General features: G+C 43.9%; 3 protein-coding genes across 4 annotated transcripts; 1 reads left to right on the forward strand and 2 right to left on the reverse strand.

Moving 5' to 3' along the window:
* Positions 1–650: 650 nt before the first annotated feature.
* Positions 651–44,568, reverse strand: AGL (amylo-alpha-1, 6-glucosidase, 4-alpha-glucanotransferase). Its single transcript, XM_054165639.1, has 34 exons — positions 44,411–44,568; positions 43,815–43,964; positions 40,699–40,909; positions 39,319–39,485; positions 38,339–38,542; positions 33,855–34,036; positions 33,137–33,248; positions 32,718–32,838; positions 32,052–32,154; positions 31,863–31,960; positions 31,169–31,308; positions 29,135–29,322; positions 26,134–26,257; positions 25,388–25,551; positions 24,727–24,828; positions 23,441–23,593; positions 23,211–23,361; positions 21,054–21,178; positions 20,830–20,942; positions 19,834–19,968; positions 18,603–18,733; positions 17,611–17,747; positions 16,494–16,627; positions 15,254–15,429; positions 13,002–13,104; positions 10,841–11,066; positions 9,701–9,812; positions 8,304–8,439; positions 6,425–6,537; positions 4,958–5,169; positions 3,496–3,593; positions 2,876–2,963; positions 2,651–2,784; positions 651–1,062 (listed from the first exon to the last, which is right to left on the reverse strand). Exons 2-34 carry the CDS (start codon positions 43,894–43,896, stop codon positions 945–947), a joined length of 4,593 nt encoding a protein of 1,530 aa, XP_054021614.1. The 5' UTR covers positions 43,897–43,964; positions 44,411–44,568; the 3' UTR covers positions 651–944.
* Positions 44,569–45,459: 891 nt separating this feature from the next.
* Positions 45,460–79,019, forward strand: FRRS1 (ferric chelate reductase 1). 2 transcript variants are annotated; one of them, XM_054165637.1, is made up of 17 exons: positions 45,460–45,493; positions 56,415–56,472; positions 62,812–63,007; positions 64,008–64,144; positions 66,478–66,572; positions 67,672–67,804; positions 68,640–68,819; positions 69,396–69,494; positions 70,240–70,387; positions 70,875–70,991; positions 73,054–73,169; positions 73,416–73,502; positions 75,303–75,400; positions 75,567–75,625; positions 76,368–76,511; positions 78,696–78,757; positions 78,862–79,019. In XM_054165637.1, the coding sequence occupies exons 2-17, from the start codon at positions 56,422–56,424 to the stop codon at positions 78,952–78,954; spliced, it is 1,815 nt and encodes a 604-aa protein (XP_054021612.1). In that variant the 5' UTR covers positions 45,460–45,493; positions 56,415–56,421; the 3' UTR covers positions 78,955–79,019. The 2 variants fall into 2 exon arrangements, with proteins under 2 accessions (XP_054021612.1, XP_054021613.1); XM_054165638.1 differs by lacking the exon at positions 45,460–45,493 and adding an exon at positions 55,091–55,430.
* An 8,478-nt stretch (positions 79,020–87,497) lies between these two features.
* Positions 87,498–120,784, reverse strand: PALMD (palmdelphin). The gene is made up of 8 exons (XM_009908067.2): positions 120,496–120,784; positions 114,433–114,513; positions 106,487–106,617; positions 96,010–96,124; positions 95,119–95,152; positions 94,907–95,017; positions 92,556–93,656; positions 87,498–87,838 (listed from the first exon to the last, which is right to left on the reverse strand). The coding sequence occupies exons 1-8, from the start codon at positions 120,538–120,540 to the stop codon at positions 87,795–87,797; spliced, it is 1,662 nt and encodes a 553-aa protein (XP_009906369.1). The 5' UTR covers positions 120,541–120,784; the 3' UTR covers positions 87,498–87,794.
* Between the last annotated feature and the right edge of the window lie 22,019 nt (positions 120,785–142,803).

Below are 142,803 nucleotides of genomic sequence, written 5' to 3' on the forward strand. Positions count from 1 at the left end.
CACTAAGTGTTTCTACCTGCTTCAATAGAGCTAAGATTTTCCTAACAATAAAGGGCTGATGTGACCATACCTCTTCAATGAGTTAATTAGTCAAGCACAGGGACTTCTTTACCATTGGTATTCCTTCACATACAGGCTTTGCATCGTATGCACACGCAGGTGTTTCTTATGAATGGTTCTGATGAAGAAACAGGTTTGCTACATGGCCCACAGTTTGATTTAAATAAATTAAAAAATGGGTTAACATAGGTTATTACCTCATTATTGTTTCAGTTAACTCTCAAAGCAGTTTAAAGTTTTGGCAGGGTTTAAACATAACTTCAAAGGGTTGGTTTATTACAGTATTGGTAACGTTTCTGTGGTTGCTTAATGGAGTGTTCAACTGAACACACACCCCAAAAAGATGCCCACAACACAGTTCAACTTAGAAACAACATATTATGCCATCAGTAATGTATGGTGCTGCAGAACAAAGCATACCAAACTCAGAAAGCTACAGGTTAGTCTACTCCCCTTTAAGCATGCAGCTGCAAAACATCCATTTACCCTTTAACAGACAAAGAGCTGAGCTACTTGTTTTCAGCTCAGGTAAAAGCCACCTCACTTTGTTACATTAAGATTTTTTTATTTGAAAAGTCCTAAAAAAAACCCCAAAACAAAAGAAAAAACAAACCCAAAGCTACTTCAATTTGTGCATATTCTTAAAATTTATCCTTTGTAACAGGTGTGCACTGTGATTTTGTTTCATCGTTGTGGCCTGATCCTCAAAAAACAACTCAAGCCCCACACAGTTATAGGGCATAGGAGCTACTGGCATCTTTGAAATACAGGACACAGCTTAAGTGATTGTGCATAACAGGACATTTCCCTTCCAGTGTAAGCCAAGTGTTCATTTATGCCCAATAAGACCACAGATGTTTAATCAAATCAATCCAAATAAACTTTTACAAGTCATAAAGGACTTCAAGGATAACACCAATCGACCAGGCCTGAGTTTCGCAGCTAAAAGGGCAATATTGTCCATTTTCATTGGTCAGTTCTGGAAGCCCTTTCCAGGATGATCTGATAAAGGAAAACACAAATGAGCATTGTATACTGGGAATTAAAACATTTAATTTTAAAGCCTTTCAGAAGATTGTACAAGTAGGAAACTGGAACCTATGCCTAAAGGTCTGCTGTCTTACAGGCACAGGGTATACTTCAATAACCAAGATTTCATTCAGTGTTGGTTTTGTCCCTGCAGCTGAGAATTTTAGGTTTTTTTTGGTGAGGGTGCCTCTCCTTCCAAGTAGACTGTCTGCCACTAATACTATCTGAGCTTATACTACTAGCGTGCTGCTCCTGTTTCTTACTCAGGAGTTTTGCAGTTGGAAGAATATGAATGAACTTTGGGATAATTAAATTCAAACTACAATTAGAAAATTGCATGAGGGTGCTAAGAAGTAGCAGTGGCTGGAAGACAGCATGACTACAAAAGCCTTTTATTCCTCCATAGGAGGAATATACCACCCCCCGCCCCCCAAACGAGCATATTTACAGAAGTATGATTAAATTGAGCCTGCTGCTACATTAATAATCCTGTACACAAATGAATTACCAAAACAGAGTAAGAGTTTGCTACTTAAATAGTAAGATCAAAAAAAGCAAAGAACACTGCCAGCCTGCTAGTTATTTGGCAATAACACCAAACAAATACTGCCCAGTTTGACAATACTGCCTAACTAGGACAAGGCACTACCTAAGGCCAAAAGTAACTTAAATCCTTTTTGTTCCTTGTGTGGTTGCACAAATCCTTTTACCACTCCTACTAAGTCACTCTTACAGATACAAATAAATGAAATACTTGAAATACTGCAGAATAGAATATATGCAAGAGCTACCCAGGGCAAGACCTTTGGTTTGTTTAATTTGTCTCAAATCCTTAAAAATCCAACAGACAGAAAAAGAGGAAAAAAAATAATGGGTTTGGTAGTTTGGCTTTTAAAAGGGAGAACCCATTGGCCATTGGGATGTGCTGCCCAGGGAGGTGGTAGAGTCACCATCACTGGAGGTGCTTAAAAAGGGACTGGATGGGGCGCTTGGTGCCAGGGTTTAGTTGATTAGAGGGTGTTGGGTGACAGGTTGGACTCAATGATCTCAAAGGTCTTTTCCAACCTGCTTCATTCTATTCTATTCTATTGTATCCCAAATTGCAAAGGAACATTTAAGGTTCATAAACAAGTTCCTCTGCCTTCCTAGAATACAAGCAACCCTAACAATATTTTACATCAGTTTATCTGCCCGCACTAGCACTTCAATTGTTGTGTTTCAGGTTGCTTTGAAACACTTTGATTGTTTTTAAAAGCAACTTACCAACATTTTTCTCTGAAATGAAATTTTCTGTATGAAATGAGATCCTAAGTTTTACATAAGCTTCAGTTCACTCAGTCTTCACACGGGTATCAGTAATTCTGCAAACTACAAATGGCACTAAAGCTCAGCTGTACTTCCAACCTGGCTTGAGATCTGCCATAGCACATGTATCAGTGAACTTTTTAGGCAGAAAACAGATGTTGTTTATAGTATACATCTGTACTGTTACGTGTAATCAGATAGTGGATACCACCAGCTTGAAGGAATTGGTTGCAGTCTGTGTTAGTTGGTGTCTTACCTTTCAAGGTGAACATAGTGGCGAGAAAGAACATTCTTAACCATAACTATGGTTTTTGCATATATCTCTGGACCAATCAACTTTGAGAAGTACAGTTTGGCACGAAGGAAATACCCCACTGGCCACAGCCACTCCTAAGCAGAGAAGGAAAAGAGATGATTATCTCAGCTGTCACTCTGAAAAGATGACAGAACATTTTCTAGAACTGAAGAAACTGGCTCTTACAGGTCCTTGGTGATAATTAAAACCTCTGGCTACATTATAGTTGTCATTGTCAAGAGCATTGTCATATACTCCACAGTAAACCATATCACTGCAAGAAAGAAAAGATAAATTATGCAGAGAAAGCCTTCACAAAAACTGTGCATGAAAATGGAAAGTAAAAATGAACCAAACATTTGCCATGGCAATTTACATTTAATGATGTCAGGGAAGTCTCCACCAGGTTTTGTATTTTAATGGACAGTAGAATTCCAAATATGATTTAAACTAGTAAGAAAATGGTTAAGGTCTTGGAATGACTTGAATTCATAAGCTTTAAAGTTTTTACACAAGCTCTCTTGCTGTGTATTGTATAACTATGTATCAAGAGCTGAATTCAACACCATTTATGACACCATATTTGACTTGCTTATTGTGTGACATCCAAAACCACCTGGTGATTGTCTACATAAAATCAACTGCAGGCACTTTTAGAACAGCAAAGGAATTGTTCTGCTAACCTTATTGCACACACACACATATATATATATATATAAGGATTAACAAAAGCAATACTATCTCCACATGCCAAAGAATTCCTACAGTCACGTTTTGTAATTAACACTTATCACTACTATACTTACTCTGGGTCTAAGGTTTTCATGCCTAATGGACCAAGCAGTTTTTCCTCTGCTATCTGCAGAGCCTTCCAAGCTCTTTCAGGTGTGAACAACTCAGGGGCCTATTAAAAGAATAAAAATGTAATGGGTAAACTGCATATGAACACACATAAGGCTGGCTATACAAATGTAGAAGACCACAAAACACTTCAGCTTCACTGAATCAACTTCTAGAACCTTCAAGTTAGACTAAGCAAGAAGATAGAAGCCACCCAAAGATTTTTTTCTTTTTGATTTGTAGCTTAAATAGTCTTGCCAAGCATTATTTGTGAAGCTCTTTACAAATCCCCTAAAGGCAAACAACCCATACTCTGGAGCTCATTTGACAACAAAAGTACCCTCCCCAAACCTAACCTTAAAAAGCATTCTGGACACAGTGAAAACTGCACATTGATCCTGGCTAGCTGTACATGGGACAGCAGTTTCATTTAGCTAAGTCCTGTCAAGGACGTGTTTTTAGGAGATACTCCAAGATGGAAGAATATTAAAAGCAAGGGGGAAGAAGAGGAGGGAGAAGCTTTCAAAAAGTTATTCTAAGCTGTGGTGGGTTAAAATTTCACCCCCAACATTAAATTTGCCAGAGCAGCTCAGTTGGAAGCAAATAAAAGCTGTATTTACAAGCAAAACCACCATCTACAGTAGAATGCAATGAATGTGTATAAAATGTTCAGTATTTGCAATATTTACAAGTATTTACAATTAATAAACAACACAAGAACACCCCTGGCCAAGGACCAGGGGAGGCTACTAGCTTCTCCCTCCTTGCCTCCCCTCACACTAGATCAGCTTGCCCAGACCCACATCCAGCCCAGCCTTCAAAACCCCCAGGGATGAGGCCTCCACCACCTCCCTAGCCAACCTGTTCCAGTATCTCACCACCCTCATGGGGAAGAATTTCTTCCTAACATCCAATCTGAATCTATCCATTTCTCTTTTTTTTCCATTCCCCCCTCAGTCCTATCACTCCCTGGCACCCTAAAAAGTCCCTCCCCAGCTTTCTTGTAGCCCCCTTCAGACACAGAAGGCCACAATTAGTTCTCCTCAGAGCCTTCTTTCTTCCAGACCAAACAGCCCCAACTCCCTCAGTAGGAGCCCCAGCTCCCACGTTCCAGAACCTCCAGATCCTTCTTGTAATAGAGGCTCCAGAACTGGACACAGTGCTCCAGCTGGGATCTCACCAGAGTGGAGTAGAGGGGCAGAATCACCTCCCTTGACCTGCTGGCTATGCTTCTCTTGATGCAGCCCGGGATGTGATTGGCTTTCTGGGCTGCAAGTGCACACTGCTGGCTCATGTTGAGCTTCTCATACACCAACTTTACAATGAACTTTACAATGCACTTTAGAATGCACTTTACAATGCAAGCTTAATTCAACAATAAAGAAAATTTTAGAGTGCAAATGCTTCCCTCCACTCCCCACCACTTACCACAACCATTGCTATTGTAAAATTTGGCCTGAGCTGGTAATCACACCACGGACTTGAAGCTCCATAGCTGTCCTTATAAATTCCACGTTTGTGAACCAGATCTGGGTGCTTTTCATTCGGATCTGCTGGGTTCTCAGAGACGAAGAACAGCCTTTCAAAGTGTCCTTGAATTTTCCTGTTCCACTCATCGTATGTGATAGTCTCCTCCTTTCCTGCAAGATGTCCCACACAGGTTTGATTTTCTGAAAATGGCTACAGTGGTAACACCTCACAGTATCACAGTATCACCAAGGTTGGAAGAGACCTCAAAGATCATCAAGTCCAACCTGTCACCACAGACCTCATGACTAGGCCATGGCACCAAGTGCCACGTCCAATCCCCTCTTGAACCCCTCCAGGGATGGTGACTCCACCACCTCCCTGGGCAGCCCATTCCAATGGCAAACAACTCTCTCAGTGAAGAACTTTCTCCTCACATCGAGTTTATGTCTGTTTTTACTGCTTTGCTTATTGAAGTTTTACATAAGATACTCCTAGCAAAATAAAGGCCACAGTAGCCTTGCAAAAGAAGTTATTATCTAGCAGTTAATTTATGCTGCAGATCAATGCCAACGCTCACAACTGTTTTTACACAGCATTTTCCTACATGTAGTTAGCTAGAAGCAAACAGCAGGAGGTTCTCTGAATTAAAAGTAAACATTTAATGAGTAAGTTTAAAATTTGTAATGAACATTTCTTGTGGTTAGATGACAGGTCTTATACAGCACAATATTCTTGCTATTTTGAAGGCTTCAAAGGCAAGTCTCAAAACATTAGGGTAATTTTTAAAGCCTTCTCTTCCTGACACTCACCAGGAGCAGACCTAGCAGCACCCCATATTTAGGCCAATTTTACAGTTACAGAATCAACCAAGTTGGAAAAGACCTCCAAGATCATCAAGTCCACCTGATCACCCAACCCCATCTGATCAACTAGACCATGTAACTGAGTGTTTCATTCAGGCTTATCTTAAACACCTCCAGGGATGTTGACCCCACCACCTCACTGAGCAGCGCATTCCAATAGGCAATCTCTCTGTCTGTGAAGAACTGCTTTCTAAGATCTTGTGCACTTGAGCCTGTGTCCTCTTGTTCTGTTGGTGGTTGCCTGGGAGAAGAGACCAACCCCCACCTGGCTACAGCCTCCCTTCAGGTAGTTGTAGAGAACAGTAAGGTCTCCCCTGACCCTCCTTCTCCAGGCTAAACAATTCCAGCTCCCTCTGCTCATAGTGCTTGTGTCCCAGACCCCTCCCCAGCTTTGCTGCCCCTCCCTGGACATGTTCGAGCATCTCAACATCTTTCTTGAATTGAGGGCCCCTTCTTGAGTAGTTTGCTAATAACCCTTGATGTTATGTGGCCATGATTTCATTGTTGCAGGTATCTTGTTTTATATTTCAGTAACAGAATAATGAGATGTGCCTGTTTTTACCATGTCTTTTTACAGTGACTCCACGAAATGGAAACACATTCTTCCCAGACAAATCCAGCAACCAGCGAACAGCCGACTTGCACAGGCCAACAATTTCCACAGCAGAGCCATCTCTAAGACAATAATAGTTAAAAAAAAAGCCCAAGAATTACTTTAAGAAGGTTATTAAAGTTCAATAAGTAACTGGAAAAAAATAAAATGTGTACTTGAGCTAGACAATTTTTCTCTGGTCTCCTGCTAGTGCCCTGTTTCTCCAAGGTGAGCATCCCTAAGTTGTACAGTACTGTGATGTTTTGTAACAGCTCTGTCATCATCACTGCTGTCCTGGCTTTGTGAATTTCAGTCATTCCTCTCTCAGCATGGAGAATCCTTAAGTATTCCACTGCCTCCTTGCAAGACAGCTACTCCATCCCTTTGAGAGGTAGCTGCCTTACCCTGTAACGCCCTTTATTATGTCCTTTTTGAGACCAGCTCTACACACAACACTCAAGACACAAATGCAACCTGCAGGTGCAAGGTTCCCCAGAGGCAGAATGATGCCCTCTGTCTTATTCCAAAATCCCTTACTGATGACACCCATTATTATTTTTAACACCTTTTTAATGGCTGCTGCTGTACACTAAGATGTTTTCAGAAAGCTATTAATGACTCAAGACTTCCTTCTTGTGTTGTAGCTCAGTTCTCACAGCATTGTGTAGGCAAAGTTTAGACTGTTTCCCCTAGATGCATGTTTTAATGTTATCTGTGCTAAAGCTTTTCTGCCATTTGTAGGTGCACTCAGTTTTATAGGTGTGACTGTTTGAGGCTGTGCCTTTAAGAACAAACACTGCTGGAACACACTGGCTAAATGTTTTCGGTACTAGAACCAAAACATTCTGATATTCTAAACGAATTTCATTGGTGGATAGACAAAAATGCAGCTTTAGATTGTGAAGCAGTTGGAATTTTTTTTCCCTCAGTTCAGTTTGGTTTGGGGAGTTGGGGGAGTTTGGATTTTCAGCCTGTTCTCCCTGCCTGCTCTCTCTGCGAACTGCTGGAGTTGGCCTTCAGATAAGCAAACACTAATCCTGCATGGGCTTTTGAAGCTTGCTAACAACTCTTTTCCTTAGTAACTTGCCTTTCTCTCTCTCTAACCCCTTTTTGGGGAAAAAGGGAGGTAGGGGGGGAGAGAGGGGGGTTCCAAGGAGGGGATCCCTCCCTCGGGGAGGGATTTTTGTTGTGTTATTTCTCTTTGCTGTGTATTTCTGTGTATATATTGTACATACCTGTATATATTGTGTTATATATAACCTGCTTTCCATATATGCTTGTAAATAGCTTGCTCTTTGACTGGGTTTAGCTGGGGTTTCTTACTCTGTGGAGGAAGGAGAGCTAAGCCCTCTCTCACCTACCACAATAGGGTACTTTTGAGTTTCATGAAGGCCCAAAAATAAGAGATGAGAATTTAAGTAGATTTAGATACTAGATCCCACCTGATGGAGAATCAATGGAAGGAGGGGCCGGGGAGGGGGAGGGGGGAGGGGAAAGGAAGGAAGGTTTTCTATCAGCTAACAGTTAGGGAATGAGCTTGACTGTAAACTGACTAGCAAGCATATTTTTCCCCCCCTGTACAACAGACTAAAATAAACTGCTACTATCACACCCAGCTAACTTGCACAGAAGCCAAGGGCTTCACATGCCAAGAATACACATTCTTCTTTCAAATGAGCAAAAAAAAAAATAGGAACCCCCCTATATATAGAACATTTTAGTAGGCAGAAACATTTACATTTGAGAGATCACTTCACAGATGTGTTAATGGAAGGTATAGTAGTTCTGCTTAAGAATTTCTGTTTTAAAAAAGTTAAAAAAGAAGCCACTCCAAGCCTGGATTTTGTACCTTGGTGTAGCTGGGATTCCCATGTTGTGAGCTCTGTCGCTCTCTCCCATTTTATCCATCCAAGTGCCACAATTGAAGCGGTTCCCTCCAAAGACAAACCCTGTCTCATGGTCAACACCTGCAGTCACATTAAAACCTGCCAAACAAAAATATGAGATGGGTTTCTAAAGGCAACTGTACTTTAAGTGAACTTTGTTGTTTACAGACAACTTGTCCCACACACTATACAGAATCACAGAATTATTGAGGCTGGAATAGACCTCTGAAATCATCAAGTCCAGTCTATGACCTGGCACCACCACAGTGACCACACCATGGCACTGAGTGCCACATTCAATCTTTCCTTAACCACCTGCAGGGACAGCAACTCCACTGCCTCCCTGGGCAGTCCATCCCAGTGTCTGATTCCTCTTCCCCTGAGGAAATGCTTCCTAACATCCAACCTAAACCTCCCCTGGCACAGCTTCAGGCCATGCTGTGAGTTTTAGGCTGTGCCTTTAAGAAAGGGACAGTTACTGGAACACTCTGGCTGAATGTTTTGGTATTAAAATGAAAACAAAAGAGAAGTCAAAACTAATTTCATTGGTAGATTGGTAGAATGCAACTTTAAATTTTCAGCTTTAGTTCAGTTTGAATCTCAGTCAGTTCAGTCTGTCTTTTTTTCAGTCTGTCTGTTTCTGTCTCTCTGAGCAACAGCTGTGCTGGACAGAGTTGACCTTGAATTAACTGAGCTAACCAGATAAGAAACTAATTCTTGCCTATGCTCTGAGCTAACAGAATTTCCTCCTTAATAATTACCTTTTTCTCTCTAACCCTTTTTGGGAAAAAAGGGAGGTAGAGGGAGGAAAAAGGGTATGGGGGGGGAACCCTCCTGGCTGGAGGAGGAAAAGTTTTGTTCTGTATTACATTCTTTGCTGTATATTTCTGTACATATTGTAAATATTGTATATTGTGTATATATTAATCTGCATTTCATCCTGCTTGTAAATATAGCTCTTATCCATTTCTGCTACTCCGACTGAGTTAGCCGTGGTTTCTTTGTGTGTGGGGGAGAACTGAACTTTCTCTCACCACCACACATGCCCTCTTGTCCTGTCACAAGCTGCCTAGAAGAGCCTGACCCCCCCCACCTTACCACATCTTCTCTTCAGGTAGTTGTAGAGTGTGATAAGGACCCCCTGAGTCTCCTCTTCTCCAGGCTAAACAACCCCAGCATCTCCTGACAAGACTTTAAGGAACACTTTATCAGGCACTTCTAAAACAGCAAATCTATTTCAAGTAGCACAGCTCTAGTTCAACTAAACAATTTTTCAAAAATACATTCAACAGCTAGAGGAAAAGAAATATAAATTATAGCAATCTTCTGAATTGTCTAGCAGGTGTTCTATACACATTACCTTCATCTCTCATTTTCTGGTCTATCTGGGGGCCAGCATTCCTCTCCCGGAAGTGTATCCCTTCCATGTGTCGCTGCATTGCTTCCTGGATTACTTCATAAAGTGGCTGATCCTAGATTGATTGCATGTTGGGATGATGGGAAAGGCAAGATGAAAAATTAGCATAAAGACTCTATCTAATGTGCAGATAGCAGCAATTGTCAGCCTCTAGTTTTTGATGCTTCAAAAGTTAAAGCATCTAACGTTTTCAGTGGCATCTCTGTCAATGGCAATGCCCTGCGTACAATTTTTAATACAAGGATTTTTTTCAAAACACAAAGGAAGGTGGTGTGGTTTAAGGGATAATGGGTGGGTAGGTGGACCCCAGGTGGGGTCACTGGGTCACGTTATCCCCTCCCCTTTCCTGCCTATCCTCTATTTAAGGGGACAGGGGAAAGTGTTGTGGTTTAAGGGATAATAGGTGGGCAGGTGGACCCCAGATGGGGTCACGTTATCCCCTCCCCTTTCCTGCATATCCTCTGTTTAAGGGGACAGTAAGTTCCTTTGGTCTCTCTTTTCCCTTTTTCCTTCCTGCCTGGTGGGAAGCTGTTGCAGGCTGCTGGAACCCTTGGTGTGGTTGGGCCTACATCAACGTGGTTGAGCTTGCATCCACGCGTTGTGGAGAAATCCACTGGCATATGAGATCACGTTGTGTGTATTTCTGTATATATCCCTTCCCTCAATCTCTCTGCACATCCCTTTTCCCTTCATACCTTTTATTATTTGTTAAAATTACTTTCTTAACTTCCAATTCCTTGCAAGTCCTTTTGTTTACCCCTTACCTCCTCTGCCTATTTTTCCCCTGACAGGGGAGAAGGAGGAGAAGAGGGGGGTGTTAATCTAAATTCTGTCCTGTGGGGTTTTGCCCTGAAACCTTAAACAGTGATACAAAGACAATCATTTAGAATATGATGATTTTCCCCCTCCACCCCAAAGCCCCCTTAGCTGTCTTAAGCATGTGATGCAGATGTGAGAAATGCCTAAAATACAAAACTTTTCTGATATTACCAAACTTGACATTCAACTGATAGTGACAGGCCACATCCTTTCATTAAAAAAATTATAGTTCCATTAAATACTTCAATCAGAAGTCATCTTTACCACAGTGCCTGCAGGCTGAGGAAAAGAATCATCTCCTGGGTACATCCTAGAAACAGGACACCTGAGAATGTCCAATCCATTTGGAGCAATTTTACAATAGTCCTGGATACACTGAAGCCACCACCACACAGCATCACGACAGTTGTATCTGGCATGTGTCCCCTGGCCGAGCAGATTGGGAATGAGACCATGTCTTAAAGTCCCACCATATGCTAAAATGATGTTTCTAGAAGAGAAAACCCACAATCTTGACTGAGTTACTTTCAAGGCTATTATTGGGCCAAGAATTAAATACAAAGCATACAAATTCACCTTAACAGTAAGGTAAGTCAAGGAGACAAACATGATGTTGGATACTATGATACTATGTTAAAGACAGATGCCAAAGGTTTGCCCTTGAAAGCCACAAATAATTTAGTGTGAACTTTTCACAATTAAAAGTTATCTATTCCCTACAAATTCCCCAGTGTGAAAATGATCAGTGGGTTGGATCTCTGGTTGAAGACTGGTTGAAGGAGCTGGGGGTGTTCAGCCTGGAGAAGAGAAGGCTCCAGGGAGACCAAATAGAAGCCTGGCAGTACCTGAAGGGGGCTACAGGAAGAATGGAGAGAGACTGTTTACAAAGGCCTGCTGTGACAGCACGAGGGGCAATGGCTTCAAACTAAAGAGCAGATTTAGATTGGATGTTAGGAACAAGTTCTTTACTGTGAGGGTGGTGGAACACTGAATCAGGTAGCCCAGGGAAGTGGTTGGGGTCCCATCCCTGGAGATATTCAATGTGAGGCTGGACAGGGCTCTGGGCAACCTGATCTAGTTGATGATGTCCCTGCTGACTGCAGAGGAGATTGGACTGCATGACCTTTGGAGGTCCCTTCCAACTCAGACCATTCTAAAATTCTATGGACACATTTAAATCACTTTGTACAAACCAGACAAGCTAGCTTGCTTCTTCATAGCTAATGATATAGCACCTAAACCAAATCCCACTGAGGTCACAGGGAAGGCTTTCATTGACATTGTTTATCATTACCCTGTTCTGATGGGTGGGGTAGAATGGGGACAGGAGGACAGGATTAGATGGGAATTTCCTGTTAAAATATAGAAAAGCGAGAGCAATTGAGGTTATGAGAAGTTTCATTTGAGAACCGCTACATGTACCTTGCAGAAAACATGGATTCCAACTATCTTTAGAAGGGAATCTAAACACAGTAGGAGACTGCAGATCTTACTTCATGAGAAAGGTCATAGTTGGCAAAATGTACAACAGTGTAAGTACATGCTAATTTGCAACAGCTAATCACAATGTTAGGGGCTGGAAGGGACCTTGAAAGCTCATCCAGTCCAACCCCCCTGCCAGAGCAGGAGCACCTAGAGCACATCACACAGGAACACATCCAGGTGGGTTTTGAGTATCTCCAGAGAAGGAGATTCCACAACCCTCCCGGGGCAGCCTGTTCCAGTGTTTTGCCACCCTCCCAGGGAAAAATTCTTCCTCATGTTTCCATGGAACTTCCTATGCCTCAACTTCCACCATTGTCCCTTGTGCTGTCACTGGGCATCAGCAAGCAGAGCCTAGCTCCAGCCTCTTGGCACTAATGTTTGTGCTTGGATCATGTGGCAAGCTCCACCCAAATTAAGGTTGATGGAAATACCAAATCAATAGACATGGCTTATATCTGGCTCATTTGTCAGGTTAAACAGATAGCAGATTGTAACAACCTACAATTAGCTTACTTCTACTATTATTAGACAAATGCTAGCAGTTACAAGAAGAAAATAAATCAAAACCCCCACAGTACATATCCAATGATACCTTTCTGATTAAAATAATCTCTTCAAACTTTAAAATAAATAATTTTGAACTTATTGCTTAGCAACAATGCTGCAAATACACATCAAGCACTGTAGTGCAGCAGAGGTTAAAACTACGTTATCTATACACAATATCAGCTCGATCCCAGTGCTAAGAAAGCAAAGGAGAAAAATCTGAAGAGGAATTTTAATTCCACTTAGAGAGAACTCCCAAATCCATCTAGGGCCACTGAAGTTTTTATACTGCACAGCAGATGTTTCTGACAGCTTCTGTGCCACCTCAAGTTTTGAGCGCAGGCATTTTGCCTGGCTGCCTTCGAAACCAGTAAGAACTAAGAGTAAGCCTTACCTTGCTTCTAGATAGCGCCCAGTAACTAACAGTAGACCTCTCAGTGCAATAAAGGTATCTCTTCCCCAGGAGCGAAAAATTCCAGAGGAAAAGTGAGGTAAACCTAAAAAGAAAAGCCACTGTTCATCTCATTTATTGAAATGGCTGAAATCCCCAAGCACACACATATGGATAAAATAACCAGAGGTAAAGAGAAATTCACTTTTATAGTTCTTGGGTTTTTTCCCCCCTAGATTAAGCTATTTAAACAATCTTCTAGCCCAAGTTCTTGATAAAATGAAACAAACCCTCATTTTAGAAGAGTACCCTCCAGAATGTCAAGAACATGCAACACTTTCTCATATCAATCACAGCCCCATTTTTATTACCACGCTACGTAATTTAAGCCATTCTGTTTGTAAAAGCGGCAGAAAGAAAAGGAAGAAAAGGCAGCACTCTGATGAGATCTGCAAGGCTTTGCTGGCAAGAATTTCTGTATGAGAGTTGTGCCATCTCAGGAGTGTAAAGGGGGTGAGACTGGAAGAGCTATGAATTGCTTCAGCCCAAAACTATGCTCAGCCACTACAAAAGGAATCCTGCTTCTGTGTTCCAACAGCTTCTAGAACCAGCTCTAACTGCAAACACTGTAACATGTTACTTTAAGAATGATCCTGACTGATAAAGCATGCCAATTAGAACAGTAAGGTCCACCCTTGTCTGGTTTTCCATGGATTAGCTTTCTTCATCTCAAACAGGAAAATCCATATGGCAAAGTTTTGAAACAGCAGTTGGTTGTGCATGCTTGATAGAACATTTTAACTTCTACCACCTACTGTTTGCTACTACTCAAACAAGGCCTCCATACCTCCATAGTTTTATATTATGTAACAGCACTTGAGAATGACCATCCAAGTAAGAGCTAAAAAAAAAAATCTCAGACAACTAGCAGTGAGTATATGAAAGGAGTATTTCAGATCAAATCCTTTAGAAGAGAATAAACCAGGTTGGAAGAGACCTTCAAGATCATCGTGGCCAACCTACCATCCAACACCACCTAATCAACTAAACCATGCAACCAAGCACCCTGTCAAGTCTCCTCGTGAACACCTCCAGTGATGGTGACTGCACCACCTCCTCAGGCAGCCCATTTCAATGGGCAATCACTCTCTCTGTGTAAAACTTCCTCCTAACCTCCAGCCTAAACCTCCCCTGTCGCAGCCTGAGACTGTGTCCTCTTGTTCTGGTGCTGTTTGCCTGGGAGAAGAGACCAACCTCTGCCTGTCTGCAACCTCCCTTCAGGTAGTTGTAGAAAGCAATAAGGTCACCCGAGTCTCCTCTTCTCCAGGCTAAGCAACTCCAGCTCCCTCAGTCTCTCCTCACAGGGCTTGTGTTCCAAGCCCCTCACCAACTTTAGTATAATCAATCTTGGTAACCAATTTAAGGGAACACTGTGCCTCTGCTTCTAGGTAACACTGAGGCAGGCAAATGGAATGTTACTAGAAACCAGAAACTAAAAGCAGTAGAATTCCATGACAGAAAGACAGACAGCAAAAGAAAAGGAAATAAACACCCCAATGAGACAGATGCCATGGAATCTGTGGATGATAAAAGTTTCTATGGTTTCAGAAAATAAATGGGCCAGCTAAGAACAAAAATGAATTTATTCTAAGCCACTGGACAGAGAGATTAATACTTCTGACATGGCAAAGCATCCAATTTAAAGACTGCCAAATGCTGGCAGAACATTCAGAGGCATAAACACTATTTGCTGACTGCTTTTATGCTCTTTCCTTTTGCAGACTGTTTTGGATTAGGTGGTGTTCTGATCTGCTAATGATTCTTTCATTGCATGAGAACTTGAAAACAATAAAAATTCATTACAATCAATTTCTTAAATTCATGTTTAAAATAGATAAACTAAATCTATTGTGCTAAGTGTATTTATCTCAAGCAAGTCTTCTGGAAAGGAAGACAATGTACTCATGGATCTTCATATATGATAAAAGTGGATGAAAGTATTTATGAGCTCCCCAAGAGCAGTAACAAAATGGCTGTCCACAAGAAGTACTGCCAGACAAAACTTCATATTAAACACAAATTAAAACACAGGGGGAAACTGAGGAAAACTGCTACCTCCAATTTATGCAGGGTTGCTGACATATGGATCCCAAGCACAACAAAGTCAATTTTAATACAGTTACTAAAAACAGTTCAGCTATTTTGGGAGACCTTTTTTTGTTGTTTGTTTGTTTTTCAAAGTTGTCCTCACTTACCAGCTGCCAAGGAAACACAACACTGTTCTTTCTCATTTGTGATCTCATTCAGCCTGTAGGGAACATCATGTAAGGAAGGAGAGAGATTTGGCAGACAAGTGTATTTTCCTATCCCACACAGCTGGACTGAACCCATGGCAAGGTGTTTTACAAACGTTGATCCGTTCTGCACAAAGCTGTAATGCAACATAATTAAAGAGCTTCACATTCAGCAGTATCAGCCCATAAAATGTACCCTTTTTCATTTATAGAAGACTGTTTTCCTTACTATGCATACAGCATAAACCAACAATGAGTTAATTTAGTATTTTGCATTAATTAATTCTGTATACTCTCCCCCACAATGGGTACTTGCTGTTAGCCTTACATTTTCATCTTTTTAATGACAAATACTTCTGGGGGAAAGAAAATTGGTTTGGTGTACTCAATGCCTACATACAGACAAGACCTCAAGGATATGGTGAAAGGTATTTTATTATGAAGAAAAGTTTCTGTCAGATCCTAATCAGTGTTTTTTTTTTTAAAGTCATCACATTTTTGTATGTTCTTTTATATAGACATGGTAAATCAATAAATCAATTAACACATTTTCTCAAGTAATGCAACCTGCATTCTGAACTAGTTCATCTCTAAGCTTTTTCTTTTCTTCCCCCATAAAATATACTACTTTCCCACATGATTTCACAGCCATACCAAATTCCATTCCCATTTTAACCTCTGCAGTGTCATAAAGCACTGGTTTGTTCAGAATGTTCACAGCTAGAATAAAAGCTACATTAAATCAATCTCCCTTCCCCCTTTCCAAGCAGCATCTTGGAAGACACTGAGGATCACCCAGTTATTTCAAGAACTAAGCAAAGTGCTCACATAATGAAAGATATTTAGCTGTGTCAAACCTGGCTTGGCTTTTTACCCCCTGACTTTAAAGGACTCTGTGCAGTTGCACTAAAATTACAGCAAAAAATGTTTCCAAAGCCTGGCAGAGAAATGCTTACTTAAGGTTTCTTTGGCCTACTGTGCAACACGTCCAGCAGTAATAAATTTATAAGCTGGACAGATAACTGAACTCTCCATCTTCTAAAGCACCTCTGTTAGAAGATGGGATTTGATATTCACTATGAATTTTACCCTTTTACACTGGATGAGTATGAAAATCAAGTCACATTCTCCAACAGATAAAAGTAAAGAACTAAATAAATGCATGCAGATGCCTCTTCTAGCTTTGATATATCATGCATACCTAGACATCTGACGCCATCCCACCTCCAGAAGCGTTGTGTATGCACCCACTAATATGGCATCAAAGTAACATGGGATGAGGTAACGTGGAATTCTCTTTAGGTAGACAAACATGGCCTTCAACCACTTCCCAACCTAGTAAGATACATCATCATTACAACTTGATCATGGTAGGATTCCAAATCCAGTGCTCTAAGGATCCATCCAATTAAAGCATTTGTCACAGTTTCTATGCATTCGTTGCACTCAAATTATGCTTGATCACCACAAAGTTGAGGTTATCTTCAGTTACTAACAGCACCACTGGCAGGCAACCATTCATGTCTAAGAAGCTGTACATGCTAGGAACCTGTGGTAGAAACTGCTGTACCCTCCCACTTCAAAATTTCAACTAAGAAAGATGAACTCTAAGAAAAACAGTAGGGAAATTTCTGTACTGAGTCTCTACTATGACATAAAGAGGCAATAATATCATTGAGATAAAGAGATTGTATTTTAGTAGTTTTGCAGGAAAAAATAATTAAATGATCACAAAGCAGTTATTAAAATGCAGTAGTAAAGGAAAGGTGCAACTCAAAAGGCATCACTAGAACTCAAGTGTGGGAAGGAGGTTTATCAGTGCTTAAAAAGACATGATTAAGAGATGAAGCTTGAGACTAGGGACAGAAAAAAACATTGGAAGGCTAAATTATGTATGGCCACTCGTGAAAATGACTGTGGATCTGGATCCAGGAGACCTGGGAAGGACTTCCTGGGGAAGTCTTAACTATATCCCCATCATGTGTGCCTTAGTAGTAACTAGGCCCTCTTTTGACAGTATTTAAAAGAAATAAAAATGGTAACTTCATTTTCATCTGAGGAAAAGTAAACAGACAGGGAAGGACCACTGCAGGCCTTTTTGCAAGAGCTAACAACCTCTCCATGACACACACACACACACTTTGCTTCCCTTTTGCTATCTGTTCTTAAGCAGGATTGAGGAGAACTATTTTTGGTTTAGTCTCCTAGAAGAAACTGCCTAGACAAGAAATATGTTACAGAAGGGCTGAATTTAAAAATATACCAGTAACTGACAAAGAAATAAACTAGAGTTACACCAAAGAAGTTATTTTACTCACTTCTGCACAGGCTCCTGCACGTGAAATCAGACGATTACTGACATAATCAATCATCCAGTCTCCAGATCTTAAATTATCACAAAGTGGGTGACCCAAATCATTCTTTGGCCTAATGTCTGCCATCACTGACATTAACCCTGAAGATACAAACCCAATTCTGTATTAGAAGGATAGAGAGAAAATATTTACAAAGGCCTGCAGTGACAGGACGAGGGCAATGGCTTCAAACTAGAGAAGAGCAGATTTAGACTGGATGTTAGGAACAAGTTCTTCACTATGTGGTGGAACACAGAACAGATTGCCCAGGGAGGTGGTTGAGGCCCCTTACCTGAAGATATTCAAGGTGAGGCTTGTCAAGGCCCTGGGCAACCTGATCTAGTTGGGATGTCCCTGCTGACTGCAGGGAGGCTGGACTGGATGACCTTTGGAGGTCCCTTCCAGCCCAGACTATTCTATGATTACCCTAAACAGGAATTAACATTCAAGAAGAAAAGGTACACAGCAACAAACTCTTTAACTGGATGTGGCCAGATTATGTCTCCTGATCTAGGATACAACTCAATTGTAGTTTCCTCAGCATAGATGCTAGACAGTTGTGAAAATTGCTGTGGAATAACTAGCATAATAGAATTCATACATCTGATAAATGATGGACACTTCTCCATAACCCAGTAATGTCTAGGGTTTAATTAACTTGACTTTTCATTGGAGGTTTACATATTTGATTTTATAGTTTTTAAAGCAAGGGCATTGGTTATAAAACATACTGCTTAATATTACAGCCCAGAATTATCAAGAGAGCCAGGTGTTGGTTTAGAGTATGGGATTTCCTGGGTACAACACTGATCAGCAGTACTGTCAGAAGGAAAGATGTTCCTGGGTTTTATCCAAAAACCAGCACCAGTCATAAAATAGCCCTATGGTATGATCTAGATGGTGCAGCTCTATTTTGCTTTTCTTCTTGAAAGAAAGAAAAATGCCCCAACTGTTACCTTGGAGACCTGCATACTTCAGGGGTGACCAGTTTGGTATATTGTAACAACCTCCGCCGTCCTCTTGCTCTTCTGCCTCACATCTATACAGGACTTGATTTAGGTCAGCCAAAGTTAGCTTAGATGCAATGCTGAAAAAACAGTGGAGAAACAATAAAATAAAATTCAAACCCCAAAAGCAACATTAGAAGGGAACTGGACAAAGGTTTTCATAATCAGCTCTGGTTTAATCAATTCTGGTTTCAGACTAGCATTAAAATAATTAAACATACACAACTCTTGCACCAATTAATCTTGCAAATTAAGAGCATGGGTTTTTTGAGATGTTCCAAGATGCTCTGCTTAGATGTCTCAGCATTTATTTAGAAATGCTGAGTACACAGCACTGAGTACAAACCCCAAACCCAACACTGATGAACACTGTATGTTACTCAGCCCACTTTAAGCAAGAGTCACACAGAACATGAACAAAACAGGCTGGGAAGATTTTAAGCATTAACGCTGGGTTAGTATTCTACATATCAAAAGAGTATCTCAAAGTTTTGATTGCACTCTTCACAATCCAAAAACATCCACACCAACAAACAACACACTGCTGTGGTTTGAAGGGGGAACACTTTAGCCTAGTTCCTAACTGCAAAATGAGAGTAGTGATTTTTCCATAGACTCAGAGTAAAAAGGGCATTTGGACATAGAACAATAACAACTGATAGGTATATATCATTTAATTAGATTCTCTCCCCCTTCCCCTCTCTCCCTCTTCTGTCACTTTTGCTTGCAATTTTTCTCTTTCTCTGTGGCCTTGCAGGGACAATCTCTGTTTTGCCTACTGTGTGAGAGGTACCTGGAAGGAAAGGGAGGGAGGGGAAGAGGCTACTAAGGGTCCCTCGGGACCACCTGGGGGCAGTCAGGGGCTTCCAATTGTTGAATTGTAAATGTATGTAAATATATTTTGTACATATTCATTGAATTTTATACTTCTAGATTTTAGCTTACCTTTATGCAAATAGAACTTCCATTTTGCTTCCCAGTTGTGAGTTTGGTTGGGTTTGTTTTTCTTTTGGAAACTTACTCTGGGGGTAATTTCCAAGTAGTTGGGGGGGGTGTGTAATCTCAAGCCCACCACAAACACCCAAAAACTCAAACCAAACTCAAAGGATCACTTTAGGTTTCCAGGCTGTTCCTTGGCTCCTACTGTAGCTCTCAGTGCAGAAACTTAAAGGACACTTACGAAGAAAATAAGGTATTCAATATAGGTGCTGAATGGTCATCGGGAAGACTTCCAGATTTGAAATGAGGGCTGAACTGGATCAGATGATTGCGGAGCACACCGACAGCTTCCTGCGCCTTTGGGTCAAGGCTGACCCTGCAAATCAGAATGCATAGCTTGGAGAAAGGGAAGACTTACAATACCTACTGTTAGGTTTTAAAATAAACAATCCTATAGTTAAGGGGGCCTACAAGAAGGCTGGGGAGGGACTTCTCAGGATCTCAGGTAGTGATAGGACTAGGGGGAATGGAATGAAGCTGGAGGTGGGGAGATTCAGACTGGACGTGAGGAGGAAGTTCTTCACCGTGAGAGTGGTGAAGCACTGGAATGGGTTGTCCAGGGAGGTGGTTGAGGCCTTGTCCCTGGAGGTGTTTAAGACCAGGCTGGATGAGGCTCTGGCCAGCCTGATCTAGTGTGGGGTGTCCCTGCCCATGGCAGGGGGCTTGGAACTAGATGATCCTTGTGGTCCCTTCCAACCCTGATTGATACTATGGTAATTCTACTGTAATTAATCATCCTAGAGAGCTGCCAGGGTCATAGAATAAAATAGAATGAAGGGACTGGAACACTGCCCTATAAATAGAGGCTGAGAGCCCTGGAGTTTTTTAGTCTGGAGAAGAGAAGACTTAGAGGGGATTTAATAAATGTTTACAAACATCTGAGAGCTGGGTGTCAAGAGGGAGGGGACAGGCTCTGCTCAGCTGCACCCTGTGATAGGAGTAATAGATATAAACTACAACACAGGAGGTTCACAGACCATGGAACAGGCTCCCCAGAGAGGTTGTGGAGCCTCCTTCTCTAGAGACTTTCAGGACCCACCTGGATGCATTCCTGTACGACCTGTGCTGGATTCTATGGTCCTGCTCTGGCAGGGGGTTTGGTCTCAATGATCTCCAGAAGTCCCTTCCAGCCCCTAACATCCTGTGATGCTGTAGTACAGCAATTACAATAACATACCTGAAAACTATTACACTTCCTGGGGTTAATCTTTCGAATTCTATTTCTTGGACAAATTCATTTGGCCCTTTTATGGCAGTTCCAGCTTGCTTTATGATTTTGCTGTCTTTAACCTTAGGCAAGAAAACACATTTGCAACTGAAATTCAGCATTATCTTTCTAACATAAAACCATCACAAATTACAAAATGCTGCATCAGGATGTGGGTGAAGGAAGCCAATTACCTGGATGTGCTCACTGAGTTCCATTGTGAAATTAGGCAATCCATTTATAAAATGCCTGTCTTTCTCATAAGGTTTGGCTTTTCTCTCAACAGTCCTGGCCTCAAGTACCACTTCTTCTATTTTTCCTAAGAAAAGTTAAACCAGGTTGCAGCTGTTAAGATACTCTAAATGTAAAGCTGTTATTTAGAAAATATGAAGCAAAACACAGAATTAAAATAAACATATACAAATAGATGTATTTATATAATGAATTAAATACTTGAAACACAAGTCTCTGTTGTACAGCTGAAAAACAACCAAATGGGTGCCAAAATATGGGGGAAATTGTCTTAAATACCCTGTGTCATTGGCTCTGTTGTACTTAAACCTGCAATTCTGTTATTGTATAATAAATTAACCATAAAAATCAGTCAACAATTAGTGAAATACAACATGCCTTTTGCTAATTACCAGCTCTGTATCAGAATCAAAGAATCAACCAGGTTGGAAAGACCTCAGAAATCATCAAGTCCAGCCTATTACCTAATACCTAACAGCTCATGATTGCTCCAACCACTGCTCCAAGTGCCACATCTAATCCTTTTTTGAACACCTCCAGGGACGGTGACTCCACCACCTCCCTGGGCAGCACATTCCAATGGCCAGTTACTCTTTCTGTGAAGAAATTTCTCCTCACCTCGAGCCTAAACTTCCCCTGGTGCACCTTGAGACTGTGTCCTCTTGGTCTGTTGGTGGGTGCCTGGGAGAACAGACCAACCCCCACCTGGCTACAACCTCCTTTCAGGTAGTTGTAGACAGCAATAAGGTCTCCCCTGAGCCTCCTCTTCTCCTGGCTAAACACCCCCAGCTCCCTCAGCCTCTCCTCACAGGGCTGTGCTCCAGCCTTGGTGCCCATCTCTGGACACATTCAAGTATCTCAATGTCCTTCTTAAATTGAGGAGCATACAGAAGACTGCATCAGATTGGTTACCAAACTGCAGCTACAGATGGTTTATCTTCAAGGTGTAGCAACATATTATTAACATTCAAATATTGTGATTTTCTCTATCCTTTTAGCAATTTGCAAACTAATGCACACAAGTCTTGCAGCCACTTGTAAATGACTAAAACAGGCACATACACACACTCAAAGGACTTTTCAGTTATTTAAGTTCTTCCAAGCTCTACTTCCTGGAGACATTCAAGGTGAGGCGCAATGAGGCTCTGGGCAGCCTAGTCTAGTCAGGGATGTCCCTGCTGACTGTGGGGAAGCCAGACTAGATGACCTTTGGAGGTCCCTTCCAGCCTGGACCATTATAGGATAACAGGAGCTGTGCCACTGCAAGCAGTGTAAAGGGTGTTTTAATGCCATGACACATAAGAAAATGTGGTTATTCCTTTTTTCTTAGGAGCATTTGACTCTTCTCAGTCACATCCTCCTTATGAAGCCTTGTAGCACTTCAGGTGGGATTTCAAAGGAGCACTGAAAAGCATAGTATTATGTGGCCTTCCATTTTTTGAAGGGGGCCTACAAGAAAGCTGGGGAAGGACTTTTGAGGGCGTCAGGGAATGACAGGGAATGGAGCAAAACTAGAAATGGGTAGGTTCAGACTGGATGTTAGGAAGAAGCTCTTCACCATGAGGGTGGTGAGACACCGGAACAGGTTGCCCAGGCAGGTGGTGGAAGCCTCATCCCTGGAGGTTTTGAAGGCCAGGCTGGATGTGGCTCTGAGCAACCTGATGTAGTGGTAAGCATCCCTGCCCATGGCAGGGGGATTGGAACTAGACAATCCTCGATGTCTCTTCCAACCCTGACAATTCTGTGATTAAAAAGCAAGTTTGGAAAGCTTCTCTTCACATGTATAATAAGTATATTAAGTATAGTAAACACTTTGCATATTCACTGTTATGTTTGGTCTGTAATTAACTACATATTATCTTCATATTAACTTATGCCCTAGGAGGTTGTTTCTTAAGACATACTTTAAAACTACAGAAATAGTCATTTAAGAGAAAACTCAATGGCAATAACATAGACTAATGTGATGAGATGTTAGTCTTTTTTGCCCAGTATAACACATAATAAACAGCAACCAACCCCCAGACCCCCAAGTATGTATTTGGAATACCTTCAAATTTTTTTGTACACCTGCCATCTCTTGAAAAGAATCTGATTACCTGGGATACACATTTCAGGTACTTCTTTACTGTAGAAGGAGGTTTTAGGATCCCTGAAGGCAGTCCGACTTACAGCCACAACAGACTGATGTGTGTTAGGGCAGTGCCTTGTCACAGCCACTATATCTTCATCAACTTGATCCACATACACCTAGAAAAGACAGACATTGCAAATGTGCTCACTCAGAAGATGAATATAGACAAATTGCAGCATTACTCTCACTTCTTGCCTGATTAAAGCCTTTAGCCCCCAGCTCCTGATGCAGCCTGTTTATGGCCAGCCTTCCTGCTAGAATTCCTGTTTGGAAATTAACTTCACCAGGACTCAGATGTGCTGCTGGATTCCATTTTGAGTAAAACCTTTCTTCAGATACCACAGAGATCTGTAAAGAAATTCAAATTTAAGCAAATATTAACTCTTTGGGGGGGAAAAAAACCAACAAAAACCAAACACACACACAACAAAACAAACAACTAAAACCACCACAGCTAGAAGTCTCAACTACATGATAATTCGTATTTCATATGAAACTGGGCAATCCAAAAGTCATGGCTGCTAGTAAACTGCTTGGAATTTCACTTAAATGACATTAAAAGATATTGTACAGAATCACAGAATGGCAGGGGTTAGAAAGGATCTCTGGGGATAACCTAGGCCAACCCCTCTGCTAAAGCAGGGTCACCCATAACAGGGTGCCCAGGAACACATCCAGGCTGGTTTGGAATCTCTCCAGAGCAAAAGACTCCACAGCCTCTCTGGGTAGCCTGTTTCAGCATTACCTTTATAGTAAAGAAGTTTTTCCCTCATATTGAGACAAACCCCTTTGTGTTCCAGTTTGTGTCTGTGGCCTTTCATCCCGTTGCTGGGCACTACTGAACAGTCTGGCAACATTCCCTTGCCACCCACCCTTTCAATATTTATACATATTTACACTGCATCCAGTTCTGGAGCCCCTCTTACAAGGATCTGGAGGTGCAGGAATGTCAGGGAGTGATAGGACTGAGGGGATGGAGCAAAACTAGAAATGGGCACATTCAGATTGGATGTTAGGAAGAAGTTCTTCCCCATGAGGGTGGTGAGACACCGGAACAGGTTGCCCAGGGAGGTGGTGGAAGCCTCATCCCTGGAGGTTTGTAAGGCCAGGCTGGATGTGGCTCTGAGCAACCTGATCTAGTGTGAGGGGTCCCTGTCCATGGCATGGGGGTTGGAACTAGATGATCCTTGGGTTGCCTTTCAACCCTGACAATTCTACGACTCTATGATATAAAGAAGATTCCCTCTCAGTCTTCCCTTCTCCAGGCTTAACAGCTCCAAGTCTCTCAGCCCTTCCTTATAAGAGAGATGCCCCAGCCCTTACTTGACCAAGGAGAGAGTTATCTGCCCAGATGGCATGCTGCACCCATTTGTCGTATCCTTGATTTGCAGTCTACCAATTAGCAAGGCAAATTATGTCCTAGAAGAAGAATGAAAGTTTCCATTTTATACATTAACTTAGAAATTCAATGGTGGACATACCTGGTGTGGTATCAGCTCATCATAGCCTTTGGTGCTTCCTGTGGCACAGCATGCCATGGAAACAATCATTGCACTAGGAAGAGCATCATACGCAGATCGGTGCTATGTCAAAAAGCAAACAGGTAATAAAATGTGGAACAAGAAGATAGATTCAGTTTACCAGAGGAATTTTTTTTCTCTTATCATTTTCTCAATTGCAAAAGAATTAGTAAAAAAACCCAAAACCCACCATTAAAAGTTCACTATAAATGCACTAACCAAAGCAACTTAAGAGAAATCCTCCAAAATAAGTACTCCAATGCCTACCACTCACTCTCACTCTCTCCTGCACAACAGGATCTTAGGAGAACAAGTTAAAAGCAGAGACAGAACCACTTACAGTAGCTGGAATGAAAGAATCAAACCAGCTCATTAGTAGCTTTGTATTTCTTTTGGAAGACAAAAGTCTTTTTCTCTTGGAAGACAAAAATCTTCCACATCAGAAGAACTTGCTATAAAATTTTATTGTCTGAATGAAAACTTGAAGGTCTCCCCCTTTTTCCCCCACCTTAAATATTTCTCAAAAAACCCATACAGATAGCACCAAGCCTTCCCATGGTTCAGAAGTACCAGTTCAAAACACATTAAATGCAAGCGTTGGTTTTTCTGTTCAGGCGCTCACCTGAATTGGGCATTCATTATCGTGTGTAATATCCATGAAGAGTGCATGAGCAATAGCTGGCATCAAAGGCCTCAACCGGGGCTGAACAAAAGAGCCAACGGGCTCACCACCAAAACGATAAACCAACCTTCCCTCCTCGTGGCTATTGTAAGCAGTCATTGCCTCTAAAGAACAACATCGGTAAGCGTTTGCATAAGAATACCACAGGGTACAGCATGCACAAAGACATCAACGCAGCATTTTACACTTGTTATTCTGGTGTGTTCAACGACAAAACTAGAAGATTGGGAAAGCACATATAATGTATTCTGCAGTGTGGATACACAACTTTGGGAGTATTCCATTTACTATAATACATCAAGGTAGAAAGGGGACAAAAAAAGGGGAGAAAAAAGCAGAGACCTGAAACTCTTTCACATGCTTTACGAAACCCATGCAACAAAAATCAGACATGATGCAGCACTTGCATAGCAGAACTGTGCTACAACTTCTTCTTCTATTGCTAGAATAAGAACAAAATATTTACCCTTCTGTAAACTAATGCAGGATGTCTTCTGGTTTTTTTAATACCTACTACTGTATATTTGCTCAGTACCCAAAAAGTCACAATACAAAACCTGTGCTTTGCATTTCACACTCTCCATGTAATCAGAAGTGCATCATCCGGAAGAAACCTTTTCCTTGGAAAAAGCACATCACCTATAACCTCTCTTTGGAAAGAGACCACACACACACAACAAGCCTACCTCTTATTAAGGAGCTAATGCCCAGCCTGTTCACAAAGATATTGTCCAGCTCCTCATTTCCTGTGAATAGTTCAGCCACTACATACAAATCGGCTCGCGATTTTCTAGCTGTGTCCAGCATGTACTGCAAAAAGCACAGCCAAAAAAGCCACAGAAAGGGGAAAGGTAGATACAAAAAAGGACAAGTTTCAAAGCTAGGCAGGGATTGGACAATAGGAAAATGCCATGCAGCAAAGATAAATGGAAAGCCAAAATTAAGGAACAAATAAAGTTGTTACACAGAAGAGGACACACAAATGTAAGCAAAAAATCAAGAATCAGCACACAGCGCAGGAGAAGTTAAATAGAACATGAAGAAGAAAAGGTAATTGCATAAGCAAAGAACATGAATGTGTAAGAAAAAGAGGTAGGGAAAAAAAAAAAGGCATACCAATGTTAGTTTCACATTAAGAACTCCAAACAGTACACACCAACCCTGCGTAATTTTCAACTGCTTATTGTACCTCTGATCAGGCTGGAAATTCCCAGGCGGTTGACAAAAATATTGTCAAGGTACTCACTCCCAGTGAAGAGTTCAGCTACCACATAAAGATTATGTCTGACTGCTCTGGCTGTTGCTAGCATCTCCTACAGATTACAATACATTTTTTTTAATGCAAGACATCGATTGCCAGCTGTGTGTGCAATCATTAACATGAACCAAACATAAACCAGTCAGTCACAGATGTAGATCATTGAAAAATATTAGTAACAGACAAGGGTCACAAATCCCTCTTCATATTTGTGTTACAGAGTTATTTAAGGACTGAATAACCCTGTGAAATCCTGTGACAGCATGAAGCTAAATGCAACTTTGTTTTAAACAAGATCTTAACTGAAAATGCAAGAACAGGTCCGGCACTTGGGTCACAACACCCCCAAGCAATGCTACAGGCTTGGGGCAGCGTGTCTGGAAAGCTACCTGGCAGAAAGGGACCTGGGGGTTCTAGTGGACAAGCAGCCGAGTATGAACCAGCAGTGCCCAGGTGGCCAAGAAAGCCAATGGCATCCTGGCTGGGATTAGAAAAGCTGTATCCAGCAGAAGCAGGGAAGTGATTGTCCTCTTGTACTCGGCTCTGGTGAGGCCACACCTTGAGTGCTGTGTTCAGTTTTGGGCACCTCAATACAAGAAAGATGTGCTGGTGCTGGAGCCAGTGCAGAGGAGGGCAAGGAAGCTGGGGAAGGGCCTGGAGAATAAATCTGATGAAGAGCAACTGAAGCAGCTGGGGATGGTTAGTTTGAAAAAGAGAAGGCTGAGGGGAGACCTCATGGCTCTCTACAACTACCTGAAAGTACATTGTGTAGATGTTGGTGCTGGTCTCTTCTCACAGGTGATTAGTGATAGAAGGAGAGGGAACAGCCTCAAGCTGTGACTGGGTAGGTTTAGACTGGACAGTAGAAAAAAAAAAATTTCATGGAAAGAGTGGTCAGGGATTGGAATGTGCTGCCCAGGGAGGTGGTTGAGTCACCAAGCCTGGGTATGTTTAAAGGTGTTTTGGATGTGGTGCTTGGGGATCCGGTTTAGAGGGGAACCTTGCAGAATAGGGTTCTGTGTTGGACTTGGTGATCCTGAGGGTATTTTCCAACCTGAACGTTTCTGTGATTCTGTAACAAAGGTTGGATCAAAGAGGCATCTGTTAAGGTAGTAATCCGAGGAAGACTTCAGTTTAAACCTTCAAAGTTATCATCCTCAAAATAGGAACAATAAATGAAAGAATGGCAGAAGTTTTGAACTGGCTGCATTTAAAAGTCACTTACAACATCTGTGTGGGCAAATCAACTTGTTCTAGACAGCACTTCAGAGATTTACATCAGCTCTGTGACCAAATTAAGGTGAAGCACTAACAAGCTGCACTACTCAAGTCTAATTTACTAGGCAAGTATGAACAAAGTGAGGTCTAAGAAGCTCCAATGTTAGCAGTAAACCTGCCAGATCAAACTTTTCACAAGTTTTCATTATGAACTTTTAACTTCTGGGAAATAAACCATTCCCTGTTTAATTCTGCAATAGCAAAATATACATGGCAAAGAAACACAAAGCTTTTCAACCAAACCTTGGCCATCACCTCAACTAATATTGACATACTGAATGCTGGCACTCACTGTACTAAGTCCACAGCTACATGAGGAGAAAACTGAGCCAGATCCATTTGCATCTGCAGTATTTCAGCTAAAGCAGAGAATTAAAAGACACAATAGCTACACTACTCTATTTAAAATAGAAGAAATCACACCTAAACATAACCAGTGAAGAAATCTTGCTGCAGTATGAGGAATGTTACTTCACACCTGAACTCTGCCACATTGATCCTGCAGACCACAGAATCACAGAATTACTGAGGCAGGGCTAGACCTCTGAGATCATCAAGTCCAGACTATGACCTGACATCACATTCTTCCTTTAACACCTCCAGGGATGGCGACATCACCACCTCCCTGTACAGTCCATTCCAGAGTCTGATTCCCCTTTCCCTGAGGAAGTGCTTCCTAACATCCAACCTAAACCTCCCCTGGCACAGCTTCAGGTCATGCCCTCTCATCTTGTCCTAGATTGCCTAGGAGAAGAGCCTGACCCACATCTTTAGGCACTGGGATGGACTGCCCAGGGAGGTGGTGGAGTCACCATCCCTGGAGGTCTTTAAGAAAAGCCTGAATGTGGCACTTGGTGGCACGGTTTAGCTGATGTGGTTGTGTTAGGACATAGGCTGGACCTGATGATCTCAGATGTCTTTTCTGGCTTCAATAGTTCTGTGATCCTGTGATTCTTACTACAACTTCCCTTCAGGCAGTTGTAGAGTGTGATAAGGTCCCCCTGAGTCTCCTCTTCTCCAGGCTAAACAACCCCAGCTCCCACAGCCTCCCCTCATCAGACTTCTGTAGCATAAGATGTCTGCAGCAACAGCAGAGGACTAACTCCACAGCCCAAAGTGGCTTCCTAACAGCCACGGCTAGTTTTGCGTACCTCAGCCACATGGATAGGTGTTGAGTGACAGTTGTCAAGGCGAACGCCGTGGAAGTGTTTAGCAGTGATCTCAGTGTATTTTTTCATGTGTTCCCAGAGGTATGGGCAGTCTTCAGGTTTGTTACCATAACGCAGTTTCACACTGTCTCCCCAACAAATAAGCTCTCTCCTCAAGTAAACGTTCGAACCTGTGAAGGAAATGGTACTGCAGTCTCTATATGTGGGTGTGGATACACACAGAGATACACATATAGAGCATACAACATGCACCAAAATGAAAATGCAGGATTGCTGCTTCTATCTCTGAGGTGCAGAACACTGCAATGAAAAGTAAAAATCCTAACGATAATCACCAGGGGGTTGGAGCACCTCTGCTATGAGGATAGGCTGAGGGAGCTGTGGGTGTTCAGCCTGGAGAGGAGCAGGCTCTGGGGAAACTTAACAGCAACCTTCCAGTGCCTGAAGGGGGCTACTACAAGAAGGCTGGAGAGAGACTGTTTGCAAAGGCCTGCAGTGACAGCACAAGGGGCAATGGCTTCAAACTAGACAAGGGCAGATCTAGATTGGATATCAGAAGTTCTTCACTATGAGGGTGGTGGAACACTGCCAACAGGTTGCCCAGAGAGGTGGTTGAGGCCCCATGCCTGGAGATATTCAAGGTGAGGCTCGATGAGGCCCTGGGCAGCCTGATCCAGTTGGGGATGTCCCTGCTGACTGTGGGAAGGTCAGACTGGATGACCTTTGGAGGTCCCTTATGGCCTGGACCATTCTATGAACCTACATTTATGTATAATTTCAGAGTACTCAAAGGGAATATTCAACTTCTATTGTGACACTGAATGAATTATTCAGATTGAAAACAAATTCCTTTTCATTCTTTGAAGTAGTACAAAAGCTGTACTGGAGAGAAAAAGATGGGAAAAAAAACAAACAAAAAAGCAGCAAACAAGTGAACAAAATCAGTTTTGCTTACATTGGCCAAACTAAAAAAAAAATGCAGTTCATTTTGTTACCATAAGCTGCCACAGCCACAATTTAAAATCCTATCTTCTGCAGGATGGGATGCTGTAAAGGCAAATTGCCTGTAAAGGCATAACACAAGCATGAAGCACTTAAAACGGAGCTAAGAGAGAAAACTCAGTCACGGAAGTCAGGCATTCTAACTAAAGCCAGTGACTGAAGGAAGTGCAGGAAGGAAAGGACAATTATCTGAAAGGCAAACAAAGAACTCCCTTGAACATAACATTATCTTTCTTCATCACTGCAAAGAAGAAAAAGAAAGTAGTAAATAGAAAGCAGTGAAAAGGTTGCAGATTATACTGCAGAAATGAGGTGTTTGCTAACTCCAGATCATTCTGGAGTGTCAATCAGATTAGATTCCAAAGCAGAGTCAAACTCTTAAAGGTTTCTAATTAAAGTTTAACTGGCCTTTGTTTGATTCAGCTTACAAAGTGAATGGCTACTCTGAAACAAACATTGTAAACCTTGCTTTTATTGGATACCTCCACAAGAATTAGAAGACAATTATCTCAGTGCATGGTGATTTCCTATCCTATTTTACCTCCACAAATAATCTGCACACTTCATTTGTATTAACTGGGTCATCCCTTGATGGCCTGACTGTCAGTCACTGGACTTTTCAAGGATCCAGGTTTTGCTCACTAATGCAGTAAAATACTATCCAACTTTTCATTGTTTTCTGCCACTGTCATTGTCTTACGGAAATGCCAACAAGCAGTAGTGTTGGAACAAAGTAAGCAACAAAGACCATGACAAAAGTGAGGAGGCAGGACTTCCCCATTTCAGTGGCAGAAAGCTGGTATAATTCCCTTGCAAAACTGGACCTCAAAATTCAGTCTTTACAGTTGATCTCTATATTAAATGGGAAAAAAAACCCCACTATCAAGTGAGTTATTTGCTATCCTGTAGTTTCATAGGAATACAGCTGGAATAAAGACAGATGAAATAAAATCATTTTTGCTTTGGTTAGAAGATCAGAAGGTTTATAAAATGATTTGAAGCTCTTTTACAAACCTGGTTCTGCAAAGTTTCTAAGAGGATCATCTCCCATTACCCAGCCATTGTGAGCCATGAAATAACAAGCTTTATCTGGCTGATGGATCATAGTTTCCTCTTCCTCCACAGACGACTCTTTGAATGGGTAAGTAAAATACCTATGGCATAGACAAGCAATTAAATAAAAAAAGCCCACATAAGGTAACCAGAGCTCAAATTCCTTGTCTTTGAAATGAAAGTATCTGCCATGAACTGGCTTTTAGATAAAACAGATTTAAAAAGAAAAGGGAAAAAGCAGCTGCTGGACTATAAATGATGGGGCATGCCTTGGAGGAGAAAGAACAGGTGTTGCCACTATCTTGGTGTTAGCTGGTCATGCAAGATTAAAGCCCTAGCTCTTCAGATATATGAGCAGCAGCAAGTACATCAAACTTAACAGGTTAATGCTTGCTTTCCTAGTTCCACCCACAACTGCATTTTGTTCTGTGTAAAGCTTCAGCATGCTCTGAGCATTGCTTCACACTCTCTGGGCACATTGGTCTGTTAAAGTTATCACTGTTGCTTAAAAAGACAGCCAATTCATTAAAAGGCATTTGTCAATGAGGAAGAAAACATACCCTTGCACATATAAATGGATACTTTTAATGAACTTTGAACTCCCTTTCCTTGGCTAGGTTCTAATAGTTGCCAAACAAAGCATAAAAAAAAATACCTGGTAACTAAAGGGTCTTTTCTTGTGATAGGACCCAGCTTAGGACCATGATCAGCCAGTCGCTCATAAACCACAGTTCCCACAAGACAATTGACAGCCTGGAAGTAATTAAATTATGCATTATTGAAATGCCTGCATTCATTTGCAGTTTTGAACAATTCAGCATCAAAACACAGTGATTATTAAGACCTGCTCTTGATGGTGAGTAGTTTGTCTGTACTGTTCAGCGTTCAGCTCCTCGATCCTCTTGCGAAACCAGTTACAACACTCTTCTATTGCAGCTGGCCCATTGCTTATCAGAAGGACAAGAAAAGCAGAGAAAGGTTAATTGATTTTTAAAACAGGTAGTGTGCATAGCTAAAAGGAATGAAAAATTATCTATTTCCCATTACTGAAAGTAAGTTTGGGGTTTTACATTTAATTTGTGATTTTGGGGCTCTATTTGTGGTATTTGGGGCTTTTAAGTCTGCAGAGAAGACTGAGAGGGGACAATGTCTATAAACACCTGAGGGCTGAGGGTCAGGAAGGAAGGGACAACCTCTGCCCAATTGTGCTCTGTGACAGGACAAGGGGTAATGGATGGAAACTGCAGCATAGGAGGTTCCACCTCAACATAAGCAAGATCTTCTTTACTGCAAGGGCCACAGAGCACTGGAGCAGACTCCCCAGAGAGGTGGTGGAGTCTCCTTCTCCGGAGGCTTTCAAGCACTGTCTGGAAGTATTCCTGTGCAACCTGCACTAGATTCTATGGTCCTGCTCTGGCAGGGGGATTGGACTGGAAGATCTCCAGAGGTCACTTCCAACCCCAACATCCTGTGATCCTATGACTTTAATTGGGAAGAAATAATACAGTACCTGTGTGGTATGAATGTTGCCAATGCTATATTCATATCTACAGTACAGCCAAATCGTCTATAATCAGGGTCCTGAACTATCTGAAGATGTTGATTGGGATCAGATTTACTGCTCCTTTTGCCTAAACACAAAACAGAAAAGAGTATTCATAAAGTAAAAACAGGGATTACATTTAGAAGACAAACAACTTTAATAATCTAGCACAAGCAAGACTAGGCAAGGTAAAGGCTTTAAAGGGGTTCAAGATCTTCAAAGGCTTTACAGGCCCTGAAAGAATTTTTGTATGCTTAAAACAGCACAGTGGATTTCTCACATAGCAAAAAATGCAGTTAGTTGGGGTATCATCTTACTGCTAAATTTACCTCAGAGTTTCTTGAATTCTTAATATATAATCCACATGCTTCAGCAACACACTTTACCTTGAGTTAGAAGGGTTTTAAATTGATGCACAGCTTTGTTCACATCCACTTGGAAAAATTCCCAGAGTTTAATTTTGGGGTAGATCTCTTCCCAAATGATTTTGCGGATACACTGTAAAAATGGGAAGTCAAGTTAGTGAACAATGATGATTAATAGCATTAAGAAAAGCCAAGTGCCTCATACACATTACTCAGGAAAAAAACTAATGGGGAGGAAAGGGTTAATTCATAAAGTGTATCTTGCAAAGTACAGAATACAGAATTAACCAGGTTGGAAAAGACCTTCAAGATCATGGAGTCCAACCTATCACCCAACACCATCTAATCGACTAAACCATGGCACCAAGTGCCTCATCCAGGCTCTTTTAAACACTTCCAGTGATGGTGACTCCACCACCTCCCTGGGCAGCACATTCCAATGGCCAATCTCTCTCTCTGTGAAGAATTTCTTCCTAACATCCAGCCTAAATCTCCCCTGGCACAGCTTGAGACTATGTCCTCTTATTCTGTCACAGGTTGCCAGGGAGAAGAGACCAACTCCCACCTGTCTGGAACAGGTGTAGATGGCAATAAGGTCTCCCCTGAGCCTCCTCTTCTTCCAGCTAAACAACCCCAGCTCCCTCAGCCCCTCCTGTATGTACCTTTTCTGCATTTTCACAGTGGTTTATCCAGCTATTTATAGTGTCCATTAGTATCTACTTAGCTCCCATTCACTTACATTCAGGTGATGATCATTTCCAATCAAGGGAGGAACCCCTTTCGCAGTGTATTTTCCATCAGCCACCATACAGGTCAAGTGCCACAGAGCTCTATCCAAGACCCAAGCTGGCTTCAGATGAGGAGAATTCACAAGGTTATAGCCACATTCTGGGTGCATCCTGAGCCATTCACTGTTAGTAGCTTGTTCAAGAAAGGGGAAAACAAAACAAAACAAAATGTAAATACACAAATTGAACACTTGGTTCTTTTGTGCAACTGTCTCACCAGTAAGAAGTGAAGATACTATGGCATGTATAGTTGGTTTGCATTGTCAACTAAAGTTTTCCATGCTCTGAGAAAAATACCTCTGCCATAGAAGTGCACATTACTGACAACCATTTGTTTTGCAACAAATAAGAGTAGCAGAGACACTTTGTTAGTTGTAATTAAAATATGCAATAGTAGTACCACCAATTTAAAAGTGCTACAAAACTCAGACAAACAAACACAAACCACAATCAAACAAACAAACCCCTCAAAAAACCCCAAACAAACAAAAAACCCCACCTTTTGATTACAAGAAATCCATCCAGATATAAGATAATCTTACTACTGGAGAGGTGGCCCAGGTGAACCTCATGACGATCAAAAAGAGTGAGTGCAGGGTTCTGCACCTGGGCCAAAACAATCCTCACTATCAGTACAGACTGGGGGTAAGGTGACAGAAAGCAGCCCAGAGGAAAAGGACTTGGGGGTGCTGGTGAGTGAGAAGCTGGACATGAGCAGGCAGTGTGAGCTTGCAGCCCAGAAGGCAAATCACATCCTGGGCTGCATCAAAAGATGTGTTGCCAGCAGATCCAGAGAGATGATTCTGACACTTCGCTCTGGTAAGACCTCACCTGGAGTACTGTGTACAGCTCTGGAGCCCTCAATAGAGGAAGGACATAGACCTGATGGAGAGGGTCCAGAGGAGAACTCTGAAAATGATCAGGGGTTGGAGCACCTCTGTTATGCTGAATGAGCTGGGGGTGTTCAGCCTGGAGAACAGGAGGCTCTGGGGAGACCTAACAGCAGCCTGCCGGCACCTGAAGGGGGCTAGAGGAAGGCTGGAGAGAGACTGTTTGCAAAGGCCTGCAGTGACAGCACAAGGGGCAATGGCTTCAAACTAGAGAAGGGCACATCTAGATTGGATATCAGAAGTTCTTCACTATGAGGGTGGTGGAACACTGCCAACAGGTTGCCCAGGGAGGTGGTTGAGGCCCCATGCCTGAAGATATTCAAGGTGAGGCTCGATGAGGCCCTGGGCAGCCTGATCCAGTTGGGGATGTCCCTGCTGACTGTGGGGAGGTCAGACTGGATGACCTTTGGAGGTCCCTTCTGGCCTGGACCATTCTATGATTCCATGATATTTGTTTATTGAAAGCAAAACATACATCCCAAGTCAAGATCTAAGATGGCTTAAATTGTTTATTTTTAAATATTCTTAACCCTAGCAGATGATACATACACACAGAGCCACAGGGCAAAAGTGCACACATCAGCCAAGCAATAACCAATGGAAAACGTAGTTATATGGGCTTTTAAGAAAGGATCAACTGTAACAGAGTTGTGTACATAGTAAGTAGAGTGGTGGAAAGCAACACCACCGAGTCTCACACAGGAAGATGAGTGCACCATCTGTGCATGCAAACAGACCACTACAGAATCACAAAACTAACCAGGTCGGAAAAAACCTTTGAGATCCAACCCAACACCATCTAATCAACTAAACTATGGCACTAAGTGCCTCATCCAGGCTTTCTTTAAACACTTCCAGGCATGATCACTCCACCACCTCCCAGGGCAGCCCATTCCAGTGGCATATCACTCTGTGAAGAATTTCTTCCTAACATCCAGCCTAAACCTCCCCTGGCACAGCTTGAGACTGTGTCCTCATTCTGTCACAGCTGCCTGGGAAAAGAGACCAAACCCCACCTAGCTACAACCTCCCTTCAGGGAGCTGTAGATAGCAACAAGGTCTCCCCTGAGCCTCCTCTTCTCCAGGCTAAACAATCCCAGCTCCCTCAGCCTCTCCTCACAGGGCTTATGCTCGAGGCCTCTCCCCAGCCTCGTTGCCCTTCTCTGGACACGTTCAAGTGTCTCAATGTCCTTCTTAAACTGAGGGTACCAGAACTGGACACAATGATTCACAACGTAACACCAAAAGAAATTGATTTATGCAGAAAGAAGTTTGCCCATCACTTGTGAATAAACTTGTTACAGCTAGAGAGAAAATGCTCTGAAGTGCATACTTCAGTACAAGAATATGGAAATAATGAGATGACAACTTGCAGAAAACACTTTCTAAAATGCATATACACTTATTCAAGGGAATAACTCCACATTTTTCAAAGGACTGATTCATTGTTGCATAAATTAAATGCAAATTTAGTATTTAGTAATGATGCTTACTACCCAAGACACTTATGTTTTGGTCCCTTTTATAAAGCCAAGAAAAGGTGGTGTTTGATGCAATTAGTCAGGTGTTTGGAAAGAGGACTTAACTAAGGTGTTAATCTGCAGTTAATCAATAGTAGCCCCTTCTGAAAGATAACAATAATTAATTTATTGCAGTTTATTTTTATGACTTTGTATGATTACAGCCACTAAAAGCTCAGAAAAGAAGCAACTCTCCTTTTTCTGTCTCCTGATGAAAGTAAATGGCAGAGAACAAAGCATTTCTTACTTACAGGGTGCTTGAGGACCCTGAAGGGAAATGGCAGCCCAGAAATGGCACATCTACCTGGTTACCAGACAAGGTTTGCAAGTTTCTCTATGGTAGCCCTGGCAGCATGCCAAAGGTGCATCTATATTTAACATCAGCACAAATGTCTCCTTTAAAGTCAAGACACAGGTGCTGGCTTTCACTAGAGCCTAGCAGGGACATCAAGATCAAAAACTGATTCTCACTGCTCTCTGCTGAGCAAGCAGCCTGCTCTCCATTCTGGTGTAAAAACCAAACACCTAAGCTTAACTACTTGATATTGAAAGTAAGCTGTTCCACTTTACAACAGGAAGAGAGGTATAAGTATTGTTCTATTTACACAGTGGTCTCACATGGAAATCAGCAACTACCAGCAGGTACAACCACTGTAAGCTGTCATGAGCTGTTAGAATTACCAGCCTTAGAGGATTTACTGTGGGACAGTTTAAGCTTTTAATGCAGATATGATACAGAATTAATAGTGATATGCAAGTATCTATTTTTAGACTCCATTCTGGAGTCCAACAACTAGTTCAGAGGTAGAAACTTCTGTGAATAAAAACATGTTTCATAGCAGCATGCAAATATACCCAGTAAAAAACTGATGGGATCTCAAGCACATGGGAGGGAAACTGCATTCCTAGTTGGAGTGCAAGAATTTTTTTATCCAGAATAGGGAGAATGTTTAAAAGCCTAATTCCCTCAGACATGTAGCCAACAACTATAATTGGTAACTTTTCAACAAACAGATCGGGCAAACAACAGGGCTCACACACTGCACTGCAGACTGATTGGATAGCAGTGTATGGCCGCAGCCAACACCAAAGAACCAAATCAAATAAAGCTTGAAATTCACAGAGATTTGCAGCTTGGGTTTGTTAAACCTCAACGGACTGTAACATACCATACACACATAACCATTCCTTGTACTCTCTGCTATGACAGTGCTAATGATTTTGATCTTTAGCATTGCAGCAGGAGATGAAAACTCTGTAGTAAATAAAATCAAACTCATTATCCAAGCAATCTACAAAGTTAAAATGAAGCACTATTTAAATTTGATCAGATCATACTGAAGAAAACCCACTACCTTTCAAGCAATTAAGGTAAGTAAAGCTTTCAAATGCATTGGCCTATTTATGCTTAAAAATCCCCCCACATCAAACACAAAGCTAACTCTTTTTTTTTGCCCCTTTCCTCACAGACTGAGTCATCACATTCACTCCATTGCTTAATCCTAGCCTCTTGACCCTATTCTGTTTGTTGTCTGCATGTTAGAGCCAAATTACAGCACTTTTAAGTAACTACAAGAATAATACCCTGTTTAACAACAGAGTACTCAGTTTAACTAAATAATTCATAATGCAGACACCACTCATTTATGTTGAATCTGCACACTGCTGACTGAGGGGAGGTTGTGCTAAATGACCTTTGGGGGTCCCTTCTGGCCTGGATCATTCTATGATCATAAAAATAAGCATATTATAAAAACACAGACACACCCACACTTCATTATTTCTCTCTATGAAGGGCTCTATTAATTCTTTCAGTAAGAAGACAGAATTTTTACATTTTTTATGGAGGTCCCTTCCAACCCAAACCATTCTATGGTAACTGTAAAGAGTTGTCCTGGAATTAAGAGATCCAAATACAGAGAGGTACCTCAGTTGTTCAAAACTACTACTAACAAGTGGGGAAAAGTTAAGGGAAAGAATGAATTATAGGACCAATTGGGTTGTTAGCACACATAAAAAGCATACCAGTATGATTGTAGACCACATCTGTGATGCAAAGCATATTCCATTCATTTTTCATTTTTTCCACAAGAGCTCCTATATCACTCCAAGTGCACTTCTTGTTAGGGCTTGAAAATTCAGGATTGACTTCTAACTGATCAGCCAGTGAATAACATGATCTTGACAGTCCAAGCTTCTGCAGTGGTGTAAAATGAATCATGTTGTAACCTACATAATAAGAAGCCATTTATTTAATAAGAAAAATTTCAGTCAGAGGTAATTGAAAGAAGCATAGTAAGGTACACTGTTAACATGCATTTGAAGCTGGTGTTTGAATAACCCATTTAAATTAATTTGAACCTTTCCCTTGAAATTCTACAAAGCACAAGCTTTAAAAATGTGTCCAGAGAAGGGCCACGAGGATGATCAGGGGGCTGGAGCACATCTGTTATGGAGACAGAGAGCTGGGGCTATTCAGTCTGGAGAAGAGAAGGCTCCAAGGAGACCTTACTGTATCCTTCCAGTATCTGAAGGAGGCTACAAGGTGGTGAGGAACTTTTTAGGATGTCAGGTAGTGATAGGACTGAGGGGAGTGGAGCAAAACTAGAAATGGGGAGATTCAGATTGGATGGTAGGAAGAGCTTCTTCCTCATGAGGGTGGTGAGACACTGGAACAGCTTGCCCAGGGAAGGTAGTAGAAGCCTCATCCCTGGAGGTTTTTAAGGCCAGGCTGGATGGGGTTCTGAGCAACCTGATCTAGTGTGAGGTGTCCCAAACCAAAAATGATTTCCTGTGTTAGGAAATCATCGAATTCTTGCACCTCTGCAAATGATTTTATTTATTTCACTGACCTAATCTGCTAACTAAATTGAATTTAGTGGAAAACACTTTGCCTACAAACTAAAGAACCGTTGAGCTATTTACAGTGAAGCTCTTCAGTTTAGCTTTGGGTTTTGATCGCAAACCAAAAATCATGCATCCTTTAATATATGGATAGGTATTACCTGTTTCTTTTGCAACTTTGAGTCTGTCTTCCCATTCATGAAAGGGTCCCAGGCACTTAGCCAGGAAGGTCTGGAGTGTCACACAATCCAAAGGCAACACGTGATTATCGGCTCCCACGTGCAAAATAGGATCCACAACTATATAACCTCCACCGCTTTTTTCATTCCTAGGAAGATTTGATTTTCCTTGGTAAACACCCATTGTACCAACCAGTTTCAGAAAGACAATCCAACAAGCACAGCAGTTTCAAAATCCCAGGAGCCCAGTATGGTGGCTGGGAAGTGGTGGAGAACAGGACAGCAAGGAACCTGAAGACCTCATTCATGTTTATAAAGATATAAAGGGTCAGTGCCAAGAGGATGGAGCCAGGCTCTGTTCAGTGATGCCCAATGACAGCACAAGGGGCAATGGTGGAAGCTGAGGCAGAGGAAGCTCTGTGGAAACATGAGGAAATTTTTTTTCCCTGTGAGGGTGACAGAGCACTGAAGCAGGCTGCCCAGGGGGGTTGTGGAGTCTCCCCCTCTGGAGATATTCAAACCAGCCTGGATGTGCTCCAGTGTGATCTTCTCTAGGTGATCCTGCTCAGGCATGGGGGTTGGACTGGATGAGCTTTCAAGGTCCCTTCCAACCACTAATATTCTGTGAAAATAGGCAACACTGCACAGATGTTAATCTCTTCTGTGTTGTCCCTCTACTGGATTTACAGCAATGCAACTGAGTATACAGAGCTTTAAGCTCTCAGTAAAAGTGAGTTACCTTTGTTATTTTCTGAGACAGAGTACTGCTTCCTCTTTCCAGGATACAAAAAAGCATGACTGCCCATCTTTTCTACAAAGGCCTTCATTTGGCACATCACCCTCAGAAAGGTATCTGAGACAAATGCCCCTTTAAGAATGAATGAAGTTAACCACTTATCTTCCAGAAACTGAGTACCAGACCACAATTATTACAGACACTGGCACTCTCTTCTGCACTTGCCTCATTGAAAAAGAGAAGGAAGTAAAGAAGGTGAAGAATGCAAAAACCTCTGTGCTAGAAAGACAGAAAACAACCTTCAAAGTCAATAAAGTACAAATGAACCTTTTAGATATTCAGAATGCTGCTGACACTGCAAACCTGTGAAAGTGGCTTGCCTTTCCAACATTCACAGAAGCTCGTCAACTTTGTTCTGTATTTTCTCAAGAATATATTTGCATCAGAAAACCTCAGACAACCCCCACAAGGACTACCTTTCATTTGCAGATTTGCATAGGGCCCATGGCTGCAATTTGAAATATGCATAGACAAAATGCTTTCATTCTTAGAAGTTATTTCTTCAGGTTAAAATGCAGACCAAGAGAGTAGGCTGCATTTGGCTTTAACTGTGGAATTTCACTTACCCAAGACTGAAATAGTACTGGTACGACCCAGAAATTTGGAGATCCAGCTTGCAATATTTGTCAGAATCATCTTCTTTTCCTGTGGGATTGTGCCATGACAGTGTCCTGAATTTGTGGCGATCAAACACTTCTCCAGAAGCTGGATAGTTTGTGTACACAGTCACAGGTTTGCCTTGAAGAGTTGGGCCCAATCGGAACTGCAGTTCAAAGCCTAAGAAAAAACCCAAACACAAAAGAGTCACTTTATCAGGAGGAGTGGGTATTTCTGTTCTGTAATTCCCCATCATCATTTGACACTACATTAACAAGACAGTGCACCAGCATATTTGCCAAGAATTTAATCAGAATGGTGCATTTCTACAGTATCATCTGTCCCCTTTCCTAACACTGCTCATTGCACACTTTACATACTGTTTCTTTCCTTTACTTACACGCAACTATTCATCTCCTTTCCACTTTGCTCCTCTTTGCTATATAAAACTTCTCAAGAACATGAAAGAGCAAAACCCTCACCATCATCAGACTGCATACAATTTCATGCAGATTTTGGGTTTACCAAATCTATAAATTAAGCTGACCCACGAAAACATCTGAAAAAATAGGAATGTATTTCAAAAGAGAGAATATTTGAAATTTCTTCTTCTTTTCACTGAGGGATCACTGAACAATGATAAATTCCTTATGCTTTTAACTGTAAAATGATACAGAATCACAGAATGGTCTGGATTGGAAGGGACCTCCAAAGGTCATCTAGTCAAACCCCCTCTGCACTCAGCAGTGGCATCCCCAACTAGATCAGGTTGCCCCAGAGCCCTGATTCAGCCTCACCTTGAATATCTCCAGGAATGGGGCCCCGACCACCTCCCTAGACAACCTGTTCCAGAGTTCCACCACCCTCATGGTGCAGAACCTGTTCCTAACATCCAATCTAAATTCTGCTCTTTAGTTTGAAGCCATTGCCCCTCGTCCTATCATTGCAGGCCTTTGTAAACAGCCTCTCCATTCTTCTTGTAGGCCCCCTTCAGGTCCTGGAATGTTGCTATTAGATGTCCCTGGATTCTGCTTTTTTCCAAGCTGAACAACCTCAGCTCCCTCAGTCTGTCCTCATAGCAGAAGTAATTACTTCTGTGTAATCTACAATATACAAACAAACTGTTAAAACTTTCAGAGAGTTCAACAAACGAAAGGGGGTCACAGACATCTAGAGAGTAGTATTTAGACTTAAGATACTCATGATAATGAGAATAAAATTAGGTTAAAACATTAGGACCTCAAACTGTGTTGTAGTCTTTTCAGTTGGGTATAAAAAAATGCAATTTAATCCACAGGTTTCAGAATAGGTTTCCACTTGCAAGGATGAGGGCCACCACCATGTGCATGGCTCATTACAGTGTCCTTTCAAGTTGCTGTAACAGGTGTAAATGCTTGCAGTGTAACTTTTACTACATTACATGCTAGTCATGTAGTTAGCTGTAGTCAAATACCTACTAGCCCTAGCTGTCTACAGCATTGGGAGTAAAATAAACCTGAGTATTCACGAAAAAAGAAATTTACTGACACACAGACAGTGAATTATACAGTGTAAAAAAACTTGAACAATGTTAAGTTCTAGCATCTTAAGTTAAAAAAATAAATTGCTTATTATGTAGAATCATGGGGACTCTAAACACCAGAATTTGATGTCTGAATACATTTAAATGTGTCTCACCAAGCTTGCAGTTTCTCTTATAAACATCATCAATAAGCACCACCGCTGCACAACCCACCAGGTAAAGGTGTCATTTTAGAATGCAAAGGTAAAATGAAGCTCATTTGATTGCCAGAAAATATTTATCTTTTAAATGACCAAAAAATAAATACATTTTAAAAAGAAAATAATCACTTTTGGAAGGTTATGTACACTCTCCCCAGCACTGTCCTGGCATTTTATCGTTTTATTACAAGGGTTACTAAACTTAGAGTGCAGGGATATATGCCATTGATATCTTATTTCCTGTAACAGCTATAGTGACATCAGGAATGCTGCGATCAAAATTAGCCATGCCCTATCGAGAGCAGAGGCACTTTCAGTGTCTGATAGCAAATGCACTTCTATGTGAATACTTCCAAGAAAATCAACACAACTGGAAGGACAAATTAAAAATCAAGGTTATGGCCAACTCTGCACTGCTACACTACTGATATTTTCTTACAACAGACTGGCAGGAAATCATACACGATAAACAGTTAAAGAGGATTCTTCTTCTCTACTAACCAATTTTGGTATTAGGTTCTTAGTAACAAAACCAACAAAGTATCATGAGCAATAAAACTTGTTGCATTACTTTAAATGCTTTCTAAAGACAGTGGCTTTATTTTTATAGACTGAATTTGCTGACCATCATAATTTCAGACCAATTAGTGGGGGAGGTTGGGTTGTTTAGGGCTTTTTTTTTTTTGGAAATAGGAATGCTTTTAGAGAGAAGTAACAAAGTTCTTACAAGTATATAGCCAGAATACTAACATAACACAGATATAAGAAAAATGACCCGCAGGATAAAATTTAGGAGGAGCTCAAGATCTCATATTCTGAAACCACCTCATGCTCTGCAAAATGTTAGTATTACTGATACATTTCAAAATTGTAATATTAACAATGGGGTGCTGCCTAACACATTGCAAATAAATACTAGAGATCTTGACTTGTGAGGCCTTTTTTCCATTTACTGAAGTGCAAGTGATAAAAGCAGAGGTCTTGTCCTGCAGATTCTGTCTAAAAAAATGATTTGCACTTCATTCCCATGAAGACTGACAGCTCCTAACTGATCTGCTCTTCATTTCCCAAGAGTTTTATGTCAGACTGCACCACGACTGCAGCCCATAGAACTCTACCGTGGAAGCAAGCATTTCAGAAAATGTTTCTATTTAAAACACAAATATCAATTTAAAACGAGGAAATTAAACCAAACAAACAACAAACCAAACGAAAATCACCCCCGCAAGCTGAGCTCACTTTCCACTACTGCCCGAAGAAGCTGACGACCTTCCGGCCATTTCCCTCTCACCCGGCCCCAGAGGATTCCCAGCAGAGGAGGAGGAGAAGTTGAGGAGGCCGCAGCCCACCGCCCCCGACCTACCTTGCTCCAGCCTAAAGAGGGTCTTATCCAGCTTCTCCATCTCGCTGAGGTGCAGCACCCGTGTCTCCTTACTGCTCGGCATAGCTGCGGCCGTCCGCCCGGCGCCGCTCCTGCGCCAGCAAACTCACTTCAGGGAAGCAGAAGCGATCCCTGCCGTGAGAGAGAACAGATAAACACTTACAGGTCACTGGCGATCCCCTGGAGGAGGACGGCTGCTAGGGAACGCCTCACGCCGCAGGTTTCGCTTACATGTTCCCCAGCCTCGAGAAGTGAGGAGACGAGGCGCGACAGGACAGGGAGCAGGGTATGAGGGAGCTGTCAGGAGGCACCCAGTTCTCACCTGGCCAGGGACGGCCGCCAGCAGCACCCCGTCCCAGAGCGCGGCCCGGCCCGAAGCCCCAGCCGCGGAGGTGCCCCCGGCCCGACCTGCTCCCGAGAGGGGAGGCGGGGGGAGGGGGAAAAGGGGGGGGAGGGAGCCTGACACCTGTCACTCTCTCCGCTCGCCCCGGTGCTGCCGAGAACTACTGCCAGGCCCCTTGTCGCCGCCCTGTCTTTGCGGGAAGCGGTGCCCGCCTCAGCCGTCCCACCATACTCACGAGCGGGCCCGGAGAGCAGCGGAGGCACAGCTCCCCGCGGAGGGCGACGGCAGCCGAGGCCGAGAGGAGCCAGGGCGGGGGCTACAGCAGTGCGTCTGCCCGCTTCTACTGCGACAGCCACGGGCTGGCCGGGCGGGCGGGCAGTCACTCGCGCACTCGCCAGCAGCCGCGACACACCCGGTGGGACCGCTTTTTTCCTCCTCTTTCCTTGCCTTTTTTTGAAACAAAGTTTATTGGTTCCTCCGGGGCCGCGCACGGAGACGGGCGGCGCCAGCGCAGCTCCCGCGAGAGCATCCGGACCGCCCCGGCAGCTGTGCGGGGCGGCGAGGCCCGGGCGGCCTGGCTCCGCCTCGGGCTGGCCCCGCCCCGAGAGGAGAGGTTCCGCTCTGCGGAGCAGTACTACTTGTGGAGGGGAGAGGGCTTCGCCAGTCTGGCCCCCGGGAGCACCCGAGGGCTTTCGGAGGGCGCGTAGTGGCCTTCGCGGCCATAGGCCCCACCAGCGCTTTTACGTACGGCTTGTGAGTGCCAGCACGAGCGACCGCGCACCGTGGGGGCTACAGCACTGAAACCAAGTCTTCGTAGTTTAGCGGGCAGTCCGCTGAGGAAAAGGTGACTTTAAAGCTGCGACGCCTTTGGGCCTAGCCTCTCTGCCGTGATGGAGGCGCCGCGCCACCTAGCTCCCTCAGCGCTCCAGCTCGCGCCGCGCCTCAGGGGCTGGCGCGGACGGGAGCCTGCTGCCTGCCTCCGCATCGAGGCGTACCCGGTGCCCGACAGCCGGCTCCTTCCCCACAGGCTGAAAAAAACATGGTATCAGCCAGAGTTTAAGTGCTATATACGGTATGTGGACGAGAGTTCACACTCCAGGGATGTGTCTTTGGCCAAGACGTAAGGTGGTTTAAAAGAAGCCCAAACCAAGAAGCTACTAGCCTTGTTTTGAAGCATGCTGTCACCCCAGCTGCTGCCACCAGACAGCCCAACCATCGCTTTGCGTTGCAGAATACCAGGGACAGTTGCTCCAGGCCTCTCACCACCCATGCCCTTAACTGTACCCCACTGTAAAGGTCAGCCGTGCAGCTTTGGAAGGTCAGTCTATTTTTATTGCCTGCAACTATGCTAAAAGGGGAAAAAAAAAAAAAAAGTGCTTCTCAAATTTAGTGTTAGATTGTTTATTATTTTTCTTTTCAAAGGTATATTTTGTGGAACTGGGAGGAGTCTGCAAAACAGTTTACATGTAACCATTTACTTCCAAGTAAAAGCCTCATGCTTTGTTTGTGCAGTACCCCTAACATAAACCTCAGTGAGACTTACTCAGATACTGTTCAAACATGATACTTCCAGTCTGGATTATTTCACACAGCTATTTCCTGGGGGCCTAGTAAGATTCTTCCATCATGCTTGACTTTCTCAGCCCCCTTATTCCTTACTTAGAATGCTGTCCTGGGTGTTTTGTATACAGGACGGGCTTGCACCTAACAGAAGTCCAGTTCTCCTGTATGCTGGGAAACACAAGCAGTTCAAACAGTTATGAGAGTTGTGGGAACAAACCAAACAGACATATCACAGAAAGAGATTTGGACCATCTCTCTGTAATGGTCCTCAGCAGACTTCAGTATCCTGAAGTGACTTTTCAGTTGGTCTGCCACAGCCTTGCATGTGACTCTTCCTCCAGGCTTCCTATTGACCTGTCATGTACTTCAGACAGGGTGGGATTTAGAAGTTCGATCAGACAATTGCTTATGTAGCCAAGTCCTTGGCATAAGTACCTACCCCAAAATAAATGCTGGACACCTTGTGAAAAGCAAAGAACATCCAAAAGAGTATTTGTTGTGGATTGAAATTAACCCCCAACTAATTTGATAGATTTACCCCCCAAAGTAAAATTGCCAGACTAGCTCAGTTTGGGATGGAAGCAAATGAAGCTCTATTTACAAGCCAGCTAAAATCTAGAAATATGAAATGCAATGAATATGTACAAAACACAATATATGTGCAATAGAATTAATATATATACAATTTATAAGCAACACAAACTCCTCAGAATACCCCTGGATGGATCCATGGGACCCATTCACCTCCTCCCCTCCTCCCTCCCTTTTTCCTGTTACCTTACACAGTAGTCAAAACAGAGATCCCCTGGCAAGGCCATGGGAGAGAGAGGTTGCAAGTAGAAGGGACAGGAGAAGAAAGCAAGAACTGTTTATGCCTCTGCTCTATATTCCCATTAGCAATCCAATTAATTATATGGACCTTATAATTAATTTTTGTTTTTCACCCAATGGTGATTTATTTTCAGTCTTTGCAGTCAGGGACTAGATTAAATTTCCCCCTTCAAACTGCAATAGTATTACTGAAGACAATTTTGCCAGTGCTAGTAAGTTTTAAAGTGTGGTTCATTTGCTTAATAGGAAAACTCTGTAATTAGGTTTGCATTGCCACATCTCCACTGTACATTTAGACAGGTTTTGAAATACATCCAAGTTGATGAAAAAGGATTTTTAAGTTTTCTCAAGACAAAAATCATTAAGGAAATCAAATTAGCAGTCTCCCAATTCCCAATTGTCAAGCAATTGGTTTGACCAACATTTGTGACTATCTAAAACAGATGTCAGTCTAGATGGACTTGATCCACTACATGGTGAAAAAAAGGGTCCCTAAGTACTACTAAATTACTTAATAATCAGAACAGTGTTATTTCATTGGCCTTCAATTCAATGTGAAAAGAATGACTACTACAAAGATCCTGAATGATTATGGCAGGTCCCTTGATGAAGCTTGCCTAGAACAGCAGAGCTCTAATCCTTTCTCCATCAACATCACTTCTTATGCTGGCAAATCTGGTATGCTGGTGGACATAAGTTGCAGGCCTGTAATTTAACAGACCTAAACTGAGCAGGCTTTTTGTATGTGAGAACCACACCAGCAGAGCAACAATGTACCAGTGCCATCATTTAACACTGCAGCTATTGTACAGGACACAGCCAACAGCAGTCACGGGTGACATTTGGTACACTGGGATGTACATGGTGGGCTTGAGTGCCATTTTGAGTTTGGATTTTTTCTGTGTGTGATATGATATACCACAGCATGAAAAGATCAATAGTTGCATCAAAACAAGAGTGGATACAATATCAATGTCATTACCAGAGACTAGTTTTCCACTGTTTCAAATATATGATCAGAATTCTTCAATCATCTTCCATACACCTTCCTCGTACTCCCTCCCATCCCACCTTCTGTGTTGGAACAGAGTGTTGCAGAACATTTACCTTTGCAGTGGCCTCAGTACAGTTTGGGAAGCCTGTTCATTAGGTGTCAGATCACACTCATGTCATAGTGCTTATGCCTGCTTTAAGTGTTGTGACTACAAAGTGTGGGAACTTAGAATAGTTACACCACAGTATTTGTTTTAATGGCAGAACAATAGCTCCCAATAACAACAGTGAAAACTAACTACCAGGGAATTTAACTGAGCATCTAACTAAAATTAAACCCAGATTCCTTTGGTCTGTATGCAGGAGACATGATACTTTATAAAATTTAAAGTGATAACACACTTTTCTCCAATGCCTCACACTCAGGACCTGTAAACTCATGCATTAACACTGTGGTATAGTTAAACAACAGGAAGATTCTGAGTGGTTGAATCTTTTGTCTAGCTGTTGTCTTCTGACAGGGAGATCTCATCCTCCTTGTCTTTTAAACTGTATCTACAATTTGGCAAGACTGCAGTCTTCCCTGTGAGTTAGATCTTTGTAACGCAGTGGCTGAAAAGTGCTGTCCTTAGGCACTTTGTGCCCTTGGGACCAAGAAGGCCAGTGGTATCTTGGAGTGCATTAAGAGGATTGTGTCCAGCAGATCCAGGGAGGTTCTCCTCCCCCTCCACTCTGCCCTAGTGAGGCCCCACCTGGAATATTGCATCCAGTTCTGGGCTCCCCAGTTCAAGAGGGACAGGGATCTGCTGGAGAGAGTCCAACAGAGGGCTACAAGTATGATGAAGGGATTGGAGCACTGCCTTATGAGGAAAGGCTGAGAGCCCTAGGGCTGTTCAGTCTGGAGAGGAGAAGACTGAGAGTGGATACAACCAATGTCTATAAATATCTGAGGACTGGGTGTCAAGAGGGAGGGGGTAGGCTCTGCTCAGTTGCACCCTGTGAAAGGACAAGGGGCAATAGATGTAAACTACAGCACAGGAGGTTCCACCTCAACATGAGGAGGAGCTTCTTTACTATGAGGGTCCCGGAGCACTGGAAGAGGCTGCCCAGAGAGGTTGTGGAGTCTCCTTCTCTGAATATTTTCAAGACCCATCTGGTCCCTTCCAACCCCTAACATCCTGTGATCCTGTGTGTGCCCAGCAGGAATTTACATATGGGCTTTTTTGTAGTACCTTCTTAATAGCTAAACAGATTGCAATAGCCTGATAGGCAGTGAGTAAATAGCAGGCTGGAATGAGAATGTCTGTGTAAGTACAAAATTAAATGAGTTGGAGTGGCTAGGACATTGGCCTGTGCAGTTTGTTTTTAACCAAACATGTTAAGTGCCCTTTAATTACTTGGCAGTGTTGGTCTGACCTTTCAAAGATGAACATGGTGTCATCATGCATTTTTGGACTGCAGAAACAGGTGGGTTTTTTGTTTGCTTTTAATCCCATCTTGGCCATTCTTTTGCTGTGTGGCCTCAAACAATCAATGCTCTCCCTTTAACTTCCATATAAAGATAAACTTACTATTAATTTTTAATAGTAAGCAGTAAAATTCAGAGCATTTGTCTTTAAAGAAGCCCAAATAAAATTGTTCAATGCTCCAGATATACGTGTCTGCTTCAGCTGACAGCATCACATTCATTTGATACTGTCTTCTGCAAATGTGATGTGGCAAACATTTTGACCTTAGTGTCTGAACAGTATTCTTGTGCCATTTAACTTAGTGAAGTGTAAAATGAACCCAAATGTGCTGGGCCCATTTTTGTTTGACAAGGAGGCCGTGGTGCATCAGCTTGCTGAATCACTAGCAGCACCTCTTGCTTTTGTAAATTGTTCCATCTAACACTCCTGAGAGATGCTGAGATTTAAGACTTCAGAGTATCTATTGCTATAGGGAGTGCAGCAATGTTTTATCAAGCAGATCTGCTCTCCCAGTTTTATAGGTCCTCCTGAAAAATATTGATTGTCTCTTGCTCATTCCCACTGCCTTATGAGGAGAGGCTGAGAGCCCCGTGGCTTTTAGTCTGGAGAGAAGAAGACTGAGAGGGGATGTTTATAAATATCTGAGGGCTGGGTGTCAAGAGGGAGGGGACAGGCTCTGCTCAGTTGCACTCTGTGATAGGACAGGGGACAGTGGATATGAGCTCAGGACCAGGATGAGTAAACAGACCCTTCCAGGGACAGAAAGAGGAGGAACGTCCCTCTTTATAATGCATGTGACATTTATAATACAGGATACACCTGTGAGCCAATGCAGGTCAGCTGCCCTTGTTGCTCCAAACTGCTAATGGTCTGCATGCCGTGGCTGGCCTATGATTGATCCCAGAAAAACCAGGACACCTGCCTCTGCAGGAGGCACTTTTCCATAGGAAAAAGAAAAAAAGGGCAGCACAGGAAGTTCCACCTCAACCTGAGGAGCAACTTTTTTACTGTAAGGGTCCCAGAGCAGTGGCAGAGTCTCCTTCTCTGGAGACTTTCAAGCTCTGTCTGGATGCATTCCTGTGTGACCTGCGCCAGATTCTGTGGTCCTGCTCTGGCAGGGGAGTTGGACTGGAAGATCTCCAGAGGTCCCTTCCAACCCCTGACATCCTGTGATCCTCTGAAAGGAAGTTTCCGTGTAGCGGAGTGGAAAACCTTATTTTACTTAGCGGTTAATGCCACCAAGTGGCTAGGTGGTGTAATTGGCTGGAAGTCGGAAAAGCAGCTTTTCTTTTACCTCTCTGTAAACAATTATTTTCTGATAAATACATTTCCAACTGTGAGTGTTTATGTGTTACTAACAACCAACAACAACAACAACAAATGAAAGTAGAAAGAGCTGATTAGTAGAGAGGAATCACAGAAAACATCTGTTTGGAAGAGACCTCCAAGCACATCAAGTCTAACCCTTGACCAAGTTTAGGTTCAGTCCCAAACCATGTCCCTAAGCAGCAGCTCCACAGGCTGCTTAAAACCCCCCAGGGATGGCGACTCCAGCAACGCCCTGGGCAGACCATTCCAATGTCTGAGAACCCTCTCTGGGAAGAAATATTTCATAGCATCCAGCCTGAACCTCAGCTTGAAACCATTTCTTCTGGTCCTGTCTCTTGCCACCAAGGAGCAGAGGCTGCCCCCTCCTCACTCCAACCTCCCTTCAAGGAGCTGTAGAGAGCAATGAGGTCTCCTGTCAGCCTCCTCTTCTTCATTCTAAACACCCCCAGCTCCCTCGGCCCCTCCTTGTAGCCCAGGTGCTCCAGGCCCCTCTCCAGCCTCATTGTCCTTCTCTGGATGTGCTCCAGAACCGCAATGTCCTTCTTGTAGTGAGGGGCCCAGAACTGAACACAACACTCGAGGTGTGGCCACACCAGTGGTGTTCCTACTGGTTCCTACTGGTCTCCATGTTTCTTATCCAAGCCAGGATCACAGCAAGCTGCTGAGTTCAAGAGTACAGGGAGATGAACAATCAAAAGTGGCTCAGTTGGTAGCACATAAGACCCTTAATGGGAAGGTCATGAGTTCAAGCCTGCTAGTGGGCAGTAGTGTCCTCCCTACTCTAGTCATGAGGTCTGTGGTGACAGGTTGGACTCGATCTTTAAGGTTTCTTCCAACCTTGGTGGTGATGATACTGAACCTGGTCTAGGTTTTGAACATAAAATTTGCTGGATGAGTATTTCTGGTGTTCTGTGTTAACTAGCAGAGATGATATTTCACAGAATCACAGAAAGGTCAGGGTTGGAAGGGATTGCAAGGATCACACTACATCAGGTTGCCCAGAGCCACATCCAGACTGGCCTTAAAACCCTCCAGGGATGAGGCTTCTACCACCTCCATGGGCAACCAACCTGTTCCAGTGTCTCACCACCCTCATGGGGAAGAACTTCTTAACATCTAATCTAAACCTTCCCTCCCCTAGCTTGGATCCATTCCCCTCAGTCCCGTCACTCCCTGACACCCTAAAAAGTCCCTCCCCAGCTTTCTTGTAGCCCCCTTCATATACTGGAAGGCCACAATAAGGTCTCCTCGGAGCCTTCTCTTCTCCAAACTGAACAACCCCAACTCCCTCAGTCTGTCTCCATAGCAGAGGAGCTCCAGCCCTCTGATCATCCCCATGGCCCTTCTCTGGACACCATGCCATTGGCAATTAAGATAAAAGAGAAGCATACATAAGAAGGGTATTTCTGGAGGTCAGTTGGTAAAACAGATAATAAGTATGAAACAGTGCCAGAGCTCAAGAGGAGAGAATGAATTAATTACGGGGGAAAGTATGTCATCCTATATTGTGACTTCAGCATCATTTATTTCCTCTTAAATGGTCAGGATTGTTTCAATGATTCAACATTCCCCTCTCTTTGGGGAAAAAAAAAGAACAGACAATTTGCTGTGGTAGGAAAAATTCTTCCTATCTATGACAATATTATTGTCAGCTTCCTTAATGCATATTTAGCTAAGAGGGTAACACTGAAAGGCTCTAGTCTTGTATGTGCAGGATACACAAGAGAAATAAATACAAGTGTCAGGAAGAGACTACAGTGACAGCGACCAGACTGGTGAAGGGGTTGCAGGGATGGTCTGATGAGGAGAGGCTGAGGGAGCTAGGGGGACCTTACCCCACTTTACAACTAGATGAAGGGAAGTTGTAGTAAGTTGGGGGGTCAGGCTCTTCTCCCAGGCAACTTGGGACGGGACAAGGGGGCATGGCCTGAAGCTGTGCCAGGGGACGATTAGGTTGGATGTTAGGAAGCACTTCCCCATGGAAAGGGGAATCAGACACTGAGAGGTGGTGGAGTTGCTGTCCCTGGAGGTGTTTAAGGAAAGATTGGATGTGGCATTTAGTGCCACGGTGGGGTCGCTGTGGTGGTGCCAGGTCATAGACTGGACTTGATGATCTCAGAGGTCTACTCCAGCCTCAATAATTCTGTTATTCTGTGACTTCTATTTTTATAGGAAGGCCATATCCTCCATCTGTTTTGCCAAATATAAGTGCACTTTTTCAAATGAGGTAATATATCAAAATAGAAAACAGTAGTAACAAAAACTTCTTCAAGTTATCCATCATCAAAACAATCTGAGAAGGAGGCAACCTTTTTGCACATCACGCGATTGGAACTCAGATGGTGTTTTACCAGGATAATCTTGCCAGTAACAGAGAAACCATTTACCTAGGGCACACACATGAAACTTCAGGAAGGGCTGACTATCTGAACTACCACAGTTTTGCTGTATAATTACTTTAATATTGAAGAGAATAACTGATTACAAGGAACTACATAATGATTTGGGTTCTCCTCAGACCTAGCTTCAATGGCTTATTGTTTTCCATATTACTCTGGGCTTTAAAAATAGCACAGCTATCAGTACATGCCTTAGACTGCACAATATTCTGACCTGTTGGAGAGCAGTGAAGGAGAAAAGGACCTGGGGGTCCTAGTTGATGAAAGGTTGACCATGAGCCAGCAATGTGCTCTTGTCCAATGCCATTTGGGGGTGGATTAGATGGTCTGTGTTTAGTAGGTTGAGAGAGGTTCTCCTCCCCCTCTACTCTGCCCCGGTTAGGCCTCATCTGGAATGTTGTGTCCAGTTCTGGGCCACTCAGTTCAAGCAGGACCTCAGAGGACTCCTTGAAAGAGTCCAGTGCAGAACCACAAAAATTATTAAGGGAGTGGAACATCTTCCTTATGAGGAGAGAGTGTGGGAGCTGAGGGAACATGAGGAAGAATTTTGCATAAGGCCACAATTAGGTCTCCTTGGAGCCTTCTCTTCTCCACACTGAACAGCCCCAACTCTCTCAGTCTGTCTCCATAGCAGAGGAGCTCCAGCCCTTCCGATTATCCTTGTGACCCTTCCCTGGACACATTCCATCACCTCCAGATCTTTCTTGTAATAGAGGCTCCAGAACTGGACACAGTACTGCAGGTGGGGTCACACCAGAGCGGTGTAGAGGGGGAGAATCACCTCCCTCGACCTGCTGGCTGTGCTTCTCTTGATGCAGCCCAGGATACAATTGGCTTTCTGTCTCTTCTGTTAAACAGAGTTTTCATACTGTGAATGTATTTATGTTACTATTTGTCATACAAAGGCTGTTTTAAATAAGCATACATTAATTAGAAACACACAAGCACTTAATAAAGCATGTTTGTATTTGGGCTTACAATTTTATCAAACTCTTTCATGTTTAGGGGACTTTATGAATGGCTGTTATGAACTGATTCCCCCCTCCCAAGATGCATGCTTAGGAAGATCTTGGCTTCCCAGGGACTTCCATGAGCAAGATAATAGAATTTTATGGAATAATTTTATCACAGAATGGTCAGGGTTGGAAGGGACCTCAAGGATCATTTTGTTCCAGCCCCCCTGCCATGGGCAGGGACACCTCACACTAGATAAGGTTGCCCAGAGCCACATCCAGCCTGGCCTTAAAACCCTCCAGAGATGAGGCTTCTACCACCTCCCTGGGCAACCTGTTCCAGTGTCTCATCACCCTCATGGGGAAGAACTTCCTAACAGTTTCATGTCTGCTCTTTCAGTAGAGAGTACTTTTTAAGAAAATACAGTTAATAGTATTGAGGTCACTGTAACTGCTCAAACCTTCTGATAAGCAATTGAGTTAGCTGAACCCTTCAGTCAGAACTGGGGTTGTTCAATCTGGAGAAGAGAAGGCTCCAAGGAGACCTTATGTGGCCTTCTAATATCTGAAGAGGGCCTACAAGAAAGCTGATGAAGGACTTTTTAGGGTGTTGGGTAGTGATAGGACTGGGGGGAGTGGATCCAAGCTAGAGGAAGGGAGATTTAGAATAGCTGTCAGGAAGATGTCTCACCATGTGGGTGGTGAGACACTGGGACAGGTTGCTCAGGGAGGTGGTGTTTATCAGCACAAACATGGTATTTCAGTTCTGTTGAAGGGCAGCAAGTAAGAACTTGGAATGAAACAAACCAAAACAGAACTCAGGGAAGCCTGTGGGTTTTTTTTCTGCCAGCAAAACACCAGTAACAGCCAGGACTTGTTTGCTTTTTGATAAGAAAAGCCTGACTTTGCAAGCCTGCATAGGTGAGCACCTTCAGGCGTATGGATGGCACCGCAAATGAGTCCTGCAGGCTTGCACAAGGGCAGTCTCTTAGTCAAACACAGGGGGCAAGACTCTAGTAGGAAACCCGGGACATTCACCAACTCCTCCAACGTTTGAAGGCCGCGACGAGATCCCTTGCCCGTGGCGCCTAGGGCAGCAGCCCAGCTCCGCGGGACTGGCAGCGGGCAGCCGCCGCGGCGAGCAGGCGGAGCCTGCCTGGCCTGCCCTTTGGCGGCACCGCCCCCGCAGCAGCGCCCTCTGGCGGCTGGCTCCTCTGGCGGCTGGCTCCTCTGGCGGCTGGCTCCTCTGGCGGCTGGCTCTACTCTCCGCTTATCTCTGCCCCTCAGGCAGCGCGGGGCGCTGCGGCGGAGCCGTCCCCCGCAGCCAGAAAAGCGACCGCAGAGTCAGCGGCGGAAAGGAGAAGTTTGGAGAAGGCGAGCTGAGCTTCCCTCTCGCCGCCTGTCCCGCTGCCGTTTTCTGTGGGAGAGGTGTGGAGGAGAAGAGCGCGGAGCTGGCCGCAGCGAGGGTGGTGCGCGGCGGGCGGGGCTGCCGTAGCCGCGGCGCCGCTGTAGCTCCAGGGCGCTTTGGTTAAACTGGCGCTAGCGAGTGCGCAAAGGTTGCGTGCTGCCAGCTCTCTGAAAACTTGGTGTGCTCGATAGAATATCTACAGCAGCTACCAAACAAATTAAAAGCTTTTAAAGCACCTTGTAGCTGCTGCTTCTCGTGGAAACACTTCTGGTTTGCGTTAGATAAAACTCTTAAGCGTTAACGAGTAGAGGTAAGGTATGCTGTGTTTTATCTTGGAAGCGACTCCAACCGTGTGCTTTTTGCATCTTGTTTGCTTCTGAATGTTATGTGAATTTTGCTTTCTTGTTTTGTTGTTTCATTAACGCGTACAGGAGGTGGCTGTGTGATACCTGTTACAGTACATGTGCTGATCTTGTGCTTGGATTTGCTTGTTGGCATAATAAACTCATTTTTAGGTGAGCCTGCAACTTTGGGCTCATCATATTGGTAGTAGAAGCTTTCAAGGTCGTTATATACGAAGCAGCTGCCCAACAGAAAGTGAAGTACTCAAAGCAGGCAAAAGGGCAAAATTCTTGCCTCTTATTTGTTCTTGGTGGGATATATTTGGGAAAAGCCAAGATTATTGTTCTCCTGTGTAAGATTTCTTGTCTTCCTGAAAGTCTCCCTTTGATAGGGGCTAAATGTGTGACGAGCTTTAAAATCATGCTGCTAACTTGTGTCAACTCGTACTTTGAGGAAGAAGGTATGGAATGCTGTGGTTTGCTTGTTGTGCTGCCCCCTCAAATGCACCAGAAGCTAATTACTTGATGTCATACTCTTTGAGGTCTGTGGAAGTAGGTGTCTGACAAAGCAAAGGAAGCTGCAGGGTCAATGCTTTGTTTCAACTTGATGTATTTCAGTTGAAGTGTGCTGTGTCTTACCAGTTTGGCTGGGGAAACAGTATAAAGGCCAGGCTGGATGTGGCTCTGAGCAACCTGATGCAGTAGTGTGAGGTGTCCCTGCCCCTGGCAGCGGGGGTTGGAGCTGGATGATCCTTGAGGTCCCTTCCAACCCTAACAATTTTATAATAAAGTGTATGCCTGGAGTAAAGAACACTCTTACAGATGTTTGCTTTTGAGTGTGTTTAGTGTTCCTTCTTTCAGACAAACTTCCTCCAACCTTCATACGATGAAGGTCAACACTGCTAGACACCAGTCATAAATAAGAATTTGAAATTTAATTTTCTTACTTATAGAAAGCCAATGGCAGTTTTACTTGGACTTGGTCACTGGTACAGAAGAACTGGCTGCAAGGTGAGTACCTGCACTTAAGCTGTTAGAAAAGCTATTTTTGAAGCACACAAACCTTGAAGTTGCCTTTGAATGTTTCCTCTGTAGAAAACCAGAGAGGTAGAGGTGTGTATGATTTATCATGCTATGGGCATGGGTGTGTGCTTGTACTTCAGAAATGATGAGTTGTTGGGAATATGAATGCTACCTGTTTTCTGCCCTTGCTCAATGCAGCTATTGTGATATGATCACATTTAAATGAGCAGGAGAAGTTAACCTAAGTTCTTTATTCTGAGCTCGGAGGGAAGGTGACCCTTGGGCAGCAAGGCTGTCTGCTTTTGCTTTGTAAGAATATTTCTAAAGAGATGTAGCACAAAAGTCTTCTGTTAATACAGCTTCTGCAGAATGGTCAGGGTTGGAAGGGACCTCAAGGATCATCTAGTTCGAAGCCCCCTGCCATTGGCAGGGATACCTCACACTACATCAGGTTGCCCAGAGCCACATCCAGCCTGGGCCTCCCTGGGCAGCCTCCAGGCATGAAGCTTCCACTGCCTCCTTGGGCATCCTGTTCCTGTGTCTCACCACCCTCATGGTGAACAACTTCTTCCTAACATCCAATCTGAATCTACCCACTTCTAGTTTTACTCCATTTTTCTTAGTCCTGTCACTCCCTAACACCCTAAAAAGTCCCTCCGCAGCTTTCTTGTAGCCCCCTTCAGATATGGGAAGGCCACAATAAGGCTTCCTTGGAGCCTTTTCTTCTCCAGACTGAAGAAGTTAGTGGAAACTGGAAGTGTTCTCCAACACTGGTCCAAGGCTTGCATACCTCAAAACTTGGGTTAGCACAGATTCTCATTTTGAATCTAGTTTTGGTGGCAATGCTTGGTTGCTTAAGCTTTTGACGCAGTTGGTTAAGTTGTTCTGTGTTGTTCTTATCTAGAAAAAACATCTTGCAGAGATCTGCTGATTCATCTTTATTAGAATGTAAGCAAACTGTGGTATGGTGTTTGTTTCCCCCCCATTCAGCCACATTTCTGGAAGGAGTGGTGCAATAATGCGTAGCATTTCTGTATGTGATGGCTTTGCTCGGCCTCTCAGTTCCTTATTGATACAGATGGAGAACTGCTTTTATTTTTTATTTCATTCTTTAAAAGGCATTTATTCTTTTATGGTGAGCTTAAGTATGACTCACATAATGCAAATCAGCTTTCCTGAACCTAACCTCTGTAACAAATCCTTTCTGTGCCCTCAGTCACTTTTGGCTCAGGGTTGTACTTATGTTACTGGGAGATTTAGTCATCTTCCTTTTTTTTTTAATTCCCCCCTGCTCAGAACAATTCTCACTATCAATACAGCCTGGGGGAGGAGGTGATAGAAAGCAGCCCTGTGGAAATTAAATTGGGGGTGCTGATGGATGAGAAGCTGGACGCAAGCAAACGGTGTGAGCTTGCAGCCCAGAAGGCCAATGGCAGCCTGGGCTGCATCCAGAGATAGAGAGAGGTGATTCTGCCACTTTGCTCTGGTGAGATCTCACCTGGAGAACTGCATCCAGCTATGGAGTCCTGAATATAGGAAGGATATGAACCTGATGGAGAGGGTCCAAAGGAGGGCCATGAAAGTGATTAAGGGTTTGGAGCACCTCTGCTACGAGGACAGGCTGAGGGAGCTGGGGGTGTTCAGCCTGGAGAAGAGAAGGCTCCAGGGAGACCTAATAGTGACCTTCCAGTACCTGAAGGGAGCTACAAGAAGGCTGAAGAGAGCCTGTTTACTAAGGACTGCAGTGACAGGACAAGGGGCAGTGGCTTCAAATTAGAGAAGAGCAGATTTAGATAGGATGTGAGGAACAAGCTCTTTACTATGAGGGTGGTGGAACACTGAAACAGGTTGCCCAGGGAGGTGTTTGAGGCTCCTTCCCTGGAGATACTCAAGGTGAGGCTCAGTGAGGCTCTGGGCAATCTGGTGTAGTGGAGGATGTCCCTGCTGACTTCAGAGGGATTTGGACTGGATGACCTTTGGTCCCTTCCAACCATTCTGTGAGTATCAGAAAAAGAGTTGTCCATTGTGCCGTTTGTGTGGTCACTTGTGACAAACCTTGATTTACCTTTGTGTGTGAGTAGTTCATAGTTTAAAGTTAGCTAATCACTTTTCTGCATTGTGGTGTTTATGACTTGCTAAATGTCTCAAATTGCAACATCTTGGAGAGCAATACTGCTGCTGTGGCTGTAGAGCTCTAATCAGGAAAGAGGACACCATGTAATCTTCCAGAGGAGGTGACTGGTTTGTACAGGAGTGACTCGTTGCTTAGCAGTGTTTGACTTTTTTGATGGTTGGGTGGTTGGTTTTTTTTGTTTGTTTATCCAAGTAGGTGATCTGCTCTGGAAATGACTTGGCTGAGGAGGGATCTAACTGTGCGCTGATCTTCAGCCTGAGTAGAAAGATGCTTTTTCTTGTCCATTCTCAGAACTTCTTACTACTGCTTTATCAATTGAGGCATCTGCCTTAGGTGGTTGGTTCTTCTTGTAGTGTTAATTTTGGAACTAGAAGTTCAAACTACTACTCAGCTTTCCAGACTGACTTCTTCCTTCTCTTGGCCAGGCTGTCACAGTCATGACATCCTTTTTCACACTCCTGTAACCAGTACTTTTTTAGAGCTGAAGGGAATATTTTAACCTGCCTATATGAGGAAGTTCTGAGAATCTCTTGGGTTTCCCCTCTTCCTTCCTGTCTTTTTTTGTCCTTGTGTTTCTTGCTCCTTATGATTGGTATGAGGCTTGTTTTGGTCTGTGCAAAAGCAGTTAGGGAGACACAGCGAGCTCCCAGGTGAATTAGCAGATGAGTGGTTATAAACCTTTTTGGCTGTGAAGGTTTTCTGTGTTGCAGAAAGGGTTTTAGTATGGTATTTGAATTTAAGTCTAGGAAAAATGTCTTGCAGCTTGGCTTCTCTAGAACATTGACCTTTTGTACTGTTTAGGCTACCATAACACCTTAGGACATAATTTTCCTAAAAATACAGAGTTAATCTTTAACCACAGAATGATTGGTGCTGCAAAGAGTGCTTCCCATCTTCCCTCTGCCTCTTTTTGCTATGTAAGTGGAAAACATAGAATGCCACAGCATATATCCACATTAAAGTAGGAAAAGGACTTCTGAAGGCAACTGGAGAAGTGTTGCTCAAGGAAGGCTAAGTTTCCATGTTAAAATCCCTATTCTTCACGGGCTCTGGCACTCAAATGTGCACAGAGAGGATTTCTCTTCTGCAGCTAACCCTGTTTAAAAAGTTTTTAAAGGATTGATCCCAAGTATAGTACTTCTCTTAAGATTTTGCCCTCTTCTTTTTTATTTCTCTTCTTTGCTTCTTCCTCTTTCCACCAGCTTTGGAGCCCAAGACTGTGCTGGAGTGTTTCTTGTTTCATTTTAAATACCTACCACATCCTCTGCTACTTAAGCTAGAGTAGTAACCTACACTTTTTCTTGTCTCTGTGTGGGTACACAGCCTTATCTCTCTTCTGGCAGCAACTTGTTTTGAAGATGTCACTGGTGCATAGAAAAGCTGTTTTAATGCCACAGTTGTACTGAACCTTAGTATTTAACTTCCTATAGGCTTCCTGAACCACTGAATAAAAGATGTTGATGTAGCTCTGTGACAGCTTGGAGAAGCATTGGAACAATTGGCAAGCAAGTTAAAGATGCTATCATACTGTTATCTTGAGTATTTGGGAGGAGGAGCTTTTATATATTTTTTCTGTTTCCTGAGCTGTAACTGTTCAACCTCCTCTCCCCTCTGGTTTCTTTCTATCTACTGGTGTATAGTTGCCAAGGAGCTCTTATGTTGAAGTCCAACTGTAGCTTTGCCCTAGATATTGTGGAATTGTAACACTTAATATGTGAGGGCTTTGGACAGGTTAGTATTGATGACTCTGGGAGAGCATGTAAGGCTAATGACATGCCTTGTCTTCATTTGGCTGCTTTTTAGGTATCAGAGCTCAGTCTGAAATGGCTCTGTGCCTTATCTTCACCTCCGTGTAGGCAGTTGGGGAGCTTCATAACATGATACCCTCTTATCAGTTGGTGCAAAATGGGCATGGCCCTTCCAGAAGGCAGACCAACTTGCCTGGTCTATGTTCCTCTAGAGCTGATAACCTGCTACTTGTGCCTAAGGATTGAGAGGAAGTTTATTGTTGTCCTGCTGTCTTTTTGGATGTGCACACACATTCTCCTGATGGCTAAGGTGCTCTGCAAACCATGCGTGCTGCTGAGTAACACAACAGTTACCATGCAGAGCAAAATGTTAAGTGGTAAGCATTGGGATTAGATGTTCATATAACTGTTTTAGTCTCTTTGGTCCTTCTGCCCTGCATTTTTCATGCACACTGTTCCCTTGACGAGAGTGTGACAAGCACTGATACTGTTTGACTAATTCTGTGGAGGCCAAATATCCAAAAGGGAGACTCCAAAGTAAAAGTCTTGTGCTTGACTACAACAAACCTCTTCTATGAACACAGACTGAGAGTTGGGGTTGTTTAGTCTGGAGAAGAGGAGGTTCTGAGGAGACCTGATTGTGGCCTTCCAGTATCTGAAGGGGGCTACAAGAAAGCTGGTGAGGCACTTTTTTGGGTGTTAGGAAGTGATAGGACTAGGGGGGATGGAGCAAAACTAGAAGTGGGTAGATTCAGATTGGATGTTAGGAAGAAGTTGTTCACCATGAGGGTGATGAGACACTGGCACAGGTTGCCCAGGGAGGTGGTAGAAGCCTCCTCCCTGGAGGATTTTAAGGCCAGGCTGGATGTGGCTCTGGGCAACCTGCTGTAGTGTGAGGTGTCCCTGCCCATGGCAGTGTGGGGTGGAGCTATATAATCCTTGAGGTCCCTCCCAACCCTAACAATTCTGTGATTCTATGAAACATAGATACAAAGATATATATTCATCTAAATCTTCATACTAAATTTCCATTCCTTTGCATGCATGGAATCTATTTCTGTCATCTGGCAACTTTAGTTTCCTTATGGAAGGAAGAACTTGTTACTTGGGAATTATTTGTCATATGTGAAGGAATAGACACAAGCTGTGGAAACAAAAGGCAGTTTGTAATGATGCACCACTTGGAACTCTGATTTAATAAGGGTGGCCTTGATACTAGCTGTGTAGTTCCTCAGTACTGTGGACCTTTATGCATCAAAGTCATGTTTTAAGATCTGAATGTCCTGTAGAGAAGTTAAAGGGACTTGGATTTTATTTTTTGAGAGAACAGGAAAGGCATAAGCAAAAGAAATTTTCAAAGTGATAGCAAAATGCACTGAGAGAAATAATTACAGAATGTTATGGTCTGGAAGGGACCTCGAAAGCTCATCCATTCCAACCCCCCTGCCAGAGCTGCATCACCTAGAGCAGATCACACAGGAACACATAGATTCATAGAATTGTGAGGGTTGGAAGGGACCTCAAGGATCATCTAGTTCCACCCCCCGCTGCCACAGGCAGGGACTCCTCACACTAGATCATGTTGCTCAGAGCCACATCCAGCCTGGCCTTAAAAACCTCCAGGGATGAGGCTTCCACCACCTCCCTGGGCAACCTCTTCCAGTGTCTTGCCACCCTCATAGTGAAGAATTTCTTCCTGACATCCAATCTGAACCTACCCATTTCTAGTTTTGCTCCATTCCTTCTCAAGCCCTATCACTCCCTGACACCCTTAAAAGTTCCTCCCTAGCTTTCTTGTAGGCCCCCTTCAGATACAGGAAGGCCACAATAAGGTCCCCTCAGAGTGTTCTCTTCTCCAGACTGAACAGTCCCAACTCTCTCAGTCTGCACTCATAGGAGTGGTTTTCCTGCCCTCCAGGCAGGTTTTGAATCTCTCCAGAGAGGGAGAATGCACTCCCCTGGGCAGCCTGTTCCAATGTTTTGTCACCCTCACAGGGAAAACATTTTTCTTCACGTTTCCATGGAACTTTCTATGCCTCAGCTTCCACCATTGACTTTTGTGCTGTCATTGGGCATCACCCATCAGAGCCTGGCTCCATCCTCTTGGCACTCACCCTTTACATCTTTATAAACATGACTGAGGTCCCCCCTCAGTCTCCTCTTCTCCAAGCTAAAGAGCCCCAGCTCCCTCACTCTTGCCTCATGAGTCATAATGCACCCAACCAATGGAGGGATGTGTCTGCCTGAACTCTTGATGGCACGAAGCATGACATCTGTGGAGGTTCTTGCAAAGTCTGTCAGTTACCAGAAGCAGGCATTACTTTTCTGTAGCTGGGAACATTTTCTTCCTGTGCATGCTTTTGTTCTAAACATTTCAACTGACTCTTCTTCCTGTAATGTGACTGTTTATTGTATTTAATTGCCTGTATCTCTTCCATTTTGCAGATGGAGCTGCCTGGCCTTTCTTTTGCTGTTTGGCTATCTATTTGCTTCTGTGCATCTGTGGTTGGCTACCCGAATGGAAAAGTAAGACAAGTCTGTGCTAGCATGATCCCCTGTCACGGTGCTTCTCCACAGCTGCCACCTGAGCACACCATTACAGTCAATGTGACTGAATTTAAACCAGGGGACAACATAGAAGGTATTGTGTCAGTCATAGCTGAAGAGCTTAGTGTGTTTATTCTATGTATATACTGTTTTTTGTGTTGGAGCTTGTCTTTACTCAGTGCTGCGGTTTGAGTTGGTAGCTTAGCTCAGTTTCCTAACTATAAAATGAAGAATGACACATCTGCGAGTGAAAGGTAAATACAAATTAGCCATTGGATGCAAAAATAATGACATAGATATGTCTATATAATTCCATTGGCTTGCTAACATGGATAAAAAGCAGTTGCATAAACTGTTCTGCCTCCTTTCCCTTCTCTTTGTGATCTCTGTTTTGCATGGCTCCCTTATCTCTTTCTTGACCTTCAGCTGGCATATACTGAGTCTGTGAGGTACTGAGAGGGGAAGGGGGTGGGAGTGGGGGACAAGGAAGGTGTTGGTAACCTCCTGGCTTTGTCCAGAGGGGGTCTGTGTGTTGTTTATAGATGGTAGATATATGTATTTTGTACATATTAATTGCATTTCATGTTCCTGGGTTTTAGTTTGCCTGTAAATATAGCTTTGTTTGCTTCCAAACCTTCTGAGCTAGCCTGGTGATTTATTTTGGGGGTAATTACAGAATACAGAATCAATCAGGTTAGAGAAAAAAACCTTTGAGATCATCAAGTCCAACCTATCACCCAGCACCCTCTGATCAACTAAACCATGACAATGAGTGCCTCATCCAGTCTCTTCTTAAACACTTCCAGTGGTGGGGACTCTACCATGTCCCTGGGCAGCACATCCCAATGGCCAATCACTCTTCCTGTGAAAAATTCTCCAAATTCATGTTGGGGGGTAATTCCTAAACCCACCACACTCTTAGCTACACACCACACTGTTAGCTGCAGCAGATCTATCTAAGCATTTGGGTCTTGTTCAGATGATCCATGTAGTGCTCGCTCAGTACTTGTAAAAGGAGCTTCTAATGGTCACTGTTGAAATGTTCTCCAGAGGAAGAATGAAATATTTCAACTTCCTTTTTCTTCTTGCTTCAGTTAATCTGTCTGGACCAGATTTTGAAGGGTTTTTCATACAAGCCCGGGATGCAGAGCACCTGGACAGCCCTGCAGTTGGCTCTTTCATGTTAGCTGACCGGAGACTTTCTCAGCTTCTGACGTGTGGCCATACCAAGGTAGGCTGCTTCCTTAAAATGGGACACCAGGCACTGGGGTGTCTGTACTGAAGTGTGTCTGTAATAGAACAGAGCTAAGCTATGTAATATCTTGGAGCACACTAGGTCTCTGGGGAAATTTGTACTCTGGGGGTACTGATTAACAGCTGGCTAAACATGAGCCAGCAGTGTGCCCAGGTGGCCAAGAAGGCCAATGGCATCCTGGCCTGCATCAAGAATAGTGTGGCCAGCAGGAGCAGGGAAGTCATTGTGCCCCTGTACTCTGCACTGGTTAGGCCACACCTTGAGTCCTGTGTCCAGTTCTGGGCCACTCAGTTTAAAAAGGACATTGAATCACTTAAATGTGTCCAGAGAAGGGCAACAAGGCTGGGGAGAGGCCTTGAACACAATCGCTGTGAGGAGAGGCTGAGGGAGTTGGAATTGTTTAGCCTGGAGAAGAGGAGGCTCAGGGGTGACCTCATTGCTCTCTACAACTACCTGAAGGGTGGTTGTAGCCAGGAGGGGGTTGGTCTCTTCTCCCAAGCAACCAGCACCAGAACAAGAGGACACAGTCTCAAGCTGTGCCAGGGGAAGTTTAGGCTTGGGGTGAGGAAAAAGTTCTTCACTGAGAGAGCTGTTAGCCATTGGAATGTGCTGAACACCATCCCTGGAGGTGTTCAAGAGGGGATTGGTTGTGGCACTTGGTGCCATGATCTAGCAGGCATGAGGTCTGTGGTGACAGGTTGGACTTGATGATCTTTAAGGTCTCTTCCAACCTTGTTGATTCTATGGTCCCAGCTGCGTTCTAGAGGCAAGGCTCGCTGCAGTTCTGGCAGACTGTTCTTAAGAGATATCTGTGCTGGTGATGGAACACCACTGACTGCTGCAAGAAGTAGCATTTGTAACAGATTTTTGCCTTGTGTGCAATGAATGTAATCTGATCATGGTTGTTGTACTTCAGCATTAAAAAGAGGAAGGCAAACTTGATTTGCCTCAAAGAGATTTCCCTGCTTGTTGAGGACAGAGGAAAACGTCTTATAGAAAGGAAGGTTTAGGGCACTTCTTGTGGTCACCACTAGTGCTGCTCTGTTGTTTGGGATCTAGCCTGCTACTAACACCAATCTTTAATATCCATTGTGGATATATTGATTTTTGCCTCAAGTGCAAGAGATGTGAGCTCCAGTGCCTCAGCAACTTGCTTGAATTTTAGAAGCTTGTAACGATGTCATGTGAGCTGCTGTGAGCAAAGCTCTTAATCTGCTGAGAGGTTTTGTTTTGGTGTTTAGGCTTTTTTTAATTTGCTTTTTTATTTCTTCTTCCCCGGCCCCCACCTCCCCCCATTTCCATTCCTGCCACCTGCCCCCTCCCAGTGGTATCCAGTTAAAACCTTCATCAGTGCTGCAAAGCTATGGGGATGTCTGGGTTCTGCCCTCTGTGCTTGGAGGACTTAGTTCAGTGCTGTGTTGGATTTGATCATAGGATGTTAGGGGTCAGAAGGGACCTCTGGAGATCATTGAGTCCAACCCCCCTGCCAGAGCAGGACCATAGAATCTAGTGCAGGTCACACAGGAACACATCCAGACAGGGCTTGAAAGTCTCCAGAGAAGGAGACTCCACAACCTCTCTGGGCAGCCTTTCCAGTGCTCTGTGACCCTCAGAATGAAGTAGTTCTTCTTCATGTTGAGGTGGAACCTCCTGTGCTGTAGTTTACATCCATTGCCCCTTGTCCTATCAGAGGGTGCAACTGAGAAGAGGCTTTCCCCTCCCTCTTGGCACTCAGCCCTCAGATATTGATAAACATTTATTAGATTGCCTCTCCGTCTTCTCCAGACTAAACAGCCCCAGGTCTCTCAGCCTCTGCCCATAAGGCAGTACTCCAGTCCCTGTTGATCTTGTGCAAATAATTGTCTAACCCCACAGTACTTCTGTTTTTTGTGCTCTAGAATGCTGGTTCTGTTCTCTCTGTACAGTCATTGTGCTGTCCCTTCATGCTCTTACTATCAGAAAAATTGGCTGTTATCTTACTAACCTGAAAAATGGACTGTTATCAAACCATTTCTGCATATATGCTGCAGGGGTATCTGTTTCATCACTAGAGCCTTCTTCACTGAAAGACCTGTAGTTGTTCCTTTTAACCTTAAATTTTATGAGTATGTATAAGTTTCACTGGTAGGTTTCATCCAAGTTGATCATGACTGAGGACAAGCTTACTTGCACTGGGCCTGTGCAGTGTAACAGTGCAGTGTCTGGTTAGGATATAGTTGCAGACTGTGATAACTGTTAGCTGCCATCTCCTTAATGCATCTGTACTTTGTAACGGTTCCCATGTGTGTGGTTTGGTTTTTTCCCCCCAGAATTCAGCTGTCAGCCACACAAGTAAAACAAAAAAGAAGCATATAAGAGTGTACTGGATTGCTCCTGGAGATGCACCGAATCGTGTCCAGTTCCTGTAAGTAAATCTGACATCAGGTCTAGCTTGCTAAAATGCAAGTAAGGTGAACCTGTACCCTCATCTGTGTCAAATGTTGACTGGCAACTGAAAAGTCTCCTTGGACTAATGGGCTGGAAGGTCAACACCTGTTGCTCACTATGGAGGTTCCATTAATGCAGATACTTGTTCATTAGGGAAAGTTTTGGGAATGGTTATCCTGATTTTTATGGGGAGAGTACAAGGGGTTGTGGAGAGCAGGTGCTCCAGAAATTCTAATGAACTGCTCAATTCTTACACCTGTAATATATACTGGGCTTGTGCCTAGCAAAACTGTCTGTGTACCCTCCTGCTGTACTGATAAACAAAACCATGCAACTCTTCTCTGTGGCTGCAGTCTGTGCCACAGGCATAAATGGGAGCTGCTTGAAAGAGTCCAGCACAGAGCCACAAAGATGATTAGGAAAGTGGGACATCCTCCTTATGGGGAGAGACTGAGGGAGCTGCGGGCTCTTGAGCCTGGGGAAGAGGAGCCTGAGAGGTGACCTCATTCATGTTTATAAAGATGTGCAGGGTGAGTGCCAAGAGGATGGAGCCAGGCTCTGCTGGGTGATGCCCAATGACAGCACAAGGGGCAATGGTGGAAGTTGAGGCATAGGAAGTTCCATGGAAACAGGAGGAAGAATTTTTTCCCTGTGAGGGTGACAGAACACTGAAACAGGCTGCCTAAGGGTGTTGTGGCTTCTCTCTCTCTAGAGATATTCAAAACCTGCCTGGATTCATTCCTGTGTGGTCTGCTCTACCTGACCCTGCTCTCGCAGCAGGGGGGGTGGACTGGATGATCTTTTGAGGTCCCTTCCAGCCCCTAACATTCTGTGATTCTGTGAAATGTTTCTTATATCCAGTAGAGCATGCAATATTAAGTTTAAAAAATATTTTCCCACTGACCTTTCAGATATTATCCTATTTCAGTCCCTGAAATGGTAGAGGCCTGCAGAAAGAAGAGGGTTTTACCAAGAAGTTGTACCAACCACAGGAGCTTTTTTTTTTTGCTTTTCTTTTATAAAGTACTAATCAGCTGTTGATGGAGACAGTAATGACTCTGTTGTGTGTTTTTAAGAGCCACAGTTGTGAAGAAATACAAGACTTTTTGGGTCAAGATTCCTGGTCCCATTGTATCTCAGCCTAATGCACTGTCCCCAACAACAGAGGCTGTACCAACCTCACACCCGGTTTCCCTCTTATCCAAGCCAGTAAGTAACTCTAAACTTAAACAATGGATCCTTAATGCTTGTGACCAATGGAGCTGAATGAAATCCCATTGATAAAGCCTACTGACAGAAAGGGAGAGATGGTGGATTAGTAATTTAGATATTGGATACTAAGAACACAGACAGCTGTGCTCTTGTGTTGAGTTGCCTGAACTTGTGGCATGACATTTAGCACACACACAGAGGTCAGAAGTTTGATAGAATATGTGGAACTTAATGGTCAGAAAATGTTCTGCATACCTGGAAAGAGAGATGGAAAAAGGCTTGCTCTGGTCTTGACTACTAAGTTCCTATTTAGGAACTGCAGACTCAGAAACTTCCTCCTGTGAATTAATTTGTGCTACTGACTTCCATTGTGGATTCTTGAACGACTTGAGCATGAATCATTATTTGATCCAGAATAAGTACTCTCTTTAACTCCTATTTTCTCACTGTGTATCAATAGAGTTCCTATGTTAAAAAAAGGAAATGAAAAGCTGGCCTTTCCCTTCTGTTCTCCCTCATCCTACGGCTAATATTACCTCTCTAAAAATGAAAGCAAAGGAGATTTCTCTAAGGTCTTTACTTCCTTTTCAAAGTTATTCTATTATGTCTCTTAAAGTGACAATTCCACTTGAATAAAAGTACTGCTGGAACTCATCATTTTACTAGTCCTGGGGTAATTGTAGGGATGGGTTAAGAAATTGGTATGTAGGCATGGATGTCATTTCTTTGCTGCTCCTTGTATGCTTGCTTTCTGGAACAGGTCAAAAAGGGAGGGGGGCAGAAAAAAGGGGAACCTTTCATTGCTCAAAACTGTTTTGTTTATTTGATTTAGTTTAATGCATCAGGCTGTGGAAGTATGAAGTTCTGCATTAGAAACCCTTCAAAGTGTGATACTGCAAGTGCTTCCTGTTTTTTTCTATCCTTCCAACGAGAGGGAAGCTCAGTATTGATTGAAATGAGTGGTCCAAGTGAAGGATACATTGCATTTGCATTGTCTCATGACCAGTGGATGGTGAGTCTCCTACTCTTTTAGCTTCTTTTGTGATCTTAATGAGGTTTGGATGGTACTCCAGCAAAACATGCTTATGGAAAACTAGAATGCTTCTAGATGTTGTGCAAAGTTTCTTCTCTCCCAATAGTGCAGAAGCACAGGTTGCCTGTTTGTAGGTGAACATTCAATTTTAGCTCAGGACTGCTTGTAGTAGAATGTCCCTGTGGATGTCTTTCTTAATAGGTCAGGGGAGGTGATCCTCCCCTTCTAGTCCTCTCTTGTGAGACTCCACCTGGACATACTGTATTCAACTCTGGCATCCCTGGCACAAGAAAGATAGCTTTTGCAGTGAGTCCAGAGGAAGGCCATGAAGATGATCAGGGGGCTGAAGTACCTCGTCTATGAGGAGAGGCTGAGAGAGTTGGGGTAGCTCAGTCTAAAGAAGCTAAAGCTCTATAGAGACTTTATTGCAACCTTCCTGACAGCTGAAGAAATCCCTTGGATCTTTTTTTGTATATATTAAACCCAAGAGCTCTTGGAGACTACCAGCAGTGGTTTTTATTGCTCTGTAAGTACCTTTTTCTTGTGACTCTTCAGGGTGGTGATGATGCATATCTGTGTGTTAATGAGGAGCACCACGTTCACATCAGCACTGCCTATCTAAAGGGTCGAAGTTCTCCTGTTTGGGATTTGGAGGTATGTTTGAAGACAACTAATGTAGATCTGAAGCAATGAATGCTCTGCTGCTACTTTGTGTGCTTTGCTTTTACACATGGTAAGGTGCATCTGTTGCTCTTTAAGGTGAGATTGCTTGAGCTCTTACTTCCTGGTAAATTTTGCCTTCAGAAGTCTAAGTTTTAATGAAGAAAAATAAAGTCAGGTGGTGGGAGCTTACTCTCCTGAGGAACTTTGTGCCCTTTTTGCTAGGGCTGCAGTTGTAATCGGTATATCTGGGGCTAAAGGTTGGAAAGGAAGGGGAGGCTGTTGTTAAGAGCTGGAGAAATTGCTGGTAATAAGTCCAACCCTTATGTTGGTATGCTGAGGTTTAGGCTGGATGTTAGGAAGAAATTCTTCACAGAGAGATTGGCCATTGGAATGTGCTGCCCAGGGAGGTGGTGGAGTCACCATCACTGGAAGTGTTTAAAAAGAGACTGGATGAGGCACTTAGTGCCATAGTCTAGTTGATTAGATGGTGTTGGGTGACAGGTTGGACTTGATGATCTCAAAGGTCTTTTCCAACCTGGTTTATTCTGTATTCTGACTTACTGACACCTCTTGCACACCAACTGAGAATGTATTTTTGTTGTATCCCTACCCTTGCCCCCATCATTGCTGTTCTTTCTGTGTGCACCAGTGACACTTCTCTTTGGCAGGGTTACCTTTAAGCCAATTATTCTGTCAGTCTGAAAAGAGCAGTTATGAAATGCATCCTTTCTCACAGAATGTCCTTGAAGATGTGTCATGGAGGCTTGCAGATGGTCTTCTTCAATGTTCATTCCGAAGGAGTATCCTTCTTCCTGCTTATAAAGGGAGATTTAATCTGGATAAGAATTATTACATCTTCCTGGCAGATGGGGAAGCCAGTGAAGGTAAACCTGACTTATGTGTGGTTGCTTTTCTCTGAACAGCTCTGAGTCTGTAACTTGTGTGTATGATACAGCTTCTTTGAGAATTAGGATCTTAACTAAAGTTTCCCAGTTTGAGTCCAGTCATCTCTGCTGCCTCTCTGGGTCACAAGTTTGTTTTTGAAAGTTACAGTAAGCTTATTTGTCTATGGGTTGTATGCCCACCTGATGCTGGGAGCTAGTAGCTTCTTGGGAGCTGCCCACATCCTTTGAAATCAGAGACCAGCATCAAAGGAGATTATTCTGTGTGTAGTGGAGAAAGCGGTTTTCTGGAGTGGGATGACTTTGTTCTTGTCTGTCATGTCTGCAAGACAGCTTAGATGACATCTCAGGTTCTCAGCATATTCTATGCCAGAAATTTGGTTTGTGTGATTATGCTGAGTGGTCACAATAGGGCTTGCATTCCACATTTTCATCTGCCATAATTAGTTCACTTTCTGTTACTGCTTAGGTGGGCTAATATACAAACATCATCGTCAGCCCCTGATCACAAACGGAGCATACAACGTCACAGGCCTCCCTCAGGATATTGGAGGTTCCAGGTCTCCACGACTCATCAAGGCTCATGGTGAGATGCTGAGAATGGAGAGTTAAGTGTTCCTCATAACTGCAGAGTAGTTACTTCCTTCTGTCTTTGTGGCACTCGTCTTGTGTGTGCTGTTGGCTAGCAAGAGCTGAGACTATGAAGACAGAGTAAAGTTATGAATCATTTTTCATTTTAGGAGCAGTGCTCAGGAAAATGACTCTGCACTGACATTTTCTCATAGGTTTATAATTACAACTTATTTCTGTTTACCTTCTTTCTGGTTTAATTTGTTCTAGTTGCATTATTGGTTTAATTCTATTTGAAACAGAGACCTTTCAACTGACAGGCTAGAGCCATTGAAATAGATGAGATTCTTTCTCTCTCACAGTACTGGACTTTAAAGCAGGCCCATGAGAGAATCATCAATCAGTCTTTGTCAAACAAATTGTATGAAATGTCAGATTACATCCTCTGAAGTCTAAGGTGGAGAAATAAAAGCATTTCTCACCAGTATTGTCCAGTTCTGGGCCCCTCAGTTTAAGAAGGACATTGAGACACTTGAATGTGTCCAGAGAAGGGCAACGAGGCTGGGGAGAGGCCTCAAGCACAGCCCTGTGAGGAGAGGCTGAAGGAGCTGGGGTTTAGCCTGGAGAAGAGGAGGGTCAGGGGTGACCTCATTGCCCTCTACAACTACCTGAAAGGTGGTTGTAGCCAGGAAGGGGTTGGTCTCTTCTCCCAGGCAACCAGCACCAGAACAAGGGGACACAGTCTCAAGCTGTGCCAGGGGAAGTTTAGACTTGAGGGGAGGACAAAGTTTTTCACTGAGCGAGTCATTCGTCATTGGAATGTGCTGCCCAGGGAGGTGGTGGAGTCACCATCCCTGGAGGTGTTCAAGAGGGGATTGGACGTGGCACTTGGTGCCATGGTCTAGTCATGAGGTCTGTGGAGACAGGTTGGACTCAATGATCCTTGAGGTCTCTTCCAACCTGTGATACTGTGACTGACTGTATTGGTGCACCTGAAATGTGCAGTAGCCAGAGCTGCTCTGTTGTGCTGTGGATACATTGCTATTTTTATGTGGATGTTTCTGATCTCTAGCAAGATGATCTAGTGGAAGATCAACCTGATCTAGTATGAGCTGACCATGCCCATAGCAGGGGCGTTTGAACTAGATGATCATAGAATGGTCCAGGCTGGAAGGGACCTCCAAAGGTCATCCCTGCAGTTAGCAGGGACATCCCCAACTAGATCAGGTTGCCCAGGGTCTCGGCAACCCTCACCTTGAATATCTCCAGGGAAGGGGCCTCAACCACTTCCCTGGGCAACTTGTTCCAGTGTCCCACCACCCTCATGGTAAAGAACTGCTTCCTGATATCCAGACTAAATCTGCTCTTCTCTAGTTTGAAGTCATTGCCCCTTCTCCTGTCACTGCAGGCCTTTGCAAACAGTCTCTCTGCAGCCTTCTTGTAGCCCCCTTCAGGTACTGGCAGGCTGCTATTAGGTGTCCCCAGAGCCTCCTCTTCTCCAGGCTGAACACCCCCAGCTCCCTTAGCCTGTCCTCACAGCAGAGATGCTCCAACCCCCTGATCATTTTTGTGGCACTCCTTTTGGACCCTCTCCATCAGGTCCATTTCCTTCCTGTACTGAGGGCTCCAGAGCTGTATGCAGTACTGCAGGTGCGGTCTCAGAAGAGCAGAGCAAAGTGGTAGAATCAGCTCTCTGGATCTGCTGGTAATGCTGCTTTGGATGCAGCCCAGGAAGTGATTTGCCTTCTGGGCTGCAAGCTCACACTGCCTGCTCCTGTTCACCTTCTCATCCATCAGCACCCCCAAGTCCTTTTCCACAGGGCTGCTTTCCAACACCTCATCCTCTGGTCTGTATTGATAGTGAGGATTGATCCTTGAGGTCTCTTCCAACCTTGACAATTCTGTGGTTCTGTGATAAATGCTCCGAAGTTGTAGTCTGAACCAGGTGATTTAAAACCTACCCCTGGTAAATTCTGACTACATGTGTACTGTCTAAACTGTTACAGAGTCTTCAAAGCTGTGTTCCTATGCAGCTAAATTACTCCTGTTTACATTGTTTGTTTGTTTTCAATTTCCAGGAGCTCTGATGTTTGTTGCTTGGATTACCACAGTTAGTATTGGTGTGATTGTGGCACGATTCTTCAAACCTGTCTGGTCTCATTCATTCCTGTTTGGAAAGGAGATGTGGTTTCAGGTGGGTAAAATCTCCCTCTATCTCCAGCTGGATTTTCAAGCTTTACTGCAAGCAGAATCCTAAGCGGAATCCAAGAATCCTACGAGATTGAGCAGTTACAGAGCTGAAGTTCATCTACTTGACCAGTAAAAGCAAAGTCTAAAGAGGGGGCAGTGAGAACCTCTGTAACTGTAGATTGGTTGAATCTATTTTTATGGCACTTTAAGAAATTTGTGCAGTTTCTAAAGGTGAACTTAACTTTTCCAGGTGCATCGTATGCTTATGTTGACCACAGTCATGCTCACAAGCATTGCTTTTGTGTTGCCATTTATATACCGACAAGGTTGGAGCCAGGTAAGCCTCTCCTTTAGTTTGTGAGCTTGGATATAAAAGATGAACCCAGTGAATGAGGAGGGGTGTCCACTGGTGACTAACATGTTGTCATTGAAGAAATTGCAATGGAAGTGGTCCTTAAGTAGGCTGACTTCATACCCTAGCAACACAGGATTCCAACTACAGTTGAATCATAGAATCAACCAGGTTGGAAAAGACCTCAGATATCAAGTCCAGCCTATTACCTAATACCTAACACCTCCTGACAACTAAATCATGGCTCCAGGTGCCACATCTGATCCTTTTTTGAACCCCTCCAGGGATGGTGACTCCACCACCTCCCTGGGCAGCACATTCCAATAGCCAATTACTCTTTCTGTGAAGAACTTTCTCCTCACCTCGAGCCTAAACTTCCCCCCTGCACAGCTTGAGACTTTGTCCTCTTGTTCTGCCACTGGTTGCCTGGAAGAAGAGACCAACCCCCACCTGTCCACAACCTCCTTTCAGGAAGCTGTAGAGAGCAATAAGGTCTGCCCTGAGCCTCCTCTTCTCCAGGCTAAACAACCAAAACCTTCAGTACTTTCCCTCTTTTTCCCAAATGAAGTCTTTGTTCAGTTTCTTTGTGTACTAAGTCAGTCATAGAATCATAGAATGGTCCAGGCCAGAAGGGATCTCTAAAGCTCATCCAGTCCAACCTCCTTGCAGTCATCAGGGACATCCCCAACTAGATCAGGTTGCCCAGGGCCTCATCCTTGAATATCTTCAGTCTTAGAGGACTTAAATTTGGGAGAGAAGTGAGGATGGGACAGCTGATTTACTCATGTGGTAAACCTGCTGGGAATCAGTGTTGTTATGACTTTGAACTTCAGCTGTATCCAGCAGTTAAGCTTAGTCTGCAACATCAGATAGATAGATAGGAAGAGATTGTTGCTGTTACCTGCATAATATTTCTTGCAAGGTGATACCAGAAATTGCAAAGTCTAGAGAGTATCTGAGTTAAAAGTAGGAGAATGTGGTCACAGGTATGAGCTAGGGAAATTGAATAAAGTGGTTTAGGGTTAAGAATAGAACAGATAGGGTGAGACATGAGACCCCAATGAATATATAGGATTCACAGAATGTTAATGTCTGGAAGGGACCTTGAAACATCATCCACTCCAGCCCTGCTGCCAGAGCAGGATTACCCAGAGCAGATCACACAGGAAGGCTGCCAGGTAGGTCTTGAATATCTCTAGAGAGGGAGAATCCACAGCCCCCCTGGGCAGCCTGCTCCAGTGTTCTGTCACTCTCACAGGGAAAACATTTTTCCTCCTGTTTCTGTGGAACTTCCTATGCCTCAACTTCCACCACTGCCCCTTGTGCTGTCATTGGGCATCACCCAGCAGAGCCTGGCTCCATCCTCTTGGCACTCACCCTGCACATCTTTGTCAACATGAATGAGGTCACCCCTCAGTCTTCTCTTCCCCAAGCTAGAGTCCCAGCTGCCTCAAGTCTCTCCTCATCAGGGAGATGTTCTGTAGGATTGAGGATGTAGATCTTGGAAGCATAGCTTTTATGGTCACTTTGCTCTCTGTTCTTCAGCTCTTAGAAGTTCTCAGCAAAGAGCTGGGACAGACTTTGGATGGGCTTACCAGTGTCTCTTGCTGCCAAGGCCAGCCATCTCCATCCAGCTTCAGGGCAGCTTACCACATCCTGTCACCATCTGCCAGTCTAAACACAGTACTGCTCCACCACTGTAACTTACTAATGCATAAGTAACCTTGTCAACTTGTGGGTATTTTTCTGTAGAGAATATGTTAAAGACAAGTCTCTTGTTTTTAGCAAGCAGGTTACCATCCCTATCTTGGCTGTGCTGTGATGGCTTTGACGATCGTCCAACCAATAATGGCAGGTTTCAGACCATCTCGTCATGCACCAAGGTACCCACAGCTAAGTGACAGCCACAGGAATTCAGTGTACTTTTTTTCCCCAAAATTCTTTTTTTCATTGAAAAGATACCTTTAAAAATATGTAACAATCCTATTGCACCCCCCCCCCCCCCCTTTGACTAGACTATCAGTAAAATGCTTTTCATCTCCTTTACAGGAGGCAGTTGTTCAACTGGTTTCACTGGAGTGCTGGTACCACAGCTAGAATACTAGCTGGTGAGTAGGACTAACAGTTTTGGCTCCCTTCTGAGTGTTTTAGGGGATCTTTGCTCATTGTCTGGGCTGTTGCTCATCTAAAAAATCCATGGACATCCAGTCCAGGTATTGCTGAAGATTCTTTTTATTGTTGGGCATCTTTTGTATACATTTTAAGTGGCCATCAGTTACAGCTTCAGGGAGAAGAATTTACTGTGTGAAACCCCAAAGAGATTACAGACAAATCTGAAAGATCTCTGTAGTGAGGGCCTGTGCTTATCTTGAGTAAGCTTTTTTTCCCCTGTGTGTGTCATGGAAAACTTGATTCTCACAGCGGCATATTTCAGTGTGATTTGAGAGGGGTGACTTAAGAGACCCAGAAGGTGGGTTTAGTTCTCTCAATAAGTGGCAAGTTTCCACAGGTAGCTTAAGAATGAATGTTGGGACTGTGGTCTGGTTGGTAGAGCCACAAATGCTCATGTTTGTGTAATGGGCCATGTGCTAGGGCACTGAGCAGGATGAAAACTTTGCCTTCTCCTTTTCTCTCTGCCTTTCCTTTCACGCTGCTGCTAAAAAAAACCCAGCACAAACCAAAATCCCCCAAAGCCAAACAACCTCCCCCAACCAAGTAGAAAACCCCACAAAAAGAAACAGTTACCAAAGGTGTTGAGAGCTTGCTGCTTTTCACTTTTCTTCCCCCCCCTGTAAAGTACCCTGCCACAGCACTTTCAGTGTCTTTTCATTTTGTTTTTTCTCTGACTAGTGGTGACTATGTTCTTGGGAATGGATCTGCCAGCACTTGACCTGCCAGACCCATGGGACACCTATGTGATGATTGGGTTTGTAGTTTGGCATGTTGGTATTGATGTTCTTCTGGAAGTACACAGCTACTGGCTCGTACGTAAAGGTACTAATCCAATAGAGCTCCTGTTGGTTGGGTTTTTCCCCCCCTTGCTTGCTGCTGAGGATTGTACAAAAAAAATAATAAGAGCAGACTGAATTTTGGATGTTCTTTGGCCTCTGTCCTGATTTGGGCCAGATATCCTCTGTTGCCCCAGAAAGGGGCAAAAGAGTGACACTCACACAAGTGGATTGGAGAGTGATGGAAAAGCAATTGGTGTTTTACAGAAACTACAAAGTATAGTGGCAAAGATATCCCAAAGCATACAGAGTCCCTTACAGGGACAAGGCCTCTCAACACTTCCCTTCTTCCCACCTGAGGGTATACCCAAACTCCCAGGGCTCTTTCTTCCCCCTCTGCCAGGCTGCTCTCAGGCTGGCCAGGTCTGAGACTGCCCCCCGCTTTCTCCTCCTGGCATTAGGCCTAGACAGGCCTAAGAGGCCTTGAGATAATCCTCCACTGTTACCCAGTAGGGAGCATCTCCCATGGGAGCAGAGAGAGGAGAAAGAGAATGACTTTGCAGATGGATTTATAGGGCACAGGATTTATGGGTAGAAATAGGCTGTTTCCTGTGTCCACCTACTGGGTTGGAAGCTCAGGACACTTGAGGTGCAAGTTACATGTCAGTAACAGGAGGCATCCAGCCTAAACTGCCACAGCCTCAAACTTGGAAGCTGAAAGGGATTAAGTCTTGAGTAATAGTGTCACATTTTGTGTGCAAATTAATGTGGTAGTAAACTGGTTTTCAGGATCCAAGTGTTCTAATAGAATTGTTTATGGTGGTTTAAAGAGTAGCTTCTTAGTTCTCAAAGCACAGTTAACAAGGGAAGTCAAAATGTGTAAGTATCTTAGAGTCTGTCATGGTTTGCCATGTTTCTGATCACAGGTGAATGGATAAAGTCACAAGCTCACAGGATGTTAGGGGTTGGGAGGGACCTCTGGAGGTCGAGTCCAACCCCCTTGCCAGAGCAGGACCATAGAATCCAGCACAGGAGACTCCACAACCTCTCTGGGGAGTCTGTCCCAGTGCTCTGTGACCCTCACAGTGAAGAAGTTCCTCCTGATGTTGAGGTGGAACCTCCTGTGCTGTAGTTTATATCCAGGTTAAGTCATGCAAATTTACTCTGCCTTTCATTGTAACAAAATACTGCTATGAATGGCTCTTATTGCATGTGCAAAATGATCAGAAACTCTGAGTACAAACACTTGCAAGTTTGAGTGAACAGAGGAATGAAGATTAAATCCTGATTCTGGTCAAGAGACTTTTAGTAACTTCCCTGGAAAATCAGTTTCACTGTCTGAGGTTACTGAGAGGATGTGACTGTGCTCATGTAAACAACCTTTTAGGTAAGGCAGAGATGAGACAGCTGCAGAACTGAAGAAGCCTGATTAGTTAAGAGGCTGTATGAGGTTACCATGTGGAGAATAAGTGATCAGAAAAGATCACAGAAACATTCAGGTAGGAAAAGACCCTCAGGATCACCAAGTCTTACCAAGAACCCTACTCTACAAGGTTCACCCCTAAACCAGATCCCCAAGCACCTTTAAACACATCCAGGCTTGGTGACTCCACCACCTCCCTGGGCAGCACATTCCAATGCCTGACCACTCTAGCTGGGAAAAAATTCTTCCTAATGTCCAGTCTAAACCTCCCCAGTCATAGCTTGAGGTCATTCCCTTTTGTTCTGTCACTAATCACCTGTGAGAAGAGACCAGCACCAACCTTTCCACAACCTCCTTTCAGGTAGTTGTAGAGAGCCATGAGGTCTCCCCTCAGCCTCCCCTCAGCTTTCCCCAACAACCACAGAACCCAACACCAAATAACCAAACCAAAACAACAAAAAGAATCCCAAACAGAACCAAACCAAAATGAAGGCAAACAAACCAACCCTAAACAACAACAAAACCCTACCAACCCCAAACCGGCAGCAAACAAACAAAAAACCCTATAAAAATATTTTGCCAGAAGTTAATTTTTGTAGGTCAGCTCCAGAATAATTTCTCACTTGTGCTGTGAGCATGGCAGTGCACATAGGTGGTGAAATGGCAAATGAGACTTTCAAGTGCTTTTCAAACTGCATAAGAATTAGTGGCTTAGTCACAGGATCAAGGCTTCTGCAGGATACAAAGGATAACTCCCTTTCCTCTTGAGAGAAGACCTAACTGTTTCTTTTTGCTTCCCACTAACAGTTGAACTGGTAGAGGATGACAGAGTACAGATACTGCAGTCCCTCACATCTGCAGAAGCAGAGGTAAGTCCCAATTCTGTAAATACCTGCAGTGGGTTGGGATGATCCTTTGTCCAATGAACAGACTGACACTTCTGTGGCTTTTTTTCCTTCCCCTTCTCTTGCAGGGTCGTCAGTTCAAACAGGTCGTGTTGGCCATCTATGTCTGTGGAAATATAGGCTTCCTCACTGCCTTCCTGGCAGCAATCAGCCAAATATGAAAGAAGTCATTTAGAATGTCATGATTGCAATATTGGTTGCAGCCAAAAAACCTGCTAGGAGCACTTTCTGTTACAATTTTTGCCTCGGCACCTCCCTGAAGATGTAACTGAAGAATAATAGCAGATGTGTCATGCATGATGTTAGGGGGAACTCGAATTCAAATCCATAGGAGGATGCAAAAGCTGTCTTCTGATGAGACTTTTAATGGGATTCTTTGCCTGAGTAAGGAATGAAGTCTCTGTTTGTGGTTTGGTTTTTTTTTAATACAGTAATTGAGTAGATGGAGGTTTATAGGTTAAGAAGACTGAGAAGAAGTGCTGAAAATGCTGCTTTGATAGTTCTCTAAAACTTTTTTGACTACTATTGGGGAAGACTGTGAAGATCCAGAATCCATCACATCTCTTCACTTCACTGTGTTCTAATGGCACGTGATGTGAGAGCTACCTGTCTGTGACAGTATTATGCATTAAAAGAAAAGCTAAAGCCAAAACTAAATGGAAAAACTCTCACAAGCTCAGGTTGATGCATAAGCCAAATGCAAAGTCTGTCTTTGCAGCCAAATGCAAGAAAGTATTCTTTCTGCTCTAGGAGCAGCACACTTAGAGGGGTTTGGTGACTTGACTAAAACCACCACTTGCCTCACTCAAATACTGTTTAGTCCCATGCCTCTCAGTGCTTCATAAACCATAAGGAAAAAACCCTGTTTGCAATATAGAAGTGCATTAAAACCAGTTGGACTTGTACAAAACTCAAAGAGGGAAATCCTACCTGTGTGTATGGCTTGCTTTCTATGTTTTGCTGTCTCTGGCTGCTGGTGGATTCTGAATTACTTTGTGTGAATAAGATGGATTTAGGTCACTGTGCTGAAGTGAAAATACTTGCTCAGAGATGCTGCAGCTGTATTTGCACTGTCAAGCAGAAGGTAGGTTACAGGTTGGTTTGATTTCAGGAAGGAGCTTCTGCTCACGTGAAGCAAGAGTCCCCTGAGTTCCTGAGTTGATTTGGCAGATCTAGGAGACAGAACTCTCTTTATAAGAATATAGGAGGGCATTGTTGGGTTTGTTTTTGTGTTTTTTAAGTCAACAAAAGACTTCTCTAAATACATTAACTAGGCACAGGGAATGAAAAGAGACCATTGTTTAACTTTCCTAGGTTTGCTGAAGCATGGAAGGACACTCTTGAAATGGCATCTTGGAAATTAACCTTCAATGTGCCAGGCAGTACTGTGATTTACACTTGGGTGTTGTAGTTTGTCAACACTTCTACATTGCTCAGACTGCAAAGTGCTGGCTTTTATTTTTAATTTTAATCATGCACTTCAAAATATAGCTTCATCTTAGGGCTACTAAGCTAGCTGGAAATAAAGGTGTTGGAGGAACTGGAGAGAACAGTAAATAGTGAAGCCTGGCTTGGTGTAGACTGTTAAAGCAACATCTCTTTCTACTACCTCAAGTCCCGCTCTAAAATGCTTGGACATGTAGGTCAGGTAGTGATTCTCTCCATTTACTAAAGCTGTCTGTTTCTGTTTATACCTCCGTCTCCCCAAGTCCACAATACAGCCTGTTGCATGGATAAGCCATTCTGAAAGAAAGTTGTAGTCTGTGATCTTCTTTCTGGCCACTTCAGTACCCATTTTAGCTACAGAACTGGGCTTAATCCCTTTGTCAGCTGCATCAGCGTGCAAGTGAGTAGGAGCTGAATTGCCTCCTGAAAGGGCTTGTGCTGGTTGGGATGGGGCAGCTAGGAAGAGCTATGGCAAAACCCTGGCTGAAGGGTAAGGGAGAGATTGCTGATTGTGTGCATTTGTGGTGTTTTTAAAGAGCTCTGGTCTCAAAAGCCTGGCAGTCACAGGCCCTTCTAGTGCTGAACTTTCAGAGGGATTGTTTTGTATATGACCAGTTCATACAAGAAAAATCTTATCAACTGGCTTTTAAATTCAGGTGAATGCTGAGTGCTTTCTGTACCACAGGAGCTGTACTCTGTGTTGTTCCATTTGCATGTGACAATGAACACAGGGTTTTTAAAATGTGAATGTAAAGATCTTAAAATATCTTAAATATCTTGGTGGGGTGATTTTTTTTTTTTTCCTCTTTTACTAGGGTAAAAATGCTCTCAAATAGAAACTAGAAAAGAATCTTGCCTAGAAGCCAAATGGATTGGCTGTTTTCTCTGTAGATGTTGTTTCATTAAATTAAAGCTATCTAAATGCTCCCTGGAGAAATTCTTACTGAAGTTGAATATTAAAATATTTTCTCTCTCTGTAATGGAGAGTTGTTTTTTTTTCTTTTCTTCAAGGAGGAGGGGAAAAAAAAAGCAATAATCCAGGTTCCACTTCTAATACAGCTTTAAAGTTAGCAAAATTGACAGTTGCTCTTTGGCTAGCTTGTTCCTTCCCAGAGCTAGCAGTATGGGCTGGTTTCTTGGATGAGGCCTTATGTGCAATATTGTAATTTATTTGTGAAGTTTGTGTGATGTTTGTTAACACCAAGGCCTCTGTCCCTTTCCTGCATGGCTAGTAAGAGGAAGCAGTGGGCTGCTGTGGTCTAGTGACTTCCAACATTTCTAGCATGTTCCTTTAGGGGGCTGGGAGAGAGTCTATGCCAGTGTCTGAGATCAGCAAGGAAATAGGTACTGGTTTTAGAAACACTGATGACAGAATCACAGAATTGTCAGGGGTGGATTTAGATGAAGAAATATTTATCATTGTATCTATGTTTCATAGAATCATCAAATTGTTAGGGTTGGGTGGGACCTCAAGGATCATCTAGTTCCAAGCCCCCTGCCATGGGCAGGGACACCTCACACTACATCAGATTGCTCACAGCCACATCCAGCTTGCCCTTAAAACCCTCCAGGGATGAGGCTTCCACCACCTTCCTGGGCAACCTGTGCCAGTCTCTCACCACCCTCAAGGGGAAAAACTTCTTCCTAACATCCAATCTGAACCTACTCATTTCTAGTTTTGCTCCCTTGCCCCCGGTCCTATCACTCCCTGACACCCTAAGAAGTCCCTCCCCAGCTTTCTTGTAGCCCCCTTCAGATACTGGGAGGCTGCAATAAGGTCTCCTCAGAGCCTTCTCTTCTCTAGACTGAACAGCCCCAACTCATGATAGCAGCTGTAGTTTCTTAAATTATAAAATGCTTTCCTTTCTAAAGGAATCCCCCAGAGATCCAATCTTCACAAGAGGAGTTCAGGAAGCATTCTCTCAGGTTAAATTTGTGATGATAAGTCAATGGTAGCATGTGTCTCTCTTTCTTGACAGGCAAACACTCTCAGTCAAGTAGGAACTTGTGAGCACTCTCGCAATTATTATTTATTGACTGAGCTGTTAGGTGCAGCCTTCAAACACTGGGCATCTGCTCAACTTGCCTGGAATACAAGTCCTGTCTATGCTCTGGGTGAGAACTAGCTGATGCTTTGCTTCAGTTTAAAGAAGGGGTTGGTTTGTTTTTTTCTTTTTACTAGCTGATGTGCAGGCTGCAGAATGCATTAAGGTGTGCTCTGTTTCGCTTCCTTACACAGAATGCTGTACAGTTTTCTTTGTAGTTGCTGCAATAATGCCTCTCTGTTTTCTTTAGCCACATTTGAGAAGGCTGGAGAGGTGGTTGCCTGCCTTTTGTTCCCTGTCCTGGTTGTAACACAGTGTGGCGCTCGTGTTCAAATAACAGCGTTTTAGAATCAGAATTGTCAGTGCTGGAAGAGACCTAAAGGATCATCCAGTTCCAACGCCCCTGCCATGGGCAGGGACAAATCACACTACATCAGGTCGCCCAGAGCCGCATCCTGCCTGGCCTTGAAAACCTCCAGGGATGAAGCTTCCACCACCTCCCTGGGCAACCTGTTGCAGTGTCTCCCCACCCTCATGGGGAAGAACTTCTTCCTAATGTCTAATCTAAATCTAAATCTCTCCCCCTTCCCCCCGCTGCCCTCCAGCTTGGATCCATACCCCTCAGTCTTGTCACTACCTGACACCCTAAAAAGTCCCTCCCCAGCTTTCTTGTAGGCCCCCTTAAGATACTGGAAGGCCACAAGAGAAGGCTCTGAGGAGATCTTATTCTCCAGACTCAACAGCCCCAACTTGCTCAGTCTGGCTCCATAGCAGAGGAGCTCCAGCCCTCTGATCATCCTTGTGGCTCTTCTCTGGACAGCTTCCAGCACTTCCAGATCCTTCTTGTAATAGAGGCTCCAGAACTGGATGCAGTATTCCAGGTGGGGTCTCGCCAGAGTGGAGTAGAGGGGGAGAATCACCTCCCTTGACCTGCTGGCTACACTTCTCTTGATGCAGCCCAGGCTCTGGTTGGCTCTCTGGGCTGTGAGTGCACACTGGTGGCTCCTGTTGAACTTCTCATCCACTTGCTTTCATCTGTCAGTAGGAGATTGAGATGCATCAAGGATGTGCAAAACAGGAAGTGTTCCTAGATGAAGCAGTCAAAAAACTCCCCAAACCAAACCCCAACTTTCAAGCTTTAGAAGTAATTGGATCTTTAATGTAAAGCCAGTTTGCACAGGCAGACATGAAATGAGTGATTACTTCTCTTTGTGCTCAGGCTTTTATTTGAAGAGTCACCACCTGTTTTCCTCCTTCTGTGTAAATTGTGCTGGTGCTGTGTGGCTTACCAAATAACTTGAGAAAAGCTGCAGTCTTCTGCCTTTCACTGTCATTTCAGACCTTTAGTGAAGGCTGAAGTGAGGTCTCCAAATGAATAGAAAGTTGGTTAAGACAGATGATCTGTTAGTAATTCTAAGACTGTCTTTGCTTACATCAGTCTGATCCCAGCTTCTCTAAGGGGAGAGTGTGTGTGAATGGGAAGCTGTTGCACTCGGTTACCCGAGGGAATGGCACAGAAGTGCTCCAGAACACACACACATTTTGATTGGGATTAAATGAAGGAGGTGGGAATTAATAAAAAATACAGTTATCTTTATTTTCCCCAAAACCCCACCCCCAAAATGATGTGCAACCTAGTTAGGTTTTATTTACAGGTTCTAGTCAGTGGCAGATTCTACCAGGATGCTCATGGGCAACTTCAGTACAATTGGGGCTGTTCCGAGCTGGGTTCTTTGTGCCCAGGGTATATTGGCACTGGACAGGTTGTCTAAGGAAATCTTAAATAGAGTGACCAGAAAGCTGTCTGGGCTTTCATTTTGGATCAGTTTTGGCGCTCATTTTGGACTTGCTCTGCTCTTGCTCTGGATTCATGGTGAAATTGGAGAGATAGCTCTGGTTGAGACCCCACCTGGAGTACTGCGTCCAGTTCTGGAGCCCCTGTTACAAGAGGGATATGGAGATGCTGGAAGGTGTCCAGAGAAGGGCCACGAAGATGATCAGAGGGCTGGAGCACCTCTCCTATGAGGACAGACTGAAAGAGTTGGTGCTGTTCAGTCTGGAGAAAAGAAGGCTCCAAGGTGACCTAAGTGTGGCCTTCCAGTATCTGAAGGGGGCTACAAGAAGGCTGGGGAGGGACTGCTCAGGATATCAGGTAGTGATAGGACTAGGGGGGATGGAATGAAGCTGGAGATGGGGAGATTCGGGCTGGATGTGAGGAGGAAGTTCTTCACCATGAGAGTGGTGGAGCCCTGGAATGGGTTGTCCAGGGAGGTGGTTGAGGCCAGGCTGGATGAGGCTCTGGCCAGCCTGATCCAGTGTGAGGTGTCCCTGCCCATGGCGGGGGGGTTGGATCTAGATGATCCTTGTGGTCCCTTCCAACCCTGACTGATTCTATGGTTCTCCCCAGACCAGCCTCCCCTGGGGTCCTGCTCCCTGCCCACTGTTGGAGCGACTCTGCCTGCCATAGAGCTGCAGCTGTTGGCTGGCACAGGCTGGCAGCATGGCTGCTCTTGCTCTGCTCAGACAGTGCTGCCACAGGAGTTCTGCCTTGTGGGAGCTGTGTCTAAGGACACTTTGATTCTGGCAGGTCCCTTTCCCTTTGGATTTCTGCCAATGTGTGGATATAATCCAATCCACATATTGGATTATAAACCTGCAGTTCTGGAGCCTGCCACCGAAGAGAGACCTAGGGACTGTCTCCAAATTCCTGCTCCATCCCTGTGAGTGAAATCCGACTCATTGGCTTTCCCTCAGGTCCTGGCTTGCCTCCATTTTATAAGTGGGGGGAAGCTATTCTGTGACTCAGCCTTTTCCATTTTCTGAATTCTCTAAATTGTACTGAAGTTGCTTATAAGCATCCTGGTAGAATTTGCCACCGAACAGAACCTGTGAATAAAATCTAACTGCTTTGTACATCATTTTGGGCTGGGGTTCTTTTGGAAAATAAAGACATATTTTTATAATTCCTGCCTCATTAGTTTAATCCCAGTCAAAACAGTAAGGGATGAGTCTTGTAGCCATCTGCCACTGTGACTGCTTCATACTACTCTTCCACTCTCTCACTTGTTGGGGTATCCTTGGACTTGTTAAATGCCATGCCATTGGACTCCGCCCACCTTGACCGACTGGACAGATGGGCAGAGTCCAATGGGATGGCATTTAACAAGTCCAAGTGCTGGGTGCTGCACTTTGGCCACGGCAACCCCATGCAGAGCTACAGGCTGGGGTCAGAGTGGCTGGAGAGCTGCCAAATGGAGAGGGACCTGGGGGTGCTGATTGGCAGCCGCCTAAACATGAGCCAGCAGTGTGCCCAGGTGGCCAAGAAGGCCCATGGCATCCTGGCCTGCATTAGGAATAGTGTGGCCAGCAGGAGCAGGGAAGTCATTGTGCCCCTGTACTCTGCACTGGTTAGGCCACACCTCGAGTCCTGTGTCCAGTTCTGGGCCCCTCAGTTTAGGAAGGACATCGAGACACTTGAACGTGTCCAGAGAAGGGCAACAAGGCTGGGGAGAGGCCTTGAGCACAGCCCTGTGAGGAGAAGCTGAGGGAGCTGGGATTGTTTAGCCTGGAGAAGAGGAGGCTCAGGGGTGACCTTATTGCTGTCTGCAACTCCCTGAAGGGTGGTTGTAGCCAGGAAGGGGTTGGTCTCTTCTTCCAAGCAACCAGCACCAGAACAAGGGGACACAGTCTCAAGCTGTGCCAGGGGAGGTTTAGACTCGAGGTGAGGAGAAAGTTCTTCACTGAGCGAGTCATTCGTCATTGGAATGTGCTGCCCAGGGAGGTGGTGGAGTCACCGTCCCTGGAGGTGTTCGAGAGGGGATTGGACATGGCACTTGGTGCCATGGTCTAGTCATGAGGTCTGTGGAGACAGGTTGGATCCTCAAGGTCTCTTCCAACCTTGGTGATACTGTGAAGAGCATTTGAGATGATGTAAAAGGAAAAAAGAAGTGAGGGTAACTGCTGCTTTTAGGACCCTCACCCCCACCCAATAAAAAAACCCCAAAGGGTAGCAACAACAAACCCAGGATGGACACAGAAAGTGTAATACAGTCAGATTTTATTTGTTCTTATCTACTATTCCACTCTCTAGGTAACCATCTCTGACAAGTCCTAAAACATGAGATTATTACCCACTTCAGACTGGAAGCCCCCAAATGTTTAGAGGCTACAAGTCAGCTGATGGCTACCATCGTGCCTCAGTATGAGGTAATAGCTTCACTTTCCTGCTTTGAAACCAGGAAGACCAGCAAAAAATTATGGTCAGCTATATTAGAATGACACAACCTGAGCTTTATCTGTTCAGTGATGCAAACCAGGCTATGACCTAGCAAAATAAAGCTATCATACTGATTTGGATGTAAGGATGTAGTGCTGCTGAAGAATCTGACTTGCATGTGAGTTTTCCAGTTGTAATTGTACCTTGTAGAAGCTTAAGAGACCCTTAGCTCCTTCCTTGTGTGGAAAGAATGAGTCTGTTCTTTGGTGGGAGCCTTGGGCCTTGCTGGAGAGCTGGGCCCAGCAGTGGTAACACTTAAAACAGACCACCTAATGTAGCTGCGGAGCAAGCCATCAGCAACTAAGTATTCCTGATGGGTGGCTTGCACTAATTTTAACTCCCTGGCCAGTAAACCTGTTTACTTAGGCAGCAGAGGGAGCTGGTGGGGTTGGTTTGTTTTTCAGGTGGGTTGGCTTTTCCCTGATGGACAGACACTGCCTATCTGATAAGCAGTTTCCTGGAAAAGCATAGCTTGCTGAGCAAGCTTGGAAGTGGAGCCGTGCTTGGGAGGTCAGGCTGTTGATAGTGCTATGACAGCACTGCTCTGTGAGGATGCTGGTGGGCAGCATGTATGCCACGGGGAAAAGGAGCAGGCTCTGAGGATGCCTTTACTGTCAGATGTAAAATAGGAGGCTGGGTGGACTGTGGAGCTCTAGGGGTGGTTAAATGTTTAGATGCTGAGTTTGCTTTTGTTTTATTTGTTTGTTTGGCTTGTTTTGCTGTCACTGAAGAAGGAATGGTTTAAATTTTGGCCAAGTTGGTGTGCTTGGAAACCTAGCTCTTATGTTTGTTTCTGCTCCTGTTTGTCATGTTTTAGTTTTTATTAACCAGAGAAATTCTGGGCTTGGATTTTCAGTTAGTGTCAGGTAGTTTGGCACACTTTGAAGTGAAAGGATGTCCTGTGACGTTCCATGGAGATGTGTGTTTCTATAGCAACAAGGTATTCCTGGCTATGGGGACCAGGTATGCCCATGTCTTCCTGCTGATGTCCTTAGGGAACTTTCCACTAAGTTTAGCAAAGTCCAGAGTGTGATTTGTGTGTCTGTGGCAGTTGGTCAAACCTGAAAGTCTGCTGAAGTCCACGGGCCTATGCAGAGGGTGAAATAACCCAGGTGCATAAAAAGGGGAGCAAAGCATACATCATGATCTGAAAAAAAGGGAGGTGTGTTGAAGAACTCTTCTTAGCTTTATTCTGCTTTGAGCAGTAAATTTTACTTCCGTGTCATTACAGCTGCTAAATGACCTTTTTCCCCAGCTTTGCCATCCTCATCCGCAGAGCTGCAAAAAGAAAACAAAGCAGGGCGTTGCGTTTTCAGACTGCCCCAGTTCGGATGCAAAAACCTCCATCTTTAGAGAAAGGAGAGAGGGACATACCTCCAGGGGTTAGTCCAGCAGAGTAAGCATTTATTTAGTTGTTAGAGAGAGAAATCAGTAGAAGGTATTAGTTGTGTAGTTGTGCAGTATGTACATGAAGAAATGACTTTGTTTGTCGGGGTTTGAAAATTAGCACAGCTCTGTGCCAAGGGTTTGGTTTTCATTACCTGCACTAAGGTCCTGCAGACAGATGGTATTGTCCTTGACTAGATACTGACAGGTTAAAAGGATGCATGAATAACTAAACAAACTCTTTGTTTCTACCCCTTGGTGGGAACTGTAGCTGTTTGGAAGCCTGGTTCTTTTGTGTTAATGTTGACAGAAAACTTTTCCTCTCTTCCTGGTGAGTCAGAGTCATGTTCCTGATTTAAGCCTGACAGTGACTTGGTATCTGTATAAACATCAGCAGGGCTATTGTCTGTAACTCAGTACAATGTGGGTAAGCTTGAAAGTGACAGTACAGGGCAGATGAAGAAATGTTAAGGTTATTTTTAGAATGGAATATAATGCTGCTGTTTGATATGTAAGAGCTTCCTACTACCATGTAGTTGATCTGAGAATGCAGTGGGAATAATCTCCAGCCCTCTGACCTGGTAGTTTGAAGAGCCACCCAAAATAGCATGTCCCATTCCTTCATCCTGCATGTGTCCCTGTACTGAGACAGGGGTCAAAGCAGCTGTTTGCTTGATTTATGCTTGATGTCAGCAAGATGTCTGACCTGAGTTATGTTTTGAATGCTGTAGTTCTTGCAAATGGCAGAAACATGTGAGTGTGCCTTTGTGTTACAGAGCTTAGCTCTTGCAAAGATTCTATCTACTGTTTGCAGATCAAGGAATTCTGAAGGGTTCAAGACCTGGTTGTGGTTGGAGAGTACAATCATTCTGAAGCTTTGCTTACAGGCAGTAGTCTGATTTTTGGCTTGCTCTGTGTGGTACAGAAACAGCTGGCAGGTATAAATCCATCTCTGTTAAAAAGGATTTCTCTCTGTTACTTTCTTCAGTACAGACTGAGCTAAGTCTCCATAGTGGTTGCACAGCTTCCAATAGTAAGGAAAAAATCAGCTCATCTAGACTAGCTACTTGTCAAATGACTTACACCTTCCTGTCCCATGAGAGCCTGTTCCACACTGTCACTAGATTTTGTTGCCTATTCAGCTTCAGTTCTTCCTTTCCTTGCTCATCCCATGTCTGGCCTCTCTTCCCCTCCAGAGCTTTTAGTTGCTCTGTTGAGCATTGAGTCTTCAAAACATTTGCGCACCCTGATTCCCTTGGCTAAGATTTACAGGAGAAAATGAGCTCTAATAATGCAAACCCCTTGTGTCCCAGTGATAGCATTGTGATCCTTCTCCCTGGATGGTTATTTTTTCAGGTCACACACTTTGAGATATTGGTCTCCCACCAAGCTCATGGGGAAAGGAAAATTGTGTCTGTGTGGGGAAAAGAGTTATGTCCTACATTTCTGTCTGTTCAGGGGCATGCTGAAAGCTCCTAGTTTAATCTGGTATTTCTCTATGTAGATTGGCAGATAGAACAATTCCTCCCTCTGCCTTCTAGCTGTCCTTTGCAATCACTAATTAGTACTTTTTTTGGTGTATTTTTTGCTCTGAAGGTTCAGTTCTTTCCCAAAACAAGACTGTTACATGAGGTACTGTCCCCAGCGGTCTGTCTTGTGCTTCCTTGCTTTCCATTCTCTGAAAGAGTCCTCACTGCCTGTTTGAGAGGCATTTGCAGCATTTAAACATTTAATTTCAGGGAAGATTTCCCAACCCCCCACCCCATTGTACTGTTTGTTTAGTAATGAGTGATGAGATACCAAAAAATAGTCCCTTCTTTCTCTGGTGATGTTTAGGGTGAACCTGGTAGGCCTGCTAGGTCATCAGTGCCTGCTTTGGAAACAATTTCTTTCCCTAAGAAAGAGCTCCATATAATACATTGTTCTAGATTGAAGAGGCTTTCCTGGTTTTGTTTGCCTTTTAGAAGTCACAGCAGGATTACAGGACTGCTAGGGGGGAAACTGAGTCACTTCCTGGCTTTTTCTGCTGATTAAAATGTCCCAGGGAGTGGCAATGAATAGGTGGAGAGGTAAAGGAAAATGTGTCTTAGTTCCAAATTTTGCTGGGCCCTTAAGACATTTGGAGGCAGTGCTGACTGTTGGGGTGTGGTTTTTGAGGCAGTTGCCAATCTGCCTTTAATTTAATTGGTAGCATTCCCCCCCCCCCCCCCCCCCCCCCCCCCCAAATTATTTACTCTCTGGTAGAATACTTTTAAGTAAATGGGTAAGACCAAATACAGATTAGCAGAAGAGGTTCTCAAATGTCTTTGCTAGACTTACACATGTTCCTCTTCCCTGACAGTCAGTGATTGCTTGCCACTAACCTCGTAAGAGGAGAACCCAGATGGTTTGGAGAATGTCCATGAGTGGCAGGAAGAAAACAGAGACATTTCAGATGCTTCTTTCAGTAGATAAAAGTAAGCAAAAATTGTTACAGATACCTAGCTCACATCCCCTGGCCTGTGTGTGGCCCCCCTGAATGGTACTGCTAGCTCATAGTTCCTTCTTGGAAACCTCTTCCCAGGATCTGTTCAGTGGCACCCATGTGGTGGGTTGTAGGAGGAGTTACAAACTTCTATAGCAAGCAGGTGGTTGCTCTTCCATTATATACCTAGACATGTGTGATGGGAGAATGAAGGGACTAGCCCCAAAATGTAATGGGCTGGAGCAGCTGCTCAGCTGGTTTACCTTGCCTCTACCAGCCATGTCTGCTTTCAGCTGCTGGCATGAGAGTTGCTGGCAGGAGCCTTTGGTCCTGAAGGACACAAGGAAGTGTGCATGTGGCAGGATTGGTGCATGAGAGAAAAAAGGGTCCTCTCCAGTGATAGCAAAGTGCAGTGGTCTCATTAGTCAGAAAGGCTGGGTAGCACTGCTGGAATACTGCAGGCTGCTGTGTGCATGACTGCATAAGATACGCTCTCAGTCTATAGGAGAGTCTTACTGAGAACTCTTCCCACTCAGTACATGTGGATGCAAAATTAGAATCATAGAATTGTTAGGGTGGGAAGGACCTTAAGGATCATCCAGTTCCAACCCCCATGCCGTGGGCAGGGACACCTCACACTACATCAGGTTGCTCACAGCCACATCCAGCCTGGCCTTCAAAACCTCCAGGGATGAGGCTTCCACCACCTCCCTGGGCAACCTGTGCCAGTGTCTCACCACCCTCACGGGGAAGAACTTCTTCCTAAAATCCACTCTGAATCTACCCATTTCTAGTTTTGCTCCATTCCCCCCAGTCCTATCACTCCCTGACACCCTAACAAGTCCCTCCCCAGCTTTCTTGTAGCCCCCTTCAGATACTGGAAGGCCACAAGAAGGTCTCCTCAGAGCTTTCTCTTCTTCAGACTGAACAACCCCAACTCCCTCAGTCTGTCCTCATAGGAGAGGAGCTCCAGCCCTCTGATCATCATTCTGGTCCTTCTCTGGACACCTTCCAGCACCTCCAGATCTCTCTTGTAATAGGGGCTCCAGAACTAGACACAATGCTCCAGGTGGGGTCTCACCAGAGCAGAGTAGAGGGAGCTGCTTACAGCATCTGGTGACCAACCCCTCCCCTGGCTTTGCCAGTATTGCAGAGAAGTGCTGGGCTGCCAAAGCAGCTTTAGACAGGGCCCAAATTGCAAACTGTTAGTCTGGAAGAGGAGCAAAGAGAGAATGTGGGATTGGGACCCCAGTCTTCCTGTAATTCAAGCACAGTGTTCTTTCCTTGAAGTGGAATGTGGCTGCTGTCTGCAATCTGCTGCTCTGCAAATGAACTTTAATGCATACAGTTAAATCTAAGTGCAACATTATCACAAAGGAGCAGCTCTCTGTGTTTCTGCATGATCTTGCTATTGTTCTTTCAAACCTTTTACTATGAAATTTGAAGAAACAGACACCTTGAGTGTTACTAGAATGTAAAAAAAAACTGTTGAAAATAACAGTGGTCTATCTGGAATGACCACATGTAGTGGTGAAAACCCTTTCAAAGCCTTTAAAGGGTTTCAAGTCTTTCAAGGGCTTTGAAAATGCCTAACTCAGGTAAATAAGAAAGTGTTAAAACTTGCATAAACATTGTCAAGGCAAGACTGGCAATGCTGATTCCAGGAAACTGTCCAGTAATTCTGGATGTTAAAAAGTCTCTCTGATTTTAAGGACCAACTTGGATTATCTAGGAAGTAGTTAAAATGTAGTCAGGCACAAAAACCTTCCAGCACGGAGACAGTGTTAAGCAGCAATGCTTTTAGTTACCTGGTAGACCTAAAGCCCAATTCTGCCTAACTGAGGTAGCACTAACAAACTTGAAAGAGAACTGCTTTTAGTCTCTGAGGGTTACAGAAATGGCTTTTCTGAGATTTGTTTATTTTCCAGATTTGCTGTGCATTGGCAGAGATGAAATAATCCAACGGGACCAAAATGTAGGCTGGCATTTGGTAACGAAGGAGAGAGCAAGGAAGTGATTAGTAATTGCATATTAGTCCATCAAACAGTCTGAACAGTATAAAGTGAAGCAGCTGCTAGTGGATAAGAGTAGTAGCAGTTTGCTACATGAGCAAGCAGCAGTGGCAGGATTTCCCCCTTGTGTTACCTGTTAGTGAGGGATCTTCGGTACCATCTCCAGACAGCTGTTGGTGGAGCTGAGCAGGGGGTGTGGGTGAGCTCAAGCGCTCCTCTTGTTCTCGCAGAGAGATGGAGTTTTTGTGGGGTATTTTGTTCAGGCTTGTGCCCAGACTGCTCACAAGGTTTGTCTGTGGGACTTCTGTGTTTTTCCTGCTTGGTGGCTGATAAACCTGACTGTAGTGGCCTATGGGGTGATATGCTGGCTTCTCAGATTTGCTGTCGTCTTCATCGTCGTCATCAATGATAACCAATTCTGCGCGGATAACCCCATCGTAGCGTGACAGTTTTTGGTCTCCTTCTGGGTCATCATCATCATCAATGCGTTGATAACCCATGAAAATCATTGTCACTGGTTCAGAGTCATCCACATAGCATGGTACAGCTTGGACAACACTGTACTGAGCATCTTCCTTATCCTGAGGTGCAGGGGATGTTTCGTTCACATGGGATGGACTGAAGACCCTTGTCTCGTTATGTCTTTCCCTTGTGTTCTGGTAAGGTTTTACTTCCTCAAGTGCAACTTTTCTTTCTTCCCCAGGGATCATCCTGTTTTCAGGATTAGTGTGCACTTGGTTCTCTGAATGTGGAAGGACTGGAGAGGGAGATTTTGGCTGTATTACCTTGGGAAGCTCAAGCCCATTCTCTTTCTGTTGCTGCAGAAAGGGCTCTGTTTTGGAAGAGAATTCTGTCTCATGGTTGCTAAATCCATTGAGCTCTCTTCTGTGAGCGTCTTCCAGTTTTGGTCCAGGGACTAATTTGTCTTTGTGAGGAGTAACTGGTCTGCAGAATTTGTTTGAAAAGACAGGCTCATGGTACTCGGTGGGAGACTGGGAGTTTTTCTCTGTGGCCTGCCGCAGCAGGTCTTCCACCTCAACGGGAGCGAGCTCATCCATCTCGTTTCGTGTTGTGCTGCCGTTTGAGGACACTGCGTAGACTGACTTCCTGCCATCGTCATACACTTTGACTCCTGTCTCTTTAAACTCCTTTGAGGGAAGAGGTATTGTTGATAACACTGTGTTTTCTCCTGTCTTCATGTCTTTTTCGACCTTAATTTCCATGGCAAACAATGCTGTTAAAAGAAATGAGTGCTTAAAGTGGTGAAGCAGCAGTGGGGAGAAATACAGAAGAGTTCTGACAGTGCTCTGAGCACTGGAGAATTACTATCAGAAGGAATTATCAATTACATGAAATGATCACATGAATAACCAACATATTGGATTCTAGTTGGATTGGATTCTAGCTACCTTCCATTCTGTCAACTCAAAGTGGTGGTGGGGGGAAGTTTTCATTTGTGACTAATTTGATGAAGAAAAACAAGCTGTCAAGGAGCCATTTTTCATTATGTGGTTGAGAGCCAGACTGAACCTTGGCCTCTGGTGTGCTGGGCAGTAGAAGCTGGAAGAGATGTTATGTGTTATGAGACTAAAGAGTCTTGAGCGCTCAGAGGGGTTAGGAGGCTTTGTTGTAGGTGGGAAATAACTAGGCTACAGCTGGCTTGCTAGTAGGTGTGTAGAGAGAAGACTTGAAATTTATGGTATGAAGGGAGGAACTACTTCAAGTTATGCCAGGTGGAGGAATGAAGTGCTGGGAAGAAGTGACAATGTTGAAAACACTATCCTTCATCTCAGTGGCACACACCTTACACCAGTGTCCCACCTCCTGGCTTTGACTACCTCACCAATAACACAACTTCAGTGAAACCAGCATTGTCCTATGTCTGCAGTGTTTATCATTCTCTTTAAAGTGTATTAAATTCAGTTTATAGGTTACCTAGGGAGGTGGTTGAGGCTCCATCCCTGGAGATACTCAAAGTGAGGCTTGACAGGGCTGTGGGCAACCTGATCTAGTTGAGGACATCCCTGCTGACTGCAGGGGGGGTCCAGACTGGATGGCCTTTGGAAGTCCCTTCCAACCCAGCCCATTCTGTGATTCTATGAAGCCTTTGTGCAGATTGGCATAGAATCATAGAATCAGTCAGGGTTGGAAGGGACCACAAGGATCATCTAGTTCCAACCCCCCTGCCATGGGCAGGGACACCTCACACTACATCAGGCTGGCCAGAGCCTCATCCAGTCTGGTCTTACACACCTTCAGGGATGGGGCCTCAACCACCTCCCTGGACAACCCATTCCAGGGCTTCACCACTCTCACGGTGAAGAACTTCTTCCTCACATCCAGCTCCATTTCCCCTGGTCCTATCACTACCTGATATCCTAAGAAGTCACTCCCCAGCCTTCTTGTAGGCCCCCTTCAGATACTGGAAGGCCAGTATCCTTCAGATACTGGAAGGCATCCTTTGGAGTTCTTGATAACCAGTACCTTTCCTCCTTTCTTCCTCCTCGGTGGTAGCATGTGCTGCATTTCTCAGTGCAGAAGGCCTGAAATTCTTGGGCAGGTCAGGTATGTTGGCATATATGTAGTCTGCTGCCTCTGAGTAAAGAAGATCCACAAAGCATTTAGTATGTTTTCACTGACCTCTACAAGAATCCTTTTTTTCTTTTTGTTTTGTTAAAAAATCTGATTAAACATACCTTTTTCAACTCCTGCTTTTTCAGTCTTCACAGACTAGGAAAGAGAGCCATTGACAATGAATGCAATTAGTCAGTGTTAAGATGTTTAACTAGAGACTGCTTTGTTTTACCTAAGAGCTTTAACTTCTTGTGTGTGCAGCTTCAAAATGAGAAAGAGCTAAAAGTGGAACCTGCTTCAGTGTGAGCACAGCAAGGGAGAAAGCAAGATGCTTTGTTTTCTGATCTCTTTTGTCAGAGTGATTCCAAATCACACAGGAAAGGACACCTCATCCCTGTTAATCAGTGACAAAGCCTGGGCACTGTGCCCCAGACTAGCTGGCTTCAAAGATTTGTGGAAAGTTCTACTTGGCTCTCTGGTTGTGCTTATCTCCCTGCAGATCTTGAGAGAGAGGGACAATGTCTTTAAGAATAGCACACCCCACCCCCCACATTCCCCCCCCCTTTTTTTTTTTTTGAGGCAATTTATGATATTCAATTACCACAGTGACACAGACTGATAATATTAAAGTCATGTTTCACTATAACCCCCCTCAGGCACTTGGCGAAAGCATGATGCGGTTGAGCTGGGCAGGTCACTTGAGGGACTGAACCTATTGTAGCTGCCTCCCTCTCTGGCTGAGGTGCTGGTGCTGGTTGTTGGCAGTGGCACTGATGCTTTTTTTTCTTGCCCTTTTTTTTTGACCTGAGATGTAGATGAGTGATGATAGGGATTGCTCCCCCACCTCCATAAATCAGCATATGGAGACAACCGAGCACGTGAACAGCAAAACATTTTGCCCTCTCTTGTATTTGAAGGACTGTCACTTTAGACAAAAGCTCGTGACCACTCACAGGACCCAGGTAGTTCCTCTTTCCCTGGTTGTTATGATGAGTGAGTAATTTGGTGCTAACCTTTATTATGTCTTCAGTTGTTTTCTCAACAGACTTCAGTTTCTTTAAAATTGCTTCTTCCTTAGTTGAGACTTCCATTTCCTCTCTTTCCAGAGCCTCAATCTCCTTCTCCAGCCTGCAATCACAATTCTCTCTTGATTTAATACCACGCAGAGGAGAGTGTTGCAAATTCAGTACGTTGTGAATATGGGCTTTAGTAGGGTTGGTTGTACTTACCCTGACAAATTTTGCTGCAATGAGATCAACTTACAACTTTGCATTCCTCAGGAAAGACTGTGAAATAGTATCATCAGCTTTTAGATTAAAAACTATCTAACTAAATAATTACCTGCCATAGATTCCATCAGAAGATACTAGTGGCTGAAATTAACTGATTTGTCAGGAAGCCATAAATAAAGAATATAGGGTCCCCCCCATGGCATTTCCTCAAATCTTAAGCAAAATTTCCCTTTTATATTGTCTAAAGGAATCACAGAATATTACAGGTTGGAAGGGACCTCCAGAGATCATCCAGTCCAACCCCTCTGCCACAGCAGGATCACCCAGGGTAGTCGGCACAGCAGTGCATCCAGCTGGGTTTTGAAAGTCTCCAGAGGAGACTCCACAGCCTCTCTGGGCAGCCTGCTCCAGCACCCTCACTGTAAAGAAGTTTCTCCTCATGTTGAGGTAAAACTTTCTGTGTTCAAGTTTGTATCCATTGTTCATTGTCTTATTACGGCGCACCACTGAAAAGAGCTTGATCCTCTCCACCTGACACCCACCCTTCAGATATTGATAGACATTGATCAGATTCCCTCTCTTCACAGGGGAGATACTCAAACCCCCTAATCATCCTTATGGCTCTCTGTTGGACTCTCTCCAGCAGATCCCTGTCCCTTTTGAACTGGGGAGCCCAAAACTGGACACAGTATTGCAGGGGTGGTCTCAGCAGGGCAGAGTAGAGGGGGAGAAGAACCTCCCAAGACCTGCTGGCCACACTTTTCTTGATGCACCCCAGGATCCCATTGGCTCTCTTGGCCACAAGGGCACATTGCTGTCCCATGCAGAATTTGCTGTCCACCAGCACTCCAAGGTCTTTCTCCATGGAGCTGCTTTCTGGCAGGGCAGGCCCTAACCTGTCCTGGTGCCTGCTGTTATTCCTCACCAGATGCAGGACCATCAGGTGCTAGTAGCAAGTACCTTTTACAATTGTTATTAGGGGAGGTTTACAACACCAGGAATCAATTTTTAAGCAGGATCCTTGGTTGTACCCAGGTCTAGCCAGTGAGAGCTTTGTTTTACCAAGTCTGAAAGCCTGCCCCTTCTGAATGCTAAATATCCAAACTCCAGATATTCTGTAAGACAGGAGGACATTCAGCATTTGACTTATCCCTGTCAGATTTTAGTACTGCAAACCAGAACTATCTTGCTACTTGAGACTTGGCTGATGGGCTATTCTCTTTGAAAACCTTCACTGCTGTGCTGAAGGGAGGTTGAAGCTCAGCAGTCAGAATTTCTTCTGGGTTTATGACTTTGGTTCTAAGCTTGTACATTATTTAAAAGGGATCACAGCTCCCTTCCTGCCCCTTCTAAAATTTGTGTTCAATCTATATTGTGTGGTTTCTTGCATGTTAAATACAATACAATGTTTAAGGCATCCTTTTTCCTAATTAGTCTTTATTTTCTTAGGGCTGTATTTGCTGAAACATTTCTAGACAGAAAGAGGTCTAGGATGAACATACCAGTACATATGTGAGAGAGGAAGAAAGCTATGCCCAGGTAAAGCACACCTCTGAGGTGAAGTATCTCAATCAAACTCTCTTCTCTGGTGACTAAGGTAGTGACTTAAGCACATGTTCCATATCTGTTTTATTTTTCTTCGTTCTTCTTCCCCCCCTTTCTTTCTACTCAACAGTGTTCCTTTCTACATAAGTATGTATTTGTTACATGTTAGATAGAAATTCTTATTAACCTTCACTTTCCATGAAGATCTAGAATCAAATCACAGGATGTTAGGGGTTAGAAGGGACCTCCAGAGATCATCAAGTCCAACCCCCCTGCCAGAGCAGGACCATAGAATCCAGCACAGGTTGCACAGGAACACATCCAGATGGGTCTTGAAAGTCTCCAGAGAAGGAGACTCCACAACCTCTCTGGGCAGCCTTTCCAGTGCTCTGTGACCCTCAAAGTGAAGAAGTTCTTCCTCATGTTGAGGTGGAACCTCCTGTGCTGTAGTTTCCATCCATTGCCCCTTGTCCTATCACAGGGCACAGGTGAGCAGAGCCTGTCCCCTCTCTGTCCCTTCCTTCCTGACCCCCAACCATCACATTTATAGACATTTCTTAAATCCCCTCCCTCAGACTTCTGCTTTCCAGACTGAACAAGCCCTAGAGCCTTTCCTCATAAGGAAGTGCTCCAGTCCCTTCATCATCCCAGTAGCCAAACCCATGAAAATCCCTGTGCTAAAAGGTGGAAATTCTGAGGGGGATGAATATTCCTGGAGGGCTATAAAAGGAAGTAATGCAATGAGCCTGTGTGTTCCTCCATGGCTTGCAGATTAGCATTTAATATATTGAAATAGTGCTTTTTTAGATAAGATGTGATTGCAATATTATCAAAATGCAATAATTGATCATGAAAAGCTGACAGAAGGATCATTAAGGGAGGAATCATTAACTTCCACTGTGGGTTTATGTGGTGGATTGAAGTTACCCCCCCCAACTAATTTGGAGAAACTACCCCCACAATAAAATTGCCAGCCCAGCTCAGTTTGGGATGGAAGCAAATGAAGCTCTATTGACAAGCAAGTTACAATCTAGAAACATGAAATGTAATGAATATGCACAAAATATACAATAAATGTGTAATATATATACAATTTGTAATCAACACAGAAACTCCTCAGACCCCCTCCCTGGGTGGATCCAGGGAACTGTTCACCTTCTCCCCCACTCTCTCCCTCCTTCCTGTTACTCACACAGTAGTCAAAACAGAGATCCCCTGGCAAGGCCATGGGAGAGAGAGAAGAAAGTTGCAAGCAGAAGCAATGGAAGAAGAAGAAGAAAAGAGAAAGAACTGTTTATGCCTCTTCTCTTTATTCCCCATTAGCCATCCAACGAATTCTATAGACCTTAGCATTATTTTCCTTTTACAGCCAATGGTAATTTGTTTTACTTTCAGTCTTTGCAGTCAGGGACTAGGCTAAAGTTCCCTCTTCAAACTGTAACAGTTTGTTTTAGTCTAGACTGTCAACACACCTAGAACAGAGGTGGAAGAAGCAGAAGAGGAAGAAGCCTGGAAAGGTATTCTAAAAAAAATATGGGATGAGCAGAGAGGAAGTGAAAACACAACCCCAAAACTACCAAAGATGCCAAACCTCCTATAGCTATCTGGGAGATCAAGAAAGGTATGATTTTAGTTCATATAGGCTCTCACACCACTACCAACACCCACTCCATGGGGTGATTAAGAGGACTGATTCAGTAGGTAGTGAGGCTAGGGAACAATTCTCATACCCATGTAATGGGAATTGCACCTAGGCCTTGGGGATTGCTTCTGCACTCACAATTGCATACAGACAAAGATTTTTATGGTTCATTTTCAGAGGAAATTGTGAGTGTGCACACAGGAATTTGTTGAAAGGGAAACTTTAAAGTTGCAATCAGTATAGTTCAAAGAAATCAAAGTCCTTTCCATTTCTTACAGATGAAAAGTTAGGCCAGGACCTTTTCTCTGCCTTTTAAGTCTTTAGAAAGTTCTAGATCAATGATAGTTGGTGTTTGGCTTGACATGGGCTAACAGCTGCACTGGCAATGACAAGAAACTCTTTCAGATGGTGCTGCTGTGTTCTGTAGAGAAATGGAAGTATGGCACAGCTACGGTGTCCAAGCAATTCTCTCAATGCTCGCTACTTGAGAGTGGAAATTAACTACTATGAAAGTGCTGGTGAAAGAAGAAACTTCAGAAAATGAGGCACTGAATTGGAGGTTTATCTGCCAAAGCAGCAGTTAGGAATTCTAGAGGGTGTACCTGACTGTTGTCAGCCACCAGCTGATCTGACTTGGCTTGGCACCACTGCCAAGATTGAAAACCAGATAGGAGGATACCACCCTGCAGAATACCAGACTGAGAGGAAAAGGCAGTTTAGCAAGTCCTCACATGTTTAGAGGTGAGTCAAATACTTCAGCAGCTCTGGAGTCCTTCTAGCCTTAGCCTTCCTTCCTATATCACATTACAAACAATCGAGTAAGCCTTTGGTAATGTGATGTTGTTTGTGCATTTTCGAGTGTGTTGTTTAGCAACTAATTCCATCAAGAATGAGTGCTCTTAGCTGAAGATTAAAGTCAAAAAGGGGACTGCTAATTCTACATTCAGCTTGTAGGCAGATCAAGGACATGCTTACTTGGCTCTCTGTAATTTCTAACATGTAAAGAGGGTGACTAGGATGCATAATGTAAATGCTGTTTTCCATCCCTAACTGGAACTTTCAGCTATTTGTTTGCAGGGTGGTCCGAGCCACTTGCTAGTCACTGGTTTGTTGTTGATACAAAGGATGGAACACTCCCTTGTATCAAAATAATGCTCAAATCTGAACTGATTGGCAGGCACACACTAGCTCTGTCTGACACCAGGGTAAAGAATGTTTCAAGACAGAGGTCCTATATGGATGATGGAAAGGCCCCATGCTGCTACTGTCAATAATCTGCCTCCACCTGTGATTGTCCTCTCGGCAGAAAGAAACAAAGATCAGTCTAAGGGTGTTCAAGAAGTCTTTAAAGTGACTCAGATATTTAATTTTTTTAACTGAAGATAAAACCCACCCAGAACAACCATCAGAGTGGACAAAAGCTCCCTGAATAAACAGGATCACAGGATGTTAGGGGTTGGAAGGGACCTCTGAAGATCATTGAGTCCAAACCCTCTGCCAGAGGAGGACCATAGAATCCAACACAGGCCTCACAGGAACACATCCAGACAGAGCTGGAAAGTCTCCAGAGAAGGAAACTTCACAACCTCTCTGGGCAGCCTTTCCAGTGCTCTGTGACCCTCACAGTGAAGAAGTTCCCTCTCATGTTGAGGTGGGACCTCCTGTGCTGTAGTTTATATCCACTGCCCCTTGTCCTATCACGGGTTTAATAGATGCTCAGGGGAAAGTGTTCTACTCAGCATCTCAAAAATATATCTTACTGCTACTGTGTGACATGGTCAGCTTAGCAATCTTTGATTTGCAGGGCAAAGACAAAGGTATGACCTCCCATATATGTGGTCAAGCCAGCTTTTGTTAGCTTGGGTAGTGTCTGTGGTATAGCAAAAGCACTGGAGGTACATATTTTGTACTTTCTACTGGACTTGATTAATTTGAATTCTGTATTGCTTGATTTTCTGTATTGCTGTTGGCAGGTTTGAAACTAGGCTGGATATGTCTAAGCCAAGTAATGATGTCTGGAGGGTAGTGTGGCTGTTTTTCCAGAGGAGTTGGAGGAAGTATAATTCATAGCAAAAGATGCTTGATTGGAACAAACCTGCTTATGAGGAGAGCCGGAGGCAGCTGAGGGCTCTTGAGCTTGGAGAGGAGGAGACTAAGGGATGACCTCATTCATGTTTATAACAATGTGCAGGGTGAGTGCCAAGAGGATGGAGCCAGGCTCTGCTGGGTGATGCCCAATGACAGCACAAGGGGCAGTGGTGGAAGCTAGGACATAGGAAGTTCCATGTGAACTTGTGGAAGAATTTTTTTCCCTGTGAGGTGACAGAACACTGGAACAGGCTGCCCAGCGGGGTTCTGGAGTCTCCTTTTCTGAAGGTATTCAAGACCAGCCTGGATGTGTTCCTGTGTGTCCTGCTCTAAGTGATCCTGCTCTGGCAGGGGGTTGGACTGGATGAGCTTTTGAAATCCTTTCCAGCCCCTAACATTCTGTGTAATTTGTAGTTCAGAGGGAAGTTCTCATACAACTCTGGACATGTTTTTCTGCCTCCACTCTCCATCTGTAAAATGCAATGTCCTTGCCTGTCTCCTGTGTTACTGTGAAGATAAAAGCTGCTAAAGCTGCTAAAGACTCAGTGTGTAGATTGTTTGGTTATGAGAGTAAGTATAGAAGCAATGAAGACATTTCTTTGGATAGCAAGGTCTTGCAAACCTATAAACTGCCTCTCTTACTTTAACAAAGTGAATGAAGTCCCCCACAGCCAATTCCTGGCCAAGCTGTCAGCCCTTGGCTTGGACAGCAGCACTCTGCACTGGGTTAAGAACTGGCTGGAGGGCTGAGCCCAGAGAGTGGTGGTGAATGGTGCCACATCCAGCTGGCAGCCAGTCCTAGTGGTGTCCCCCAGGGATCAGTGCTGGGCCCCATCCTGTTCAATATCTTTATTGATGATCTGGATGAGGGCATTGAGTCCATCATCAGTAAATTTGCAGCTGACACCAAGCTGGGGGCAGATAGGAGAGCTTTGCAGAGGGACCTTGCCAGGCTGAACAGATGGGCAGAGTCCAAGGGCATGAGATGTAACACATCTAAGTGCTGGGTTCTACACATTGGCCACAACAACCCCAAGCAGTGCTACAGGCTGGGGTCAGAGTGGCTGGAGAGCAGCCAAACAGAGAGGGACCTGGGGGTGCTGATTAACAGCCGCCTAAACATGAGCCAGCAGTGTGCCCAGGTTGCCAAAAAGGCCAATGGCATACTGGCCTGGATCAGGAATAGTGTGGCCAGCAGGAGCAGAGAGGTCATTCTGCACTGTACTCAGCAGTGGGTAGGCCACACCTTGAGTCCTGTGTCCAGTTCTGGGCCCCTCAGTTTAATAAAGATGTTGAGTTGCTGGAAGGTGTCCAGAGAAGGGCAACAAAGCTGGGAAGGGGTTTGGAGCACAGTCCTGTGAGGAGAGGCCAAGGGAGCTGGGGGTGTTTAGTCTGGAGAAGAGGAGGCTCAGAGGAGACCTTATTGCTGTCTACAACTAGAAGGGAGGTTGTGGGGAGGTGGTGGAGTCACCTCTCTCAGGAAGAGATTGAATGGGGCGCTTGGTGCCATGGTTTAGTTGATTGGATGGTGTTGGATGATGGGTTGGACTTAATGATCTTGAAGGTCTTTTGCAACCTAGTTTGTTCTATTCTGTTCTAAGTCCTCCTCATTCACAGTGGCTCAGGAGTGTCTTTGGCATTTCTTTACTGATTTTCCTTCCAAGGATGCATTACACTTGTGAAGTTGTTACTATGAGTGGAGACAGTGTGCCATTTGGTGTTATACTTTTTGTCAGCTGATCCTTTCAGTTTATGCTAATGACATTTGCAGAGGAATGAATCAGACAAGTAAATCTGAAGTATTTCACATGTGTGTTAAGTAGGAGGGATCATTTCAAAGAGGAAGCAATTTGGAGCTTCCCACGTGGTCACAGGCAGGAAAACTTCACTGGTAACACTGGTATCAACAACAAATGGCTGTGGAAATGTGTAGTTCACCATGCAAAAGAATCAATTGCCATGAGAAAGAAGTGTATATAAAAATAAGAAGATATTCACAGGTGTTGTTCAGCACTTGTAGTAAGGCAAATGCCCTCTCACATCCTTGGAAAAATAATAATAATGTTTTTAAAACCAGCAACTACAAACATTTACTGCAGCTTGGTTATTCCCCCCCCACTGCAGTGCCGATAGCTGCAGGTGAATGTGTTTATTTTCATCAGCATCTGAACTGCTGATTTATGGTCAGAATATCTGCCATCTACATGTACAAGCACTGCTTGTGCTTGCAGTTAACCAACTGCAGCTATGCAGGAGAAGAATTCATACCTAATATGCAGGTGTCTAAATAGAAACTAAACAACTAAGGTCAAACCCAACCCCTGCCAAACCACAGACTGCACTGCAAAACAGCACAGCGAAGCAAAACAACAAGACAGCACAGGTTGGGCTTGATGATCTCTGAGGTCTTTTCCAACCTTATTGATTCTATGAATTCTACACCTTTTTTTTTAAATTTAAATTACTAGTAATACATGTACACTGCCCTGGTTAGGCCACACCTTGAGTACTGTGTCCAGTTCTGGGCCCCTCAGTTTAGGAAGGAGGTTGACTTGCTGGAACGTGTCCAGAGAAGGGCAATGAAGTTGGTGAGGGGCTTGGAACACAAGCCCTATGAGGAGAGGCTGAGGGAGCTGGGATTGCTTAGCCTGGAGAAGAGGATGCTCAGGGGTGACCTTATTGCTCTCTACAACTACCTGGAGGGAGGTTGTAGACAGGTGGGGGCTGGTCTCTTCTCCCAGGCAGCCAGCACTAGAAGTCTCAGGCTGCACCAGGGGAGGTTTAGGCTGGATGTTAGGAGAAGTTCTACACAGAGAGAGTGATTGCCCATTGGAATGGGCTGCCCGGGGAGGTGGTGGAGTCACCATCATTGGAGGTGTTCAGGAGGAGACTTGATGGGGTGCTTGGTGCCATGGGTTAGTTGTTTAGGTGGTGTTGGATGGGTTGATGGGTTGGATGCGATGATCTTGAAGGTCTCTTCCAACCTGGTTTATTCTATGTATTCTAAGTTTGCAGATGGCACCAAGCTGAGTGGTGCTGTTCATACACCAGAGGGATCTGGACAGGCTGGAGAGGTAGCCCAGGTGAACCTCATGAGGTCCAACAAGAGCAAGTGCAGGGTTCTGCACCTGTGCTGGAACACCTGTGCTCTCAATACAGAGTTGGGGGATGAGGTGATAGAAAGCAGCCCTGAGGAAAAGGACTTGGCGATGCTGGTGGGTGAGAAGCTGGACAGGAGCAGGCAGTGTGAGCTTGCAGCCCAGAAGGCAAATCACATCCTGGGCTACACCCAAAGCAGCGTTGCCAGCAGATTCAGAGAGGTGATTCTGCCACTTTGCTCTGCTGAGAGCTCACCTGGAGTACTGTGTCCAGGTCTGGGAGCCCTCAGTATAAGAAGAACATGGACCTGATGGAGAGGGTCCAGAGGAGGCCACAAAAATGTTCAGGGGTTTGGAGCACCTCTGCTACGAGGACAGGCTGAGGGAGCTGGGGGTGTTCAGCCATTGTAGGAGCTTTGCTTGTCTTTCACACGGCTGTTGTCAAATGAATTGGCAACAGTGTAGATGTAGGTTATGTAGGCAGAATAAAAGCCTCCTTCCTCCAATATAGCCACAGACCAAATCCAGCTTAGACTTGGTTCTGAGGCTGAAAAAAAAAATAGCTTTAAAGGTCTTCCATCGCCAGATTTCTTGGGACATAAAGAAGATCATGGCTGAACCTCCATCTCTTACTCAAAGTCAGCAGGGCTTTGGAATATGAGTCTGTCCTTCCAGTAATTTCCAGTGGGCTGGTGGGGAGCTACTTGTGCAGTGCAACTTCTCTGTTGCTGCTGGGCCAGTCCTTCCCCACACGGCTCTGTTTTCTGGGCTCTGTTTTTTACTGTCACAGGGACCCTGCTTGCATCTATTCACAATCACAACCTGCTGGTGTATTTTTAGAGCCCACAGTCTACCTCTTAGCACTGCAACAAAGAATTCTGTGTGAAAAGGTGTCCTGTAGAAGACAGCATAATTACAAGACAAACTAGCACTAGGCTGCAGCCTGCCAGCCAAGAAAATTATCGTTTGTATTGAAGAGATGGAGTAAGGAGGTGGGAGGTAACAGGAGAAGGTAATCTTGGTGACAACTTGCCAAAAGTGTGTGTAGGAGGACAGTAGAGGAAGAGTATGCTGGAGGAAAATGCTGTTGAACTGAACTGGAGGAGGAAGCCTCAAAAAAGCAGGATGGAACTTGCCAGAATCTGAAGGAACAGTAACACTTCATCTGTTCTGGGGGTCATGATGGATAGTATCGGCCAGTATGCCTGGACCCAGGGAAGTAGCTGGGTGTGTACAGAGCCCACTGGTATTTGTGAAGGACTAACTGCAGCTAATGAGCTCCTAGAATCATGTTTGTAGTAAATAAAGGAGTTGTATGTGAGAATGGCTATGGAGCTTGATGCTAGCTAGCATTATGTGGTTGGGAGGCACTAGGCAATGAGATTTGTAGGCATATCTCTAGTAAGTAAAATGGACTTCTGAGACTGAATTGGTGACAAACCAGCAAGGAATACTAATGGGGCTAGACAGCTTACACTGCTCTGAACAGCTGTGTTAGGGTAGAGGGTGTGCTGGACCTGGTGAAACTGAGGAACTCCTAAAACTGTTTACTGTTACTTTGAAATTCTGCTTCAACAATTGCTCTGTCAGAGCAAACCCCATATACTCTGCATCTGTTGAGTACAGCATGAAAGGCATGTATGGAATTAGAGAAACAAATACTCTGCAAGTATTGTGCATTTTGATAATGTTCACTGTATGGAAGCTTGCGTTCTGCATTGGTTATTTCTAGCTGACTACAGAACAGAGCAAAGGCTGCTTCGCTTTGTGTATCAAATTCCTTATGATTAGTCCTTGCTGACCTTTTATTCCTTTGCAAAATAAGGTAGGGATATTAAGAAGGCCATGTTTTAACCCAGCAAGACAGATAGAGGTACCGCCCTACCTGAGAATATCTTGTTCCAGCTCACGAGTCCGTTGTTGGTCCTCCCAGTTCTGCTTCTGCATTTCTTCTTGCTCTTTTGGAGTGAGAGAGCTAAGGCCATCCAAGAGCCATTTTTCTCTCAAGGCCTTTTTCTGGTGTGGAAACAAACAGACAAGTTAGCACATTCTAAAAGTCAGGCTGTTCAGTCATTTCCTGCATTTGTCTTGATGCCATAGGTACATTCTTGTGCTGCATGAAAGAGAAATACTAAACCAAATTTGTCTCTTGAGGCTGACTTAAACCCAAAGTAGTTAAGAAAAAAGTCTCATTTTATTGGTCTGTCCAACAAGTACCTAGGAGGTGTCAGTTGCTACCTGCTGCATTAACTGTAACAAGAGAGACAGGGATCTGCTAGAGAGAGTCCAAGGGAGAGCCACGAGGATGATTAGGGGACTTGAGCATCTGCCCTATGAAGAAAGACTGAGAGCCCTGGGGCTCTTTAGTCTGGAGAAGAGAAAGCTGAGAGGGGATCTGATCAAATGTCTATCAATATCTGAGGAGTGGATGTCATGTGAAGGGGGCCGAGCTCTTTTGGATGGTGCACAATGGCAATAAGCCAAGGAACAATGGATACCAACGTGAACATAGAAGGTTTCACCTCAACATGAGGAGAAACTTCTTTTCAGTGAGGGTGACTGAGCACTGGAACAGGCTGCCCAGAGAGGTTATGGAGTCTCCTTCTCTGGACACATTCAAAAACTGCCTGGATGCATTCCTGTGCAGACTACCCTGCGTGATCCTGCTTTGGCAGGGGGGGTTGGACTTGATGATCTCTGGAGGTCCCTTCCAGCCTCTAATGTTCTGTGATTCTGTGATTAATAAGTGGATCCAGTGGTGTGTTTGTCCTCAACAAAGCCAAAGAGTTGCATCAAAGCATGCATCTTATAGGCTTGTGCAGAAGGCTCTGGTCAGAAATGTAGTAGTTTATTTCAATAGCCTTGGTGTCACAGGTCATGGCACTGCCTCGATTCTGGGAGGGGGTACTGAAAGTGAAAGGTTTCTGTCTTTAAGTCTATACTCACATTGTGAGCTTGTATTTCAACCGGTGAGGATGTGGGGGGTGAGAGCAGGACTAGAGAGAGGGAGTGTGGGTGGTTGATGTCTGGCTAGCATTCCAGCAGACCTGTTGTGTATTCAGAATCGCTGTTGTAGGGGTGATCTACGGCTTGCACGCTTAGAACTTGACCTTTTCATTACCTGTGGAATTCTTTCTGTACAGTAGTGCTTTATACAGGAGAGCATTGAGTGTGTATAGACAAGTGGATCTCTCAGCTGTGTTTGAATAGTTTGCAAAATGTGGCTGTGAGCACTGATTGCTTCCTACAGCTGCTTCACAATATGAAAGGTGGCATCTGAAAGTCAGGAGAGCTCTCAAAAATACCTGTGTGAATCAATCAATCACTGAGCAAAGCTCTTATTTGTAAGCTAGAGGCTGTAAACCATGCAAACTTTCTTGCCTTCTTTTTACACCCTTCAGTCTAGCTCAGGAATATAAATCCAGTTGCTGCCTTGCAAGAAGTGAGAGTTACAATTTCTTAACCTCTTTGAACCTGGGGAGGGAAAAAAAATACATATAGGGTTTTTAATTAGCTCAGCATTTCCTATGTGTGATTTAAATTCCTTGAGCTGTCCCCATGTTAGATTTTATTTCTTGCTTGTTTGTTGGTTTGTTTTGCTTGGGGGTTTTGGCTGATTTTTGTGTGTGTGTGTGTTATTTTGGTTTGGTTTTCCTGTAGAATTGTGTTCATTTTAGGATGTGGATGAAGGTGAAATTGGAATCTGACTACTGCTTTAAGGCAAATCTGTGCATGGCACTGGCTGAGAAAGCTATATTAACCTCCCTGCTGCTTGCTGTGCCTGGAATCCCAACCTGCATCCTGTCAGTCACTTAAACTGTTGCTTCCTACACTTTTTGTTTAATTTTGTGCTTTGCATAAGGTTATTAGTGAGGCCCAAGTGGTGAAGAAAGACGCATGTAGGACCTGACTGAAAATGCAGTTTCCCACTTGCTTGTCACATAGGTGAGGTGACAGAAGCTGTGGCTAAAGCAGGCTTGTTGGGAATCCTGTGGCACTCTATGGTATTGGTAGGGGGGGTGTTGTTTTGGTTTTTTTTTCATTTGTTTTATGGGGGTGTGGTTGGTGGTGATTCTGTTTGGGTTGGGTTTGGTGTTGGGTTGGGTTTGGGTTTGGTTTGGGGTTGCCGTTGTTGTTCACTTGGTGTTGTGTTTTCCACCTTTCACCCTGGAACACATGAGCAATGTTTACAGTTGCCTTAGCATCATGGGTCAGTATTCTGTCTCTCAACACCAGATCCAAGGAAATCTGGGGGGAAACAAGGGCTACTAAAGACTGATGTCCTGAGCTTTGACTCTGGCTGTAGATCACTTGGCAGCACTTCATGGTGTTTGTCCTAGGCTCAAGTGAAATAAATGCAGATTTCATTGGAATGGTTTTACCTGAGCCTGTAGGCGTGCGTAGTCTTGTGTTGGCACAACTCTTATTAGCCATGAAATACTGCTTTCCCAAGTTGGAGGGAACAGAGTTATTAATTCCCTTTCAATCAAGCTGTTCAGATTTTAATAAGCAGACCTCCTAGATGGGTGAGATTTTTTTCCCCTTTAGTCCTGGCTGGAGTTGAATTAGTCTAGCATCACTGGTTCCAAAACTAAGTCTGTTATTTCTTGGGAGAATTACAGCCAGGCTGGCACTGTAGATCTCAAACTGATAACACCCATTGTAATCAGCAAACCTTTCATGTATGTATAGGGTTAGGCCCAAGGAATTCCCTAAGTATAGGCATAAGACAATGGTGTTATTTTTGCCTTTTTCTGGAACACTTTGTGGGTGCTCCCAGCAAAATGCCATGTGATCTTGTTGATTTAATTAACTGCTTTTAAGAAAGTGACACACTGCACAGTTGGGAAACAGCCTTTGAGCCACAGTTTCAGGATTGCTCCACAGAGCCATCAGCACAAGCTGATGCAGGAGTGGCCTGCAGCTTTCCAAGGACAGCTGTGGGGCTGTTTGGGTTCTTTCTGCTAGCCATCATTTCCCCCTGGTATAAAGCAGCTCTTGCTCAGCACTAAGTTACAGAACTTAGGTGAAAGCATTTTTATTTTGTATTAGGCTCATTACATCAATGGAAGGGGACTCTCATATGTGATGTGGTAAGATGATGGGAATAGCCAGAGTGCTAGAAATCAATGGCTGTCCTTTGTACTTCATGGACACATCAGTAGTGCTGCAGCAGTGTTCACAGGACCACAGGATGTTAGAGGTTGGAAGGGACCTCCAGGGATCATCGAGTCCAACCCCCTTGTCAGACCAGGACCATAGAATCTAGCACAGGTCACACAGGAACACATCCAAATGGTCTTGAAAGCCTCCAGAGAAGGAGACTCCACAACCGCTCTGGGCAGCCTGTTCCAGTGCTCTGTGATCCTCACAGTGAAGAAGTTCCTCCTCATCTTGAGGTGGAACCTCCTATGCTGTAGTTCATATCCATTGCCCTTTGTCCTATCACAGGGTGCAACTGAGCAGGGCCTGTCCCCTCCCTCTTGACCCCAGCCCTCAGATATTGATAGACATGGGTCAGATCCCCTCTCAGTCTTCTCTCCCAACTAAACAGCACCAGGCCTCTCAACCTCTCCTCATTGTGCAGTGCTCCAGTCCCTTCAGCATCCTTGTAGCCCTCCCTTGGACTCTCTCCAGCAGATACCTGTTCCTCTTGAACTGGAGAGCCCAGAACTGGATGCAATATTCCAGGTGAGGTCTCACCAGGGCAGAGTAGAGGGGGCGGAGAACCTCCCTGGATCTGCTGGACACACTCCTCTGAATGCACCCCAGGATCCCATTGGCCTTCCTGGCCACAAGGGCACATTGCTGACCCATGCGGAACTTGTTGTCCTCCAGGACTCCCAGGTCCTTCTCCACAGGGCTGCTCTCCAGCAGATCACCTCCTAACCTGTACTGGTGCAGTTTATTCTTCCTTCCCAGCTGCAGGACTCTGCACTTAGCCTTGTTGAACCTCATCAGGTTCCTCTCTGCCCAGCTCTCAGTCTGTCTCTGAACAACTGCACATCTTCAGGTGTCTCAGCCAAGCCTCCCAGTTTGGTATTGTCAGCAAACTTGCTGAGCAGACTCTGTCTGTCCCCTCATCAGTGTCATTGATGAAGTTCTTGAACAGGACTGGACCCAGCACTGATCCCTGGTGGACTCCATTAGTCACAGCTCTCCAGCTGGACTTGGCACCATTGACCTTTGGACTCTATTTTGTAACCAGTTCCTAATCCCTCTCACTCTCTGTTCTTACATCCCACACATCCTGAGCTTGCTCACAAGGATGTTATGGGAGACAGTGTCAAAAGCCCTGCTAAGGTCAAGGTAGACTACATCCACTGCTCTCCCTGCATCTACGCATTCAGTTAGGGCATCACAGAAGGCTATCAGATTAGTCAAGCATGACTTCCCCTTGGTAAATCCATGCAAATTCTGTGAATCATACCCAGTGTGTGTGCTCCAGGTATAACTCCTCTGTCTTCCTTAACAGGGCTGGGCTAACACTGAAAGATTCATCCTTTGCTGGAGGGTAGAGGTGTTGTGAGTTTGGGGGTCTGGCTGTCCTGGAGGTATGGCAGTTTGCCTTATGGCCTGTTGAGGGAGGCATAAATCTTGTTCACAGAAGGTGTTGCTCACCACTGCCAACTCCTGGAATAAGCAGCAGTGTGGCCAGCACTTAGAGGGGAGCACTAACAGAGATCAGGTGTGTCAGAAGATAAAAATTTACCAAACTAAACTAGAAAAGCCCTTGGAAAGCACATCCTTTCTCATCTGCCTCTTTCTTGTAAGAAGTTAGCTTGGGGATAGCAAAGCAAGTCATTGGGAAGCTAGAGCTTCAACAAAAAAAACCCACCCAAACCCCTACAAAAGATAACAACAATGTTTTAATACACCTGCTGCTAAGGGTTATAAATAGGAATGAAGGACAAAATGAGGAACAGGACAGTGATGGTTAGCTAACAGGAACATTTGCATGACAGTGAGATTTACTAACTTGCCATAGTTTCCTAAGGGACAGTTATGTTGGTCATGGAGCTCTAGATTTTGCCATGCATGGGTGGTAGGAGTATAAATGAGTGAAATCAACCTGACTGGCTAGGGAAATCAGCCCACAATGAAAATTACTGAAGTAGAAAAACATTTTAGAAGTCACAATCTGCCTTAAAATGATTTCTGCACTAGATCCTTGTGTTGTTTGAGTCTATTGACACAGAATGGTCTGGGTTGGAAGGGACCTCCAAAGGTCATCCAGTCTGATCTCCCCACAGTCAGCAGGGACATCCCTAACTAGATCAGGCTGCCCAGGATGTCATTGAGCCTCACCTTGCATATCTCCAGGGAAGGAGCTTCAACCACCTCCCTGGACAACCTGTTCCAGTGTTCCACCACCCTCATGGTGCAGAACTTGTTCCTCACACCCAATCTAAATCTTCTCTTCTCTAGTTAGAAGCCATTGCCCCTCGTCCTGTCACAGCAAGCCTTTGTAAATAGCCTCTCTCCATACCTGAATTAGCCAGAAGCAAGAGCATTTGTTAAGGAGAAGGACATCAAGCAGAGGATATTTATATAGTAATATTGCATCTGATGTTAGGTCCCTGCCTTGGTACTCAGCTAGGCAAAGTAGTTTCTGTTTTTGGTGCTCCAAATAGCTAATGACATGTATGCATTTCTATGTTTAAATATATGTATGTATGTATGATGCTTGGTCCCTCTTTGCCAAGGGAATAATTTCCTCTGCAGATCCTTTAATCTGTATCTGTAGCTCTCTATGACAAACAACTGATTTTTCACTTCAAACCCTTTCTATGTGGTATCTGTTTTATTTGTTGTCATCGAACAGGCAAACAAATCACATTCTCTGTTCTCTTCCAAAGGAAAAGCATTCCAGTGGCATTTTTCTGGGAGTATTTTAGCTTCTGCAAAATTCCATAAAACATTCAGAAAAAAGTGCAGGGTGAGTGTCTGTGTGCTTCACTTTTTAGCTCTGTTTTGCTCCTTTAATGTTAGCTGAAGGCGTGTAGTAAGTCTGTGAGGAAACTGCTGCAGTACTCTGTACACAGCAGTAGTGAGGATTAGCTGGCTGGCTGGGACAGATCAGTTAATCCTTCTTAAAAGAAGGGCAAAAGAGTCATTCTGAATTTATGGACATGGAAACTTGGAACATAAATTGCAGCACTGCATGCAACCATGTGCTAAGATGTAGGAAGACAGTCCCACATTTGCTGCTCATTAATTTCAGGACTTGGAAAAGATATTCCATTCTCTTTTAGGCAAGATGTTAGTGACACAGATGGTCAGCCCCGTTCTTAAGGACTCAGCTAACAGCATAGGTGAATTTGGCATTGGCTTGTGTGGCCCAGTGAACTGATTAATTATAAATTATCTTTTATATTTTTTTTGGCTTGACACACTTGTTGAGGAGAAGGGATGAAATCCAGGACCAGGTGTCTATTTTGAAGAGCATTCCGATTTAAGTATCACAGTACATTAGAGGTTGGAAGGGACCTCCAGACATCATCTAGTCCAACCCTCCTGCCAAAGCAGGATCACCCAGGGTAGTCCACACAGGAATGCATCCAGGTGTGTTTTGAAAGTCTCCAGAAACAGAGACTCCACAACCCCTCTGGGCAGCCGGCTCCAGGGCTCTGTCACCTTCACTGTAAAGAAGTTTCTCCTCATGTTGAGGTAAAACCTTCTATGTTCAAGCTTGTATCCATTGTTCATTCTCTTACTACTGTGCACCACCCAAAAGGAGCTTGGCCCCCTCCACTTGACACCCACCCCTCAGCTATGAATAGGCATTGATCAGATCCTCTCTCAGCCTTTTCTTCTCCAGACTGAACAGCCCCAGGGCTCTGTCTCTCCTCACAGGGGAGATGCTCAAGCCACCTAATCATCCTCATGGCTCTCTGTTGGATTCTCTCCATCAGGTCTCTGTCTCTGCTGAACTGGACACAGTATTGCAGGTGTGGTCTCAGCAGGGCAGAGCAGAGTGGGAGAAGAACCTCCCTAGCCCTGCTGGCCACAATTTTCTTGATGCCCCCCAGTATGCTTCTCCCACATTTGCTTGACTTAGACACTCCACACTTCTGATACTAGATTCAACATACCTTTCTTGAAACTGTTTATCCAGTCCCATAATTAAAAGGGTATATAAAACACCAATGTTTTTCTCATTCCCTAAATGACATGCACTGTCAAATTACAATAGACATTTGAAGAATGGTGGTGCTGGCTAGAAAGTGCTGCAATTTCAAGTGTCTCCAGAGGTGGATCTTTTGGTTTGTTAGTAATTTGGACTTTGTAATCCTGAGATTACTAGGCCACATTTCAGGACATGTAGGTTTTGGTTTTTTAAAATTATTATTATTTTCAATAATATATACAAAGAAACTGCATTATTTCACTGAACAGTTGTTAAATAAGCTGACAAAAGGCTATAGTCAAATGAAAAGAGGCTGATTCCCCCCCCTCCCCCCCCTTGAAAAATAGTGTAATTAGGCCTCTGCACTCTATTACAAGTGAGCTTGCTGTAGTGGAATTCAGGAGTGAACACACCTAGTCTGAAATGCCAGGCTTAATTTTGAACTGTGAGTTATTCCTGGCCATGATCTCATTTTATGCCATGAAAGTGATCAAATAACATCAGCTCCTGAGTGTAATTCTTTTCAAAGGGTGATGCTTATTAAAGTCAAATGGAGTCCTGGCCAGATTCCAAAAAGCTGAGAAAATTTGACAGTAAAATACCTCACTTAAATGCATGAAGATTTGCAATCTGAATCCAAAGCCTTTATTTGTGCTGAAGGACTTGGGGCTATCCCCAGTTAAATGAATCAAGCACTGTACCTTTAAATGTTGGTGTTTCATTTTTTCCTCTTCCACTTTTAGACGTTTCTGTGTGATTTCTTCTTGCAGTTTTCTTTTGTCCTACAAATTAAGAGAACAATGAAACTATGTTTAGAGAAATTATTTGATGCATTAAAAATAAATAAATAAATAAAATAATTTTGTTAAGTCTTCAGTAGGGTGAAATTAATCCATGTAAAGGAAGTCTTGTTTAGAAGCTTCTGTGGCACACAGGCAGTCCATAATTCCCAGCAGCAGTTTGTGTGTCCTGTGCGGGTACGGTTTTCATTACTCCATCTCTGAAGTGTTGTTAAACACATTAATTTGGATCATCAGGATGATCCACATTAAAAACAATTTACTGTTGGGAAGGTCAGGGAAAGGAATAACATTTGAGCACAACTGCCCATGCAAAATGAGATTAGAAATAGGTCCTGACCAAAATTCCTAACACAGCCCACACATCACTGGGACAAGAAAAAGTCTGCACACAATCATAGAATTGTCAGGGTTGGAAGGGTCCTCAAGAATCATCCAGTTCCAAGCCCCCTGCCATAGGCAGGAACACCTCATAGTAGATCAGGTTCCTCAGAGCCACATCCAGCCAGGCCTTAAAAACCTCCAGGGGTGAGGCTTCCACCACCTCCTTGGGCAACCTGTTCCAGTGTCTCACCACCCTCATGGTGAAGAATTTCTTCCTAAAATCCAATCTGAATCTACCCATTTCTAGTTTTGCTCCATTTTTCCTAGTTCTATCACTACCTGATACCTTAAAAAGTCCCTCAGCAGCTTTCTTGTAGCCCCTTCAGATACTGGAAGGCCACAATAAGGCCTCCTCCAAGCCTTTTCTTCTCCTGACAGAACAATCTCAACTCTCTCAGCCTGTCTCCATCTACAGTGTGCAGCTATGATATATCACTACATTAAACAGGATGTTGGTGAATTCAGCACTGAGTTTATGCATCTTGTGGCTAATTGAAATAAACAGGAATAAGCAAAGAGAAATTTATTTCATTATTCAGGTAGTGGTAAAGATGATCCCAGAGAATTTCTGTTGTTACCTCTCAATCTGATGGGAAAAACCCAAAACATTGTGCAAAGGCTGTTTTCATAGCTGCTGAAGTTTAGAAGGAAAAAAGCCTCTAGCACTACTGATCTCTCATGGTGCCACTTTCACCTTTTTTGCTACAGATCATAGGAAATGGGTGACCAGCCTCTGGAGGCTGGCAGCACTTGAGCCTCTTTTGTCCTTGGAGAGCTGGTGTCATGTGGGGTATCCTTTGGCTTCTCCATAAGAAGCCAAAAATTGATTTAGTACTTTGTGTCCCCAGCAGCCAGTGGGAAAGAAATCATGCCAAAGGAATCTAGCTTTTACAAGCTGTATTAATAGACTATTCCATTGGCCAGCCTTAATGGTATAAAATCCTGTTACTGGACGTGGCAACTTTTGCACTTGTTTCCTGGCATGTTTTAGGGAGGTGAATGAAGTAATTGTTGTTCTGTATGGAAATGTTTGGGGGTTTGTTTAGTTCTTTGGGTTTTTTTTCAGTCTATTTTCAGATTGAAAGAGGAGTTAAGTCCCTCACAGACACAGGAAGAGCCCATCTGAAGAATCAGCTCTAAGTAAGGAGTGTAGACAGACAGTAAGGAAGTGCTTGATATAAGGCCCTTGATTTGTTCTCTGCTGTTATCCTAGGATCCAGTATTTGTGGTGTGCTTAGCTGAATCACTTCACTGTTACTAGAAATTAGAAGTAAGCAATGGGGCCACAGGCTATGTAGATTCTTTGTTGAAGGGATAGAAGGTAGAAGAAACAGCCCAGCCTTGTAGAGATCAAGGGTAGGACTAGAGGCTGGCCTAGCACAGCTGATACTCTGCTGGGATTTGATAGGTGAGTGAGGGTCAGTGATCTCTCTTTCAGTCTGTAAAGTGCAGTAGCCATCTCTGAACACTATCTGTACTTCACAATTTTTCCTTTATGGTCTCAGTCTGCTTCTTCAACACACCAAGCAGAGCAGGTAGAGATCTTGCCCCAAGATCCATGCTGCTTTCATCTCTGTAGCAGTTTGGTGTTTTGCCAATGCTCTTTAGTTAACAAAGTGACTGTTTTAGGACTGCTACTATATGGAATTCTTTTCTGTACTCTCCCTTTTTAGAGACTTTAACCAAGAGCTGCTATGTTGGATTTTACTCAGCCAGTCCTGATTTTGGTGACATCTGGTCTTTCACATTCACACCTCTTCTTAATTAGGAAACAATCCTGATCTCATTTTATAAATGGCCTTTAAATAACCCAGCATGAGAGGAGCAAAGGATGACAAGAACTTGTGTTTACAGATTGTTCCAATTCTTTAGGAAACTACTCTTCCTCTTTACTGAAAGTTCTGGGTAAGGTTCTTAGTTGGAGAATGAACTTTCACTTGGTTTATGCTGTTAAGAAATATTCCAAGTCAATTTAAACATTCTTTATGTATCAGTATGCATTAAGAGTTTGGGCAGTGTGAAATGAGAATTGCTACAGAGAAATACTATGCAGAAAGAAAAGTGTGAAGGCACGGTTAACTGCATTTTATAATAAGGAACCTATTCACTAATGAAACTTCTGGCTCTTTATTTTGTTAGAGGTATACATTTCTTTTGCACCCATTTTTTTTTCTCTCTTTAAGTTGTTTGGTTTTTTCCTACTAGTATCCTTTCGTGTTCTAGCACGTTTTAATTTCACTGGTTGGTAATAAGCATCCATTATACAATTATCCAGATTAAACAGGTTGAAATAGATTGCCTTTTATATACCTAGTCAAAGAAAGCTGAAAGTCTAATGCCAGAAGCTAAAATCAAGGAAGATGTATGAGGAACCTTTTTGAGTCTTGTGTTGCCAGAACAATCCTTGAAACCTGTTAGGACACTTCCTACAGTGTATTCTGCTATACTTTGTCTGCAAATCACCTCTTGCTGTACAGACTTTTGACTGTAGAGCTAATGGAATAAGTGTTTATTCTGAAGTGCCTAAGGGATCCATACTTCTACTAAACTTCCTACTGTGCCCCTGTAGCTAATCAGGTTGCTTGGAAGGAGTCCTCCAATCTTCTGACGCTCTTGTTAATGTGGGCAAGATGCACCTTCATCCCGTCCTCTCTGTTGTGCATCAGTGCAAGATGAAACTTGAGCCTTGGTCCTGATTTTCACTCCTGGTGAAAAAGTAGGAATCTTTCCTGACTTTTGAGGTTAGACAAAAGTTGTGTTCTAAACTGGATCTATCTGAAAGAAAGGGAAACATCTTAGGAGCAGTGTCTTGCTAGGTATCTTGTGTGCCACGCTGGTGTTCCACACTGTCATGAGTGCTGGTGTGCTTGGTCCCATGGCAGATGCCATGTACTGTCAAAGTCAATGAAACAGCTAATGTTTCAGCCAATGTATTTTTGTTTTCAGGTGATTTTTTCCAGAGGTAATGCTTGGCTTTTGAAGGGTCTTATCTGGACATGTGGACACTTTTTAGTCTGATAGCATGAGATGTGGAAATGTCACAATTCAAATCTTTAATTACAATTCAAATCTTCTACAATTTTTGTTGTCCTGTAGCATGGATGAGTTAAGAAGAACTAAGCCAAAGGTTCCTCTGTGACTGTTTTGTCTCAATGTCGATCCCAGCAAACACCAAAGCTTTTGTGTTTTAAGATGTGACAACCTCTCTAACAAAATGGATGCATTTGATTTTACTTGTGGCGCGCTGTACACGCCAGCAGTAGGTGGAAGCTAAGTAACAGAGAAAAAACAGAGAGTTGTGGGAGCACCACAACCTTTATAATAGGGTTTTTTGTTTTGCTTTGTTATACAGAGGAGATATGAGATGAATTTGGAAACCCTTAGCGGTTCTGTGAGGGCCAGAAGGGCTCTAAGCGAGCCAGGAGTCTGGCAACAGAAACAAGTCAGGTTTTAGTGCAAGGGCAGTTGTTTACTGCTCTGAGTGCCCCTTGCTGTCCTCTCTTAGATCCTTTCCAACATGCACAGCACTTGAAATTCCCAGGTGTGTTGCTCTGGGTAAGCACTGAGTAGCTTACAGTTGTAATCCTAGTGTGTTTTCTTAAATAACTTGTACTGCAGATTCTTAAACGTAGTGATAACTTCCCCTTATTTAGTCATCTCCATTTCTGCAGAGTACTATAACAAATACAGTGGTTCAATGAAACTCTCTCAGGTGATGGAAGTAGAGAGCATACAGCTTGTTTATGCAACAAGTGCAATAAATGAAGTCATGGCCAGAATCCAAATATGATTCCCTATATCCTGTAACACAACACACTGGAGGCTGTCACAGTTCTTTCTCAAAACCCTTCTCTAGCGTTCATCTGGAGGCAAAGAAGAAGCTAGAGGATGCTAACCCCTGTTATGTTCATAGAAGTCCTTATCAGGCAAGCGTGCTGCCCCACTCCTCATGCTGAATACAGATTCACAGACTATATTGGGTTGGAAGGGACCCTCAAAGGTCATCTTGTTGAACCCCTCTCCAGTCAGCAGGGACACTTCCAACTAGCTCAAGCTGCCCAGGACCACATTTAGTTTGATCTTGAACACCTCCAGGGATGGGGCCTAAACCCCATCCCTGGGCAGCCTGTTCCAGCATTTTACCACTCTCATTGCAAAGAATTTGCTCCTTATGTCCAACCTAAATCTACCCTGCTCCCATTTCAAAACATTGTCCTATTGGCACAGGCCCTTCTAAACAGTCCTTCCCCAGCCATCCTGTAGGCCCCCTTTAGATACTGAGGTATAGCTCTAAGGTCTCCCACACCAGGAAGTATAAAACATTGCCAGGCCCTGACTTTTCTCTGGAGCACCAAAGCGTGCCTTTTGAGATTGCACACCAGAGACAAAGTCCAGGTTATGGGTCTGACTCAAACACCATGACAGTTAAACAAACAAGCAAGCTCTGAAGCCTGTGGAACGTTTTGAATAACCCTGTTACAGGCTTGAGTCACGTCTCAAGCAGCCATGAGAAATGGGCCTGCTGGCTTTTTATCGAGCGTTATACTTAAACCCCAACCAAATTAAACTCAGCCTGGGCAGCTCCCATAGATTTCCAGTTATGCCTTCTCACACTTATTTTGGTTTCATTAAGTGCCCACCCTTTAGCCAGCAGTGCTTGCTTCACAAGCAACCTCTTATGCTAAGACTGAAAAATAGCTTTGCTTCCATTATTTGATTGTTAAGATTGCCTATGACAGTACATGACCCTTCTGCAGTTTCCCTTTCGTCCCAAAGGGCCAAAATTTATTTAATTCTTTTGTAACTGAATAGGTTTCAGTGGAGATAAATCAGAAGAGAATTTGGATTTGTCCATTATTGCTATCAGATTATATTCCTTTAAAAATATAGCTCAGTAATTCCTTTAAGAGACGCATCTTTGGAATCAGATTTCCCCTTAGAAGAGAAACTGAAAATGTTTTCTGATGTCTTCAAGTATAAACTTCAATCTTAAAAAATAAATAAATAAATTTTATTTTATTTTATTTATCTCATGTTATTCTTTTACTCTTTTTTTTTTTCCCCTCTCTGAAAATTGGACAGGTAAAGAATTTGCTTTACCCAAGCCTGTCATCTTTTTATGATAGATCATCGCTAATTCAGAGATTGGATTTAATTCCACAAAGCAAAAGGAAAAAAATCTTTCCTCTCTCAGTTTTTGTTGTGAAATAGGAGAATTGATTTGTTCTGGAATTCTCGAGCTGCCTTTTGACCTGCTGTCCTTCAGGCAAACATTCAGCTGTGATGACAGTGATCTGTATTTTAGACTGTCCAGTAGTGCACATAAACTTTCACTGCTTTGAATTTAATTTTCAGGTAAAATACAACCCCTAATAAAATCAGTACAGGCTACTTTCCTGACTTAAAGTGATAGTTTATGAATCAGAACAAAAAACAAGTAACAATTTGAAGCAGATGTAAGTCTCTTTCTGACCCAGACTAAATCATTACTCAGAAGACACACAGTAGCTCTTTAACACAATACCACTTGTAAGCATTTAAATTATTTTTATAGTGAGTTAAAACTGTCAGCACACTTACTGTTATGGCCTGGAATCTTTCTTTCAGCAATTCAGCTTCCTCCATTCTAGAAATCAAAAACAGACAAGTAGTGAAGGAAAACAGAAAGAGACCATAAGCAAAAAGCCTTCTAGTGGGGCTACAAAAAAAGCTGAGGTGATTTGATCCAATTCCAGAGCGGAGAGAAGGCAGAAATTTTGACTTGTCAGGAGAGTCTCAGAACAGATGAGCAGATCAGTCCAGACAGACACATGTAATGAGGGTGTGTAGAAGAGGCAGACGTGGAGAGTGCTGGCATGAGTTGACTGACAAGTTGGAACAGAGGAGCACAAGCCCTTTTCCTTCAGGAGCTGCCAACTCTTTGTTTTAATGTGCTCGGTTAGCGTGCCATTTCGTCTTTAACTCCTCAATGCCCAAATCTGAATCTCCCAGGACCCTGGCAGAAGTAAACTTGGATTGTGTTCCTATTTCTCTTTCTTTCTTTTGTGTATGCTTCTGGTTATAAAGAGGTTTTGGAAATGTTTTAAGCATTCCTATTGCTCATGAAACTTATTTCACCTGCGTGTTTTAACCTGTTGTGAGCATTGCAGATGACATGGGGGTTTTGTTGTTGTTTGTTTGTTTTTAATGGCAGTTTTAATTTAGTTTCCTAGATTGAATTCTTAGAGTAGCTGTATTGATAGTGGGAAGAACGTTTTGGAACTGCTAACCTGAATTAAAATAAACTTGAAGCAGTCAGGTCTGCCATTGAATGCAAGTGTTAATCTGTGCAATTACTCGTCAGCTATCTTGGACTCAGGGAAAGCTTTGTGCCAGTAAGGATTTCAGGATCATCATTTCAGTGTTACCAAGATGAGTCTCATGCTGGATTTCCATTCAGCTGACTTGAAGGATTTTTTTTTTTGCTGTGGGCTTCTGCTGAAAACAGCATTATGCTCCTGAAGGGACGGCGTACATTTTGACCTTTCCAGTTACATGAGTGGGAGTCAGCCCTCCAAAATCAATCTAGGAAAGTTGCAAAAACAAGTGGAAGGGCAGCTCATAAAATCCAGTTGTGGGGGGAAAAAAAAAAATTAAAAGGGCAGAAAGATGGAGTGTGCATCTGGAATCCCTTTGCACCCTCGGTATCACGTAACTTAGGTCTTTGTAAGGACAGCCACAGGACAGTCAGTCAGTGCTGTTTGCTGTTTCTCCTGCTAATTCATCAAAATGACTAAACTCAGCAGGATTTGGGCAGGGGTTTTAGTTACATGTTAGTACAGTGTCCTGAATCTTGGTAACAAATCAGCCTCACTGTTAGTAAATTCTAAGGTGTGATGCAATTGAGCACTTGGTGGTGAGGTTACCTCCTCACAATTCAATATGAATCAATATTCAATTGCAGTTTCCACCTTTCTGGTATGTTGTTACTCATCCATATCCACAGGTAGACTATTCCCCCCACACACCTGGGGTGGAGGATGCATGAATATTTTGTTTGTACTGCCAGGGTTTTATTCAAACTTGCAAGGCCCCCGTGTTTTGTTCTCCACTGGAGATTGTTTGGTTTTAATATTAATATATGTCTCATTTGGACAGCACCTGAAAATTAAAAGACTTGCCACATGAAAGCAAATGTGAAGTTCAAAGGCAAGTGTACTGAGGTATATCAAGAGACAGATGGGAATTGAAGTGTGTTCAGTTTATGGACTGGATAGTAAGTTCAGGCAACCCACTGAATGAAATAACCTTCTTTCTTCAGAAGCCAATGGAGAAAGGCTTTGTTTAAACTTTCATAAGTAAGTATAGCCTGCCTCATTATACTTTGTATAAAACCAACCCACCAAACTTATTTAGTCGGTCTTCTAGTCTAGTTCATCTTCACATTTAGGTGCCTGCATAGACTTCAAAATGTTCAACAATATTTTAAGTGGCAAATTATTACATCAGAAACAAAGAAGCCTGTTTGAGGCCATGATCACAGGATGTTAGGGGTTGGAAGGGACCTCTGGACGTCATCGAGTCCAACCCCCCTGCCAGAGCAGGACCACATAACCGAGATCTGTACTCTGACATATAAATGATTTCAGTGAGTGGAAAAAGGAAATCAGTTTATCAAGTTCAAATTAGAGTGTGGGATGGCATTGCTTTGAATCTTTATGGTCTAAAATGTTTGAATGTTATGCTCCAACACCATTTAAATGCTTAAAAAAACCCTTATTTGGGGATGCTACAGACCAGAAAAATACTTAATGTAGCTTTTGCTAATCTAAGTCCTCAGTAAACCAAGTAACCTGACAACAGTTTCTAAAATGCTGCTTCCCAATATTAAGTATTTAAAGCCTGATTTACATGATTTAAACAGTATAAAATGTTTATACCACCTTCCTAGGCAGTATTTATTGGTCAGTCAATAGGCTGTTTTCCAGTTCTCTTAATCCTATTCTGCATGGGATTTATGTGCAAAGGAAGAAATCGACCAGCTGTCATTTTGTCTGCCCCTTAAGTCTGCTTCACCAATAGGAGTCTGTCTGTGGGGTTGTAGGTTAGATCAGTGAATCTGAACAGCTGTGTGTTCAGTCTGCAGGATTCTTGGAACAAGGCTTTTCAGAACTTGCCTGCCAGAAATGTACCCAGATGCAAATATTTACCCATGTTTCTGTAACCAGCAACTGGTTTTTGGTTTCTGTGGGGTTTTTATTTTGTGGAACAGATTCTCTGAGTTATGCAAAAGGTGTGTGTTGCATCACATGATGAGTCACACAGGTTGGATATTATTTTTTTTTGCTTCACTTCTTCCTTTGTTCAGTTCTGTTTTGCACTGGGTACCTAATGTAGGAGTAATAACGAGAATCTAAAGCCCAAGGTGAAAGAGTTGCATTGTGAACGCTTGCAGAAAAGCGGATGGGAATTTAGAAGAATGGAATGTCCTGAGCCAGTATCTGGAAGGAGTACCACAGAAGCACTTTCACAGCTAGAAATTCAGGTTCTGGTGTCTGTTTCTAGAGCAGAGTGAGTACTGGCACAGAGAAATCCTGTCTTCAGACCCATAGCAGCTATCCCTGACCACACTCTACAAATGAAACCCTCCTCAGTTCTGCTCTTACTGACCGCACTGTATTTTCTTGTGAAACAAATCATTAACCAAAGCTACAGTGAGTTATAGATCGTTGTAGTTAGAAACAGCTGCTTCTGAGAAGAATCATCTCATTAAAGGTAGGGATCAAGAAGCTTTCACTTTTTAAAAGAGTGAGATTGAAATGAATGCAGTCGATCAGATTTGTTATCAACTGACACCATGGCCTCTACTTTCTGGAAAGGGAGGTTACTCCCTTCATGAATTACCATTTTGTCACCTTAACTAATCTGATTCTTTTGCTTCAAGATGAGCTGTCTTCTGTAGCTGTTTGAAACAGGAAAAGGGCATTTTGGACCCAATAGCAAAGTGAACTTTGTACTTTTACAGTGAGCTAATTTACTGCCATGATGCATCTCTCTGTGCGTAGCCTTGAATCTCTGACAGGAGAGGAATGGAGAGGAGATAAATTTAACTGAAGGTCCCTCAGTGAAAATGTCTGCTGCAGCTTCCTGTCAACTCACCCAAAGGTCTTGTGTCTGAGATGCCTCAGCTGACTGGGAAATGGTCTCTTCTCCAGCAAGAACCAAGATTTTGCATTTTAAAGGTGAGAAATAAGCCAACAAGAAACAGAAAACTGGAGATCTAAACACTTCCACTATTTCCAGATGAAATGTGTACAAATAGACAACTAAAGTCCTTTGAGCAATCCCAAAACTTTTCTTTGGAGACACACTTTCTCTAGCTGTATGCTATTGCCCCAAAGGAACAAAGTTTGTTTGTCTCACTCAGAGGCTGGCTTCCCCTGTTAGTTTTGCAAAGTAGTTCCAGCAGTTTCAGTCAACAATGCATTAATATTACACAATTAGCAGTAAACAGCTTTTGTCTAGGATACATCCAGTTAAAGAACTCTTCTGGCTTTATCATGATGCTATTTTTGGTTTGGGTTGGTTTGTTATTTGTTAAAAAGCTTAAGATAGTTACACTTTTAGTGATATAAAAGTTAGCTCTCAGTAAATAAAAGGCATGAAGTCACAGGCTCACAGGATGTTAGGGGTTGGAAGGCACCTCTGGAGATCTTCAAGTCCAATCCCCCTGCCAGAGCAGGACCACAGAATCTAGCACAGGTGACACAGGAACACATCCAGACCGGGCTGGAAAGCCTCCAGAGACAGAGACTCCACAATCTCTCTGGGGAGCCTGTTCCGGTGCTCCGTGACCCTTACAATGAAGAAGTTCTTCATGTTGAGAGGGAACCTCATGTGCCATAGCTTCCATCCATTGCCCCTTGTCCTATCCAGGGCACAAGTGAGCAGAGGCTGTCCCTTCCTTCCTGACCCCCAGCCCTAAGATATTTATAGACATTGATTAGATCCCTTCTCAGTCTTCTCCTCTTCAGTCAAGGGAATGAATACTAGGGAAAAGCAGCACCTATAGCATTAAATTTGTTTCATCTTAGCTTATAATTTAAAATGATAAATATCATTTTTATGCATCTATTAAGTCATAAATTCCAAGCTAAACTGGAAGGTGTATATACACACACACACAAATATATATTTTTATATATAAAAATTACTAATTAGTAATCCTAATTACTAATTGGGTACTTGTAGATGTTTAACATTGCATCTAGGGGTATGTACAACTGTTGGAGTAGTCATGTCGCTGGCAGAGTTTCTTGTTGCTTATTTTTTCCTCCCCTTCTGTGGCTCATACATGTACAGCTTTCTAGCCTCTTAAGTTTTTGTTGGTCACAAAATTTTTAATCTAATGAACTGTTTAGCTTGTGGGATTGCCTGACCCTTCTTAGGTGAATAAAATGTGAGATACTGTATTTCATCGATTAGTGTCTAAATTATATTGGCTAATATGCTTAAAGACTTGTGGTAAATTAGGGGGAGGGAAAATGTCTCGTGTCCCTCCATCAAAGTATGATTAGAAGAAATGATTTTAAATTGTGTACCCTTTAAAGCTCTTGGAGGAAGTTCATAACAAAACCTGTGCCAGTTCTCAGGAGGGATTAAAGTTGATTCCCTATTAGGTAGGTCTTTCAACACGATGAATTTTTTGGGTCCTCTCACTGAAGCAAAAACAATGTCTGAGTATCTCAGTTAGACAATGTGCTGAAGCTAAACTTCACTTTCTCCATTTGTTGGAGGAGGCACACCCCCTGAATCTCTGGGAGGAAAAGCCTTTTGAACTATTTTGTTTCTGTTGGTACAACTCCCTTCCTGTGGCTATTCATAACTATGAATATAATAACTCTTAAAAAAATACCAGACTGAAGAAACAGCCGTTGGAAATTGCCTTCATTTCCCCCCCCTAAAGTACTCATTATTTTAATCATCTTTGACAATAAATCTTCTTGTCAGGTATCTTTCAATATTGCAGAGAAGTTTTACAGTGCAGCACAGGCTCCAGTGTCTCTTCTGCAGTAGGTGTGTATCACATACACAGTGGAGACAAGCTGTGGCTGCTGTTCTGCTAACTACAGATCATCTTGCCCTTATTGTCTAAAATCACGCAGTGAACTTTGGCAAAGTCTACTAATTAATTAATTTTAACAGTTAAACGTGAGCTTTACAGCCTTTTTCATGTTTCCCAGCCACTTGTCAGTTCTTGGCCTCATGTACTTTGGAAATGTTTTATGAAACTCTGAATGAAGGAGATTTCTTTTTTTTTCCAAAGCAGATTTAACAAACTTTTGGTTGTGCCTCATTTATAAATCACACTTCAGTGAATAGGTTAAGGGTAATTACTGTGGTGGTAGCAAGCATGAGATTCTTAACAGGTTCAAAGTGATAGGATTGTGTTTCTTGGGGGATTGTTTTATTTGCTTGTTTGGGTTTTATTAAAACAAAACAAAGAACTACAACTACTCTCAAACACTCGGGATCAGAGGTTTAAACTTGTTGCAGCTGAATGCAACTTGAATGCACTGCTTGTAACCCAGCATTTTCCAGCTGCTGCAGATAGACACTTCTAAGAATAGTGTAGTGTTTTAAATCCTACCCAGCCAACTGTGTGGGGAATTTTTAGCAGGGCTCTGAGAACCAGCTTTAGTTGTATAGTTTGGTTGCGTTTCATTAAGTGAAACCAAATATCCCATAAGCAGGGCCAAGGGCTGTGGAATGTAGCAAACCCCACATGGGTACTGTGCTGTCCATACTAAGATAAACTGTATGACATATTCTTCTGATTCTTCTTTTCTGGTGATGTTGGAGAACACAAAAAGAACAGTAGTGGTGTTTGGGTCTAATAGGCCTCAGCAGGACTGCAGAACCAAATTAAGGCCTTGCAGATGTTTTTTGTGAATGCTTAGTATCAGGTATGATTTCTCTGAGCACAAGGGTTGCTGGTGGAAGCCTTGAAAATATGGATGATCTGGTCTGGGAGACAGAGCTTAAGTAAGAATTCCTTAGGTGAAAACCATTCTTCTGCAGCTGGAGCTGCAGGGGGTGCAGGGACAAGACTGGAGGCAGCGAAGCCATTCAGCTGGTTCCCCTAATGACCAGCCTCTTGTTGGCAGACTGAAGAATGGGAGCTTGTGTAGGTTACATCAGTTGATTCCTATCTCCTGAGTGCTCACCCTGCTCCCAGTGAAGCTGCCTGACCAGCCTGTGCCTGTAGCAAGGTCTACCCTGTGCACTGCAGCTCAGGTGTTCTGCAAGATGGGATGGACCTTATCTGATAGCTCTCAGCAGAACTAAGTGAAATGAATGACTGCTTCCTCCACCCACACTTCCAGTCACATTTTCCAGCCACTTTCCTTCCTGTGCCTACTCTGTGAACCAGTTGAATTTGCTACTCTTTCAGGAAAACAATTAACCCCTCCCTCTACAATCAAATCTACCCCCCCAGATATGTGAGTGTCTGCTATGACAGTGAGATGAACAGGCTCAGTGGGAAAGAGATGGAGGAAATGTGACTCTTCTAGCAGGATTGAACACCTCAAGTATTGTGTTCAGTTTTGGGCACCTCAATACAAGAGAGATCTGGAGGTGCTGGAGCCAGTGCAGAGGAGGGCAAGGAAGCTGGGGAAGGGCCTGAAGAATAAATCTGATGAATAGTGACTGAAGGAGCTGTGGCTGCTTAGTTTCAAAAAGAGGAGGCTGAGGGGAGACCTCATGACACTCTACAACTACCTGAAAGGATGTTGTGCAGAGGCTGATGCTGGTCTCTTCTCACAGGTAATTAATGATAGAACAAGAAAGAATGGCCTCAAGCTATGACTGGATAGGTTTAGACTGGACATTAAGAAGAATTTTTTCCCATCAAGAGTGGTCAGGCATTGGAATGTGCTGCCCAGGGAGGTGGTGGAGTCACCAACCCTGGATGTGTTTAAAGGTGGTTTGGATGTGGTGCTTGGGGATATGGTTTAGGGGTGACCCTTGTAGAGTCGGGTTCTGGGTTGGACTTGATGATCCTGAGGGTCTTTTCCAACCTGAGTGTTTCTGTGCTTCTGTGAGTTACTATGTGAACTCAGCCATCTTGCAGGCCTCAGGTTTACCTTCCTGCAGTGGTCCGGGGAGCACTAGAGAGACCTTCTGCTGATGCGTATAACAAACACGTACACCGAGCTGTTTATCTGATACTTGACACTGCCATGACAACACCATGACCTCAGACTCTGGCAATCCTTCCTGTGCTTCCACATAGTCAGTATTCTGCACTGGGGGTGGATTAGAAAATATCCCACGTACAATTTTGCTTTGCGTAAGCCTCTCCAAGCCTTAATGGAAAAAAATACATGATAGGATTATGCAAAACTTTATTGTTAGGAGACCTGATAAGATTGTTTGTGGTAGATAACACCTTGCAAACACAGGCCTATTTTCCTCAGTGAAGAAGACCTTGGGGGTTTTTTTGTTTGTTTGGTTGGGTTTGGTTTTTTTTTTCTTTATTAGGAGTTTGCTGTTTGGAAGCAGTAGCTGAGAAAAACCTCTCCACTTGTCAGTCGTTCACGCCGTTAATTTCAGCTGTCCCCTGTTTGTTTTCAGTGCCGGGTAGGTCATCTGAATAACAGGGGGGACTTCAACTGAAGGGCTGAAGCCTGCTGAGTGGAGTGCCAAGCAATGCAGTGCAAGCAGCTGAAGCTGAACAGTCATCTGGATGCCTGTGAGAGTATGTCACCAACTTGTATTTTAAAACAGATTCAGCTATTTCACTCCTGCCTCTCATAGCACTGTATATTTACATAACCCCTTTACCTTAATGTGGTGATTATTAACTAGGAGCAAAAAACCCCATGCTATAATATGGCTTCCTTTATTGTTCTTTTAAGATTTGATTTGATTGTCAGGATTTCAGACTTGTTTCATAGTTATATTTCCTTAGCAGAAAGGCAATATTATCTTCCTTCTTTTCACCTGAATCTGAAGTGGGTCCTATGAATGATATTATCCTGTTTGCTTTGCATTCACTTAGGGAGAAGTTTGAACTGATGTAATGGCTGGGGCACTAAGAAGAGCTGTCCTGCTTCTCCCTGTCCTGGACATGTGTTTTCCACATCTTCCTTGGCTGTCTGCTCACTAAGTCCACTTGCTAAGATGTCAGAAAGCTAACCAAGCAAAGAGGTGACTATTGCTGAGCTAATGAGTCAAACCACTACCCAGAGAGGATGAGAGTCAAAATGTGTTAGAGGACAGAGGGTGGAACCGTGACTGCTGGAAAATCCAAAGAAGGGAGAAAGAGCAGGGGAAGAGAAGGGAGGAATAGGAAGGGAGGGAGGTGGTGGTAAGCTGTTACATAAACTAAATCATGAAATGCACCTTTGCAGACTATTTAATACAATGTGGGGAAACTTTTTTCTTCTGCCTGAAGGCTTAATAGGCCTTGTAAATGCTGTTGGCAGATCAAAGGTTAATAGCTCATTACCATAGATAAGGCAAAAATCTGGCTGCAAGTTGTCTGAAAGAATAGTTTGGTAATTAAAAATAAAGTTCTGTTCTTGCCATATCTTCTCAGATGTGAAGAAGGCCTTTCCCCAGAGACATCAGGAAAGCCAATTTGCAGCTCCTGGTACTGCTTAGTTAGATGTAATTTCTGAGGATGTCTTGGAAAATCTCTCTTTGGCCTAGCAAGCAGGATCCTTGGTTGGGTGGGAGATCCATCATGGTCTTTATTGACTTCTGAGTGTCCAAACACACCTGGAGACTGACAGCCTGGAAAGGCTGAAGCTGGATACTATTTTAACTACCTGTTTTATCAGACCAATTTGAAAGTATGACCATTGCATTCAGCATGTAGGTGTAATGACTTTTTGAGAAAGGTTTTGATGCCTACTGTTGATCTGGGAAAGGGGCTTGTCAGGCAGCTCTGCATTTCACAAACTGTTATAATGGCTTGCTGTGAAAGGGGATCTGGCTATATTTCAGACTTGCAGCTGATGTAGTCAGAAGCCTTAAAGAAGCTGGTTCTTGGGGTCTGGAGCAGAAACTTCATCCATATTTCTTGCTTATAATCTTCACTGGATTGGACACAATTTATTTTGATGTTTGAAGGAAAAGTCAGGTGTGCTTCAGTTATTCAAGGGAACTGCAAGCATCCTTTAATTTAGTTGGTCTGTTCTCTTATTTTGCCTAATGCACCTCAGGACAGCAATCAAAAACGATTATCTCAAGGCTGCTGAGTGCTTGTATGACAGCTTTTATAGTCTCAGTTTTCAGTGGACTGCCAGCAATGGCAGAAGAAATGAGGAATGAGTAGCACACAGGGTAAGCTGTCCTCTTAACGAAGGAACAGCACCACTTCAGGGTAAGTATCAACATCTTTTCACATAGTTTACACTTCAAACACCAGTAAAAGTTGTTAGTGAATTATACATGTAGATTCCCTCCCTCCCCCCTTTCTGCTTACAATCAAGAATGCTCTTTGTTTAAATACCATTTCTTCAGCTGCATGAAGTATATGCTAATATAGGTAGGGTCATGTTAATACTTGATTCTCTTTAGAAACAGCCACTTGTGTTAGCATTGCTGTTGTGTTGTAGCTCAGAAATGGAAGAATGAACATTGCATAGATCAAACAAATCCCACAACACTGATTTACATCTTCAGCTGGCAGAGTAAGGCACTCCTGGGGATCTAGAGATCTATCTGAAGGAAATGAGGGCTTAATGACAGCTGAAGGTTCGTAGCTCTCTTTAGTCCCAAGAAATGCCCTCCATCAACAGAGTATTCTGAAGTGATGATTTTTTGCCAGTTTGAGTGCATGTAATTTATTTCATGGTTGCCAGTTGCATTTCCTATGTGTTGGTCATATCTAGAGACCTTCATGCCTTTCACTCATATAGGTATATTTCTTGTAGTATCTCCCAGCCTGTGCTTTGAGGGATACCTGTTCTTGACAGAGGCAGCAAGTAGCTTTTGTAGTAATCATTCAGCTTGGCTTCAGAGACCTTCAGAAACTAAGTCCCCTTATTGGGAGAGCTGATTGCTGCCTTTCTGAAGCTAATGGAAACAATTTTTTAAGATATGTGAGTAAATTCTTAAGAAGTGCAATACAGATCAGAAAAGGCACAACTGCTACACACTGACCAGAGTTCTTGGTTACACTTAGCTTAGTTTGGTTATGTTCAAATAATGACAGTGGGAGGTGAAAAACAGGTGTGTTGGGCATTTTCAGAGTTGTGTGAGTGTCCTGTGCTTGCACCAGCTGGGTTGTCCAAATCTGATCTAATATTGCCAGCTGTGTGCTACAATATGCAATTTAGCCATTAGAATTGACAGTGCTCAGAGTGGAATAGTTTAGTGGCTTCTGTTAAGGGTGCTGAAAGCAACTCCACTTCCCAGCCCTTATTCTTTTAATTGCAGCCTTTAGTCTTCATCACCTTACCGTTATGACTGCTTCAGCAGACCTGACAGCAACACCTGCCAGCTTCCACCAAACTGATAGTGTCTGCTTGCCACACATCCTTGTGTGAGCCTCAGCCTCTTCCACTGCCTCCTCCTACTTTTGCTAGGTATTATCCTAATCCTCAGTCTTTCTCCTACCCTGTATTAATCCTATAAACCCTGAGCAAATCTGTCTACCTCTGCCAGTGTTTGGTGGGGTAGGTCTGAGGTGGACAGCTCTGTGTGGACAGTCTGCAGTCAAAACCGATCACAGTTTGAATCCCCCGGTTTAATTGTCTCTAACCTAAGCAATTACGAAACACTCAAAGCAGTTTCAGTGCTCATAGGACATTCTGAATGGCCCCTTAATTGTGTATAATGCTTGCTCTGTAGGACTGTCTTTCAGCCAGTGAAATTTAAATGCCAGTTGTGGAAACAACAAGGAAACTTTGAAAAGATCATGAGCATGACTGAAGCAATTGGAATTTTATTCTGGTTACGAAGAGGAATGTGAATCAGGCAAAGGTCTTGGCTCTTCATTCTTGTTTCACAGAATCACCAAGGTTGGAAGAGACCTCAAATATCACCAAGTCCAACCCATCACCACAGACCTCATGACTAAACCATGGCACCAAATGCCACATCCAATCCCCTCTTGAACACCTCCAGGGACGGTGACTACACCACCTCCCTGGGCAGCACATTCCAATGACGAACAACTCTCTTAGTGAAGAACTTTCTCCTCACGTTGAGCCTAAACCTCCCCTGGTAGAGCTTGAGACTGTAATTTTCTCTGCTAGAAAATTATTTTAAACTCTTTCATGAATTTTTCCTTGGAAGTGCTGCTTCACTTTGTGGTTTTCTGATTCCTGTGCTAAAGCTCTCAGGAGACTGAGAGAGTTGGGGTTGTTCAGTCTGGGAGAACAAAAGCTCCAAGGAGACCTTATTGTGGTGTTCCAGTGTCTGAAGGGGGCTACAAGAAAGCTGGGGAGGGACTTGTTAGGGTGTCAGGGAGTGACAGGAAAAATGGAAAAAACCAGAAATGGGTAGATTCAGATTAGATGTTAGGAAGAAGTTTTTCACCATGACAGTGGTGAGAGAGTGGAACAGGAAGGTGGAATAAACCTCATCCCTGGAGGTTTTTAAGGCCAGGCTGGATGTTGCTCTTAGCAGCTTGACGTAGTGTGAGGTGTCCCTGCCCATGGCAGGGGGGTTGGAACTAGATGATCCTTGAGGTCCCTTCCAACCTTAACAATTCTATGGTTCTGTGATTCTACAGCTGTCAGAAATATTTGGTATAAAAGGCAAATATCCTGGAGACTGCCACAGATCCTCTTGTGCTAAACCCATGTTTTTGGATCCACTTTCTGTTCTGTTCTCTTCAGACATATGCTGCTATCTGCAGCACATGAATGAATCCTACAATTATTAGATTCTACACTCTATTATCCAGGGTTATCTTTGTAGGGGGGTTTGCTTGCTTTGTTGTTGCTGGTTTGGGTTTGTTTCTTGGTTTAATTTAGTTTTCCCCTAATTTACTTACTTGACATTTTGAAGGATTAGGCAATGAACTTTTTTTTCCTGATTTACAGGAGCATTCCTGGGTAGCAAGAATGGTGACTAATTTACAGTTACCTGTGGAGAGGCTGCTGCTGGTCTCTCCTTACAGGTCATTAGTGACAGAACAAGAGAGAAGAGCTTCAAGCTGCGACTGGGTAGGTTTAGACTGGACATTAGGAAGAATTTTTTCCCAGCAAGAGTGATCAGGCATTGGAATGGGCTGCCCAGGGAGGTGGTGGAGTCACCAACCCTGGATGTGTTTAAAGGTGGTTTGGATGTGGTGCTTGGGGCTATGGTTTAGGGATGAACCTTGCAGAGTAGGGTTGTGGGTTGGACTTGATGATCCTGAGGGTCTTTTCCAACCTGAATGTTTCTATGTGATTCAATTATCTGGATACCCTCAGTTTCAGACATGAGAGTGGGATAAGATTTAGTTTAATTCTTGTACATCTATGAGTATTCAATTATTTTGCCACTCAATAATTCCAAATAATTGGATCCTTCTGAGTGATGAAAAGGTTTACAATTCATGAATTATCTGTAGGATGAATCAGTAGTCTGCCTGGGTTAATCCTCAGCACTTTAGGAGTTGACAGAGGGTCTCTGATGGCATCTGCCTCCAGTATGCTTAATTCCAAAACAGTTAGGTTTGCCTAATCAGGCTTTTTGGGGTTGTTTTTCCTTTCAAACTCTGGTTTGCAAGGCTCCAATCAGTAATGAAGCATTATGTAGGAACAGCTGAAGATCTCTCTTTTCCTTTGGGCTTTTCATATTGTGAAGAATCCTAATTAGCTTCTTTCTTTCTTTTTCTTTCTTTCTTTCTCTTTCTTTCTCTTTCTTTCTCTTTCTTTCTCTTTCTTTCTCTTTCTTTCTCTTTCTTTCTCTTTCTTTCTCTTTCTTTCTCTTTCTTTCTCTTTCTTTCTCTTTCTTTTTCTTTCTCTTTCTCTTTCTTTCTCTTTCTTTCTCTTTCTCTTTCTTTCTCTTTCTTTCTCTTTCTTTCTCTTTTTCTTTCTTTCTTTCTTTCTTTCTTTTTTTCTTTCTTTCTGTCTTTTTCTTTCTTTCTGTCTTTTTCTTTCTTTCTGTCTTTCTTTCTGTCTTTCTGTCTTTCTTTCTGTCTTTCTGTCTTTCTTTCTTTTTCTGTCTTTCTTGTCTTTCTTTTCCCTCACTCTGGCAATAATGCCTACACATTGCAGTGGCCCTCTGCACTTTAGAAATGACAGACTGCTCCATATGTGTTTGGTAGGAAGTTCTAACAAATGATGCTACTCTTTGAATGAACTGCTGTGCTATTTGAAGACAGCAATACCTGCTTCCACAAAGTCATAAAGCTTTGGCTGTGATTTCTCTCCTTTGCAGCTGTCATTTTCTCTTGAAGGGAGAGGAATGATTTTTTTATTCTTAGCCATTCTTCAGCACAATAAGTAGAATTGTGGTCTTCAGTGGAAGTTATTAATTTCATCTGTAGCATATACTGCAGTTTTGAATTCCTGAGGGAAATGTGCATTGTTATTAAAAGAGGTATGAGCCAGGTGATTTTTGGCTTGCCAGTCTAACATCTTTAGTTCCAGGCAAAGTGTTGGGCAGTCTGATCTAATAATGCATTAAAGGAAAGTGATATAGTGAATGCCAATACACAGGAAACAAATTATCTCACTCTTTGGTGTTGCTTCCCAGAAAGGTAATAAATATTTTCATTGACACCTTCACTAGAAACCAAATTTACATAAAGCCTTCTCAGAGACTGTGAAAGTGAAGAAATAAAGCTGACAGTTCACTGGTGTGGGGTGATCTGGAACACTTACAGACCATGAGCCCATAGTGGATTTCAATATTGTTAAAAGCAGGGTCATGTGTTTAGGAAGGATCAAATTCTTCAAGTTAAGCTCACAGTCTGTTCTCTTGAGAAGACTTTATGTAAGGGCAACAGAGAAGGGCAACAAGGCTGGTGAGAGGCCTTGAGCACAAGCCCTATGAGGAGAGGCTGAGGGAGCTGGAATTGTTTAGCCTGGAGAAGAGAAGGCTCAGGGGTGACCTCACTGCCCTCTACAACTACCTGAAAGGTGGTTGTAGACAGGAAGGGGTTGGTCTATTCTCCCAGGCAACCAGCACCAGAACAAGGGGACACAGTCTCAAGCTGTGCCAGGGGAGGTTTAGACTCGAGGTGAGGAAAAAGTTCTTCACTGAGCGAGTCATTCGCCATTGGAATGTGCTGCCCAGGGAGGTGGTGGAGTCACCGTCCCTGGAGGTGTTCAAGGGGAGATTGGACGTGGCACTTGGTGCCATGGTCTAGTTGTGAGGTCTGTTGGGACAGGTTGGACTTGATGATCCTTGAGGTCTCTTCCAACCTTAGTTACACTGTGATACAGTGATACTGTAAATCTGGTTTCTAGTGAAGGTATCAGTGAAACTGGATTTGCTCTGATTTTTTTTTTTTTCTTTTTGTGGTCTTGGGAATGAAAATATAAGGACTGTGTCTTTTCAGTGTCCTGTTGCAGGAGAAGAGAACTGAAACAGCTGCTTGATTCTTGCTGAAAAATCTGGGAGTCACAAGCAAGTGCTCACTGAAGTATGAGCTGCCTTCTGTTGCAATGTGCCTTAGTGCTCTCCATAACTTTCTTTTCAGAAATTATTTTGAATGGCATGGACCCCACAGCAGGCTAATATACTGTAAGCAAATCATTAGCAAATGTGATTTGCCCTTGAACAGTCTCCTCTAGTAATCATTTTGTACCATTACCATTCTTTTTCAGCAAGCTGACTCGCTGAAAGTAACTTGCTCCTGTTGATTTGCCAAGGGAAGTTCCTGTCATGTGGTTTAGTACCCCTTTAAAAATGCCTCTGTGTGGCTTGGCTGACTTTTCAATTCTTTGCATGCTGAGACTGAGTATACCTTGCTGACTGTCTTCACAGCGGGCCACAGTTCACATCTCATCTTAGTGCTCTTTCTAAATCAGCAGCCAGACTGATGTTATGCATTAGCAGATTACAGCGCTTGGTCTGGTGATGAGAAGTGGCTCTTTTTCACCCTGGGGGACTGGAGGCTGAGCCAGGGGCTGCCATCAAATTTTTCCATAGTCACAGATTGTGCAGGAGTCCCTGGCTGGTTTTGATATACAGCAGAAACTGCAACTAGTAAGCAGAGCTTCTGGTAAATCCTGTGTCCCCTTGCATTCAGGCTCCCCTTGGAAGTCAGCCTGATGGTATGAAGATGAACTACCTGGGAGGCATCATAGTTCTCCCACTTGGCAGAAGCACCATTTCTGTGTTATTGCAGCAGTGTCACTGCCTCATCATTGTGACAAGGATGCTTGCTGCAGCAGGCACAACTCCTCTTTCAAAATGCCTTGTTTGTGTGACAGGCTCAGTACACTGGGACAGGCTTCTGAGAAGGCTCCATAAGCTCTTGTAATGCTTACAGGCAGGTTTCTGGTGAGCCAGGACAGTGAGCTCCAAACAGAAGAGCTGTAGAAACTCTGCCTCAGCAGGGCAGGTGTACTTCCGTGTGCAGCAGACATGTTTGTGCAAGAGGGGCTCTTTTGTTTGCAGAGGGGCTCTTTTGAAAGGAAAACTGTGACTTGTCAATAACTGTGCTTCCAGTTGACAATGAATTCCTTCTGCCTTGATAAGTGGTAGTTGGTGAAATTTTATGGGGTATATACAACATGAGTCACCCTATTGAAAAGAACATATAATTACTTCTTTTTAGCTGCCTGCACATAGTAGCCAAGTATGGGTCTCTGAATGTGCAGATTCAGACATTCCTCTTATGTATCTCTATAGTTCTGGGTCAGGGCAATCCCAGGCATTGATATAGGCTGGGCAGTGACTGCCTTGAGGGCAGCCCTAAAGAAAAGGACATGGGGGTGCTGGTGGATGGGAATCTTAATATGAGCTGCCAGTGTACACTGATAGCCCAGAAAGCCAAACAGATCTTGGGGTGCATCAAGAGAAGTGTGGTCAGCAGGTCAAGTGAGATGATTCTCCCCCTCTACTCCATTCTGGTGAGACCTCACCTGGAGTAGTGTGTCCTGTTCTGGAGTCCTTATCATAAGAAAGATCTGGAGGTGCTGGAAGGTGTCCAGAGAAGGGCCATGAGGATGATCAGAGGGCTGGAGCTCCTCTTCAACTGAGAGAGTTGGGTTGTTCAGTCTGGAGAAGAGAAGGCTCCAAGGAGACCTTGTTGTGGCCTTCCAGTGTCTGAAGGGGGCTACAAGAAAGCTGGGGAGGGATTTTTTTGGGTGTCAGGTAGTGATAAGACTGGGGGGATTGGATGCAAGCTTGAGGGGGGTTGATTTAGAGTAGACCTTAGGAAGAAGCTCTTCCCCATGAGGGTGGTGAGACAGTGGAACAGGTCAACAGGACAGGGGAACTTGAGGTGGTGGAAGCCTCATCCCTGGAGGTTTTTAAGGCCAAGCTGGATGTGGCTCTGAGCAACCTGATGTAGTGTGAGGTGTCCCTGCCCATGGCAAGGAAGTTGGAACTAGATGATCCATGAGGTCCCTTCCAGCCCTGACAATTCTGTGATTCTGTGCTAACTCCTCTTTGATTTGTAGAACTGACCACCAACGGAACACAGTCTGTGTGGAGTGTGCTGTGGTCCAGTCACTCTAGGTGTTTTACAAACACTTGGGCAGGTGATGATAACAATGGCAAGCTTATTGACTAAGAACAGAAATCCCAAAGTCTTGGCTTTGAAGCTGTGAAGCTTTGTATGTGCTACCTGCTCTGATAACATTAGAGACCACCTCTATACTGGGCAAAGTGCACTGTTAGAAACCACAACCTTCCTAACCCTTGACTTTAAATGTAGCTACACCACTCATTTTTAAACTCAGCTGCCTGTATTTATCACAGTATCACCAAGGTTGGAAGAGACCTCAGGGATCATCGAGTCCAACCTGTCTCCACAGACCTCATGACTAGACCATGGCATCAAGTGCCACGTCCAATTTCCTCTTGAACACCTCCAGGGATGGTGACTCCACCACCTCCCTGGGCAGCACATTCCAATGGCTAACGACTCTCTCAGGGAAGAACTTTCTCCTCATGTTGAGCCTAAACTTCCCCTGGTGCAGTTTGAGACTGTGTCCCCTTGTTCTGGTGCTGGTTGCCTGGGAGAAGAGACCAACCCCTTCCTGTATACAACCACCTTTCAGGTAGTTGTAGAGGGCAATGAGGTCACCCCTGAGCCTTCTCTTCTCCAGGCTAAGCAATCCCAGCTCCCTCAGCCTCTCCTCACAGGGCTGTGCTCAAGGCCTCTCCCCAGCTTTGTTGTCCTTCTCTGGACACGTTCAAGTGTCTCAATGTCCTTCTTAAACTGAGGGGCCCAGAACTGGACACAGGACTCAAGGTGTGGCCTAACCAGTGCAGAGTACAGGGGCACAATGACTTCCCTGCTCCTGCTGACCACACCATTCCCAATACAGGCCGGGATGCCATTGGCCTTCTTGGCCACCTGGGCACACTACTGGCTCGTGTTCAGGCAGCTGTCAATCAGTACCCCCAGGTCCCTCTCTGTTTGGGAGCTCTCCAGCCACTCTGACCCCAGCCTGTAGCTCTGCATGGGGTTTTTGTGGCCAAAGTGCGGCACCCGGCACTTGGACTTGTTGAATGCCATCCTGTTGGACTCTGTCCTTCTGCAGAGCCCTTTCTACCCTCTAACTGACCAACATCTGCTCCTAACTTGGTGTCATCTGCAAATTTTCTGATGCCTGACTCAACCCCCTCATCCAGATCATCAATGAAGGTGTTAAAGAGCATGGGGCCCAGCACTGATCCCTGGGGGACGCCACTGGTGACTGGCCGCCAGCCGGATGTGGCACCATTCACCACCACTCTCTGGGCTCGGCCCTCCAGCCAGTTCCTAAACCAGCACAGAGTGCTGCTGTCCAAGCCACGAGCTGACAGCTTAGACAGCAGTTTGCTGTGGGGGACGGTGTCAAAGGCCTTGCTGAAGTCCAGGCAGACCACATCCACAGGCCTCCCCATGTCCACCAGACGGGTCACCTGATCATAGAAGGAGATCAGGTTGGAGAGGCAGGACCTGCCCTTCCTAAATCCATGCTGGCTGGACCTGAGCCCTTGGCCCTCCTTCAGGTGTGCAGTTATTGCCACCAGGATAATCTGCTCCATCATTTTCCCTGGCACTGAGGTCAGGCTGACTGGTCTGTAGTTTCAGGGTTCCTCCATCCGTCCCTTCTTGTGGATGGGGACCACATTGGCCAGTTTCCAGTCATCTGGGACCTCTCCAGTGAGCCAGGACTGGAGGAAAATGATGGAGAGCGGCTTGGGCAGCTCATCTGCCAGCTCTCTCAGCACCCTAGGATGGATCCCATCTGGTCCCATTATTGTAGACAACAGCCTGGTTTGTGCTATTTTTAGTGTTGGGGTTTAAATTTTTTTTTCTCTTTATTTTTCCTAACAATACCTTTCAGTTTGGAAAGACATAGAATATTTTACTGCCTGAAAGGTTAAAAAGCTTTGTGGGAAAAGTATGACAGGTTGGGTCATGGTCATGAACACCGAACATATGAGAGTGAGTTGAGCAGTCACGGGGGACTGGCAGAAAACTGTGTCTGCTAATGGGATGTTTCTCTGGGCTGTAGTACTGACAATGAGCTAGAAGAGCAAAAACTTAACCCCAGTAGGAATACTTAAGACCAGGGAAAACAAAAAAGTAATTAGAAAAACATACAGGAAGGCCACTACTTGCTTTTGATAATTTCATTTAGTTTTGCTTTTGGTACCATGTCAGTGACTAACTTGTTGATGTGCCTTAGCACTTCTTGACATACTCAAATAGATACAGAATACAGAATTAACCAGGTTGGAAAAGACCTTTGAGATCATCAAGTCCAACCTATCACCCAGCACCATCTAACCAACTAAACCATGGCACTAAGTGCCTCATCCAGTCTCTTTTTAAACACTCCCAGTGATGGTGACTCCACCACCTCCCTGGGCAGCGCATTCCAATGGCCAATCTCTCTTTCTGTGAAGAATTTCTTCCTCACATCCAGCCTAAACCTCCCCTGGTGCACCTTGAGACTGTGTCCTCTCCTTCAGTCACTGTTGCCTGCCTGGGAGAAGAGGCCAGCCCCCACCTGGCTACAACCTCCCTTCAGGTAGCTGTAGACAGCAATAAGGTCTCCCCTGAGCCTCCTCTTCTCCAGGCTAAGCAACCCCAGCTCCCTCAGCCTCTCCTCACAGGGCTGTGCTCCAGACCCCTCCCCAGCCTTGTTGCCCTTCTCTGGACACGTTCCAGCAACTCAACATCTTTCTTAAACTGAGGGGCTCAGAACTGGACACAGGACTCAAGGTCATGCTTGAACTTCTGGAAGAGATATTATAAACATAACCTGAATAGCACATGAAACAGGGAAGAGATCATGAGGCTCAGAGATCATGATGAACACTAGGAATATGTTAACTGATAGATGACAAAGTAAGTTGCTGAAGAAGCAGCCTTCACAGTCTATAGTTTGGCCTTTTGTTTGGCCATCAGCAGGTACCTAATAACAAAGCTTGAAAGCTCTTTGATCAGCAGTTCAGCTCACACACTGGCAATGAGGCAAGGCTCTTGCTCAGCTGATCCCTCATTCTGACAAATAAATTGAGTTAAAGGATGGACAGGGGGCAGGAGCTGGTGTGCCATCAGTAAGAGCAGTAAAAGATTAAAGCTCTACCGACCAGTGTTTATAGAAGCAGGAGCATGGGAAGGTTAACCAACAGCACATCTAGTATTACTTGTTCAGCAGGAGTAAAGAGAGCACTTTCAAAAAAAGCAGCACAGAAACTGGGCTTGCTCCAGGGATCAACCTGCTAGGGCTTGTAGACCTCAGCTGTCTGCAGTGAGTGGATAGATTCTATCCGTGTCTCATCAGATACTGGCACTGGCTGCGCTGCCAGTGAAGAGGGCTGTACTGTGTTCTGACATGTAGCTATGGGATAACACAGCAGCTTAGGCATGGAAACAGCACAATGACACAGTCATCTGAGTGCATGAAACTTGGTGAGGACACCACGTGCAATGTAAGAGAGAGTTCTCACTCTTCTGAAGTCTTGACATGATAATGATTCTTTCTGAGGACACCAGCAATTCCCTTGGCATGTTTTCATTCTGGATGAAACTGAGGTTGCCAAGGAAGTGTCTGTGCCATGGTGTTTGTATACCATGACTCAGAGTTAGCAGTTGTGATCCTTCTAGCCCACAGCACAGGAGCACAGGATATTAGGGGTTGAAAGAGACCTCTGGAGATCTTTGAGTCCAACCTACCTGTCAGAGCAGGACCATAGAGTCCAGCACAGCTCACACAGGAACACATCCAGACAGGGCTGGATAGTCTCCAGAGAAGGAGACTCCACAATCTCTCTGGGCAGCCTGTTCCAGTGCTCTGTGAGCCTCACAGTGAAGAAGTTCCTCCTCATGTTGAGGAGGATGCAATACTCGAGGTGAGGTCTCACTAGGGCAGAGCACAGGGGGAGGAGAACCTCCCTCAATCTGCTGGACACAGCAGGAAACTGATACAACAACTCAATGTGGCTAAGTCTTAACTGTATGGAACCTGATCTGCAGTCCATAGAGCCTGATCTTGTCTATTCACCAGTTCAGATACAGCCAAAGTCCCCCAAATCTGATGTCTACCCTTGAGAGATATACTTCAGGCTTCTGCCAACAATGCACAAAGCCAGGCTGGCATTTCTTGAGGAGTTCCAGGTGCTGCCAACCAGCGTGAAGTTCCAGAGAGGTTTAGTACCCTGAGCTACAGTACAATTCATTCCTGGGGGTGAGGGCTGGGGGAAAGTAGCTTCAGTTGTTTGCAAAGATCAGATTTATCATAGAAGGTTCTAGTTAAGTGATGCAATATCTTTATAGCATTTACTGGCATATTGCAAGCTTGGCCTGAAGGAGGGGCCAGCCAAACAGCTTAGCATTTAATTTGCACTGAGGGAGCCAGCCAAGAGAACATTACTCTTGTAATGCCCCAAACTGAATGGAAGCTAGAAGTGATTTTCAGTAGCATGTAGAAGGTAGATTTTGGCTTTTTCATAGACTCCTGGGAGGAGTTTTCTAAAGCAGCCTTTCTTGTGGATATCTTTCTGAAGACACACACAATCTTTATCCCCATAGCATCAACTTCGTAAGGAAGACTGAGTATCATTGTCTGTTGTTTTGGCAGATGCTGTAGAGCTATGCTAGGAATAATTAACAACATGGATCTGTCCTCTACCAGGGAGCCCTTGGAAAGCTCCGTGTAGAGGGGAACAATCACTTCCTACTCCAGTTCAATTCTCACCTCAAAGAAGGTAATTTCTGCATACTCTGTGAATCTTTTGGGAAGAAAGTGCTTTTTTTTTGAAACAAACTCTTGAGTTTAGACCAAAAATCCTACCTATGTGGTGGGCTGTGTCCATCTGTATGTTCAGTGTTGCATGGATCACAGTCCATATCCCAGAGCAGCAGCCATATGTTATTAGTTTAAACATCCCTAATCCGATTCTTAGGTAAAGCAGTGTGTTGGTAGCTAGAGTTTAGTTTTGGTTTCACTGTGTAGAACAACATCTTGAAATATAAGGAATGGTTTAAAAAAAAATATTATTCATCTCATTGATGATCTGGATGAGGGGATTGAGACAGTCATCAGCAAATTTGCAGATGACACCAAGTTGGGAGCAGGTGTTGATCTGTTAGAGGGCTGAAGGGCTCTGCAGAGGGACCTCAACCTACTAGACAGATGGGCAGAGTCCAACAGGATGGCATTCAACAAATCCAAGTGCCAGGTGCTGCACTTTGGCCACAACAACCCCATGAAGAGCTACAGGCTGGGGTCAGAGTGGCTGAAGAGCTGTCAAACAGAGAGGGACCTGGGGGTGCTG

Source organism: Dryobates pubescens, chromosome 11 (assembly GCF_014839835.1).
Source record: "Dryobates pubescens isolate bDryPub1 chromosome 11, bDryPub1.pri, whole genome shotgun sequence".
NCBI lineage: Eukaryota > Metazoa > Chordata > Aves > Piciformes > Picidae > Dryobates > Dryobates pubescens.

What these genes read in the sequence shown, in the direction of transcription:
- AGL (XM_054165639.1), bottom strand. Translation starts at nt 43,896, where the DNA reads ATGCCGAGCAGTAAGGAGACACGGGTGCTGCACCTCAGCGAGATGGAG. An exon ending in TTAATTATCACCAAGGACCT is followed by an intron (nt 2,785 to 2,875) that starts GTAAGAGCCAGT and finishes TTCTCTGCTTAG; the next exon opens with GAGTGGCTGTGGCCAGTGGG. An exon ending in CACTATGTTCACCTTGAAAG is followed by an intron (nt 1,063 to 2,650) that starts GTAAGACACCAA and finishes TTCCTTTATCAG; the next exon opens with ATCATCCTGGAAAGGGCTTC.
- FRRS1 (XM_054165637.1), top strand. Translation starts at nt 56,422, where the DNA reads ATGGCAGTTTTACTTGGACTTGGTCACTGGTACAGAAGAACTGGCTGC. An exon ending in TGACGTGTGGCCATACCAAG is followed by an intron (nt 64,145 to 66,477) that starts GTAGGCTGCTTC and finishes TTTTCCCCCCAG; the next exon opens with AATTCAGCTGTCAGCCACAC. An exon ending in ACGACTCATCAAGGCTCATG is followed by an intron (nt 70,992 to 73,053) that starts GTGAGATGCTGA and finishes TTCAATTTCCAG; the next exon opens with GAGCTCTGATGTTTGTTGCT.
- PALMD (XM_009908067.2), bottom strand. Translation starts at nt 120,540, where the DNA reads ATGGAGGAAGCTGAATTGCTGAAAGAAAGATTCCAGGCCATAACA. An exon ending in CTGGAACAAGATATTCTCAG is followed by an intron (nt 96,125 to 106,486) that starts GTAGGGCGGTAC and finishes TTGTGATTGCAG; the next exon opens with GCTGGAGAAGGAGATTGAGG. An exon ending in CAACTGAAGACATAATAAAG is followed by an intron (nt 95,153 to 96,009) that starts GTTAGCACCAAA and finishes TCTCTTTCCTAG; the next exon opens with TCTGTGAAGACTGAAAAAGC.